Source organism: Acomys russatus, chromosome 12, assembly GCF_903995435.1.
Source record: "Acomys russatus chromosome 12, mAcoRus1.1, whole genome shotgun sequence".
Lineage (NCBI taxonomy): Eukaryota > Metazoa > Chordata > Mammalia > Rodentia > Muridae > Acomys > Acomys russatus.
In genome coordinates, this window is record NC_067148.1 from 45925918 (window position 1) to 46070096 (window position 144179).

A 144179-nucleotide genomic window follows, 5' to 3' on the forward strand; every position below is an offset into this window, starting at 1 on the left:
CATTTTTTAAAAATTACCACTGCTTTTTTCATTCTCTTTTTTCTGCTCCACTTTATGTTTCTGTTGGATACACATACTCTTCTGCCAGGTTCCAATTTTTCTTGTGCTTTCATCTTTATATTTTTCACATTTGCGTACAATTTGAAAATTTCCTATTATTATCATTCATTCATTATTTCTTTTTAAGTAACAGCAGGTGGTTAGTTTATCAATGGCAACTCCAGTCACCAAGGAAAACTAATTCTATCTTCCACATTGTTTCTTAAACATCAAATATCCCTATGTCCTCAAATAAAAATATTAACTACTTACCATATAGTTATATGATGTACTATTTTAGCCTTTGACTTTTTCACATTATTTCTGGATGTATAATGTATTTTTGGGTGATTTTGCATTAAAAGTTTCCATTGTTGAATGGCCTATATCACTGGACTTTAGATGAATGACTATATTAATATTTTACACTGGCTTTCATAATGCTACATTAATGTCACAATAGTTACAGCAATTCAAGATATCATACCACAAAGATATTGATTTCTACAGCTTGTACTGAGTCATTTAAACCAGTTTGCACACAGTTTCCAAAGCCAAAACATAGAATTTATTTTTGTATTGCGACCCACTTATAACTAGCACTTAACCAAAGCTTCCATGTCTTTTTTTTTTATTTAAACATTAGGACACTGCTTTCTATTTCTTCATGTATTTTTCTCTACTCTACTATCATGATTGCAGTTAGATTGATTTCTCATTTTAATTCTCTTAATTTATATGAAAGTCTGTTCTCTTTAAAATTCTAAGATACGGTTGCAATCATCTTTACACTTTTCTGTGATCACCGCTTGCCCTCAACTTTTAGTTTCTAAAGTAGCAGCATAATGGTGAGATTCTATGCTTGGCTATACCTTTTCTTCCAGGTGATTAACTAAACTAAAGGAAGGAAAGAGGGAGAGGAGAGAGAGGAGGAGAGAGAGAGAGAGAGAGAGAGAGAGCGAGAGGACGAGAGACGAGAGAGGAGAGAGGAGGATGAGCGAGGCGAGAGGAGACGCGAGGAGACGAGATGAGGGAGAGCGAGAGAGAGAGAGAGGAGAGGATAGAGAGAGAGAGAGGAAAGAAAAAGAAAAAGAAAGAGAGAGCGAAAGTTAAGGAGGGACATACCGTAGGTTTCCTTCTTAACTTGGTAAGATCTCAGATTCAGATCAATGTACCTTAACATGTAGCTTTATCCATAATACTGCTTCCCTCAGTGTACAGTCTTGCTCCTTAGCACACCATTACTCTCGTGGCCGTGAACTTGTGCTTCATTCTTTCCCACTGGAATTACAAATTGCTGCAGACAGAGGACACTGCTTCATCCACTCAGTCCTGTGTTGCTGTCTAGGATCCATCAATACAGTGCTGACATGTCAGGTTTAACATCAAGTACTTCCAGAAGAAACCATACCAGGCACTAGCTGTTGCTACTTATTAACAACCTGAGGGTATGTTCTAGTTTTTATTCTAACACTATTAATAAATTTTTTTTTAGACACAGCATTTTCAAATATTCAGTTACTGGGATCTTGTAAAAGTAAATTTTTAGTTGTTTATCATATAATGCAGGTTCAGAAGATAGAAACAAATCCTTTCAAAGGGAAGAAAATACACAAAATATTCAGAGATGCAGTCCTTTTCATACTCTTTAATTTTATCATATAAAGTTCAAAATGAACGCCATGTTTAGCATTACACATCTTATCAATACACACGCTAGATTCAGAAGCAAATAGGCACATGTCAAGAATTGTTGGGTAAGAGGCATCATTTTCTTGTGATTAAAAGAAAGTGGCTCAAATGCTTTCAAATAGCTACTGCTCTACAGCTTGAAAGAGTATTAGAAAATATAAGATTGCCTACTGGGCATTCTGAAAGCTCTTCCCCATCTCCTTGTACATGCGTAGTTGGAAAGAACAGACAGGTCAACCAATATGATAACAGAGTACATGATCGGTAAGTCTAGCTGGAGTGCTTGGTATAGCTCATACAATGGGACTACAAACCTTCCTGGGAAGTCCAGAGTCTCTAATCGCAGAATCACCCATGCTTCACAGGTTTTCAAAACACAAAACAACAGACGCCCTCAGAGCAGACAAAGCAGTCAAAGCTGCCAGGGTACTCAGTGTTCAAAGAGGAGTCAGCACCGCTGTGCTTGTCCATCTGTCATTACCAGACATCTGTTTAGTGATCTGCCTTTTGAGGCTATGTCTGTGTCTGTGGTGTCATTTATACGTGACCTTAATTTTTTTCATGCTTTATTTTTTGCTGTTGTTGGGAGCAGAGATGCTCAGAAGATACTGCTGCTGGTTGTAGGTGAGTGCCAGGATAAAGGTAGAAACTAGCTGGACTTTGTTGTCCTCTGATACCCATCACGCCAACAATTTCCTTCATATATCACCATGATACTTATATAGAAATATGATTGATTATTGCGGGCAAAAAAAAAAAAAAAAAAAAAACACTACACGTGTATCGTCAACTTCTACCCTGAAAGACAGGACCAGGAAATGAGAGTTCCTTTAGAAAAAATAGGCATCCAAAAAGCTCTTCCATGACTGGCCCTGTCTAGGTTCTCAGTGACCTAAAGCCAGAATTTTCTTTACTGCCATCTACCAATTTACACTGCCATAATGTGTAGTGAGGACTTGGTGTGAACACAGTTATCTTAGCTAGTGTCACTGTGACAGGTAAATGTCCTCCAGTGAGTCTCCACTTCATACATCTAAGCCGTGAAAGCTTGTGCTCCTAGAACATGCCCTAGATATGTCACAGAGAATCACAGCCATGAAGAACTACACATCGCAGGGCCACGGTTTCAGTCCAGCTCTGGAAAGTTCTGTTATCCCTTTAAAATGTAGGAATAGTTTAAAACTATGACTTGTATTTTATTTCTCTACAAAAATCAAATGTTTGTGTTCATCCACTGCCTAATATCTGGATCAAAATATCATTTGTAGAATAGTCTAGGAAAGAATGAAAAATAATACAAGGACAGTGTTATTTCTAGAGGATTATGAGGCACAAGTATGCCAACACACAGGGATTTTGGTAGGGAAGTAGGAAGAGGATAATACTATGGATGAGTGACTTGGCTGTGCCTAACAACTAAATATTAGGAAATTAGTAGTAAAGTTGCAAGCAAGAGAAAAAAAATGAGATGAGACAGACATTCTATGTCACAACAAGAAGAAGGCTTTGTTAAGGCAGGTTAGGGAGTCCTGAGTTTATCAGAAAGTTCATGGTATTAAACACAAGGGCTTGATATAATCCACTCTGTCTTTGAATCTGCCTCCATTACAATGGAATTATAGGTTTAAGGGAGAAGGAAAGAACAATTCTTAGAGTAGATGAAGTGAAAAAATTGGATTGCCATGATTATCATGCTGAAATGATTGAAGAGAAATTCATATGCTAAAAGTATTTAGAGCTATAACAAGGATATTTGATAGTTTACAAAGCACTGAACAAAATGATTGAAAATTCCGGCCTGAGTATGGAGTAGGTAGATGAAGCACTTAAAAAAAAAAAAGGAAAGAAAGAAAGAAAGAAAGAAAGAAAGAAAGAAAGAAAGAAGGAAAGAAAGCATTAGATGAGGGACAAGAGAGGAAAGAAGATAAGGTGTTTGGCATTAGGTGTGCTATGCTTTCTACATATACAATTGTCTATATGAATTTTAAAATGAAGGCACAAATTTTGGCTAGAAAACATGTTTTAGTATAAAAAGGATACTGACTTAACTACAGTGATGGAAGGGACTGCCCACAGAGGCCCTGCAGTGTGTGGAGTGAGAGAGACAGCACTCACCCATGTAGAATGCCTTGCACAGTGAACTCTGACATTCACGTTACGCGCAATGTTCAAAATAAATTCAATGGAAGCCAAATAAATGTCTCTAACTTAAAAGTCTCCTGACAGAAAGATAGACTTCTGCATATTAAAAAATAAGTGTTTGACCTTATTTTCCAATTTGATATAGTCAGTACCAGCCATGCAAGTGTTATCTGGCAGTCACTTGATGCTGTGGCCGAGGCAGAGTATTTCCACTCTTCATTTTCAATTGAACAACAGGAATAGGGTTAGGTTTCCAGAAATAGGGTTTTCTAGGAATATCCAATCAGTGGTAACACACAGGATTAAAACTGGTAAGTTTATGTTCAAATTACTATTCGACTCTTAGTAGGAAATGATTGGATTAAATAGGTGCCTGAAAGAAATTTGTTCCAGCTTAGATAATTTAATGAATGCAGAATAAGAAATATAAAGAATAAAGAAAGACCATGAAAACTTCAGGAAAATTGGGTTGTATGAGGTAGAAATGTTAAAGTGGATAAATCCATTTCCCTTAAAAAGTTAATCCCTCTCTTTGAAGTTATTTATTTTCAGTGTTTTGACATCATTATTACAACATACATCTCTCATGAGGAATTCAACATTTTGTTACACATTAACTTTAATCATACCTCCCATTACCTATATGTTAAATACTTTTAAATGCTGGTAGCTTAGCTTAGCTCCGGCATCCCAGGAATCACATTAGTTATTGATTAGCCCTTCTGGGTTAGTCACACCCTTCTTGTCAAATTGAATTTTCTGACCTAATTATATGACAGAAGCTCTGCCTGGAGAATCATTCCATCCCTGAAGCACAGCAGTCTGCTTTCTGACGCGTCATCCGCTGAAGCTACATTTTCCTTGCTGAAATCCCCCATTGAAGACTTCTGTCTTGGATGCTCTGAGGCATGTGGTTGGCATGGTTGATGGCATGCTGCCTCTCACTGTATTTTCATGCACCGCTACAACCTTTCATCATATGAAGGACTAGATAGTATTTTGACCTCTGCTGTGTTTCCAGAAATGATAAAAAGAGCTTTCTTCCTGTTAGAATCAGATCTTGAATTTTCTAGCCCGATTGAACAGTATTTCAGTTAGCTACAAGCTACCATATGCAAGACACTTCCCTATTACCTCTAGACTTGCTAAATGCATATAAAGTCCAGAACTAGCAGTAAGAAAAGCACAGCACATCATAAGAAGGCACTCTGACACTCTCCCTTATTGTTATATTATAAAAACCCAGGCTTAAAATAGACTGAAGTGGATATATCTCCTAATGAAAATCGGTGGGAGAACAAAGTCACATGTTTTTATCTTTTCCTCATGTCGCCATGTAGAGTTGACCTTGCAGTGCCAACGTAGAGAGAGTAATCGTGGTTTTGTGGACTGACTTGGTTCACAAGCTACACTTGAAAGAGACACTGAAGCCAGCATGCCTTCTTTAAGGCTGCATTGTCTGGAGTTGTGCACGTCGGCTTTTCCAGAAGACAGAGGGCAGAAAAGTTCAGAGGCATTGTGTACAAAAGAGAGGAGTGAGTTCTCAGGACAGTTAGGTGACTGACCTGACATGCTCACAGGTTCGTTTGCGGCGCTCATTCAGAGTCTGTGGCAGTTATTCTTATGTCCAGGCACTCACTGGAAGCTGAACATTTGACATGTATACACCACTGACCTCATCTCTCTCACTACCTGAACATAGCCAAACAGTGGTGCAGCAGAGCCCACAGAAACACTCAGCCTCAGCATGCAAGCTGTGTGGAAACCTGACTTTGTTGTCATGGCAGGCTTGGGACACCAGAGCTGTGCTGTCAGAACATGAAAATGATATGAATAATTCCAAAACCTAATTCTCAGTTTAGTTTTTTTCCCCTTACAAAAACCAGTGGGAAAATGGTAATTTCATGTTTATTTTCCTTTGTTTTTCATTCTTCCTGTATATATTTCAAAGTCCATAAAAGGGAAGAAAGCTGGTACTGGAATAAAAGAATGCAGTAGCAAAAAGTGAAAGCAGGAAAAAAAGGAAGAATAGGGAAAGATTATATTTAGCTAGCATTTTATAAATATATGTAAAAATACACACAGGGAAAATACAGTAATGAGAATTTAATGTCAAAATGATTATAATTTTATGCCTAAATAGATCCAACATGACCAAAAAATATGTTCATCTTAATTAAAACCAGATAGAGACATTTTAGTAGTTTTCTCGAAAATTGCACAGAACCTGGAACTAATTCCTTTCTTAGACCAGTATTTAATGAAGAATCACGACCACCAAATGCTCTGTGAAGCACAGATCTAAGGTCCCCTTGAACTCTTACCTCTCTACATTTTATCAACTAACACAATTCCGTAATAATTTTGGGTTCCAAGTATATTATACAGTTTTTGCTATAACTGAATTCTGTATGTAGCAGGTAATGCAAGCCTAATGCCATTACTTTAGGTAAGTGTGTGTGTGTGTGTGTGTGTGTGTGTGTGTGTGTGTGTGTGTGTGCTCAGATAAAATCCTTATTGGAACTGTGTGCTCCATAAGCTTTCTAAAGATTTTAAAACAACAGTGAAGGAAACTGTGGTGGTTTGAATGAGAAATGCTCCCCATAGTCTTAGGCATTTGAACACTTGGTCCCAGGTGGGGGCGCTGTTTGAGGAGATTTGGGGGTTGGGGAAAGTATGTCACTGAAAGCAGACTTTGGGAATTTAAAAAGCCTTGCCATCTTCAGTTCACTGTCTCTGCTTGGTGCTTGCAGTACGTGAGCTCTCGTCTTGTTGCTCTGGTCACCGTGCTGGCCACCTGCTGCCCCAGGATCATTATCATTGTGGACTCTGAACACCTTGGACTGTACATCCAAATAAACTCTTTCTTCTGTAGGTTGCCTTGTCACAGTGTTTCATCACAGCGACCGAAAAGTGACGAGTAGAGAACATATGTGCCATATAGATATGCTTACGCAGGACCTGCTTATTGTAGTAAGGCCATCTCACTGCCGTATAGACATGCTTACACAGGGTTTGTTTATTGTAGTAAGGCCATCTCACTGCCGTACAGATATGCTTACACAGGACTCGCTTATTGTAGTAAGGCCATCTCACTATTACTACTTCCTGCATTCGTTTTTTCAGTGATTTACAAAAACACTAGCAGCCATGGATTATGTTGAAGTTACATATTACTACAAGTAGATAAACTTCTAAAATAGAATATGTAATATTCATACATACATATAATATATTTTGATAAAATCCATCGCTTTTCCTCCCCTCCCATTAATTCCTTATGCCATGTAGTTTTCTTTTCCAACATCATGTGCTTTAAAAAAAAAATAGTTACTGAGTTGAATGACTCTGGCATGAACTCAGGTGCCCCATATTTGACCACTTCTGCTTGGTGGGAAGGCCTGGTGGCACTCAGAGGAAGTGTAAGCAGGCTTCCGGGATGAGACCTGATAGGCTGTGATCATATGTTGGGGGGAAATATAATTGCATCACTTTCCACCCTCTCTTTCTTCTCTTCACCCCTTCCCAGAAGCTATGGCTCAGGGAGCACTGCACAAGTCAGGCAAGAAAAAAAATTCTGAGAACCACAATACCAGAAAGTTTTTCTGTTACATCATCTCTCCCAGAACTGGCTGTACAAATGAGAGCAGAACAGCGGGAATATCAGCAGCCATGCCGACTAATGAGGAAGGCAGGCAGTTTCGTGATGTTGTCTCCATAGGCAGAGAGCTAAAGGCAGCCAGTGGCCACTTGGAGATTTTTGTTTGTTTTATACTCGGTGGGATCATTTAATGTTTCACATTTGTGCATCTAACCACTGTGTATGTTTTCCTATGACAATATAATCAGTGTTTATTTAATGGAATTATTGACAAAGGCTTACTAGTTAATTGCTTCCTGATTGTTTTACATACCTTTCACTCTTCCTTTATATATCTTTGTAACTGCTTTATTTCCTGTTGTGTTGTTTTGATTAATCACTCTTCATAAGTACCAACTGTCATCATTTACCTTTTCAGAAAACATGAACTTCATTTGAAAGAGTCCAAATATATGACATTTTTAAATGATAGCAACCTATGTCTTTTAGACTCCCGATCATAAATTATATTCTCCATACTATTATATTTTTATTATGTATTTTACTAATGTATAGCTATGATGATTTTTACTTGTTGACAGTTTCCATCTTATTGGGGCATGTGTAAGTTCATAACTATTGTGTGCTGCACAGAGTTTGAAATGCAGAGCACAATTGAACGAGTAATAATAGAGTATGCGGGGTTTGACTGTATCCTGCCTAGTAAATGTCACACTCCTGAATGCTTTTGTATAAATAATTATTGTCCTTTTGATTATGTTTGGAGAATTACCTTAAGCAATGTTTTATAAAGTGAATTTAGTAGTAATAAATCTTGTTTATCCAAGATGTCACTGTCACTTAAATTCAGTTATGTCATGAGATGGCATTTATAACTGTTCTTGTTTGAAAAGTTTCATTTTACTCATATTAGTTAAATGTATGGAGTCCTTTCATCATATATACTTTAAACCTTGCTAGACCAAAATAAAACTCAAAAACATATTCACCAAATGATCAATGCACTGATCATTTTATACCTTTATACATACAGAAACATATATTATTTTGATCAAATCGAATTTGCCTCTGGTCTTCTCTTTAGGAGAAGACCTAGAAACAGTTCGCTTCTATGTCCTTTATGTGTGGTATTAAGAACAGAAAATAGAGATAAAAAATATAATTTGTCTTATTTGCATGATGGTGTTCTAAAACTGCAGAACCAGAAAGCATGTGGTCAATTGCTCTTTCTTTAAAAGGTTTTTCATGATAAGCAAAACTAACTTTGTGGCACCATGAGTGTTAGGTATATAAGTTATGGAGGAAACATTTCATAATCCTGCATAACAAGCAGGATATATAACATATGATTAATAATTCAATTATACTTTCAAATTAATTTATGATTTTAATCATGTGAGTAATTTACAAAATGAAAAGCTTGAGTTTTAACTGAAAAATTTACAAACTTTTTAAATGAACACTCAATGTTGCAGTAAATTCCTATGCATAACATTAACAAATCCTAGTCATAAGTAGAAAGTTTGCTAAGTTTGACATAAGGTATCTAATTACCATTTCCATCAATTTGTCAGTGGACAAAATTAAGGGCTTGAATATTACAGTAATCATGAATCCAGATTTAATTTTTTTCTCTCAGACACTTTATTTAAGATGTGTGATAGACACTGAAATTCAGTGGGTACCTCAATGAATAATGCTGACCCCTTCCACTCTAATGAAATTAGACATGTGTAAACATTATTAATGTAGCTATTATGGTATGGGGGAAGTGGGATAAAATGAGAAAGGTGGTTCAAGTTCAATTTAGCACAGTTTGTAAGGCTCACTGATAAACAGATATCTGAGGAAAATACAGAAGATAAAGTTCTGAGCCAAAGAGCTTCTTGGGTGGTGCCAAAGGATAGGGTGGAAGTCCAAGGGTCCTATGGCAGAACCCTGAACCTCTTGAAAACAAGGGTTTTGAGGTAGAAGGAAGGATAGAGTGCTTGCCTTTGTTTAGGACTGATGCTGTGTTTAAGTGACTTGAAGAAAAAAGCCCAATCCTTGAATCTGTAGATTTCATATAATGTGAGTGTAGTTCATTAGAGAACCTTTTCAGCATGAACTGAAAACAAGGGCAAGCTCAGGAACTTCAGGTACCATCTTGAGCAGCACAGAGGAGTACAGTTGTATTTTGTAACCAAACTATCTACCTTGGCAGTACACATGCAGCTGATAAAAAAAAAAAATGGGGTGAGAGCACTGTCTTTGAGGACTAAACTACTGTAAAGTTCCTAGATGTGATTCTCATTCTGAAAATCCTCTCAACAGACATGTACAGAGGCCTGATAAGGGGTACAATCAAAGTTGGAGTGTGGATCCCTGCACCACCTGAGCAGGCCTTTATTTCAGACTCATGTCTGTAGTTGATCATCTGGGTCTCACTTTTCATGGAAATTTACAGACCAAGGGATAAAGCATCCCTTGATAGTAAGAGCTCAGAACAAGTAGCTTAGTCCTTCCTGCCCACTAAGCTCCGGGAGTGTGAATTTTAGGATCATCCCACGTGTCCTGTTGCTGACAATAGCAGATTTTTCTTTGAAAAGAAATTAATAATAGTGAGTTTAGATAAAATATGTTCCAAGTCATTTGGAGGCTTATTATGGCTTTAAACACATACAAACACATGCACAAATACATACAAAATATTAAAGTAGTTTAATATAGAATATACTGTGATGTTATGTTCCTTTCAACATTACCTATCATTTGCCCCAGTACTCAAAACAACTATTACTGTTATTTAATAATTGAATCTTTCAATGAGCAAACATATATTAGAATGACCATTTCAATTACTTTACTACAGAGTAGTATGTCCAGTTTTGAGAGAAATAAGAGAGAAAATGATATTTACTGATAAAGACTAGTAATTTTATAATAGCTTTTGTTAGAGTTGACTTCATTTACTGTCTCAAGACACAAGATTTCCTGGTTATATTTGCAGGTAATTTGTGTTAACAAGCTGTTTGTATAACTTTGATTAAACTTTGGTTGTGAAAATTGCTACTATTGAGAGGAACACTGAATGAAATAGTCAAGTCATTTGCCTTGGAAAAATAGATGGGGTAGAGACAGTTTGGCCAATATTACTTCATGACTAATAATTAACACATTTGCTCATTGTTTTGAAATATAAAACAACATAGGCAATATATATAATAGAAACTTCAATCATTCCTTATCATTTACTGTCATTTAAGACCATCTATCATTTTTAGGTAAAATTAAGAAAAATAAAAAATCTCAATTACTATGTCAGTACCAATGTTAAGCACTGCTCTCATTTCAGAGATATATAATTATTAAAATATGTGTGCTTTGGACTTGATGAATAAAAGAATTAATAATTCGTTCACCTAAAACCATCAAGCATTCACTTTATTCTGCATGGTTTTGTATCTGACATTTTAGTCACAAAATGTTGAACTTGCAAAATGCAGTTTACATCTCTAAACTATCCACAGAGTTATAAAGAGGACTGACAGATAACTGATAGGAATAGAGTTTGGACATTATTATAGATGTTGGAAAAATACTGATGCTGGAACTAAGACAGTTTCATTGGATGTTGACTGAATAATGTCCTGTGAGTGAGTCTCTTAGAGGGTGTTTTAACTTGGAGAAATTAACCAGAGAAAATAGAAAAATTGTGGCACATTGAAGATCTTAATATAGTGAACTAGGGTCAGATGGGATGAAGTTCAAAACTTGTTATCATGGAGTATTGAGAAAATATCAGAAACAGGAAAGTCCCTTCTTCCCCGAAGGCGACCATGAAACTAGAAAGAGGCCATACATTCTTTCTCCTAGGAGCAGGCTATGAGAATCGTATTTAGAAGGAAACTTTCCTCTTCCCAGAGGGAGAAACATCTCATCTTTCAAAATATTATGGCAAATAAATTATTTGAAAAATAGACTGGACTAAGTTTCTCCTATGTTCCTTATAATTAAATGTCAAGGCTTCCCCAGGACTGAATACCGGTCAGCAAAGCTAAGCATGACATTCATTTTCTCTATTTCTCTGAGTGTTCATTTCTAAAGGCTACTATGTCATGTGCTACATATATTACACATACTTGTGCATTTTCCATTGTTAATTTGGCTTTTGTTGCAAGGTTCTCAGTTTTGAACCTACTGATGGGCAACAAAAAGTAGTTACTTTCTTATAGCCCACAAACTTTAAGCACTAAGAAGCACAAGGAGGCCAAAAAAAAGTTTCTGAAAAGTGATGGGCACAGAGTCACATAAAACTACATTTAGATCTTTAATAGCTATCATTTAATACAGTCAGGGTCCTTGTCACCATGCGTGCATTTTCTCCTTAAGATAGCCTGTTTCCTTTGGAGCAAATAGAATTAAATGCTTGCAGCGAGGAGAACTGCTTACCTAGACAACCAACCTGTAATTAACAGAACTTTTTTATTGACATATGCAGGTGTGCATAGGGTGCACATTTTGGCCCATGCAGAGCCTGGGGTTGCATCTGGAAAGCCGGTAGCAGCATGTCACCAGAGAAACATTCCTCAATTTCAGTATTACAGCAGCAACGTATTTTGAAAATGTTTATTCATGGACTAGAATAGCAAATGAAATTTTAGAATATATTTGCAGGAATAGCATCCACAGGCATAATAAGGGAAATGCCCAATAGTATATGATGAGTCATGATTCTGCTTTTTTCATGGTAAAAATATGCACTTTAAACCACATATAATTGGAAAATAAAAATATGCTGTAAATTATCAAGGAAAATCAAGGGCTCTAAATTTTATAGTGTTTTAATTACATGTTACTATTTCTACATTCTGCAGTCTTTGGGAAGCTGGGATTTTATATTTCTATATGTAGTACTCTCAGTGCATTATAAAATTTTTCTCAACACTAAAATTATACTCTATTAATTATTGAATCTTAGCCTTGTCAAATATTACAGTCTCCGATTATATTATTGTTAGAATACAGACGATTTAGCTGGTCTGCCTTCAGGATTGTAGCAATTGCTTATGTCATCACATGCCACCACCAGGTGTGCCAGCTGTGCCTCCCTCCCTCCTTCTCTCCCTCCTTCCCTCTCTCTCTTCTCTCTCTTCTCTTTCCCCTCTCTGCCCACATGCTTTGCTCACAGCCTTTACCCTACCTTCTCCAGGCCCTAACTCATTTGTTGGTTGTGGGTTTTTTTTGTAATGGTCTCTATCTGTTGCAATGAGACATCTTGATGAGGAGTAAGGCCACACTTATCTGTGGGTATAATTACAAACATTTAGAATGTAATGAGGGATTACACTGGCTTACAAAGAGACAGTCGTAGGTTCCCTTGCATGATCCATAACTTTACTATTCTTAAATAGTTGGATACTTTTCCAGTACCAGGAATAATTCCACTTTTGTTGGGTGGGTCCTATGTTCAATTAGAGAGCTGTTGTTACCTTAAAGGTATGCATACACTACTGTAATTTTAGGGTTGTTGTGCCATGTTGTTTGTTGTGATGGTTAGTAGGCTTCATACCTAGGTAGGAAAGTTGCTTGCTTCCCCTTTTTGGAAGCTTGCATGGTGCCTTCTGATGCCACAAAAGGCAGTCTTCAGGAAGGAAGAATTCTGGTTTGCTGGGGACAATAGGCCATATGACCAATGTTCAGCCATCTTGTCAGAGCCTGCACCTTTAAATCTCTGTTTTTCCTAGAGCTTGCCTTTCACTAGAAACTAGCTGACCCTGTTGTGGGTCAGATAGAGATGGAGCAACCCTGTTATGGTTTAGCAGTTAGACTAGACAAAGAGGGAGCCAGATAACTTGTGTTTCAGGACATTATGACCCTGCCTGGAATTCCCTGTGTTTTGAGAAAAGCCTGCAGCTGGGTTGCTATAGCAATATGCTTGCCTGCCTTCTGAATTATAAAAGCTGCTGCCTGACTAATAAAGTTTGAGAGTTTGATCAATCAGACTTGCTCTCCTTCTTTGTGTCTTGCATTTTTCAAAGGGTGACCTCCCTCCTGAGTTTTAGTCAAACCCCGCAGGTCGGGTAACTGGTTTGATCCATATCAGTGGCCTCTTGAACCTGTGTCTGAGGTGCATGGGGCCTTTAGCAAAGGAAGTGACATTCACCTTCCACCGCTTGTGTGGAGGGAACTAAGGGCAATGGCAGTAGTTGTGTGTTTCAGTGGTCTTTGAACAACCTTGACAAATAACTGTAAAGATGGCTTCCCACACCTTTTGGGTTTTGGTAGTTAGTCTTTGTCTCTTGGAAGGGGTATTGTTAGCTCAGATGAGAAATATTCATTTCAACTCTATATGTGTATTTATACAAAGGCTTTAGTGTATTTTAGGAAAACTTTTAAGGAAGATACTCAATAGTAGTATTCCTTATGATGTTTTCAGATATCACTACTGTTATGTTACTTTTCTTCTGAATTAATTGGCCCCCTTTTGCTCTAATTAAATACCCTGGCTTTCCCCATTTCTTGAAAGATCACTTACCTCCTACTTTCATCAACTTATTTGTTCCTCCACACACCCTCTCCCTGCAGGGTCTCTTTTAACTTTCTCTCTTTCTGTTTCTACACTAGGACTTGTACTCCCTCTGTAGATTTAGAGCTAGGAGCCTTCAGTGAGAGAGAAGATGTTGCATTGGGGTTTCTGGGTTGGAATTACCTCACTTCATATGGTCTTTTCTAGTTTTATCCACTTGTCTGCAAAGTTCATGATTTTGCCAATCTTTATAGCCAAATTGTATGTGTACCACAATTCATTATTCACTCATTGGTGATGGGACAATTAGATTGCTCCAATTTCCTAGCTACTGTGAATATCACAGTGACGAACATGGCTGAGCAAGCATCATTGAAGTAGGATTTCTAGCAGTTTGTGTATATATATATATATATATATATATATATATATATATATATATATATTTGTGTGTGTGTGTATGTGTGTATGTAGATATAATGTATATATATTATATTATTTATATATATTCCCTGGTTGGGTGATCTTCACTGTTCTGCCTGCAGTAAAATGCAATCCCAAAGTTGTTTTAATTTTAATTTAGCTAATTGGAAGAATAAACATATTTTGCATATTTCTTATTTATTTATTTATTTATTTATTTATCACTTGAGAACTCTATGTTCAGATGGAAGGCCTGATTTTTTAATGGGTTGATGTGTTTGATGTTGTTTTTGACTCTGTGTTCTCTATGTACTTTGGATATTTATCTTTGTCCCACTCTTCAGACTTGAAGAAGAACACATGTCCTGTATCTGTCTTCTACCGTGACAGTTAAGTGGTGGCACCTTTCTCCTAAGTTTCATGCTCATATTTACAATTGCAATCTTAACTTTATTCTTCCAAATGCTCAGTACAAAGCTGAGGCATCATCCTTGATGCCTAGCCCTCTCTCAAAATTACGTCAAAGTTTCCATAAGAAAAAAAATGACGCTAAAGCCGTAAGAACGTGCATCTCTTCTCGAACCACATCTCTTCTTATTTACTGACAGTCCTAACTTCTATGCCAATATTACCTTTCAAGATGTCTCACTAAATTTACATTTCCTCAAGATTGCCTCATCTCAACATTTTTGAGGGACAGTCTTGGCTGACAACTTGACATATATTAAAGGAGGAACGTAGGTCAAACAATTGCCCCCATCATATGTGTTTATAGGCACATATGTGTTAAATTTTATTGATGTTATTTAATGTAGGAGGCCCCAGCCCACTCGGGGCAGTACCATCTCTTGGCAGGTGGGCCTGAGCTGTATAAGAAAGGTAGATGAACATTATTCAAAGAGTAAACCAGAGCAATGAGTGTTTCTTTAGTTCTTCTTGCTTTTATGCATTACTTGAGTTCCACCCTTGGATGGTAGTGAACTGTGAGATGAAAGTCTGTGATGAAATAAGCCTTTTCAGCCCCAACTTGCTTTGAACACAGTGCTTTATAACACAGCCACAGGGCGCAAACTAAAACAACACTGTGATCAATTTCATCAGTATGCATACTTAATATTTTATATTAATTAAAGCACTTTTTGCTTTACAAAAAAAGAAAGAAGGAAAGAAGGAAGAAAGATAGGAAGGAAGGGAGAAAGGAAGAAAGAGAGACAAATAGGTTTTCCAGTAGAATCCAATTATTTTCATGGCTGATCAGGTAATGTCACACTTCTTCTTATCTTCCCACCCAATTACCACTTTCTTAATTTGATCCCCATTCTACTCTCACTACTCTATCCTATCGGATGCCCCTGGCTTGTACTTTTCTCAGTATTTAGCGATGCACTTTCTTTTTCTGCAGTTATCTGACTGTCAGCTACTCACATTACAGCTTTTATCCACTAAGAGCAGTTAGAAATTTTTTCACGGATAGTTTTATTTTCCCAATCAACAGCTTCCCTTCTCCTTTGCTCTGTCTTCATAAAGAATGGATAGAGTTTCTTTGATCTTGTTAAAATGCATTTGATCTTATTTACAAAGGCACTTACTTTATTTTTGAACTCTTCAAGGGGACCATGAACAAGTATTCTAGACTGGCAGGATGGGAATATGGGTAGATTTAACAGTGTGGGTTCCCTCTTTACTCCAATTGCTAAGTAGCCAAACTGTCAATGACTCTAACATGTGCCATGCTCCCCAGGATGACAGCAGTGCAAACTAACAACTCAAAGGCATGCTGAAATGAGAGGAAGTTGATTGTATTACATCCACTCATGTTGGAGGAGGCAATAATGAATTTAACCTTATCAGAATTGATGATTCTGAATGCAAGTTTTATATTTGGACACAATACAATTGCCAGGCTTACCATGCAGATTGCAGGTAGTTACAAAATCTCCAGCTCACTGTAAAGGTTCCTGTATTTCATTTTCTTGGACAAATGGGTAACTTCTTAACAAATAAGAAGCAAGGGGTGCATTAACATTGCTTTGGAATACATTTCTCTCACTATGTACTTCATCAGCAAAAAGTGTGCTAGCCTAATTAATGTAATGGAATGAAATCTTAACTGCTCAGCAGAATGGCAGGTCATGGTCAAACCATTATGCATGTTTGCAAGGATATGATTTTCAGTTTAAATAAGCATTAAACAAACACCCTCCACATCTAGTTTCAGTCCCTACAAAAACGGCATAAGAATATCATTCATCTATCTTCTTATTATTTTAAATTAATTTTTAGGAATTTATTTCTAGTCTTCATAATTAAACTACTATTAGATTAGATGTCTTGATTTGTTCTAGGGTCCACAGTAAATATCTCACTGAAGTTAAAGCTGGGATTGAAGCTTTATTAAGCTGGGTTTTCTCTTCCCAGTGAGTCAATAGATAAGGAAAAGAGAGTTCTCATCCTGGCAGAGGTAATTGGCACTGACGGGAACAGGAAGATACAATGCACAGAAGGAACAATAAGTCTGGAACTCTGAAGATTCATTTAGTATCTCTTGGTGATTTGTTTCTGAAATAAATACTAGTCCACAACTGTGACAATCAGTGTTTAGTAAATAAAAATCCAGTAAAAGTTCAGACTCCTAAAGAAGTGTGAGGTCTAAAGTGAGCGAGAAAAGATTGATGTGAGTAGCAACAAACTTGAGGTGATTCATCGATAATGGGAGTATAATTTTCAATTAACTATCTTTAGTATTCTTTAATTTGGCAGGCTTGTACCAAATTATAAAATTGGCTCTTGGGTTAGATTTGGTAGAAAAGAGAAACCTATTCAGAAATGCCTTGGATTTATTATCCAGACTCCTGAATACTCTTTTCTTTCCCCTGACTCAACTGAGATTCAGAAACTGTCTTAACAAATACAAAAGAGTAGATGGTGCATCTGAAAAATCTATACTTGAAAAACAGCAAGTGAGATATTTAGGGAAAAAGTATATATCACCCAATGGGTGGTAGGGTATGGTGAACAAATTGTTTATTGTTTTGTTCCCTGATTCAGGATCTTATCACAAAACTCCTCAAATTATTCAAGACTGAATACTACCATATAGAATTAGTCAATTTAAGACATGTCTTTATTGGCTATATCTAGTGAATGGAGAGCTCATTCTCCATGGTGGGGTGGGGGAGATTGGGGGCGCGGATACTGCCTCTAACATGGACTCTGGTGCCTGTGATTTGATCACTTCCCCTTTGGCAGGAAGGCTCTGACAGTACACAGAGGAAGGAGATGCAGGCTATCAGGATGAGACCTGATTGGGTCATTTCAGAAGGTGGGGGAAGTGGGACCCCCTGTCAGAGGTCTAGTGGAGGGGAATAGGGCAAAAGAGGGAGGGTGGGGATGGGAAGATAAGAGAAAAGGGGATAATAATTGGGATGCAATATGAATAAATTATAATAAATTAAAAACACTTAAAAATAAAAATTAAAACATATCTTTATGTTTACTTTATCTCATATCCTATCATACTTTGCCTGGTTCCTCACTTATATTCTCAGGAATACTTGTCTATTAAACTATCGCCTTTTAAAAACACTTTATGCTACAGACTAAGTGGAACCTAAAAATATGAGTTGTTTCTTTTACACCATTTAATATATATTTATCTGGATAGGTAATTTGATTTTACTCTGGGTGTTCCTTAATATACTAAACTGTACAAATATTAGAACTGATAAGAACATTAAGCAAATGCATATAGAAAAAAAGGAAAAAGATTAAAGTCTTTTAGAAACACATTTCAGAGAATATATGTAGGAAATCCTACATAGGAGATAGAAGATGTGGTGGTCAAGTCAAAATTAATATAAGCCTGTTCTTATTCTATAGTCTGAGAGTTAGGAGTAGGGGAGTTTTCAGGTTATAGGTCTTCATAAAATAATAATTAAAAATCACATTAAAATACCAGAAGGAATACTAGAAAATTATTTTAAATTTTGTTACTTTGAACCAGACATTTTCTTTTATGGTACATTGCTTTAAGTAGGTAACATAAAATATATATTAAAATGGTCACATTAAAACTTGTGTAATGGATAATTTCAGAAATATTAATTTATTTTGGTGGTAACTCCTTGTTTTAGATGGGAATTTGATGTTATTGAAATGTAAAATTCAGAAAGAAATCTAAAAAACTGATGTGATAATGGAATCTGTAATTTTTATAATGAGGGATTTGAGGGATTCCAAATCTCTAGGCAGTAGCTATTTCTTTTCCAAACTCCACTATTTATAATAATGGAAGAACAATAAAGCCAGCATCTACTTCTTGCTTTCTCTATTAATAAAACATTTTTTTTTTGTTCTATCTCTAGGATCTTGGCTTCTGGCTACCTAAAGCTTGAGAGGATGCATCCTGTTTTACTAGTCAGTTCATATCTGAAGGTTCTTTGTTTCATGTTCTGTCAAATCAGCTGTCATAATTTGACAGAAAGGATTCTGTGCTCCTTGTTATTACAACTAAAATAATGCTACATATATAAAACTAATACTGCAGCTTTACTGATGTAATCAACAGTGAATGAATGCTCATCAAATTGACTTAGCACTCACTAAAGCAGTGCCTGATCAGAGGCTATAACTAATGTTTAATAGAGTTTATTACCATATACATGCTGAATAAATATGAACATTTTATGGCTGTAGTATTTAAAATTTTTATATCGAATTAAAATTAGCAGATGCATTCATTGAATGATAAACTCTTAGAAGAAAGATGTGTAAATATAGTTTGTAGAATAAGGTTATGCCCAGAAAAATACCTAACTTTTTGATATTCTAGAAAAAACAAAAGTTAGAATTATTAATACAGATAGTTGTTAGACTATTATAGAAAAACACCTGCTTGAATTACACCACTAGCATAGAAAAATAGAAAGGATATTTTTATTTCAGTTTAAAACAGGGGTTTATTAAAACAACACAGCAACAAGATACCTTGACCTACAAGGACAAACTTTATACTTGTTTCTACATCCTTGTACCTGACAAATATCAGGTGAATGAACCTACATTAATCCTGTTGCTGTTCTAGACCCAAGAGTCAAGTGAGCTATTTGGACAGAGTGGCCTATGGTCAAGCATAAAGATTAACTAACAGAAGCTGGAGCTGAACAGCTTTGATGATAGTGATCTTTCCTAGAAAACATCTGCTCCCAGCTGTGTGTGTTTACAACATGGTAACTCTGGCAGATGTGCTTAGATCCAACCCATCTGTGTGGTGCTGGGAGCCTGGGGCTGAGGAAGCAGTGAGGGACAGAAAGTGGAGAGTGAGAACATCACAAGATTCTGTAGAAAATGCAAATTAACACCTCACAGAAACCTAGTCCTTCCTGCAATTGTGATGCCTTAGGCCATGTGATTTGTGAATATAAGGCAGCATGAGCAATAGTTGAGCAATATTGATTAAAAGTAGGATTCCTCTAAATAGTGTTAAGTTACAATCAGTTTTTCTTGTTACTCGTTTGTTTGTTTGACTGATACATTTGTTATTTAATGAGGTGTATATAATCTATCTTTACACATAAAAATAGTTTAAATTATTTTTCTATTTTTAATTTGTTCACTTTACATCTCGATTGTAGCCCCCTCCTTCAGCCCCTCCCAGTCCTGCCCTACCTCCTTCATTCCCTCTCCCTACTTCCCCTAGTCCTAGAAAGGGAGAGCCCTCTTCTCCTAATATCTGACCCTAGCCTAACAAGTCTCATCTGGACTGCCTGTATCTTCTTCCTCTGTGGCCTGGCAAGGCCACCCTGCTGCTGGGGGTGGGGGTGGGGGTGAGGGAGTGATCAACCTGTGGGCACCAGAGTCCATGTCATAATTAGTCCCTGCTCCCCATATTATGGGACCCACAAGGAGACTGTGCTGATTATCTACTACATCTGAGCAGAGGGTTTAGGTTCTCCTGATGCATGGTCCTTGGTTGGTGCATCAGTCTCTGCAGCCCCCTCCTCCTCCACCCTGATTTGTTGTCTTTATTGGTCCTGTCCCCTTAAGGTCCTTCTATTCACCAACTCTTCCATAAGATTCCTTGCACTCCAACCCAGAGTTTGGCTGTGACTCTCTCCTTCTCTTGCATCCCCGATAGGGTGGAGTCTTTCAGAGGACCTCTCTGGTAGCCTCCTTTCCCATTCCTTCTCTTCAACTGCTTTTGGTGTCTGTTTTATTTGCCCTTATGAATGAGAATTAAGCATTTTCCTTTGAGTCTTCCTTGTTATTTAGCTTCTTTAGGTCTGTGTGGTTATCTTGTGTTATTTGTCTAGTATCTGTTTATAAGTGAATATAAACCATGTGTATCTTTCTGGGCCTAGGTTACCCCCAGTCAGGGTGATCTTTTCTAGTTCCATTCATTTGCTTGCAAATTTTAAAGTTTCCTTGTTTTTAATAGCTGAATAACATGTGGTAATTATAGAATAGAGTCAGGATTTTTTTTAATCTTGCTTTCTTTTATTGAAAATTGATTCTTTTCTCATATAATATATCCTGGTTATAGTTTCCCCTACCTCTGCTCCTCCCAGATCCTCCTTACACTCCTATCCTGCAGATCTAGTCCCTTCTGCCTCTGTCATTACAAAAGAACAGCCTCCCAACGGATCACAATGAAGCACGTCAAAATAAAATGTAGTAAGATGGAGGAAAAACTATCACATTGATTGTTGGACATGGCAGCCAAACAGAAGGAGTAGAGTTCCGAGAGCAGGTGCAAGAATCAGAGACTTGGGGCTGGAGAGATGGCTCAGAGGTTAAGAGCACTGACTGCTCCTCCAGAGGCCCTGAGTTCAATTCCTAGCCACCACATGGTGCCTCACAACCATCTATAACGTGATCTGATGCCCTCTTCTGGTCTGCAGGGGTACATGTAGAGAGAACCCTGTATACATAATGAATAAATAAATTAACATTTTTAAAAAAGAGTCAGAGACCTACTCATTCTCACAGTCTAAGGTCCCATTAAAAAATACTAAGTTAATAGCTATAATATATAGGCAGAGGACCTGGTGCAGACCCATTTGGACTCAGTGTTTGCTGCTTCAGCCTCTGTGAGCTCATATGCACCTTGCTTAGTTGATTCAAGGGGTTTGTGTTTTCCTGGTATCCTCCATCCCCTCTGGCTCTTAGTATCTTTCTGCCTCCTCTTTCATGGGATTCCCTGAGTTCTGAGGGGGAAGAATTTGATGGAGAGCTCCCATTTGGACTCTTGGGGAACGTCTAGTTGTGAGTCTCCGCATTTGTTCCCATCTGCCTACAGAGGACGCCTCTCTGCTGATGACTGGACAGGACAGTGGCCTATGAGTATAGCAGGATATCATAATGGTTCATTTTATTGATATCTTATGATTTTTTTAGAATTTAATTTTATACTAGGTCTCTGGGCTAGCTAGTCTCTGGTTCTTGGTTACCCAGGAAGTGTCAAGTATGTATTCCTTCTCACGGAGTGGGCCTTAACGTCAAGTTAGACATTGGTTGGCTAATCTCAGTAGTCTTGTGCCACCATCGAATTGCTATATTTTGCAGGCAGGTCATATTGTAGGTCAAAGATTTTGTGGCTGGATTGGAGTCTACCTTTCTCTTTCTCACTCACCTGGGAGAGTGCGACACCAGTCTTGTTTTCATTGTTGTTGTTGCTTAAATGAATGACAATAATCGTTCTTACAAAAATAATTTGGAGTGTTGAGTGAAACCCGTTATTTAAAAAAAAAATGTTTGGCCTTTGGGCAAAAAATACTAAGTACAGTAAGTTTGCTTGGCTAGAAGGATAGCATAAAGCATAAAGTGTTTATTGAGGAAGCATGAGGAATCAGGGATGATATGCCCAGAGTGTGTCAAGTAGCTGGGCATGCCAATGTGCCTTTGCACATGGAAAATCACACTCGGAGTTGTCCTTTGGACCCCACACGTTTGAACACACACTTGTACATGCACACACATGTAATCTGCACACAAAGGCAAACGTATACACACTTATTTTGTCTATTTATTCAGTTCTCAGATTTTAATAGTAGAACTTATTTATTCCCTCTTATTTTGTGTTTCCTCATATTAAAATTATTTTTCAAAGTGTGATGGTAGAAAAATAATTTTAAGGATAATATAAGTGATTTAAAATTATCTAACTCCTGAAACTAAAGAAACTGCTTCCTGTATTGCAACGTATCAGCTTCTGTACTGTGTTAATGAGTTTTCTGAATTTCCTAGGAGATCTGTAATGTTGTCATTCAAACAGAATAGGATTTGTGAAAACAAATAATTGATTTCTATGCTTTTATATCTACTTTACAAATTCAGCATTGGTGATTGTATCAGAAATCAATATGCTATCAGAAATCTGTAATCTGGAAGCAAAATAAGTAATTAACTGTAGTTAGGCGGTATTTAACCCTTTCATTGAATTTTGCTTTTGGAATATCAGATATTGAACATTAATTGATTATTATCATGAATTTTTTAAAGGGGAAATAGCCTAGAAATCCATCCATCAGCTGATGAATGGAAAATCAAATTGTGACATATTTGCACAACTTAATATTTATTAAAGTGTTAACAAAAATAAAATTATGAAATTCAGAGTTAAAGGGATACAAGCGGAAATGATGATTCTGAGTGAGGTAGGCCAGTCCAATAAGGATTCATATTTATTTCTCAATTGTTGATGTAAGATTTGAATCAGTGTTTCATATGACATACCCATAGATATCAGGAAATCATTAAGGAATTTACTAGGGATGCAGTAAATTAGATAGAATGCAGTGGTATAACTAAAACAAAGGGAAGAATGGAAGACAGAGGATTGGATTAGGCTCAGGGAGGATAGGCCAGTTTAGAAGAGGAGTACAGGGAAGGACAAATGACATTAGTGGCCTTGCAAAAAAGTTATGGGTTAGTCTACTACTGTGTTTTTCCAAATATATTTATGTGATGGTGGTGTTAGTTTAAATGGTGTTTCTCTCTATTGAGGTGATATGCCCCCACCAAATACTACAAACTAACAAATAAAAACCACAATGCGCATCAAAGAGGCAATGGGTTGCCTCTTTGGAGTTGTTTTACAGTTAGATCTGAGGTCAAGCTGTCAGAACTTGAGAGTAAGATTATATTGCTAAAGACAAAATATTTGAGCCATGGAACATAGAGAAATGAAGCTTGTGTGGATATGCCTACTTCTCTATATATAAAACGTAGTGTGTTTTTATTAACTTGGCCATCACGTCCAATTTGTGCTGTTGATACATTCTTGAGGATAAGACTCTTTCAGTGAAGCATGCTCGGTTCATTAGGAACTAGACTCAGAGAAAACTGACTATCAGTCAATAGTTGCTTACCTATGAGTGGGACTTTGTGGTTACATCCAATCTGAATACTGAGCTTTGGTGCAGCTTGAGCTTGCACAGGACTTAAGTTTGTCGTCCCAATGACTGAGTGTTAATACGGGCAGCTGCCATGTAGTATTCAGAAGACACTGCTTTCTTGTAGCCAATCACTGCTTTGGGGTCCTAGAATCCTTCTCTCCCCTCTACTGCAATGATTCCTAAGCCTTTGGGTGAAGGATTGTGATGCAGCTGACACTTTAGGGCTGAACATGCTGTAGTGTCTTAGTCTCAGCACATTGGCCAGCTGTGGGTCTCTGTATTGATCACCACCTACTGCAGTAAGTTTTCTAAGCACATTTCAAAAGGACATCACTGCTAGTGATGGAGAAGCATCCCTTAGAGTGGGTAGTACCAAGATGCAGGAGAGAGAGAAAGAGTCCTCTAGTTCAAGTCCTCCTTCTTTTACTTTTGAGTCATGTTACCAAGATGATATCTCATAGTTTTTTAAATAGTGTGTGTGTCAAATTTGAATATTTGCAGTACCTGGATCTTGTATTCTTTATTCAAATACAGTCAGTTAATATATATTATTCAGAACAGTATTTGGTCTAAAGTATGGACAGTTCAAGCACTGTTAATAAAAGATCGGTAAAACACAAGTTAGCCTATTGAATCCTGAGATACAATATGCGTTCATTCAGTCAGGCTTAGTATAAATATAATCCCTTATATATTAATTTAGTTTTTGCTTAACTTGTTTGTTCCTCAGAGCCTGAACCATATTATAATGCTTTATTTTTTTTTCCCTGTGAGCACAATAGAACTTTGTGAGGCCATGCCAGTTAGTCCTTTGCAAAGCATATGCAGATGCTCAAATCTATTTTAAATTAATCCACACATTAATATTTGAGGGTAAAAGTCATTCCCTTAATCCGCATGATGTTTTAAAGAACTGATTGATTCAGTCACCATTGCTACACAGGTTCTGCGAGTTGTTCCACAACATTGGGCCTTGAATGCAGCATGACGTGATCTGACCATACCTCAGGAACACATAGAATGAACATGATTATGGATATTGAAATGTAAATGTAAGTACACAAGCGTAGAGAATCCAGAACAATGACATATAAGCTTAGGGACCATCTCTAATAATTCCTTGATGGCCTCCAGCAAACGATTCAAAATTGCAGAATGTTAAAAGGGAGCTCACAAAATTACTTTTAAAGTGTTTTCCAGAAAAGAGAGACTATGTCTGAAAACATAGATTTGTAAGTTATTGAAAGGTCTGGAAAATGATTTAAGTAAGTAGTCCTTCTAAATCGCCTTCTGGAAGGCAAACAGCAAATGACAGCAATTTGCAGATGCAGTCACGAGTCAACAGGCGGCCCTGGGCAATGCTGTGTGTAAAAAGTCAGCAGCACTCTAGCCACGGAGGCTACATGAGTCAGCTGTGTTAGTTAGTGGGAGATTAACTAATTAGAACTCATTAGAACTAATTTGCAGTAACCAGTGTCGTGAATGTCCCGGACTCAAAAGCACACACAGAATACTCCAGCGCCTCCAACTGTTGAGGACTTCCTGAGGTCCATGCTGGGTTGGGAATTACTCATATATGCATGGATACATTTAGAAGAAAATGCTAAGCCAATTGTCAGTCAGTGAGGCTGAAATTGGAAAAGACTCAGTCAGTAACAGAAGCTCCACAAAAGCACTCACCTAGTATTGATCCATGAAGTGAAATCGAAGGCGTAGATATCCAAGATAGGAGAACAATTGGAAAAGAAATTAATTTATTTTACAATTGTACGAATGGTAAAGCAAGAATAGCGCAGTACTATACACAAACAACAGAAGACAGTGGGGACAGAATGAACCCACAGAGTAAGCTTCATCGTCCCTTTCCACAGATGGTATAAGAAAACTCAGTAGCAATTATCCTATGCAGCAAAGCTATCTGTAAACTCTTTTGCACTCCTCCTGCTATGTACATTTAAAACACTTGTGCTTTCACCTTACACAAAGAAACAGTATTTCTTAAAAGGTGCTACATAAAGGGCAAACATACAGCCTAGATTCACAATCAGAAAATCGCGTTTTAAATACACTGCCAGCTTGAAGATATTTTTTCTTTACTTTTAATTTTTTTTTAATTATTTTTTTTGGAAAGATTTGAACATACTAGTTTCTTACTATTACTCCAGGAAAGAACATATAATTCAGCTATAAAGTAGGTCTTTCTTAAAGCAGAGTAGTAAATGAAGTCTCAAAAGAACTTCTGTTTTTAAAGTGGTCATGATCTCCAGGGCAGTTCACAGTGCAGACCCTGAAGATATCAATATAACACACATCTAGTTGTGTACATATTACAGACTCAGTGTGTACACACAGCTACACATATATAACATGGTATATATGCATCACACATGTCTATTTGTACTATATAGATATATTTATAGCACATATATAATAAAATATCTATTTCTAGATGGGTTGTATTTGGAGTTTGTTTCACAAATTCAAATAATTACCCTTACTTGTTTTTTTTTTTTTCTTTCTCATTAAAACCTTGATATATTGATAACATTTAATGGGGAAACTTCCAAAATTGTAGAGACAACAGCTAACTATACACAACTTTTCCCATCCCCCTTCCACAGCTATAGATAGTCCTTATAATAATCACATGAAAACAACTCTGTGAACCAAATATCACATAATATGTATCATGATTAACTGGCACAACTAGAAATAAATTACTTTGCTTACCCCTCCTTGAGTAGTAGTTGAGTAACTTGTTGGTATGTACACTACCCTTAGTACTTCTTAAATAAAGCATTTTTGTAGCATATATGTAGAGATTTCCATTAACAATTGATATACAGGCCATATGATACACAACACATGAAGACATTTGACTGTCCAGCACCTTCTCCCAGTGAGAAAAACTTCCACAGTAGCCTCATTATTCCTGTGGGCTGACTAACTAACCCTGAAATGCTATTACTGATTCATATTTTCTTTCAGCAACTTACTACTAAGTCTAGATCATGCTGACTAATAATAATGTGAATATTTCCATGGTCTATTCATGACAATAGCACAGTAGCAACCGTGTTACCTCAAGGACTGGGATAATTTACAGTCAACTGCCTGGACATTTCCAGGTGCATAATTAAATGATGAAAAGGGGAACTACAAGAAGTAAAGCTGTGAGCATGTTATGTTAATGAAAACACAGATAGTTCAAGTATACACTTATAATTTGATTTTTGTTATGATCCTTTATGCCACCATGTGTGTTAAATCATAACTTCTTTCCTCACTATCCCTGCTAGTCTTCAATTCTTGCTTTGCCTTCTCCCTGTCAGAAGGCCATCATATAGACTGAAGTATGAGAGCAAAAGAAAAGATGTGTGTTAGAGAGTGAAATGGTCTCACACAGTATTTCTTCTCTGAGCACTAAACACCTTCAATTGAATTCACTCTTCTGTATTGAAAGTTCCCTGAGATGAACAAAAGTAGTTTTCCTTCAAATCTGAAGCCCTTTTGATACTCAACATTTTCCTAACTGGGCAAGCATTTTGGAGAACACAGAGCTGAGGGTGGAGAACCAATGCGAGGACGGAGGAAGGCACTGCCCAATGCGTCTAAGGGAGAAACATCAATGCATCAAACAGTGGATGGCTGAGCTGTGCTTGCTGTGGCCCCAGTGGCATTTAAACACATTTTGTTCCTTTTTAAAATTCTGTCGAAATGGTTTGCTGATGCTTTCAAGTACATACTCTGAGTAAGTGCCAAGTTAGTAGTTGCTTGTAAGAATCTACTTGTGACTTCTAGATTTCTATGGATTGATGTTAGGCGCACGGAATACTTATCTCCATAGAGTTCAAAATAAATCTGAATACATTAATTGTGTTTCATTTGTCCAATAAATTACACTTTCAAGTTAACATTCACATAACATTTATCTGATACTTCAAGTTTTCAAATAGATAAGGAGTTTAATGATAAAAGCGTACTGCGATAACTCATGCTAGTTATGACACTCCCGTATGCACTCTTTTTTTTCCTTTTTGATAGATGGACGTTCTCAGAAAATGCTCTTTTTATCCTAAGAATCTGTTGATTTTTAAAAAATCTCGCCAACTATTCTTTTAAAGCATTGGTAACTGCACTATGTGACTATCTTTTTCTGACTAAGAATCCATATATAATGTATATGTATACCTACCTTCCCCTTGCTCTTCATGAATTTTAGATTGCCTGTCTTAAGAAAAACAAAACAGCCACAGTTTTCATGATGTGACTGCCTTGTCCAAGAAACAAGAAGTTATGTTAAGTTGCTGCAGGCCAAAGCAGAAGTGAGAAAACAGTTCTGCTTTCAAGAGAAACAGAAAATTGGCCCTCAGGCAATTCAGTCACGAATCTAATCACTATAAGTCACTCGATAAATAACTTCTTGTTCCTTTAAAAAGGCAGTAATAGTGGAACTGTACTTAACTAAAAACAAAACAAACCCAAAAAACTAACTTCTTGTCAATTGAATTTAGTTTAAATGCAGTGCTGATATGTTATTATTAAACTGCTCTAAATTAATCATCTGTTATAAAAACAAGGCTCGATTGATCATGTTATTTTGTAGAGAAATTTTAAATGATATTAAGCAGTGCGTGTTGATCTTTGTACCTGAATAACCAAGATGAGATTATTGAATGAGAAATTATGTTTCAGCTACATCAATCCAACTCTTCTTCTAGAGGGCAGCATGTTTTCACAAAATTATTATGATATGTTAAAAGTATAAATTAAACATAATGTTTAAGTTTAAAAATGTTTAACTTTTTAGAGCAAAGTTTGATATTAATAGCATATTGATGTGTTCCTGCTAATAACACATGCTTTTCATGAAAGGAAAATGGTTTACTGTAGTGGAACGTGATATAATCTTTGGTACCACGAGTGAAATTTTTCTGCTAATTTTTCCATTTTTAAAATATCACTTCTTTACATAGTTTACTACTAATGTCTGTTACAGTTTGGTGGGTACCTGCTACACCATTAACATGTAATCCAGAGATTTAGATTTATGCAAAATAAAATAAAACTCCAAAATGTGGTGTGATTGCTGTTTTAAAAAAATATAAGAACTTTAGAAAGGACTGTTTGATGCTTATTTTTCTCATCCATATGCATTTCCCATTTCTGTGTCTCAAACAAATTTCCCAGCACTCCTCATACCCAAACCAAAGTCAATTTTAGAAGACAAACAAAAACGTAAGCAGAACACAAACATGATCATTTTCAGTGTCCTGATGGAAGGCATTCACTCAAGTTGCTTCATCTCATGGACTTCACTGCTTGAACTCCGTTCTTCTTCACTTCTGCTGATAAGGATGCTTTAGTTTCCCAAGGGCCGACTTGTTCTCCCGGGTTCCTCTTCCAGTGTGCTTGGCATTACAGTGGCTGCCCCACAGCGATGAACAGATTTGCTTTGCTGAATAATGACAAGTGCACAGTTGGATCTTGTAAACACTACTGATAATACATTCAAACTGTATTCTTCGTGGAAGTGGCACTTGCTAGGACCCTTGAAGTCAGGATGTTTTATAATTAGAGCACTTGGCAGGTATTTCGTCAGCTGCTGGTGGGTTCACATCGACTTCCATTTCAGCTGTTCAGTCATTGGTGAATGCTGAAACCCCCAGCCTTGTTTTGGATCCTGTTTCTAAATCTCCAGAAGCATCGTTAGAAAAAGTTCCTGTCAAGTTTTCATCCTTCAAAATGTGCTTTATTGCTTCATGCATTTCCCTGTGGTGAGTTTCAGAGCTCCTCGATTGTGCAGCACATTCAGAGTCTTAAATTCTAATGGCATTCTGTGAGGACTTGCGTTGGAAAAGTATCTGTATTTTAAGTCATCATAGTAATGATATTTGACAGCCTTTCCATTCAAATCTTTAGGGAATGGCCAGAATCCATACAGGTGAATTTCATCACAGAATCTGGTAGCAAGTGTATACATGAGGAGACCTGTGCTGGGTCTTTTGATAGGAACTTTGTTGGTCAGCCAGTAACTAGAAGAAACAAAAGCAAAAGTAAAACAGAAGAACACTTACAGTAATGCACATCGTATTCTATAGAAATAATACTATGCAGGAAACACAATACGTAATTATGAATATTTCAGTGATTACTGAAAATTTGTGTTTATGGACTTAGAGAATTTCATACTTTTTATTTATACACTTTCTTTGATGTCTATTTTCTTACAGGTTCCTGTATTCATAAACACAGTGAGAGGGCTAAACGCATGTGTGTACTAATCTAGAATATCCAGTTCTAGATTAGTTCGGAATAAACATGTCTTTAGAGCAGAATCTTCGCTCCCTGAAATGCCCAGCATCAGTGATGCAGCTTTGATGGTTGGCAGTCACGTAAAAGGTGTGACGAGGTATGCAGAGGCAGGTGGACCAGAGTCTCCCTGGTTACCTATGTTTAGTAGCAGCACCCAAGATTGACCTCCAGCCCAAAGCATACACATGAGCAATCTCAGACACCGCAGCAAAGCCAAATGAACACTAACTTGAATGATGTCAACTGACTTTTTCTACTCCAATCATAAATCCATATTTTAATGACTGAAATTTAAAAAAATCCCACAATGAACACAAGAGCAATAATAAAACAAAGAAAATATAATTTTAGAATAAATTAATGAAGAGTTTTGTCTTTATATAATTTGTCATTTTAAATTTTTATTGATCAAAACATGTTCTCTGACAATTTCATATACATATCCTGCTTTTTTTTAAACTCATAGGCCACTTTTTCATCTCCGTCTCACTTATGCCACCTGTTAATACTGCCTTCCGATTATTTTTCCATAGTCCTGTGCTTTTGTTATGTTTTGTGACACCTTGGTTTATAACCAGGACCATTTGTAAGGCTATGGATTTCCTTTTCAGTAAGTAAGATGCATTTCCATAGTCAAAACTATTTCATAATATTAGTTTGTAACAAGAATAAAATACTCCAGAATGCTCAGATCCATTTTTGTTGCTAAATTTTGCTAGCCTGAAAAGCATGCAAATCCCCTGATAATCATCACTTTTAAAAGAAAGGGAGTTTCCAACACTTCTGTGAATATTCATTTCTTTAAAGAAAATGGTGTCATGTGAAAACAACTAAAAGAGGAAGAGTGTGAGTTTCCTTCTACTTTAGACACGCCTTTTTAAAATGCAGTGTACTTCATATATGTACCTTTAAATTATTGTTTTCATCATCATCTCAAACTTCTAGAAATATATTCAAAGGAGAATTTTTAACAGTATCTTTCTAGAAACAATATGTATATTTCAGCATATACATCTAAAATCAACTTACTTCCTCCCTTACTCCTTACACCTTTTTCTTCACTTTTGCTTTACTATTAAAATGTAAAGCCAAAATTCTTTAATATTGCTATGCAAACATTTATTAGGATGTTATGTATAGCTTATATGGTATTTCTAACTGGAAAAAATATATATATAGGTCCCATAAGTCTCACTGCTCCAGGAATGAAATGTCAGTTCTTATTAACCAGGATAGCTTATTACTTTTCTTTTTTAAAATTCCCACATTCTTTGAGTAAACTAAAATCTGGAATGCTACAAACAGCCGTATTTATGATCATAAAATCCAATCCCATCAGTCCAGGAAGAAGCTGGCTCATTTGTTTGCAACTCAGTCAATAATATTTAACAAAGCTTAATATTATGAAGACGTAAAAAGAGATGGTAAAGGCAAATGACTGCAGCATGCACCTTGACACATAGTGAACATTATTTCACTCAACATATCATGAGGAAAGCTGTTTTTCAATACAAATCCAACTTCTGGTTAGAAATTATCTCTTAGAATTACATGTTGGCCAAACAATTGTGATGATATCATTTCATTTAACTGTACATGTTTCTTTCACTGAGGACCATAAATAAACATTTATTCCTATTTCTTTTGCTTTGCTATGTCTATGAAATTTTACTTCATATTAAAATATTTTTCCGTGAAACTGTATCAAACTCTAGATATGCTTCAGCCTACCCATTTAGCTCTCTTGTCTTTTTTGATATATGCTATCATAAACCAGTATGATTAATAAATTATTTTTATTTTAAATTGGGTAGTCTTTTCTAATTTTGCCTGATAATTACATCAAATAATAAGAACACAATAAATCAAATCATCTGATAGCTTCAAATTTCCACAATCTTAAGAAAGAAAACAAAAATATGCTGTTTAAATTTACTGTTCAGTGTTTGCCTTCAGCAAATAGACTGGTTATGAATAACAATTTGAATTTATATTTAAGTAAAGAATTTTAGCACTTTGATGCAATAGAGCAGTACATAAATTTTATTATTATTTTGAAACTAATAAAGCTAAGCTAATAAGACCTTTCAGGATTATGTGATGGCTTGAAATCTCACCAAAAGTACAGTTGATAATAAATTTCTTAAAGAAAAGACACAAATGTTCCTGCATTATCTCAACAAGGATAGCTCTGTCTGGCAGGAATTAGTGCTTACTCTTTATGTGTGTTGCAGGAATGCACAGAATCTAAACCTGCTTCTTTTGTGAAGAAGCTAGGGGGCAGAACTGGACATGATTTGCAAAGCTAAAAAAAAAAAAAAATCAGGGGTAAAGCATGAACAATTTATTAGATGTAACCAAAATATTAATCCATTGTTTATAAAGGAGCAAAGACTGAATTATAGTCTCAACATAGGAGTTTCTAAAGTTCGTTTCTCACAAAAACATTATAAACAGGTTTTACTTTCCGGAAGAGGCTAGGAGGGTATAGGTAATAGGGAAGGGCAAATAAGCACTTTAAGCTTCTGCGGAAAACAGGTGGGAGAACCAGAATTTTCTTTGCATGTGCAGTGATACCAACTTCAAATACTGAGCGCTTGGAACCCCCAGATTTTCTAGACCATTCAACTTGGAATAGAATGTAATGGAGAGAAATGAAAATGCCATAGGATTATCAGGCCAAGGTCACCATCGTTGTGGTTTATACATGGGGTTTTTGTACTTATTTCCAAAGTGAATAGAGCCCAGTTTTCCCAGGGAGCACTCTCAAACTAAAAGGTGAGTTTCTGGTTTAAATATGCAAATATTTATTTAACCACACTGCAAATACCAGGATCACTGACTTTGTATTATAGGGTATGGATTTCACAATGAGCAGAGGCAGGTAGATCTCTGTGAGTTCAAGGCCAGCCTGGTCTACAAGAGTCCAGGACAGAGAAAGCCTGTCTCGAAAAACTAAAAAAGAAAGAAAGAAAATAATATCACAGTGCTGTTGAGTAGTGCTTCTTGAAATATTTTCAAGTTGCCATTAAACTGAAAGAACAAATTAAAACAAATTTGTAATCTCTAGAGGATATGTAACAGTGAAACTTTTGTGACCTTTCTATGCAAATTCTTTATCAATAAGGAAACTAAAACATGAAATCCTTTTGTGTAGAAGGTATTCTTATAATAAAGAAAAAATCATTAAACTTTAGAAACTTAATTCATTACAAGCGTATGGCACTCGTGGAGTGAAAAAGAGTGAGCATATGCTTGATGCTCAATATAGCTCCAACCTCCAAGAAAACTCCAGAAAAGTGTCCCGCGGAACATTCTCCATCCTGCATTTCATGTGGTCTAAGTACATCATTATTTTGATCATAAATGGAGTTTTAAGAAATTTTAGATCAGATTAAATGGTGTTTACCATGCATCTCATATTTTATTAGTGAACAACTCTACTGGAACTTTATTTTGTACACATCGATTCAAAGTACTACACAATGTTCACAGTATCTCATGGTGAATTCTATTGTGGGAAAGGCTATCACTAGTGGGTAAAGTCATGGCTCCAGAAGAAATGCGTCATGCCTGAGTTGCTCAGTCAACAAGCCACCTGCTGGTGTTTTGTAAAAGATTTAAGAGTAGCTACTCAATAGAGAAGAGGGCATCAGAGAAGCTACTCTTTTCTTACATGGTGTCGGTGTCTGTGGTGGAAATGTTCTGATTATTCACGTCAAGCTAACAGCCTGATCTCATGGGATATTCAGCCGGGAAGGCATGGTACAATCAGCCTTGGACAATAATCCCCTTCAGCCCCAGTATATGTTTGTAATACAACATATTCTCCATACACAAGGTACACACTTGAAAACTAAATCGCAACATTAAATAAATGTTGCATGAATACTTCTAAAAAGTAACTTTTTTCTTTACTCTTCAAGAAAGGAAATGGATAGAGAGTATGGGTATCATGTTTATAATGGAGAACTAACTACTGCTAGTCTCTTAAGTATAATTCCCAACTACATACCAAATACTTAATTTTTTTTAGTTTTTTCGAGACAGGGTCTCTCTGTGTAACCTTGGCTGTCCTAGACTCGCTTTGTAGACCAGGCTGGTCTCGAACTCACAGTGATCCGCCTGCTTCTGCCTCCCAAGTGATGAGATTAAAGGCGTGTGCCACCATGCCTGGCTAAATACTTATTCTTATACCCACAGTTAGTGCAGCTTTCCCCTTTCGTATAAGAAATTTCTTTTAAAGCATACAGAGACCATTACAGAGACCCATAACTGGGTAATGCAATGAACAGCTGAACAGGGGTTACCCAGCCCCATATGTTCCACCTACAATACAACATTCACGTCTAAGGCTCCATTAACATCATGGAAGTGGGGGCGGGGGGAGGCAGAAAGATTATTAGAACCAGAGGACATGAAAGTTTTCTGTTTTTGAAAAAAGAAAAAGTGTGTTTTCTATAAGTGACAATGAAGCAACATCCATGATATCTCAACAATAGAGGTATCTAAACAAGGCCAAATGTTAAAACCAGTTGAATGCCAATGTGGATTGGAGGAATGATACAGGGTTCCACCCATGCATAAGTGGCTATGATTAATCTTCCTCAGGGATGGGAACGCTTGGTTATCAAAGGCCAAATGGCCAGCACTAAAAACATATGCATACACATGTGCTAGAGGCTATGAACTTGATAAAGAGTTATTGAAGGAGAGTGATGAAAAGGGTGACACGTAAATGTACATATATATGAAAATTTAAGCATTATTTTAATAACCTAACTGATGCAGTGAACTCTTGCCAAAAAGTGAGAGAAATGAAAGCAAAAATATCCAGAAGAACTATCTATATATCAAAATTCTAAAAGGGATTAAAATAAACTTACTCAAAGCAACATGGATGGCTCAGACCATTACGTCTTAGATAGAAAGGTGTTGATGAGGGGAATTCTTTTAAAGCTATAATCTACCCACCCACAGTTTCTAATTGTACTTAACATATATTTTTGGCATTTAGAAAATAATATTTAAAATTTGAAACTAGTAAATGGAATCTACAGCGATATTTATAAAGATGTCATATCATACCACAGTTCTGTGTGCCCTTTACTTAATGCAATTTACATCTGTGAGAAAACGGAGGACGTCACTGAAACTGTAGAATGAGGAAGTAGTGACATACAAAAAGGGAAATACAGGTCACAGAAGAAGGATCATCATTTGAACCTTAAGGAATGAGCCAAATGAGGTTAAGGCTAAGGTCAACGACATTCAAGGGATCAGTTTTTGACAAACAAAAATCATGAAAGCCTTATATTTTTTCTCCCAAGACTGAAAGGACATAAGTAAAATGCAACCACTTATCTTGGGACATGAAATCTTATAAAGAAAGAGGAAGGGAATTGTGGGGTTAAGCCACCCAAAATTTAGCAACAAACAGATTAGTTTGTGGGAAATGGGAAAAGTGCCTGTTCATGCAAATTTTTTTCACATGAACACTTAGTCTAAGAAGCTAGTTTGAGATCACACTTCCAGCTGTCAGAAAGAGGCTTTCCCCACGAGAGTCAGTTTTGCTATGAAAACAGTGTGTAGTCCACCCTTAAAGGTTGATGGTTTCATTTTGAGAGCAAACGACCTGTTTACAAAGGAGTAAGCACAGTTCTCTTCAGTAAGTCAGGCTACCAGAAGCTAAGTCAGGAGCTGGGCTGAAAGTTATTTCAAGAGGAACTGGGGGGACAACAAAAGTGATCCTAATTCCTTTCAAATTCGCACAGTTCTTACCAGAAAAGTTCACAGATTCTGTAAAGTTTTCCTGTCTGAAGGAGATCAATGTAGGCACATTTCAGCATTTTCACACTTTCCATAAGGAATTAGAAGACGACAGAAGTGCTCACTTAGATTACTGTGCTGTGCTTTGCATTAATTTAACACTCAATGAACGACTATTCATGAGCACATAAATAGAGAAAAGCGTTGCATGAAAACGCCGTGAAGGAATAATGGTGTGGCGATGTCAGGGGTACAGGCCTTGGCATCTGATACATATTGAAAAGATATGTGATTGAGGGAGACCTCCTCCCCCTATATATGCTCTTAGAATATCAAGTCTTTTCATGGTATCCTTCCTCTGAGTGCCGCCAGGCCTCCCCATCCAGGGGATGTGGTCAGAAAAGGGGCACCAGAGTTCGTGTGAGAGTCAGATCTCACTCTCCACTCAATGGTGGAGAATATCATGATCATCGGCTAGGTCTTGGTAGGGGTTCGAAGCTTACTGCCTATATTCTCCTTGGCTGGTGCCTTAGTTTGAGGAGGACCCCAGGATCCAGATCTGCCTGTCATAAAGTTCTTCTTGTAGGTTTCCAGGACCCTGTGGGTCCTACTATTTCCCCATTCTTCCATGCTACTCTCGCCCAAAGTCTCAATAGGATGTCCTCTCCTCTGACCCACTTTCTTGGTAAGTAAAGTTTTTCATGGGACGTATCCCTTGGACTAGTGTCTTGATATAAGTGAGTATATACCATTTGTCTCTTTTTGCTTCTGGGTGAACTCACTCATTATGATAATTTCTAGATCAATTCATTTGTCCACAAATTTCTGGAATTCCTTGTTTTTAATAGCTAAGTACTAGGGGGGATGTGGGAGGGAGGGAGGAATGGGAGGAAACAGGGGAAGGACTAACAATCGAGATGTAATATGAATAAATTAATAAAAAATGTCAAAAAAGAAAAACTGCAACACAGGATCTCTGGTGCTCCATATTTGGTCATGTCCCTTTGTTGGGGAGGCCCAATGGCACTCGGAGGAAGGATAGCGGAACCCAGAAGAGATACCCTAGCACCATATTCAGGGGGAGGAGGTCCCCCTCAGTCACAGTCATAGGGAAGGGGAATGGGGTGAAAGTGGGAGGGAGGGAGGAATGGGAGGATGCATGGGATGGGATAGAAAATGAGATGTAATATGAATGATTTTATTTTCAATAAAAGTGTGTTAAAAAACATTAAAAAAAGAAGAAGAAAAAGAAGTGATTTAAGAAATAATAAAACAAAACAAAACAAAAAAACAGAAAAAAAAAAAAGATATGTAAGTACTTGGGAATGTGGAACACTGTATTCCACAAGATGAAGGGAATCATCTAACAGTATTTTGGCACTGAAATTTGCCAGGCAGCCGGGCGTGGTGGCGCACGCCTTTAATCCCAGCACTCGGGAGGCAGAGGCAGGCGGATCGTTGTGAGTTCGAGGCCAGCCTGGTCTACAAAGTGAGTCCAAGATGGCCAAGGCTACACAGAGAAACCCTGTCTCGAAAAAAAAAAAAAAAAAAAAAAAAAAAAAAAAAAAAAAAAATGTGCCAGGCAACAAGACAGCATACAATACTTTTTTTTATATTATATGTTAATTAATGTACTTTTTATGTCACCTGCAAATCTTTATTGCTGAGATGCCAATATCATGGAATCAATATTAGTTTACATTAGCTTTTTTTGTTTTTTCAGGAGCAGTCATTTAATGTACAAGCCACATCTATAAAATGTCTCATGAATAGTCAACCATTGCTATATAGAATTTACAAAACAATGTTCCTGTGAAAAAAGGAAACAATAAGAATTGTAGCTGAAAATATAATTTCATCATAGCATATGCTGTTTTTTGCTATGGAAAACCACAAAGTGAAAATAGTATTATAAAGTCCGGCACTTCTATGTCAAACTATTTACTTGACTTACTCTCATAAGTTTTTTCATAACAGTTGACTGAGGTATCTTGATGAAGGACTGAAGATGAATGCATTCACACTTTATAAAAAATTAAATTCCTTATAGCCCAAAGTTTAAGATATAAAATACTAAAACTTTAAAATTTTTATGTTTTTATTTTTTATGTGTATATTTGTGTCTTTATTATTATCTATTTATTTGTGTATATTTATTGTATATATATACTTATTATGTCATTGTGTAGCTATGCTCAGGTGAATACAGTTTTCCATGGACATAAAAAAGGGCACCTGATCATCAAGAAAAAGATAAGTTGAGAAACCTAAAAAGAAAAAAAAAAAAAAAAAAAAAAAAAAAAAGAAAAAAAAAAAAAAAAAAAAAAAAAAAAAAAAAAAAAAAAATGAAAAAAAAAAAAAAAAAAAAAAAAAAAAAAAAAAAAAAAAAAAAAAAAAAAAAAAAAAAAAAAAAAAAAAAAGAAAGCTGAATCACATATCTGGGGATGAAAATTTATCTAAAATAATTAAATAATATCTATGACTCAATAACAAAACATAACATAAATTTACAAATAATAAGATCTACACATAATTTTCAAAGAAAGATACACAAATGGCCAAGATGTGTACGAACAAGTGCAGGTGGAAACCTAAAAGAGATATTTTCTTAGCAGTGGTCACAAATAAAGCATTCAAGTCCTGAGGATGATGTAGATGCACTGTAGCCCTTATGCGTACTGCAGGAGAAACAAAGTGGTCAAGTGCTGTAGAAAACAGTTTAGAAGCTTCTGAAAAGATTAAAACTGTGTTGCTCTTCTATATGACAACTTCACTCCAAATCTATGCTTACTGAAATCTGTTCCTCAGCAAGGTTGGGCTCCTGCGAGGCCTCTCATGCAGCCAGCTTCAGAAGGCACGTCAGAGTCCGTGTCCATCCTGGAAGAGTCTAGTTTCATCCACACAAACCAACAGTGTGTCTCCCTTACTGACTGTTTATTCTTCAGTTCCATATGACCACCCATCTGTCCCTTGCTAGATTCAGATGTCAGCTTAAATATGTTTGAATTTTTCTTATCCATTAAAAAACTGAAGAAAATAAACTTAAAACACTATTATTTTTAATTTTCTCTCCGAAGACCCCCAGAATTGAAAGAAATGTATGTCCATATAATAATTTTACTTTTCATGACCCCCCCCCAAAGAAGTAATTCACATTTTCATGAACAGAATAAATATATCATATACCACAAGAGAATGTTATTTGCCATTTAACATGAAATGTCAATCTTTAAAAAGTACGGTAAGTAAAAGGAGAAAGATACAACAACAACAACAAAACTCGATATATAATTTCATTTATATGAAATGTGCAAGGTACTATCGATTCTTCAATTACAGATGGCCAAGAACTGGAGTTGAAGGCAAAGATCATTTCTGGGAATAGCTGATGTTACACGAAGACTTTCTTTTGGATAATGAAAACAGACTAAAACTGGTTATGACAATGGTTCAGTAATCTTATCAATAAATGAAAGCCATCTGATTTTATACTTTAAATGTAGGAGTAAAATAAATTCAGAAACAAAGGTATTGTAATAAAATGTAGCACTGACTGGTCAATTCCTGAAGTTTCTGTATCAAACACAGTACTTTATCATAGTTAGAAAATAGTTCGCAGCACTGAAGAACTACCTGGGAGGAAAATATAAACCCAAAAATAGAGAACAGTAAGATTTTATAATGGAGGTTGTGTAACTGTCAATCACTCATCTTTGTTCCTGTCTATAAATTGTATCCATAGCTCTATGAGTTGTTTTTCAAAGTGACAGTTAAGAACCAAATATTTCAAAAGCAAGAATGAAGTTGAGTGTGGTAGCCCATATCTGGTACCCCAGCTTGGGATGTGGAGGTAAGAGGTGCTTAAGTTCAAGGCCAGCCTGTACTACATAGAAACACTTAGTAACAAGAAGGGAAGTGGGGAAGAGAAATGTTAAGAAAGTAAGTGGAGAAAGAAAAATTTTCCATTTTCTCAAATAGTTTGGAAGTTTTTTTGTTTTTGTTATTGTTTGTAGCTTATTTTATTTCTATTTTAACATATACATTTATATTATTACACATAAATAAACTACATGCTCCAGGAAGAACCATGAAACAATCAGAAATTATATAAATGTAAATGTTACATTCATAGTATTTTGGCTTTTTTTTTTTTTTTTTTTTGGCAGCCTTGAAGAAAACTTCTTTCTTATCTTGGTAAGTCTACAATTCTGAATGAAAATCTCTATCTATCATATCTCATCTCTAATAACTTAAAACATCTATCTAGAACTAAAAATGTTTTAACCCCTAAACAACTAAGCTTAATTATAACACTAAACTATGTGGTCTTCAACCCCATCAGAGATTTGGGAAGGAATAAAACTTAGTTACCTGAATGAAGCAGAAGTTCAGGTTAGCAGCTTCCAAAATGAAAAAAAAAAAAAAAAAAAAAAAAAAAAAAAAATGGCAGAGACAATTTACTGCCTGAACAGTCACCCAAAACTCTCTATAACATTGGAACATCATCTTCAGCCTTCTGCCCCCAATATCTGACAGACATATTTGCGAGGCAGGAACTACTGAGAATTTGCTTGCCCTGTCTTTGCAGAGTTTGACCATTGATTCTGCCTGCATCTAAGCTTGCCCCTTTTTAGGCAGAATTCTGTCTGTGGTAGAAATGAGGACATTTTGGCATGTGGCTTGTTTGCCACATTTGAAGCCATCTTAGTAAGCCGTCTTGGATGCTCATCATCCTCTTTGAGGTAGGCTGGGTGTTGCCAGGAGTTAACTTGTCTTGTTGTCAAAGAATCTTTAGAATAATAAAAACATCTTTAAATGCTATATTCTATAGGTCTCTGAGGCTTTTGAAGATCTTATCTAACTAATTTTTGCCTTATACATCTATAGAATCATATCTATCTGTTAGACCTAGGATATATATTCTTGTGATAAAAATAGACTAGTATTTGACATGGCCATGATTTGATCAACTAATAATTAGCTTGTATTACTTAATTATCCTAAATAGCCTGCAATACCACTTTCAAGGTATTGGAAGTAAACCTTGTATTATAATTGAGTTGGATGGGTACAATACCTCATATTAGAGTAGAAATGTGTGTGTATATATATACAGTGTGTGTGTGTGTGTGTGTGTGTGTGTGTGTGTGTGAAGAATAATCTTAAATTTGAATATTATACCAATGTATTGACATAACACTTATTTTGCATCAATATACAAAATTCTATACCAATGTATTTAAAATAAGGTTATTTGTGAGTAAAACCTAAGGTCTTAAGTTGAAGAGTGGATTCAATAATCTACTTTTTGTTTTATAACCCCTATATATTTCTATATCCCCTTTGCTTTCTTTTCAGCTCCTATCTCCTTACCTATGAAAGAAAGATAAAAGAAAGATATTCCTGAGTCCAACCTAGTTTTTTTCTCTGTATAAGACCAATAATAACTTGTAACCAACTCCTGCTGAAAATTAGCATCTTAGCCCAAGAAAGCAAACAGAAACCTACTTAACTCCCCTTTGGTGAAATGGGGCATTGTTCTCTTAAGGTTTCTTTAGTCTGATTTGGGACGAATAATATGGACCCCTTTGCTGGGGTCCATATAAAACTGAGGAAATTGGTTAAACAAGCCAGGGATAGCATTTGTGGTCTAGTTTCTAAATGTTGAGAATTTCCATGTCTAATAGGAGTCCTATGTGGGACAGTCTGAATTGCTGGACCAATTGCGATCAGCTTTCTGTGAATCTCTTCTGTTCTGATGGGTAACAGCAACTGAAGCACCTGCGGCTGAAACATGAAGGATGCAGGATGTCAGGAAGCTTTCGTTTTATTTTACATTTTTAATGGGGTCTCACAATGCATCCCTGACTAGCCTGGAACTTGTTCTCTTCCTGTCTCCCCATTCCTGCCATGACAGATCTGCTTTATACTCAACTTTAGCAACCTTGTTGCAGTGAAAATCACCCTATGTCAACCCTCACAGTATTTATTATTGTGTTTCAGATTCCTGACTATAACTGGGGGTAAACTATCTTACTTCAGGAAAGTGGAAGGAATGGAATCCTACAGAAGAAACAGTAGGTCAGACAAGTTAAACTCACTCCACCATGTTGCTACACCTGCGTTCGAAAGGTTTAGCCACGTTACCAAGCATGCACACACAGGGCACAGAGCTATGAGTTTGAACTGAGTTTAGCTCCCGTTTTTTGCTGAGAATATTTCATGGGTTCTTGTCTCTACTATACAACTAGATCTTGAAAATCATCTGGAAAAACAAAGCAAGACTAATGAGCAAACAAAAAAGGATTCCAATGTTTGCTTTTTTGGGGATTTGGGAAATTTTTTAAAAAGCTGGCAAAACAATCATGAGATATCTATCACGCTCAACTTAGTATATCAATCATCACATTCATGGCATTTAAAGTAAAGAGAACCACAATCTTCATGCAATTTGATTTCTTTTAGCTATACAGATATAGTAAAATTCAGCAATGAGAGTCAAGTACTTCTATTCAACAGACACTTTGAATAAGAATATAAGCTGATGGAGAAAATCAGCTCAGATTTCATAACAATAGAATTTGAAAAGGGTGAAACAAAGCTCTATTCACAAAGACAATGAGGTGGAAATGGCTTTTGTTGTGATTACTCAGGAGGAATATTTCCATGATAAAGCATCTCTAATCCTTTGTTTGATGATCACTGTTACAGGCGATAGGGAGTGCTACTTCACAAAGAATGTGTGCAATGTTTTTGACCATCTTTCTCTCTGTGAGTAGATTCATGGAATATTGTTTTATATTTTGTCTCAAATTCTTTGTATAGAATCCCACAATGTGTAAAATATGTATAACATACAGAAAGCAGTAGATGAATCTAGGTTGTAGAAGGACTTAGAGAACGGTATTGATGGCCTCTTAAATATGAAAACAAAAAATTTTGAGATATTAATAAACCACTCATTGAAGCTTTAGCACTGTTATGCAATGGATACCTCTGAAATTTCTCTGTGTTATTGTAATATCCATCCACTTAAAGAAATGACACACTAAATTCAACACTATTGAAAATCCTTAAAATTTGTGGGAACTCCAAGAATTAGCCAGACTGTTTCAATCATGAATGGGTAACACAGGTTTGGTTCTGGTTAAACTCAGTTGGCCATAATATAAATACAACTAATAATAACACCAGAAAGGACACTTTCAGGAATGATAAGGATGGGATAGGAAAGAGTAGAAGGAGGAAGGTATGAAGAATAATGAAAGGTATTATATACAGGTGGGGAATCCTGAAGAAATAAATGTAATCATTTAACAAGAGTTTTCCAGTTTTGTTATAACAACTGTGGATTAGAGCAAACTAAAGAACTCAGCTTAAAAATATGTTTAAGCTATATAGAAATACAGACTCTAAGATATAAAAGGCCATTGATAAACAATTTCTTAGTGAAATAAATTGGAAAACACATGAAAAGTGTTTCTTAATGTGACTATAATCACAAGAGAACTGGGCCCTGGGGATGTAGTGTTGAAGTGGAGATCATGATTAGTATGCCTAAGAACCTGGACTCAACCCTGTCATAGCCCCACAAACAAAAAGACACACAGGTGATCCCATAGCATTCTATTACTACTTTTTTACCATGTCATCCATCCTACTTGCATTTTCAGAGAAGCTATCATATATCTGGAGGACATTCTCTGTATAGAAAAACAAATCTGGAGTTTTTATGGGTCTAGAAAAATAGAAAACTTGTGCATATACTAATATAAACTAAAGAATGTGGAACCACATTGCAACATTGTTTGACGTTCTGGCAGCCTTGGTTGTGGTGAGCCTTAGCCAATCTTCCTCATTTTTGACTCTGATATTCATTTAAGAACTGATTATACATACTACTGTGGGAAAACCTTACTGGTCTACAAACAAGAGCTCTATGTAAGCTTCAATGTCTAGTTGACTCATCAAAAAAAAAAAAAAAAAAAAAAAAAAGCTGGCATATAAAGAGAAAATATTGCATATTTCTTAAATCTGTTTAACATAAAGTATTCCTCATGATCTTCTAGGGTTGATGGATAAGTCTTTTGGGTGATGTGATGCTTGCTCAAGCCAAGTTGGGCACAGTGCAATAAGGAAATGCGGTATTAAGTTTCAGTTTTTATCTATTTTAGACACACAATTTCTAAATTTGTATACATGCGAAATATAAGCACTTGTCACTGAACAATTGTTTATGGCAAAGCTGAATATGCTGCTAAGTCAATTAAACAATCAGGGACATCAAGATGTCTGAGACAAGTATGGAACAACATACAAGACATGTTTCTTTTTACTAATGAAATTATTAAAAATAAAATACATAACTGTTGCAAATTCTGAGCTCACATAGACTGTGGCAACATAGACAGGACCTGCACAGGTCCAACCCAAATAGGTCCCAGCACTGAGAAGGAAGGCAGGTGGACATAAATCCCCACCACTAAGAAAGAAGGGTTCTCAAATTGATAACAGCTCACAAAGGAAAATCAATTTTCCTCAATGGAGTGTCACTCAGAAGCTACATGTAAGAGAAGCCCCTGCCAAGTAGGAGGTGACCAACAGAGAGAGAGAGAGAGAGAGAGAGAGAGAGAGAGAGAGAGAGAGAGAGAGAAAGAAGAAGAAGAAGAAGAAGAAGAAGAAGAAGAAGAAGAGAAGAGGAGAAGAGAAGAGAAAGAGAGAGGGAGAGAGGGAGAGGGAGGGGTAGGGGTGGGAGACGGAGGGAGAGAGAGAGAGAGAGAGAGAGAGAGAGGAATAAACAAAGATAAATAAATAACATTGACAGTAATAAGTTCAACATAGGGAAACAAATACAAAATCTTTCTATTAAATGTAAATGGTGGGGACTGGAGAGATGTCTCAGCAGTTAAAAGCACAGGCTGCTCTTCCCCAGCTCCCACATGGTGGCTCCCTATAGTCTGTAACCATAATCTCAAGGTATCCAACACCCTCTTCTGACCTCCAGGGAAACTGTATACATGTGGTACATGCAGGCCAAACATCCATACATATGAGATTGTTTTCAGAGTTTAAAATATTAATTCCAAACAGTGAAAACCTCTCTTTCCCAGATGTTCCATTGAAGTTCATCAAATGTCCTCTATTTCCCTAGGTGGATGAAAGAGCCACGTAACTCCAGAGCTTAAATATGAACAGCATCCAAATGTTCCCTCTCAGTCTCAAACGTGGACTAAGAGAAGCCTGCTTCCATAAAATGCTTGGCAGTCGACAAGCACAGACCGTCCTGGGGTCAGCTCCATTATTATTCTGCATGTCATGTTTATTAAAACATCACGCTGTAGGAAAATATGTCACAGTCAAATTGTCTTGTTCTTTGCAGTCGGATTTATCCCACGATGGAAATAGTTTGAGTGCTTTTCTCTGGAGACATATGTCTCTCCGTGACAGCTGCATGGCCACAATATTCTGAAGAGGCTCCAGTTGACTGGTCACGTCCTGCATCTCACATTCTAAATGGCAGCTGGGAGATGCCAGAGTGTGTTCTCGTAGTGGGTCACCTCAGCCTCAAGGATACATCTATCACAGCTCTTTTGGCCCCAGAGACAAAATGGACTTGTACACATGGCTGAAAGAAGCCCAGGTCATATTTTCGTCACTCTACTTCTGCTATAAGTAGAAGCGACATTCTGGGCAGAAATATCTACGACTCTGCGAGAGCTGCACCGAGCCTTTCAGGATCACTGTGCCGTGTGTTTTGTTGTGACTGTGCTAGGCACAATGATAGCATGATGAGCAACACATCATATATAGTGGATAAATGAAATCTCTGTACACGGTTATGAACGTACGCGTGAGTGTGTGTGTGTGTATGCAAAACTAACACACTCTAGTTTACAGTTTTAGAATATTTCTATGGCTACAACTGAAAAACATGACCTCATTCCCACCAGTAGGAAGTAGTTCCTCACCTTCGTCTCATGTCTCTCATTTAATACCAACTAGGGACACATAATCCAACCACAAACTATAATTGGCCAGCAGGTAATAGGTTGCTAAGGGCTAATGCAAAGGCCATTTCCTCCCCTCTCTCTGGAGTTACTCTTTTGTGCCAGGCATGCAGATTCTTAGACCACTCACTCAGCACCTGCAAGAGAAAACTGCTATTCCTCACTGTCAGCATGAGTTTTGAAGGAGCCAAGGCCCTATTTTTCTTTAAATGAGACCTTTAAAAAAAACAAACAGTATTTCTTTGATGGTCTCTCTAAATGTTGCTTGTAACAGAATCAAATGTTTTAAATTTATGTATGTGTGTATATATATATATACAAGCAAAAGTTTGCGAAATTTTCCCTCAGGCAAAAGGCCTAGATAAAGTTCTAGATTTCATCAATGCAGGACTCTAGAGCCCTAGAACCATTTCACTTGTATAAAAGTGGACTTGGCTTCTGATATATTAAGTACATAGGTGACAGAATTCTTCAGGTGGACCATCAGCTTGCAAAATTGCATGGCAGATTCTTTGCCAACATGTATAGCTTCTTATCTAAAGAAAGATCTGACTGCAATGCCTGTTGACAAAAGTTCCATACCAGAGGTATGGCTTAATGAGACTTCCTGAGGAAGTTGTGAAGACTTTTAGTTAGCTTAACTGTACTAGGACAAGAACAAACCTCCCCCTTAGACTCCTAAAAATCTGTGGATTCTGATGCAGGTAGCATTGACCCATAAATCAATCTGATGACTTTGAAAACTGGATAGGCATTTGTGAGTACAGGATGCTTCCAAGACGTATCTTCGTCTGTGCCATGTGCCTAACATATTCCACACAATAATCTCAGTGTTCTGAATAGTTAATCCTACTCCAGCACTACCCTCTGACCTCTGGCCAGTCAGTCAAAGGTCTCCTGAACTTTTGGAGCCCTTGAAGAACTTTGAAACCCTCAGGAACAGTCATTGGGGAGGGGAATAAGGGGAAAAGGGGAAGGAGGGAAGAATGGGAGGATACAAGGGATGGGATAACCATTGAGATGTAACAAGAATAAATTAATAATAAAAAATTAAAAAAAAAAGAAAGCCAGAAACTGTTTTTCATTCTTCTTCCTCCTCATGCAAAACAATTTTCTCTGAGCTTGCTAGTCTATCTTTTGCACTGTCCCCTACATTGATTATAAACTCAATCACCCTCCTCATATAAACCATGCATCTTCTTATCAATCCTTCTCTTGGCTCTGCCCAACTTAATGCATTAAAATTTCTGTTCATCAGATATTCCTTTGTTGAATTCTATTTTAGCATATTAATGAAAAGGCAGAAAAAAAAAGACATGTCGTGAAACATCTATAATGGACGAATGGAAAGTCATAAGTGAATAAGAAAGTAGATAGTCATTTTCCAACCTCAAAATGTTCAAAATGCTAATATAGCCTTTAAAATGGCCACGTTTCTAACTAGTAGTGCATTGTTCAAGGAGACCTGACATTTTAAAAATCGGATGAATAAGTACAGTTCAATAACATGAAGCTACAGAATATCTTTATTTATTATTTGCTTCATATCACTGAGACTGCTGTAATCATGGTATTTTTGCACATGTCAGCCACAGATACACAATGTTGAAGTTCAGTTTTTATGTGGTCTAGCTTCTGAAAATTTTTTCTACCATTCCAAAACTTTTTATAATAAAAGTATTCTCAGAGGTCAATAAGTCAAAGGTGTTAGGACTTATCCTGAGCCCATGATTTTACAAGTTACGAGCAGCATCAAGCTGTCAGTGTTACGGCCCAGGCATATTGATTTTTTTTTCAGCGTTCAGAAGATATCTAAGTTGATTCTTCACTTCATAATCTTTGTAATTAGAATGATGTGCAATTAAGTTTACAATTTTACAGTGGTTTTAATAAAACGTGGACCAGAGTTTGTATGAATCTAGATATGTTTGCTCATATCTGTAATCCTACTATTCAGGAAGAAAGAGAGCTTAAAATCAACCTGAATTAGATAGTGAGGTCCTGGATAAAAGAAACCAAAAATCTGAGGCAGCAGTTCTGTGTTGCAATATTCAGACAAATGTCCTGCAAATGTTTGGATTATAGGCATCTTTGGTGTATAAGGATATGCAATAAGTACACAGACATGGCAGACACATACATGGGCAAGCATAAAATAATTAAGACGCAAGCAGATCATTTCTCCAGACAACTCATCACTGTATCATGCCTAACTTAGCTGAGCAGTGCATGCTTTCTAATATAAATATTGTCGATTACTGAGGTCATAACTAGATGCAATGTTTTTATAACAACTTGCAAATGCAAGGTATGAGGATAGATTACATCTTAAAATGTAAATTTATAGTTTTTCAGGATAAACCTGTATAAATGTTGGACTTGTATTTAATGTACACCGACTTTTTCATTATAGGTTCTCATTAAAATTTATTGCTGAGTTATCCCTGACAAGATGCTTAGCAGATAAAGATACAACACAAACCTACCAAAGTGCATTGATTGATCAGATCCAATGGTGAGGTCCAAAGAGAGAATCAACTCTTGTGAATTTGTCCTTTGATCTCTGCATGTGTGTTATGGACACATAGATAAAAATAACAGATAACTGTGTATATATTTTTAATCGTATTTTCCAGGTTGACGATGATAGAAAATATTTTAAAAATAAAGTTAAATATTCAAAATAAATATTAGGACATGAAGAATCCATATATCTATGTCAAAAATACTTGTCTATATTACCAGGGTCTAGAAATGCTAAAACTATATTTAAGACACTGACTCTGAGAAGTACTTCAATATACTCCAGGAAGTTTATCTGTGAATTTTACAGAAGATCTTCTTTAGCTTAAATATTTTGAAATTCCACCAAAATAGTTATTAAATGTGAACAAATAATTACATCTTTTTGCTTATTTACACTTATAACAGGAGTTTGGACAAAAATCAATTCACACTTAAATTTCATCTATTTTTCTTGTTAATTCTCTAAGAACTAGTATTTCTTTGGAGAATCTGGTAAGAAATCACAGTCTTTGCAATTATCACTAAAATATAAAGCAGCATATCTGGGGCATATGCCCAAGGGAAGCCTTCCCAAAACCTACAAAAAAAAAAAAAAAAAAAAGGATTGAAGATATTTCAGTCCCACAGATGCTTCCTATTGAAGATATTTCTGTATCACAGATGTTTCATTTTCAAATATGCTTTAGACAACAGAAACTGAAATAAAAATTAAAAAAGATTTCCTGTTCCCATCAATGACACGAAGGAAATTGTTCTTATTTTCGGAATTTGATGATCTTTTTCAGTTTGGTAAGTTTTGCACTAAAATGTATTCTGGAAGTCTAATTACTCGATGTACCATTAATTAACTCCACCTGGTCTTTTCTTTCATTGGTCAAATCTAGATCCTCAATGATATGTTTAGTGTTAAAAAGAAATCACCCAGTAAATATTTTTGTGGGCTCCAGTCACCCAATAAGATGGGAATTTTAAAAGAAAAGTATGGTTCCAATCTTCTTGCTTCTAGCTCAACAACTTTAATAGTTAAATCTCCATTCAAAGTAAGAAATAATGCTTGCTGATTACTATGTGGAAGTCTTACAGCAGACACACCCCCGTAGGATGTTCTCACTGTTCCTGCCCCAGCCTCTAAATGCTCCGGTGCTTTCACTCATCTTGCCCCACAGTCAAGGCTCATTCATGCTATTGTCTTGTATTAGTAAATTACAACCTGCTCTCCAGGTTCTTAAATGCCATTTTTTTAACTGAAAAAAAAAAAACCCTATTTATTTGCCCTAATGAAACTAATTCTTCTCTTTATATCATTTTGTTTATTTAGCAATACACCCCATTCTTAAATAGGTTTCAGATTTCTACTATGAATTCAAGGTGACTAAGACGAAACCTTTGCACTGTTGCCAAGTGCATGTATCAAACTGTCTGTGTTTCCATAAATTTTTTATATACTGTCTTGAATATTCTGAGTTATGTAAATAGTTAAAGGCATAGTTAAAAACAATGTATCCCTATATTCCTGGAATCTAGCACAGAATCTTACATATAGAAGGAAATGTTGCTAAAGTCAACTGAATTCCTAGGGTTGTTGATGACTTCTAATTCATGATGGATGACACACAGAACTGTACTCATTCATTTTTTGGTGACAGAATTATTTCATCTATTAAACTGGAAACTATCATAATTTTAATTACTATGTTGGGCTAGAACAGCCAACCTATTATGCGGTGTTCATGGACCATGCCTCCAGAGGAACTGGCATGGAACTGCTGAGATGTTCAAATCCCGGAAATCTCAAGCTTGACATTTAAAATCTCATTCTGACAATGCAACATGAGGTGCAAAGCTCTCTTCTGTTTCTGTGCCTTTGCCAGGAGCATGAGATAGGACACAAATCCTAGCTGGCTGTAGGTGTTGGTCACATGAGCTTATCACCTGTTAGCTTTCCCTATGCAATGAGAGCATTGCTAGTGTCCTAAGTCCAGGCCAGTGAGATACATTCATCCTCAAAGTCCCTCCCCCATGGTTTATAAGTCCCTGTTTCACATGAAATAAAGCAGCCAGCACTATCTACTTTACTGAAGGACATCTGAGACTGGTTGTTTATTCTGAGCTCTAGCACTGGGGAAACAATGGCTTCTCTTCTCCCCAAAGATTTCATTGCTGGACCCTCAGACTCAACTGCTGGCCAAGCAATTGCTAAATAACTTAAAAATAATTTAAGCAATTGATTTGAAATATGTATAATGAGAAAAATATGTAAGAAGGTGGCATCATTTTTAGACTGTATTTTTACTTAGATTTGACAGAGTATGCTTGTACTCTGAAATAATAAAATCCATCAGAGAAATTTGCTACTGCTTTATGCTTACATTAAAGGGAATGCTTTGGAGACTAGCTTTACATTTTACAGGTAAAAGTACACCCATATCACTCATTATCAACTATTGACTTTGCTCATAGGAGCACTAAAAAAAAGCCTTGGGAATTTTCTCATTAGAGATAACACACACACACACACACACACACACACACACACACACACACACACACACACCTTTCATTTGGCAAATATTTTCCATAGACGGTATATACGCAAAATAAAAGGAGATTCCATGAGTCTTTTAACTTTAACAGCCTGCTATTGTCATCTTCATATCTATCAACAAGCCTTATCTTTCATAACTTCTCCTAAATCAAATCCTATATTTTTCAATTATTTTATGGCTTATTTTCTGCATACGGTAGATTAATGGAAACAAATTCTATCTCTAACCCCTATAATTTCTGAAGCACAAGATAAATCCAACAAAAGGGTGAAATAATTTAGATGTAAGAGTTGTGGTGAACCAGTATCATTTTAACTTGAGGATGAATTCAATAAACATTAGGTGAAATAGCCAACATTATTGTTAGAACAGCCTTGTAAAATCACAGTTTGGCCAAAGCCAATCAATCAATTAACCACATTTTTTTTCTTTTAAGATTAATACAAACAAAATTGAGAGAAAGTGAGGGTCTCTTCAGGAGCTAGAGGATTGGGAGAGAAGATAAATGACAACTATGAATGGTTTAAGATTTCTAAAATACAAAATTAAACAAATGATAAAATAGGGTTTAAAATTAAGACAATAGGGTAATGCTAAGCTATGTCTGATTTTAAATATTAGAAAAAAATAAGGTTCTAATTAATTTTCTTCGTAAATAATTCCATTGTGGAATGAGAAAGAAATACTATTTAATCCATAACCTAACGGATTCATAAGCAGATGACAGCAATACGTAAACACTACAGTGAGACTGTTTCCTCCTTAGGCTATTCGGCATCTGCATTGGATACAAGTTTATAAAATAATCACTAGAGTTTTGAATTAGAAATAGAATTGGATTTGTATTTACTAATGTGTCTAACTGTAATATGTATACATGCAAGAAATGTGTGTACATGTGCAAACTGTGCTATATATTATGCTGTAGATATTTGTCATATCAATATGTATCATTAATTGAAACTTATATTTTTTTGTATAGAATTTTATCACAGATCATTTTCCTTCCAACATACTTAGATGTAAATAAAAGAAATGATAATTTCATTTTCTCAGGGGATCTGGAATCAAATTTACTACTACACTTGATTTCACACTAAGACTTTAAGATATTAAAATTTTCAAATTAAGTAGGTCTATTTACATCTTGTCACAACAATTATGTTTCTAGAGGAAAACAGATAATCATCCCAAATATTTACAATAGAATAATTATAGAGTCTGAACTCTGATTTCAAGGATTATTATTAATCCTAAGATTTTATAGGTCATAAAAAGATTAAAATATAGATAATAGGATTAGAATAAATATGCCTTCATGACAAACAATGTAGGATGTGGAAACTATTAAAAATCATGCACCTAGGACGACAAGCTCAGTAGCAGATGAAACAATTTAAGTGTGTTTCTTTAATCAACACCACTTAAAGATACTTGTTAATGGGGTAAAATATAAAATTTATATTATGCATGCTTATACTTGATTAACATAATAATCCAAAAGACAGGTATTGAACAACAGTCATTACCAGACATCATTTGGCCAGTGCGCTCATCCTAGCCCATCTAAACTACGATGCCAGGTATAATTTTAAAACATTCTAATAAATGAAATAGATATTTCTGATAGAGTGTTCAACACTAGAAATATTTTGTTTAATAACAAGATGCATAAGTGGCTTCAATATGGCACCACGAACACCACTCATGACTGTCCTTGACAGGAACATCTCTTCTAGTCCTGGTACTTGGCTTAATTCCTTCACAGGGAAGAGGTCAATTTTCTGGAAATTTGGAAATTGTTAGATATTTTATCTTTAATGCAAAAATCATACATACTGTGAGCATTGGAAAATGAAGATGTGCTAATATTATACATCTAGATTTTTCTCTTTCCCCAGAGATCTCATTATTAAACAGTAACTGTCACATATTGCCTGAACGAAAATTCCATTGATAATGTAGATGCTTCCTAATTTCCTGTCACCTATTTAGCAACACGTTTTCTACATTTGTGCCAAAATAGATATACAATAGACAAAGATCCTCCGTTTGTATTCTTAGTAATTAAAAAAAAAAAAAAAAAAGACCTAATCACAGTACATGCAAAGTTTTCTTTTTTCCTATGATGGCGCAAATTAATTATTATAAATGTATAGCCCATTCTACCTCTAAAAGGCAGGATAATTGAATACACGGTTAAAAGAACCGGGAGAAGACAGGCTTCGATAAATGACTCATCTGGACCAGGAAGGTATGTACAGCTTCGCCTAAAACAAGTAAAACTTTGTCATTTGTCATTTAACTCTGCCTTAGTGGTGTCATGACAATATTTGCATTTTATTAGAGTGACTAAAAACTGACATTTCTATCTTAACCACAAAATTCTCTAATGTCAATTAATGCATTTTAGGATATCTGTGTTGATAAATATGTCAGCTGCTTGAAATTAAATTGTGAATGATTGCTATGTCACTATTGTTCTATAAATAGAAAAAGGAGCAGAACTGTCAGTAGGAAGTTTTGGGGGAATCAATCAGGAAGATTATATGTGATCAACACTACATATTTTTAAAGTCTTTCTTGATCAGGAACAATACCTGCAAGTTAATTTGATCAAATTTAAACATCAGTTTCTTGTATAGCTGGATTACTGGCAAATGCATCCAAAATAAAAAGTTGAGCTAAGAATCACATCACTACAAGTACTTTCTTATATATTTACAAAATGGCAGGTTTAGTTTACTACAAATTGAAAATAATTATTATGTTTTGATATTTCAGAAACTCAGCTCACATTCACTAAATTAGATACTCAGTTTCAAAACACATTCTCTAGAAATTTCCTCAACTACACTGTCTTGAATATTTGCTTTGGACAGGACACTATACATTTATAAGAAAAAGCAAAATTGGCATTATGCCATTTCAACAAGTCAAAACCATGGTGATTATTTTTCCTTATATTATATTACAAGTATTAAACATTCTAGAAAAATCATTGATTAAGAAATCAATTTAAATCATTTTAAGGCTTACTCCATAAACAGAAAAGTTTATTTACTCTGATAAATCTTGATTGACATACAAAGTATAAGAATTACGATTCATTTATTATATAAAATTTACTTGTTCTCTGGCCAAATACATGCTGTATCCTTACTTTGTTTTTGATTTCATTTACTAAAAAAATATTTCAGATGGAGTTGGATTGAGCTTGGTGAATAGCACAGTACACCATTTATCAATTCTCCAAAAAAGAGCTTGAGTTTGCTCTGCAAACTTCAGCTGAAAGTCTGAGCAGATAAATGAACTTGGATTTAATGAAATGCTTCTGAATGCAGTGATGAAATTGTGCTATTTCTTTTACAGTTGGAAAAAATAACCATTCAAATTCTATTTTAGAATTATTTGAAAACATGGGCTTGTAGTTTGGGCTATAAATCCTTATGAGGAAGACAGCTTTTTTTTTTTTTTTTTTTTAGTTATTTCTTCTTATCTATAAAAAAGATAACTCCTTTGGCAGGGAGGTGATAGCCCCCACCTTAAATCAGTTGGGAGACAAAGGCAGGCAGGCCTCTGTGAGTTCAAGGCCAGCCTGGTCTGTAGAGCTAGCTGCATGACAACTGGGGCTATACAGAAAAAGCCTGTATCAACGACCTCCCCCCCCCCCAAAAGAAAACTTCTTTGTATCATTGTCCAAGAAACAAACACAAGCTAGAAACAGATCAAGATCTGATATAACTAAAACAAATAGAAATTACTCATTTTTAAAAATATCATTTTGTCATGATACAAAGGTATTTGAATTGATGGTATTATATAAAAAATTAAAGAAGAGTGTTAGAATGGGCAAAGACAAAAATGAAACTATAGTGTTCTATAATGGTATTGGTAGATATAGACCTGACCTTAAATCAGCCACTCTGGGTATGACACTAGAGGAAGGTTTGTTGCTGGTAATTCAGGCTTTAAAAGTATCTTGTATAGAAAGGATCCAAGATGGCGGTGCTGATCACACACTGTGTCTGATTAGCAGGACAACCAGGACTGCACAGAAACCTAAAGACCAAACTGAGGTCTACAAAACACCAGTGCTGCTGATTCTCAGCACCAAGTGCTTCAGTTGCTGTTCCTCACCAGAACAAGACAAATCCCAAGACATTTTCGAAGAAAGCTTCTAATCCCAATAGGTCCAGCATTTTAGAATGTCTCATACAGGACTCTAATTCAGCCTGGAATTTCTCAACATTTAGAAACTGGACCACAAATGCTATTGCTAGCTTGCTTAACCATTTCCCCAATTTTATTTGGTCCCCTAAAAAGATATTATTCATGCCAAATCAACTGGAAAAAACTTCAGAGAACAACTCCCCATTTCCTTTAAGTTGGGTCGGGTAGGTTTTTGGTTGCTTTCTGGGGCTATAGATGGTTATTTTCAATGGGATTAGTTATAAATTTTTTTGATCTTATTTAGAGAGAAAACAAGTTTGGACTCTAGGATGTCTCTCTTTTCCTTTATTCTACATTCTTAGGTTTGAAGATAGGAGTTGAAAAGAAAGAAGGAGGAATATAGAAATATATAGGAAAGGTAGAACAAAAAGTGGATTAGTGAATCTACTCCTCAACTTAATGACTCAATTGTCATTCACAAGGTTATTTTTAATTCACTGGTACAGAGTTTTGTATATAGATGCAAAATAAGTTTAATTTTAGATGCAATGGTATAGAATTCAAATGTAAGAGTATTCTTCACACAGATTATATATATTTCTACTTTAATAGGAGGTGTTGAGCCCATATAGCTCAATTATAATGCAAGGTTTACTTCCAATACTTTGAAAGTACTATTGCAGGCTGTTTAGGATAAATAAGATATACAAGTTAATTGTTAGTTGATCAAGTCATGGTCATATCAATTACTAGTCTATTTTTATCACAAGAATATACATCTTACGTACAGCAGACAGATATGGTTCTATAGAAAGATAAGGTAAAGTAGTTAGACAAGGTCTTCAAAAACCTCATAGATGTACAGAATATGGCATTTAAAATATTTTTCATTATTTTAAAGATTCACTGACAATAAGACAGATTAACTCCTGTCAACAGCCAGCTTACCTCAAATAGGATGATGAGCATAAAAGAACCTCCTTATGGAGATGGCCAAAAATGTGGCAAACAAGCCATTGGCAAAATGTCCTTGTTTCTACCACAGACAGAATTCTGCCTAAAAAAGGACAAGCTTGAATGTAGGCAGAGTTAATGGCCAAACTCTTCCAAGACAGAGTAAGCAAGTTCTCAATGGTTCTTGCCTCACAAATATGTCTGTCAGAAATATTGGGCCAGAAGGCTGAAGATAATGCCCTAATCTTATAGAGAGTTTTGTGTGACTAGTCAGGTAGCAAACTTTCTTTGTTATCTCACTTGGAAAGCTACTAACGTGCACTCATGGTGTACTCAGGTAATCAATTGTATTCCTTCTCAAGTCTCTTAAGGGGTTGAAGATCAGATAGTTTAGTTTTACAATTTAGCCTAGTTGTTTAGGGTTTAAGATATTTTTAGGTCTAGTTAAATGTTTTAAGTTGATAATGAAGAGATGTGATGGATATTGATTTACATTCAGAGTTTTAGATGCACCAAAATAGGAAAGATCTTTTTTCAAAGCTGTCAAATACAAATAGCCAAAACTCTAAGAATGTGACATTTATATAATTCTGATTGTGTGATGGTTCTTCTTGCTATAGGTAGTTTATTGTATATGTGTGTAATAACATAAATATATATATATATAATAAAAAATGTTTAATAAAAATATGTAAAAATATCTTGTAGAAAAGTAAAAGAAGTAGATTATCTCAGAATTTATTAAAAATTGCCAAAAAATTTCCATTATATTATTTTGCTATGCAAAAGATATGGATATGTTTACAAAGCAACTATATATTTTAATATTTCCAACATATTTATAATTTTTGAACTGTCTATTCATTATGCTGAAATTTTATAGCTATCATTTTGTATTCACTTTTAACAATGACAGCAACAATTCATATAATGACTCAAATAAAATATTGTCTTTGAATGTTCTCAGATATTTAAAGCACTCATGCATTTTTTTCTCCTGTGATTTGATATTTTAGAACACTTTATACTTGTTTTGTCGAGAACTGTAGTTACTACAGGACTCTTTCACAGTGAATAAAAAGTAGAGAGTATGACTGTCTGACCATATACCCACCCCCATCCACATACATGATCAATTCTTGAATTTTCTTACGGTAAATGATGGGGAAATTTGAAAGATTATATAACTACATTCCAATATACGTCTACAAGAAATAACGAGCTAAGGAAACATCCCCTAATGCCATCAACAGTCAGCTTAGGAAGTCCCATACCAAAAGGTTGAGATCACTCAAGAGGTGGTAAAATTCCCCCAAGCGATTCATGTCATCATGAGTCATGTTCACCATGCCTGGAGATGTAAATAGTGTCCTAATACAAACCACTGGAGAGGATGCCGGATGCATTTTACACTCTCAGCTCTGGGTAGCATCAACTTACAACACATTTTTGTCTAAACAGATGCCTTTTCTAGTCAGTGTGTAGGAAGGTGCCAAAACTTTGTGAGCCCTGGATTACTTAAGGGTGCAAAACCCTAGTCTTCATAAATATTCTCACTGTAAGGATCCCAAAGAGTACAATAAAGGAAAATAGTTTGTTTGGTTCTCCTGTTTACAGTGCTTCTGCATGTACTATTCACTAAGCACCATTCCTTTGGCAATGAGAGCATGTCTCCTCATTATCATACTCTGTCATAGAGAGAAATTCGAGGACACACTTCCTGTATACCCAAAGGAATGCATAAATGAGAAAATGAGAAAATCAGAAATGGGAAATTCCTAACCTACCATATATCACAACTGGGAGAGAAGAGGGCTTCCTAAATCTATATTGGACATACTTTTTTTCAGCTAGGACTATCTCAAAAGATGTTCCTCATTTCAGTAGTTGTGTAAAGTTTTGGCTTATTCCTTTTTGAAGCATAAGCTTTAGTATGTAGAATGAAATAGCTTGGGTTTTGGACAGTGTAGTAAGTGGAGAATTTGGGTAACATGGCTGGTGTTCAGTACACTGTTATGACACAGCATCAGAATTAGAATTACTGCGAATGTTGGTTTGTACTACTGTCTGACCTTTGGTCCTGCTTGGAAACTCCTCTGTGACCAGTGAGAGCTCACGTATCCCAAAGGATGTGACTCAAGTCCTGGCTAAAGTCCCGAAGTCTCACACTCCGGAATTATTTTTCCCACTCCATGCATTAGCATCTACCATATGAATCTGGGAATTCTGTCACTTCTGATAGCACATAAAGTTTTTATCCTCTTTGCAGCTGAAGGCCAGTTACAGCTACCAGCTAAAGAAGCCATCTACATTGTCCTAGTGAAGGAATGACCTCTATTATACCAAGGGTGCATCTTTTCATAATATATGATAATTTTTTTTAGCATTTCTCTGCTGCAGCTAATCTTTTTTAATACATAAAAATATATTTTGTTTTTATCATTTTGTACATTATAAAAATATATCCAGAAACATATTCTGTGCCCGTTCTTTTCTATAAAATAAAGTATTTTAGCAACAATTTTGTCATAGGCACATTAAAAAAGTATTAGTCATCTCAACAAACTAAAATATGCTAGCAGCATTGATCATTGCTAATGGGGATCCTTCTTAATAGCTACAGCTTGATGGGCTAGTTGGCTACCACGTACACAAGGCAACTCCCCAAATTCACAAAAGAGTGCTTACTCTTAACAAGTAGAAATTAAATATTAAGAGTTTTTTCAAATGCTTATGGTTTCTGTACAATGGTTTCAAGCACTGTTGAGAAACAATTTTTTTGGGGTGCAAAATCAGTGTGTTGTATGGAAGTATGTTCTATGTTATCCATGAGATTTCAGTGGGCTTATGGAATTCTACCGAGAGTAGTAGGACCATCAGTGGAATGAAGTGTTAAGTCAGACAGAAGTTTAATGCAGAAAATCATCTTACTTTAAGTAAAACATACTTGAGAAAGGAAAAGCACATTACTTTCTATTAGAACAAAATATGAAAAAGTTAATAATGTAGCATTGACCCTCTAGTTCTGAAGGCTAAACTATAACTAGTTACCATATATATATATATATATATATATATATATAATTTTTTTTGCTGCTCACTTCATTAACATTTGCCTTTTGGGCAAGTATATTTTGAATATAATCAGATGATTTGAGTCTAAACCCAGTGTTTGGTACTAATGTTTACATCATTCTGTTAAGTGTCATTGAAGCTAATGGCCCAAATGTAAACTAAGCAAGGAGATATCAATGAACAAGGCAAATTGAACTGAGAAAATTCCAGAGAACTACAGGCAACTGACTAAAGTTGGGAGCAGGATAGGTGCCCCCCAGGGAAGAGCACACTGACTGACTGGTAACAAATGGTTGTCCCTGTAAACACACAGGAACCATTTTATGGACTCAATAGGCTTATTTATGAATATATATACATATACATATATACAAATACATATATGAATGCAATAACATTAATAAAAAAAGAGGCCATGAATTTGAAGGAGTACAGAGAAGGGTATAGAGGAGGAGTTGAAGAAAGGGGAAGGAAGGAATAAGCATGTTTAAACTGCAATCTCAAAAACAAAGAAGAAAGAAATTGTTAGAAAGACAAAGGAAACATCGTCCACATAATTGATTAAAGACACTCTGTATGTGACATGTTCCAAGAAATTCTTAATTATTCCCTCTCACTACCACTTTACGCCTTTATGTTTTACAGAAGCGTGAATGGATCCCTAAGCTAACATTGTCATCTGTGCAGTGGAGACACAGGGCAATATTTCTGTACAGGAGTGTGCTTCAAGCAGTGCAATCTGCTTCCGTTATGAAAGCAGTCTGACACTGACAACGAAGACCTACACTGTGTGAAACAAAAGCAGTTAGAACTGACTAGCAAGAGAGGTAGCGTCAGCCCCGGCCTTACATCATATTCCATTTGACTCGCTCACATGGCCATTCTGTAACTCTGTGTTGGACAGGGGCAGACACAGGGCTTTGTAACTGACAGTTTAGACCACCAGCATTTGACTGATAGTCCCAGGAGAAATAAAATTCTTAACAAGGGACTATAAGTAATCAGTGCTATTGATGTGTTGAAACTACCCCTTTCCCCCCTAAGTCCCCCTTGTGAGAACAAAATGAAGCGAGGGTTTTCTCAGAACAGGGTAGTGATATAGCATGCTTTGGAAACCGATCGCCATGACGATGCCTTTGACACAGTTGTATGAAGGTGGACAGTGTCAGAGTTGTTATGTGAAATGGGATCTGAAGTGCCAGGACCTCCATGACCTTTCAACTCCTCACCTCCACACCACACAAATATATCTGTAAGGCCGGTGTAGTTGTTATCCTTTCACACCAACAACTTAGCTACCATACACCAAAGATGTTTTATAAGTTGTTTACACTTCTCTATGTAAAGAATTTGTTTTTTATCTCATATATATATATCTCATATATATATATCAAGGTTAAGTAGTAATTTCATAATTGAATCTAAAAGCCTTCCAAGATACAAGTAAACGTTCTCTTGAGGGTTAAAAATCACTTCATATGAAAAATTCTAACATATTATATAATATTTAATTTACATACAAATAATAGCAATGTTATGTCAAAGAGAAACATTTTATTATTTTTCTTCTTCATTATGTTCATGGATGCCTGTTTGTTTTCTACTGGGAACAAGGAAGGGTGTGTATTTGGTGGACGGGGAGATTGGGAGGTTCTGGAAGGAACTGGGTGAGGAGAAGTCATAATCAGAAAATATTGCATGAAAACTATATTTTTCACAAAATAATTTAAAGTGACACCCCCCCCCAAATCATATAACTATAATGGAGATTTAACTCTGTGTCTGATCACTCGCCCTTGCATTGCAAGGGCCTGAGTTTGATCCTATTGAGGTGAGGGCACGGGTGAAGCTGAAATCAGAGAAGAAAATGGAATTCTCAAAAGACCATTCAAGTGTATTATAGGCAAATCCTAAAACGCCTTTTTCTACACCACATTTCCTTGCCTTTGTAAGTGATTTTGAGGTAAGATTTTAGAGAGTAGGGAGGCAAGCAAGCCGACTTCTCTGGACGTTTCTCACGTAGACAACCCGTGCTACGCTGCCGCAATGATTTCATAAACAAACGGATTCTATCGTAAATGAATTCCTTACGTGGCTAATGGCATGGTCAAGACCTCCCAAATGTTTTTCCTTTTATCATTCCTGGTATTAGAGAGCTGGCACTACCAATAACTATAGCTAGGCTTTTCAACCCATGGCTTGAGGTCCTGACCATGCTGTGAGTCGCGTTAGGAAATGCCGCTGGCTGACTGATCATGATCGATCTCACGGGAATACCTCTAAAAACTGCTACTATCAAGCTCAACTACAGCTAACCTGTTTCAGAAACAGGACAGACTACAACTTTGTCTTGTGTTACAGGTCAAACCAGGGCGTTGCGCATAGGAGGCAAGTACTGTGTCACCGAATTACCTGCTAAACCGGTATTTTTAAAAGACTTAAAAGACTTATCAGGTGTATGCCTCAATAACCTTTTTGGATAATTGTAGGCAGCGTGTACCCACACTCACTGGGTAAGGTCATTAAATACATTTGCTGTGTGCTTGAAGTCCATAACCGATAATTTAATGTGCATACGAATGGTTCCTTCTATATAGATTAGACTAGCTTGGTGCAAGCTTAAAATCTCCACATTATTGTTTATCGTTCCTGCCTAGAGTTCAGAGAAGCAAGGGGGTTTCTGGGGCTAGTTGTGACCACGGTACCACCATTAGGAGAATGAATCTTACAAGAAGAAAAAGATGGCTCTGTTTGCTTTCTGAAGAGACAGAAAGAAAAGCCTTGGAGTTAGATGAGTGGAGAGATGGGAAGGAAGTGGAAGATGAAAAACCATGATCATGCTGTATATTCATAAATGCTTTCAATAAAAAAGAAAAGGGTAATAAAATAAAATAGAAATGTAGGAACAACATGAAACCCAGAATCTTGCATTGAATATCATTTAAGAACCAAATTCATCTGTTTCCTGTAGCTCTTAAAATATATAGAGTATAGCTCTCTGCTGTGATTACTAAACTGCATCCATGGGATTACTAAAAGCAAAGTCTCTTTTGTGTTGTTACCTGTGTTTGTGCTTGCTCACACACGTATGTGGATGTTCTTCAACAGGCCAACACAACCTACTCCCCTCCAGTCTGTCAAGTTTGCATGTACACTTGTGTGCGTGTTCTCAGGGATGATCATTTATTTATTATCGGGTAAGCAATCATGCTAGTCACCGAGGAAGACAGCCTCTCCCTCTCTCAACTCTCTCAGACTCCTGTAGTTATTTGTCTGTGATTGAGGATTTATGATCTTTGCTCCGTTCACCCTAGCATGTGTATGGTGTGTCATCTTTGCTTAAGTCATGCTAAAGCATCTGTATTCGTGAGATTTCTGGGTGACGTTTCTGCCATTCCTAGGAGATATTGTGAACTCCACTTCCCCATTGATATACCCAGTGACTTTTTAATCATAATTTGTTCTTACATTTTATTACTATGCTACCATAGGAAATTAAAATTTAGTAAACAACAATTTTACCACTGAGTGTATACTGGGAACAAACTGATGCATATCATATTAGTCAATTTACTAATTAATTAACTTAATATGCTATAAGGATTGGTTTTCATTATTTGGATCTAAGCCTTTGACGGACAGGTTTTCTCTCAGTCACTGTAATTCTCCAAGGAGAACATAATTTTTAATTCTATGCAGATTAAAAAGTAAACCATTCCCTCACTTTTATTAGTTTAGTTATGTCCTTATTTGCTGTTTGTATATATATATATATTTGGCCTTTTTAAAGACAACAATCTCCTCTCTGCTTATATGACCCAACATCCAACAAAACGCATCTACAGAGAACGTAATGTTCCCTTTTCAGTATTTAGAGATATGATTAAATTGACCCTTGCTCTTATGAAAAGCAGAAATCTATTTTAATGATGTACAATAGAGACATGTCGTCTACAACTTAAGAGAAAACATAGAGAAACAGAACTCAAGCCAATCTTGCAAACAGCAAACACTTGTGTTCAACCAGAACTTTAAAACTGAGATTAAGAAAACACAAACTGTACGTAGAGCAGAGGGAAATCGCACATCCAGGAAGTAAGCCAGGATATGCTCATGACAAAGATGTTCACTGAAGGCTTCTCTTTCTCCAAATAAATTTTATAAATACAAGTGTCTTCTTCCAGATAAAATTTGTAAAGCCTTTTAGTCCCAGTGCTAAATGAGCAGAAATTTAAAAATATGTCATTATCATTTTGTTCACATTGAATTCACCCACTTTGAATGCCTCTTCAGATATAAGCCACCTACACTGCCATATTTCCTAATATGGTGTAAATAATAGAAGCTGCAAGGAAATAATATTGTGACTGAAGTATAACTAGATTAATTCATTTGGAAAAGCTTGTTGTCCTGGGTATGCAAATCTGAATATTCCCAGAGAAATAGAGAGAAATATTCTTCCATAAAAACTGTCTTTAGTTTATAACACCTGCTGTGAATTGTCTTGCTAATCAAAAAGAATATTAAGCTATGGCTCATGTCTTATGGAAAAATATTACAGCTGTGCTGCACATAGGTCAAATAGAAGCCATATAGTAATGGTTTAGGACAAGCTAGGTAAAATTAAAACAAATAAACCATTTTCAGAAATTACTTGGAGTGAATATTTTCATTTTCATAGTTGTTTTCCTTTTGTTTATGTGGCTTTACACTGCTTCAGTATTCCAAAACAACATCTGTTTGAATGGCTGCAATGAACTCAGTCTCCTCAAGAGTACCTACCTCAATTGGTACTCTGCCTACACTCAATTGGACACTCTGCTGGGATCTGGTCTGATTCACACTTCTGAAGGCTAGTGACACACACATGACATTTTCCCAGAGAGAAGTGCTTTATGTTTACCCAGCATTTAATCTATCTTTTCATATGTCATATAAACACATAGATATGTACAATCAAGGAATGTAAATACAATTGATATATGAAATACTAGTAATTATAGACACTTGTTAGTATATGTTAGTATTATGTAAGCAATGTTCTGTTTATATATGTATATACACATAAAAGAAAGAGCATACAAAGTGAATACATGTGTATGCTATTGGCAGTCTATGTTTCATTTGTGATCATTATATTCTTTTTAAAAATTATGTTTTTAAAAACGCAATATTAGTTTTTGTATTTTCTACAAAAGTGAAAGAAAAAAGTCAAAGGTTATTCTTAAATTATTTTCGTATACTGCTATTAAGTATATTGTGCTCTTAATAAAAAACTCGGATACAACATATCTTGTATTTAGTGTATATAAATAATGTATAAAAATAATGCATACTTATTTTATATGTATTCCTATTGTGTAAAATATTTATGTAAAAAACAAATAGCACATCTTTTTTGAGTTAATCTTTCCACCAGTTTATGTTTATGCAAAGATATCTTTAAAAGCTTACTCTCATAGATGTCCAAGGAGGACTAAATTCAAGAGCAACTTATCACCCTCTCATCTATATCACCTATGTATATCTAGATATGCATCTATCTGTTTATCTATGTACCTATCTGTATGTATGTATGTATGTATGTATGTATGTATGATTGTATGATCTACCTATCTACCTACCACATATCTGTGTGTCTCTAACGTCTGTCTGTTTAACTATGTATCTATCTATTTATCAATGCGTCTATCTCTGTGTATACGTGTATGTATGATCTATCTATGTACCAAACATGTATATATCTATTTTGATCATTTATCTGTCTGTGTATCTATCTATGTGGCTACTCATGTATCTCTATATGTGTACACATGTACAAGTTTGTATGTGTGTATGTGTGAATAAATACTTCTGATTAACTGTGGAGAGGAAACACTTAGCTGAGTAGTTTAACTTAGTAATGGTTTTGAAGTGCGTGGACATACTTTTTATTCCAAAATACGCTTTAAAAGTGAGTATTTATGAAAGCTCCATCTGCTCACATAGCGAACGACACGAAAAGAATTCAGCTTGCCTGTATAAGAGGCTAAAGAAAGAAATTCCTGAGAATATTTAAGAAGAGTTAGCACAAAAGTGAGCATTACATGACATTCCTACATATCATGTGCACACAGATTTACAGGTTAGAATGGTAAAATTTAGAGAGCAAAGGAATCTAATTATTATTACAGCCGATACTCATACTGAGTTTAATGGTTATACATCTATGACTTGAAGCCATAAGCACTTTTGTCTCAAATCATCAGAGCTGCACTAAAAATTGCTTACAAATACAACTCCTCTAAGTTTCTAAAATATTTTCTAAAAAAAAACTTTTTACTTGAAAAAACGCATAGTGACTTTCAGAGACATTAATCAAATTTTATCTTGCTCTTCAGCATGTATGTATGAACTTCTATTTATAAAATATTTCTGTAAGTTGATAAACGATTAAGTCTTTAAAATAAAATTCTCCTTCAGTGAAATGTAAGCAATTATATGGTCAATTTTTCTTATTCTCGCCCAGTATTCACGTAACCATTAGATTTTAATTCAAAATATTTGTTCATTTCTTAGATTATCCTTTCATTATTTTGTAAGAGTATGCTATATGTTTCCTCTGATTTCACTTCAAACGACTTTCAAAAATCATTGTACATTACAACAAATCCTAAGACTATCCCTGAGTTTTGCAGGTGATAACTTTTTAGTGCTACAAACAACACTAAAACTACATCAGCGTTTAAACTTAGTAGTTTTATTGTTTTCAGAGGATAATGTTTAAATAATGAAATATGACTGGGTGATAATTTCCAAGTAATTTTTATATCTAGGAATCTTGATTTCCATTATCACTTAAACATTCTATCTTTAATTGCAGCACTCAGAAAAGCACTCACATCTTACTGTCATAGTTATGTTTCATCTAAGATGTGTGTTCTGGTCCCTTAACCTTTCATCAGTCAGTCAACCCCAGGAGTCAACAGAGGACCTGAAACTATTTTGTTATACCGTTTAACCACAAGTTTCAGGATGAATAAGCCAGCAGACCTTACTGCTCTGAAATAAGCAAGACCTAACAGTTCTTTGTACTTTGATCTTGCTAATTTCAGGTAAATCTTGCTTTATCAATGCTCTATAATCTCAGTTTATCAGTGTTAGTGCTTTATTATTTTCTTTCAGAGATCAAGCTACATAAATACATGTTGAAATGTTATATCAGCAGTAATATTAGTTTTCTAATTCCATAGGTGAATTCGTTTTTTTGACATACCATGTGTGTAAGTTTCCATCTTACTTGAAAGGTGATTGGCTACCATAAAAGTAATTTATATTCATGCCCATTTTCAGGGGTCAATGTCTTTACCTTACAGGAATATTTGCAATTAGATGAGTAAGAATGCAGTGCCATACCTTCTAGCAAGTCAGGAATCACCCTGGTCAAAACTACATAAAATAGGTTAACCACAATTCAACATGTCATACATTGTGACTACAAGACTTATCCTAAAGCTCATTGGATCACAACACTTACTAATTATTGAAATAGTTTACAAAATCATATTATGGGAGAAAAGTAGATAGTATGAAACAGAAAATAATGATAACTGAAATAAAAATATTTGATATCTTTTGTATTCAAGCATTTGTACAAAGTGAAATAGATGTGCCTATTTGTTTAGTTACTAGAAAGATGAGGTAGGAGATTCACTTGGGTGACCCCAGAGTTAGAGGGCAGCCTGGGAGGTAGCAGATGGTTTCAAGCACACAAAGAAAAATAAAAATAACACATAAAGTATCCATAAATACTTCCATAAACATTTCTAAATACATGTTTTCCTAACTGCCTAGTAAGTTCAACTGTGACGCCTCCTTTATAAGCTGCTTATGGTATTGGGTGGAGAATATTAACCAGAATCTAGTGGCCATATTTTAGATGACATATTAAGTTGCTTCATGTTTGCTCTATTCAGGGAGTTGAGTATATGCTATTTAGTCCTAAAAAGATATCACTGGAGAATGCACATCTAAAATTAGAAAGAGATCTATTTTTTTTTTCAAAATAATATAATAATATGAGTTGTAAACACAATACATTCTTATTGTAATCATTGACAATGTGTCAGTCTTTACTGTTAGCTTTTAAAATCAAGGAATATTTACACATGTATAAATAAATGTTAGTTTTGTTATAATCTAAGTGCATATATATAATATACATGTATAACATTTCTCTCTGAATATAAATGACTATTGAATTATTTGACACAAATATGACAAACTTAATTTTGAGCAGAGTAACCCAGTGTAAGAAACTATAAAGGCTTGAACAGGAAATTATAAACTTTTGCAGGCAAATATTTCAGTAATAAAACAAAGATTAAAAACAAAACAAAAACACGTGAGCATGGTTTCTATCATCCAAAGAAGACTATTTTAACTCTGGATATAGATATGTTATTTTTCTTCTACAAATTCTATCACTGTGTTTATTTTTTTCTCTTAAACATGTTTGTGTGTGTGTGTGTGGGGGGGGTCTATATCCACCATGTCCATGCTATATCTTATTTTCCTATATGTAAATCAATTAAAATATTTGTTCAGTTGCAGGACATGGCATCCCAAATTCAGAAATATCACTATACTTGATAGAGAATGAAAGTGAGCCCCTCCCAGCCACATCCCAACTTACTTCCTCAGCCTGTGTCAGTGCTCACAGTGGCCTCTGGGTATCCATGTTTTGGGTCCTCAGTGCTCTGTCTTTTCTTCTTCCTCCCACTGCTTCTTATTAGGCCTTTCCCTATCCTTCTCTTTCTCTGTATCCCTCTCTCTGAGGGATCCCAGTCTTAATTTGACCCACACTCCTCCCATCCCTCCTTGTATTAATCTTTACAATTGTTATTCAGTTTTCAAATCTAGTCAAATAGCAAACCCACATTTAAGTTTTACCAACGTGAGGAGGAAATTATGCCTCCCTACCAATATGTCCCGTTAAAATGTCACTGCAGTGTCAGATGCCTGTGTGTCTACCATCAAGTCTCTGCTCCATCTTTGTATTTACAGTATTGAGTGCTTATGCTGCATTCATAAACATACAAAAGTATTTATCTTGATCTATTTATTTAACACATTATGTACATGATTACTCCTAGCCTTTATGTCATTTTCATATTTAAACAATAGATTACTCTTTATGTGATTTTAAGAATAACTTGTTTCATTTAAAGAAAAATGGTACCTCAAATTGTAAAATTGGCAAGTGTGACATTAGTATGAAGCATTAAAGCACATAATTACAGCTAGACTCCTCTCTTACTAGTTGGCCTCTTCGATACAGATGGGACTTAATTGCTCCATAAGCAGGTCCAGCACTTATGTGTCCATCACAACACCTGTGAGAGGTTTAGAATTTCTCTTGCAGCCTATCATTCTCAAGTCACCAATTTTACTTGAATTCTTATTACTCCAGTTGCAGAAAGAAACCAAAATTAGTACTTTGCTCATGAGCAGCCATAAATGTCAAATTCAACAATTTGCTCTTCTAAAGTGGGTGAGCAAAAAGACTAAGTACACAAATTTCATATTTAAAAATATGGAAAGCATTTTTAAAATGAGGGAAATGTGTGTACTTTGGGCGCGGGGTACTGATGTTCCTTCCTGGCTAGAGAAAATCTTTAGTTAGGTGTTCTATTGTGCCAAGGACAACCTGGTCCTTTCCAGCCACTTACCCTCTGACAGCATGAATAAGTCTCAGTGATGGATAGGCAGTTCGCACTTTCAGCTTATTCTTAAGGATTAATGCATTAACCCATTCCACGTGTTTCTCTCCTCCTTTGACCATGAAAGCAGGGATCCAAAGGACACTGTCATTCAGCATGGAAAGTCTATGCACAAATTTTTCTCTGTCACTCTCATTCCGAAAGCCTCCAAATGCTCTTTGCACAACTGATGGATTCATGGTAATAAAATCTGATTTAGTCCCCACATCCGCAGCAAACTCCACCACAGGAGCTAGATTACACCTGAGGAAAAATTAATGGAAAAGTGAAAAATAAGTATAAAAAGTCCACTTATAAAATGCTGTGTATAAAAAGAATGAGGATCCAGCACATTTTTATCAATAAGAAAAATAAAACAAAACCATCTCCCTGACTAATCACCTCATAAACTTATATGTACAATAAGTCAACAAAATGTTGGAAATATTACTTTCAACGAAGATATTAATTCCCAGTAGGGTTTAAATTTAGCCAATATGTTATTTTTTTGTCTTCACAAATCCAGATACTAGCAGTTAATAATAAGTAAATTTTAATGTAAAATCCACAAGGGTTTTGTTTCAATACAACAGGAAACCTTAACTGTGTGTTCTATAAGCAAAAAAAAAAAAGTGTAATGTACTTGTTGGTTTGCCAGGCTTGAGTTTTTTCAATGTTTTTAAAAATATCACTGAATAAGTTTGACCTTTTTAATACTCCAAGATAAGGGAGCTTATACCATTTTTTTGTAGGACTGTCCACAAATATATTTATAATTGCATTCATTAGGCCTATATATTGAATAAAATAAGAAAATGGAATTGTCATATTTAGCCTGCTTTTCTGAAATTTTAAGGTGTATAGGAGAAATACCCTTTCTATTCCTTTGGAGGCTATCATGTAGATTTCTGTATTCCAGGGCCATCTGCATCCGTTGGGGGCATATGAAAAGAACACATAGAATCAGGGTTTCTAATTTTACTATGGAGTCCTGAACTTTAAAAACAGCTTACACCTAATTTTATCCATGCAATATGATCTCATCCATGTATTGAAAAATAAATTTGGAATAAAACTTGGATATATGCTCAACTGATTTGTGATACTGTACTGACTTTTTTTCATATTAGTCATGGATACTTGACCTGAGATACCTCCAAATACCCTTATTTTAGCTTACTGTAATGCATGTTTTTATTAGTTTGCAAGGGAAAATTCAGATTTTCTTCAAACAACACTTTACTGTCTACAAAATGTCTTTCAAATGTATTCAATTTATTCATTCATGAAAGTACACATACACAAACATAAAGTACAATTTCCTCCCTTTTCTCAGTCTTTCCAAAGAACGAACATAGGCACCTATAATTCATCAGTTTTTCAGAATTCTTTATATTTCTTTTTCTGTGTATTTTGTTGTGTTAATTAAACTCTCAAACACCTTAAGTTTTAGGTAAAAAGGAAAAGGGAGTGTGCTTTTATAAAAATATTGTCTTGCATTTCCTTCCATTTCTTTTGTAACACACACACACACACACACACACACACACATACACACACACACACACACACACTCACCATAGATCTTTTACAACTTTACCCACAGAAATAAATATTTCCACCTTATATACTATTAAGTAAAGTCTTTACTATCCAGAGTAAGAGGGGAGTGGAAAATATTAACACTTACTATTTGCATATTAGATATTTAAATTTATATTTTAATGTATATAACACTATGCACACAATATCAGATAGTATAGATTTTAACTTTTCTTAGTCCATGTCAGTAATTGAGATGAAATATAAATCATTTCCATTATGGCGAAGACAGTAAGATTAGCATAGTCCTGAAAAGCTATCAACACATAAGTAAGCAGGAATCCGATGGATGGTATACAAAGGGGAAAAAAGCATATTCTGCCGACATACCCTAATGTTAACAACTGGTAAAAAAAAAAATCTGTCATTAGAGTCATGGGACTGAGGATCTGATACCTGATTATTATTTTTGTTTGGATTTACTGGGTAACAGGATCTCATGAAGTTCACATTGTCCTCAAACATTTATATAGAGAGTTTTGGCACTTAAGGTCTATATTGTAGAAACTAGTCTTGCACTCCAGATCCTTCTGTCTGCCCCCAACCTCTTAAGTGCTAAGGTATCAAATGTCGACAGAAGTATCTGAAATTCTAACATTAGCATCACAACAATGTAAAAAAAATTTTTAAATCTCCACCAACGAAGTTGTAATATGAATTTTGATTCTGTAGGGAAAAGGGTAGTGTAAGAACTATTTTTATAGGTACTGCCTAATATAATATCCAGGAATACATATTAACAGTAAAACTGACATGATCCTGTCATGAGAAATGACATCTTAAACATCTTACTACTAAAAATATAAAGAACGGAGAAAAGACTCACAAAATGCAGCACCTGCTTTTTCACTGCAAGTAGCATCTTTAACTTATGACATCAATACATATAAAAATAATAAGAAACAATTGTGCAGAATTGAAGTAAAAATTGTATACGGTTGAATCATGTACAAGGGGGAAACAATAATGATTGCTCTATGTTTATATTCCCTTACAGCATAAAAGTTTCTCAACCCATCCATTATTCTCCAACACACACTATTTTAATATGAGTTAAACATGGTTTTGATACATGATTGTATACATGCGTCTAATGAGTGGAATCAATGTTGAATTAATTCGTAAAATCTTACCCAGATATGTATAGATCAACGCATCTCTCAAGTCTCATTGGAGAAGCTACTCTTTGATTACTTGGCACAAGACACACAGAATAAGGGGCTGTGGTATGCTTACTCCTAGATGCAGCATCTATACCACACGCCCTCCTTTCAAGCCTCGGGGATCATGGCAGATGAAGAGAAGAAAAGGCTGTACCAGCTAGATGATGGATGATGATAGATGGATACAAGAAAAGTTTGTCCTCTTGACACAGGGGGTGGTTGCAGTACTAACGCCAGCAATTGCAACAGCATGAACAAGCTGAAACCATACCAAAGTCTAGAATGGAGAGGACAGGTGGCACAAATTCCTAGAGTTGTTGTCAATTAACGGCTGCTTGGAGTCGGGGTGTCAGTCCATTTAAGAGTATTGCACTTGGTAAGTCTACTGTCCTCTAGTGGAAGGCACTTATCCAAGAATATATGAACAACACACATTGGCCTTGATAGGTGGGAAAAAAGACACAAGGTTGGGTGGGCTCTAAAGGAAGAGTATATCTGGGAGAGGTGGAGGGAGAGCGGGTCATAATCATCAAAATCTCTTCTTCAAAATTCTTAAAGGATTAATAAATAATAAAAGTTAAATTTTAACAGAAGCTTAAAAACGTTAAAAACGAAATTAATGAATTAGACCTCAGTACTAACTGAAAAAAAAATCTATTTTGGAAGCAAAAGAAACCCTATATTATGTTATTGTTTGTTTACTTGTTTGTTTGTTTGACAAGATTGATCTATATAGAAAAAACAATGTATTTAAATGCAACTAGATACAGTTAAATGAAGATGATTTTAACTTAAGGAATATTGTGTTTCCTAGCAATGTCAAAAGCTACGCTCATAAATTCTCACCAACATGACTGTCAGAACAAGGGCAGTGTCAATAGACTTGTTAAAGTGGGTGGGAGCAGCCTCATCCATGCACAAAGAATTTCAGGACTGCAGAGAGTGGGAGAAACAGTCATCTCCAGAGAAGAACACACAAACCGGTAAGCCAATTCCAAGTGGTCAGCTCTGAAAACAGATATATTCGTAGCATTATACAGACTGAGCCTGTTATATCTAGGAACATATGTGTGCTTACATATATGCATATAATAAAAATTTATAAATAGAAGAGGTGATGATGTGAAAGCATAGGGATATATCGGAAGGTCTGGATGGAAGAAAGGCAAGGGAGAAATGTAATTGTATTATAATCCCAAAAATAAAATAAAATAAAGACTGACTGGAGATGGGAGAATAAAGAGTAAGTTCACATGTAGTATTCTGACAACTTGAGCCTAACCCAGTGAGGCTTCAGGAAGAATGGCAGTAAATATGGCACACACACACACACACACACACACACACACACACACACACACACACACACGACAGAAAGATACATCATAAAATGTAGCTTATATTGGCTATAAAAGGCCAATTTGTCACTCTTCTGGTTGTAAACAGCATCTTTTCTTCTCACTGGAAATAAAGAATTGAACCAGTTCTACATGAAACTTACATATTGCTAGATGGATAAAGCAGTTTTCTAGTTATATAATTAGCTAAATTTCACTTACTCATGAAAAAAAAATTAAGGAAGCTACTATAATGAACCAGTGGGACTTCACTGCAACACTTCAGCAAACTACTCATCCTTGGTGTTATGAGTAGCAATTTGTTGATAGAGCAAAACTATAAATGTTTCCTCAGTAAAAAAAAATTCTTTCAAAGTATGTTCCTTGGATTTGAAGCTTTCAGAATTAAACAGAATGTTACTCAAGAATTTACGAAGTACTGTGTGATTACTTTGATTATTCTTAATGTTGTAAGAGAGCTGGCCAATTTCAGAATGATCCTTTCTTTCTTTCTCTCTCTCTCTCTTTCTTTCTTTCATCCAAACTGATATGTAGATATGAACCATTAATAGCACTGACTTCCTTTATCTGAACCCAAATCAAAATTTGTACGTCCCAATTATTCCTGACAAATCTAAAATTTAAGAAAAACAAGCACAAAACCAGATGCCTTCACGCAAACTTACTGTTGAGGCTCAGTCTACATTTTTGATCCAACATTTGCAGGGTTCAGGTTGGCTCCATTTTACTCTAAACATTTGAATTATCTTCCGTGATACCATACTATAAACTATTGTTTTCCTATATGCCTCATAAGAAGTGAAAATACTTCAGTTTTCAAGGATATATACATTATCTTATAACCTATGATGAAAGCAATGCTTGCTACATGTATGAGCTCTAATGGTTCATGAAATTTTCTAGCAAGAAAGTACATTGGATTTATCATCATTCTTAACATTTTCCTTACATCTTATTTCCACATTCTAAACAAACAGGATGTCTCCCACTTAAGCATTCATTGAGAGCTCACTGTTCAAACACAGCACTGTGTCCAAAATGCTTCCCCAGTTGTTTTAATGACTATGTTATTTTACAAGGATAAAAATAAATGTCAAATATAATGGGATAGTTATTACCAATATTCTCAGCAAAATATGGGTCATTCATTTCGACATCTTTTTTATTCTCTAGAGTGTTTTTTCACTGAAATTTATATTGTGTACAGAATTAGTCACAAAAGACAATTAAATAAAGCATGGTATTCTGTGTAATTGGGGAGTTTTAGTTAAACACTTATACAGAGTACACTAGATTTAAAGAAACAGGTCTGAGTGGGTTGTCGATGGTATTTTTCCACGCCTGGCGTTAACATTCAAATGAGCTCCTATACATAGTTCTTTTCGTTTTTCTGCTGTGGCCAAACCCACCTACGTTTCCTTGAGATAACACCAAGCTCGCAGCCAAAACTAGTGTTAGAATTTGTCACAGCAGTGGATTTTCTTTATTCTGGCCCTTAAAGGAAGCATGTGAGCCTGTTGGAAACTGATATTAGTTCTAGGCGTGAAGAGCCAAGCAATGGGACAGAGAAACTCTTCCACCTGTCTTATTTTACACTTTGCCTTTATCCTCTCAGTATTGCTTATATAATTGGAATATATCACCAGTCAGTCATTCTGCATTTCCTGGGTTGGTGGTAGGAGTGTCCAAATAGACTTGAAGCCAATCACATCAAGTACTCAGTGACTACCTGATAAGACTTCATATACGAATCATTAATCCACTTATGCAGGTACTGTTATACATAAACAAGGTGCAAGAAACAAACCTGGAAACTCACTCACTTTGAACATCTGTTTTTCAGTATGGTTGATGAAAGACAAGCATAAAAATACATAGAGATATCTACCACATGTGAGGGTTGCTGTCAGTAAAACTGCAATCAATGAAATCATCAACTGGATATCAACAAATACAAACACGGTGTCTCATGAAGACAGTGATGAGTGGAGACAAGATGGTTTTGTTTTTTTGTTTTTACAAACTCAAGGATTCTTTTACATTACTGGAAAAGGTGGTGAGAACAGTGGTCTCCAATGTCTAAGAAAATCCCAGAATAAAAACACAAACCCTGTCTACAATTGAAGTTTTGTACACCAAAACATGTTAGACTGTTATTGTCACACTTCGATCCAAACAACAATAGTAATGTCCAAAAGTGCTACAATCAGAAGGGTGTTGCCAAATGACTTTGATTTGACAGACAGGATGGGAATTTCCCACATGGAAGTATGCCAAGCAACTGATGGATGTACTGCATTGAAATCAAATAAAACGTTACATCTACATCCTATGTTTGTTCAAGTTTGTGATAAACTTGAAGGATTAACAGGATGTCAGCTTCATTCTGCTCTTCATTCATCTCCACCACTACAGTCCAATTCAAACCTGTGTAACTGCAGGTAAATTACTGTAAGTCTCCAAGATTGCAATCGTTCTTTTTAATTTTCTCTCTTTGTGGAAATGCAATTTAGGAACAAAAATATCTCCAAAATTATATGTATATGCGTAGATCACACTACATACAGTAATGTGGTTGACTAAGCAATAAGGCAAATTTAAAGGTTCATAGACATGCTTAATTGTACTTAAAAATAAAACTGCAAATTGAAAATTATTAATCAAGAAATTGAAGCTAACACATTGGAAGTTAGTAGTTTATGAATGATGACAGAATTTTATGGTGACTAGAAGACTATTTATGGAGAAGCCCTTACCATGTGCCACACAACATTCTGTTGGCTTTGTGCATATTGAGTGTGATTATCAAATAATCACACAACAAAGACACTGTTGTTACACACACCATCGACATTAATATTGAATTAAAGAGGTAACTTCTGAGCTCTTCTTGAATTGTCTCTGAAACCCTTCAGAGGAGCAGAGTCACAGGAACACACTGCTTATTGTGTTCTTTCCTTAGCCCCTTTCCTGTTTCCTAACACTTCTGTAGCAATAAGAACATCTGAGCGGCTTCTTACACTTTTCCGTCTTCTTACTCTCTTCACCTCTGATGGAGTTTTGCCTCATGTCCCTTCATACCCACTCCATTTACTCACCACTGTTCTATCTCAGCTACGTCTTGCCTAGACTTTTGCTATAACTTTAGTGATTTTGTAATTTTTTAATCTCATATTCTTAGTTATTTGTCCACATTGCTACCTGTGAGTATTCTCATTCACAAAACACCGAAGAAGGTAGAGTTAAATACTTATATTGCGTAATTTATCTCTGTATAGATGACAAACTGCTTTGTTAAAGTTAGGCATTCATTGGAAAGAGTGGACCCTCAGAAGTTAGTCTCAAATCCTAGATTAAGTAAATTAACATAGGTGGACTAAGGGCTGTCTTGCTTTCAATTGAGACAATGGTAACAGTTTCTCTTCGTATCTATCTTTTTCTCTATCATTGTTACCTCACTATGTGTTATGTCAGTTTCTACCAATAGATTGAGTACTCCTCAGGTCATATCTAATTTATCTTTGTGTGACTCATGCCTACTAGTTCAAAGTCCAACACATACTGCTAATGAGGGAAACATTTTTCTAAAATATACAGGTAGTTCTGTAAAGGAATTCTAATCTAGCAACATAGTTGCCCTGGCAGGATGTCACATCCAAAAACCTTCTAGGTCTAAGTGATCAGGTGGAATGCAGACACACCCTGGATTACAGTTTTACTTGAATCTTTGTAAATATAAGAGTCCTTGAAGTAACCAGAGTTGAAATGGGGACATTTTGCCCAGTGGCTGGTTTGCCACATTTGATCCATCTCCATAAGGAGGTTCTTTGATTCTCATCATCTTCTTTGAGGTAGGCTTTGTGTTGCCTGGAGTTAACCTGTCCCATTGTAAATTTATATTTAAAATAATAAAAACATCTTTAAATGTCTTATTCTGTATATCTCAGAGGTTTTTGAAGACCTTATCTAATGATTTCATCTCCTCATTTCTACCACAGACAGAATTCCCGCCCCCCCCCAAATGAGCAAACTTGGATGCAGACAGAGTTGACGGCCAAACTCTGCCAAGACAGGGTAAGCAAGTCCTCAATAGTTCCTGCCTCACAAATATGTACGTCAGATGTATTGGGCTGGAAGGCTGAAGATGATGCTCCAACGTGATAGAGAGTGTTGGGTGACTGTTCAGGTAGCAAACTGTTCCTGTCATGTTCCCATTTCTGAAACTGTTAACCTGCACTCTCAGAGTAGTCAGGTAATTAATTTTATTCCCTCTCAAGTCTCTGATGGAGTTGAAGACTCGCTAGTTTAGTTTTACAATTAAGCTTAGTTGTCTAGGGGTTAAAATGTTTTAAGGTCTAGATAGTTGTTTTAATTTGATAATGACAAAGTATGATAGATATTGGTTTACATTCAGAATTTTAGATGCACAAAGATAGGAAAGATATATTCTTCAAGGCTGCCAAATACAAATAGCCAAAACACTAAGAATGTAACATTTATATAATTCTTGACTGTGTCATGGTTCTTCTTTCTGTATGTGGTTTATTATATATATGCATAATAACATAAATATATATGTAAAATATTTAATAAAAAATAAAAATTAGAAAAAATAAATAACATGTAGTCTTAAAACCAAGTATATCTGCTAAACTCATTCTTTTTTAATTAAAATGATCATCTTGTTTGATTTTAAAAAGGAAAGAAGTGTAAGAGAAAATTCTAGCAGTTCACTATCATTGCTTTAAAGAGTCATGATTAGCGTGGAGTAGATCATTGCATTCGGACCAGACTGAATCTCAAACTCTGGGGGCTCTTGCAGATACATAAGCTAAACAGTAAAGGTCACCTCACTCCTACACACTGAAATGTCTTTCAAATGGTTTGGGTGCATGGCTTTCTCCCAGATTTCATTCAGGCCTCTTTTACATGTCATCACATCTTACTATAAACATTCATTTTACACATGTGTATACTTAATTTGAAATACAACCTTGACTCTTTTCAGATGATATTGAAGGATATTATAACACTTTTGGAACTTTTAAGGTCATGTTTGGTGAATTTCAAGCCTGGGACTGAGAACTGGGCAGGGACTCTCAGGAAGTGTACTGTGGACTCAGGCCACGACTGTCTGGGGACTGAACGCCTCGGTGGATGCCGGCTGGTGAGAAGTTCCCACTCCTTCATGGAAGAGAGGTCTGATTCACATGGAACTCATGACATTAAAACATTTTTGCACTAAGTGGATAAAAAGAACATTCAGGAAACATTTCAGTTGCTACCCTAATAACCCAAGTTAGAGAACCCATAATTTTTCTTTCTGCGATTCAATGTTAATATTATGTCCCAGGAGGTCATTAGAGAGTGTATCTCTGAGTGAATATAAAACAAACCTTGTCAAGGTACAATGCTTTGACATTTAAGTTGCTTATTTAAGAAAACTTTGAAGCTTTACATTGTTTTGATCTATCACTAGAAAAAGCATACCTTTCCCTCTGTATGTATGTGTGTGGGGATGTGCATGTTCATGTACATGTGTGTGTGCATGTGGGTGGGTGTTCAAGTGCATGTGTGCATGTGTGTGTGTGTGTGTATGTGTGTGTGTGTGTGCTGAAACTAAAATAGAGACTTGGAAAATGAGTCCTTACCTGCTAATTGTGATTTATTTAACAGTGGGGCCTGGAAAGGTAGCGTGGTTCTCAGAAGACTCCAGGAAAACATCAAGTCATGAGTGCGGAAATGGGAACATTTCAATTTCTAATTTCCCAAAAAGGGTCCAAGAACTCCACATCCACTATGTCATATGTATTCCAACAGCATGCTGCCCAGTAGTTTTAAACAGTGGCATGTTAACATTGCTGAAAGGTCTTGATCCCTTTCCATGTTGTCCATCTCTCCCTATTTTATCCCTTAGAAGTGTCCGGAAAGTCCTTGCAGAAAAATTTTTTCTCAATACATTCTGTCTTCTCTAGTCCTATGGTTATGTTCTAGTGCATGGAGCCACCACATTTATTTTAACTATTACTGCAATTGGTTTTTAATTAATTTCATTAAATTAGCTAGATCCATTGGTGGACCATGAATTAATTTGAGGCCATGAATGAGCAAGTTTGGAAAATTGAAGAATACAGTAGATTAGAGTAGATAATGACAATATTCCCTTCACGTACTTTATGAAATTTTGGTGTAATAATTGTAATTACTGTATGTGTGTCCAAATACAGTAGTGGGAGTACAGCAGGAGTAGATAATAATGTAAAATGTATTATTTATTATTCACCATTTAAAAGTTATATTCAAAATCGTTGCTCTGAAGCACGTTCTGTCTTATGTATTCTGTTTTAAGAGCAGCATTCAGCTGGTGAAATGTACAGTCTATCATGCTGTTCTCATAACTCAGATTGTCAGTGGCTTCAGCCAAGACTCTAAGTGGTGGCTCTTATTACAGAACCTCATATTTCCCCGAGTCTTCTCTGTATATGCACTTTTCATATCTTATATTCTAATGACACTAGCCTGATCCATGTGCTGCACAGGTTACACCTCTCTATGCATGTCAATGTATATAGGACCTATTAATAAGAAAACAAAAGAGACCTGCATGTTTAAAAAAAAAACGAGTGTTAATATCTGTCTTATCATTTATGATGTTTTAGGAAAAACCGATTGCACTAATTTCTTGGTCTACTCTAAACTATTATTTATATCTTAATTATATATGAAAATTATCAACATAGCAAGTTATGTAGAAGAAATATATTGAAAGAATTATGAAAAAAGAACAAAATGATGACTATCGCCCAATATATTTTGTGTGTGGATATGTTCAGTGAGCAACTCATAAGCTCTTCTCTTGAATTTTTAGAAGCACTGTCTATGTTCCAAGACAGACTGTGAAAAACCTAAGCTCTGCCCAGATGTTAACATAGTTCTTATAAGTTTTCCAAGACTTGTTGTTTAAGAAAAAGGCATATCTTTGGCCTTGTCTTGAGAATGACAAAAGAAAACAATGTCACCACATTGCTGGGGCCTCTAAACTTTCAGATTGTAAACTCTGCAGCCACTCTTCTCATTCTATTAACAATTGCTTCAATTTTTTATGATTATTTTACTACTTTTAATTATATATGGGGTATTTATCTGTGTGTGGATATATGCAAATGAGTGCAGGGGGCCATGGAGGCCAGAGGGTTCAGAGTTCCAGGAACTGCAGCTGCAAATGTCTGTCAGCTGCCTGATGTGTGCGCTGTGGTATGAACTCAGGTCCTCCGAGAGAGAGAGAGAGAGAGAGAGAGAGAGAGAGAGAGAGAGAGAGAGAGAGAGAGAGAGAGAGAAGCAAGTGATGATTACCCATAACCACCTTGCGGGCTTAGCTTCAGGCTTCATTCTGTTTTCACTGTGTATTTCTGTGATGTGGTTGGAACTCAGAAAAGCAGAAGGAACTAAAGAGTCCATTTTAATCTGGAAAGTAGTTTTTAATGGTTTCAGAAGTAGGGTTAATATAGACCAAGATGCTGTAAAAAAGAACTTTGCAGCTGGAGTTGTTCTAGTTAAATAAAAAAATGTAGGCTGGCACACCAATGTACCTGTTTTAGGGGGCTAGTGCTTTCTATAGGCATGCACAAGATCATTCAAAGAAACTGGATCTGAGCTCATCAAAGCTTTGAGGTTTTCCCTCAAAACAAAACACACACACACACACACACACACACACACACACACACAACCCTCTAAACCAAAATTCATTCTTAAGAAGAGTTGACTTCAACAATTACCAAGCACTGTCTAGGTGTGATGATAACCGGAAAATAAACTACTGTGTTTAAAGTAATTCAAAATTTCAGGATTTCATTTTATTAAATTGTAAGAGATAAAATGTGTGCCTTTAAAAAGTGAAACTCCAAATTTTTACTTATTCAATACAGTGCTGTGCTGTGTCAAACACCATCTAGAATATTGAAATATGGTAAAAGTCTATTATGTTAAAAATGCCTAAAACTTGAAAATATTTTTTGCAGATAAATAAAGAAGTGAGAAACAGCTACAATATAAAGGGCACCTAATTAAGCATCCTAAATAAAAACAATTTTCCTAAACTACATTCCTAAAAATTGTGTCTGAGTAATCTAAAGAAATTAAAAGATGTATTTGTAAAATTAAAATGACAATAGTTTTATAATGTTAATGATCTTAGTAATCAAAACTAAAAACATTAAAAGTGTTTGTACCTGTGTAGTATTTCATAAACATGATATATATATATATATATCACAGCTAGCAAGGAAAGCTGTTGACTTTTAAAGTAATATTATTAATGTGTCACATTAATAGTCACATGTGAGTCACATGTGTAACTCTCATATTTATAATGGATTTATCTGTCCCATTTTCAGTAATATTCTATTTCTATTTCAATTATTGTTGTCATGGTATTATTATTTTGCTATTCCTCTTTACATATCTACCTACTCCTTTAATATGTAAACTTTAAATAAAAGACTAGTTTGTCTTTACATTTGTAATATTTTTAAAGCTGCCTAGAATTGAATACCAGAGGATGTGGGGTAACAGTTGATAGAATGAACAAAACACTAGCTGAATAAATGTGACAAATTAATAGCATAATTGCTTTAAAACATATATAAATAATTTAATATGATTATAATACTAAACGCAATTATGAAATTAAAATTTTGAATTTTTATTAAATTAGTGCGGATCTTTGTACAAAAATTTAACTGCAATATTTATAAGACATCCATGTTTTTGGTTCATGGCTTCATTGTTTGTCTGATAATTTACGTAAATCATTAAACATAAAGGTATCAGTTACTACCTAATACCAGATGGTATGCATATGAATTAGCAAGTTCTTAAAATTCATGTATATGATGAATTAGTAGTCATGTTTTATGAATGCAAAAATATGTCCTATTGCTCTACAGAACTTAAAAACTGGGGTATAAGTTATGTACTGAACAATGAATCCAAAAACTTATCTTCCAGCCTAAAACTACAAATGGTTTCAGTACTTTATTAATATATTCTACCTTATAAAAACAAATGTAAACAACCGATACAGTATCCACAACAGTGCTATAACCCAGGAATGAATACATAAAACTATGGTTAATGAAATCTCAAAAGTTTGATACTTAAGAAGCAGTTATTTGGGCTGAATAGATGGTTTAGCAGTTAAGGACTTGGCTGCTCTTGCCTAGGGTCCAAGTTCAGCTCCCAGCACTCATACCAGGTAGCTTACAATCACTTGTAACTCCAGATCGAGGAATACCCAACGTCTCTGACCTCTGTGGACACACATGTATCTCCCACAGTCTACCACAGATGTATTTAAATTGAAAATAAATCTTTGCTAAAATCAAAAACAGTAATTAATCTCTCAGTGTAGAATTTCAAAACTGAACCCAGTTCTACTTACTCTTTGTCTATTGTTACATTTACAAAAGTGGGTCCATATTAATTGCACAGAGGTCCATGTATTAATTTTACACACACACGCACACACACACACACACATTCAAGAGACCCTGAAAACATTGAGCAAATTTTACCTAAGAAGAAAATTTTGCTTTCAAAAATATAATCCTGTAAGTCCTCCTAAAATTAATTACCGTTGATATTTGGCATCATATTATTAATTCATATTTTTATGTTTCCAGTAATAGATGAGTCAGTTGGCATTTCAAGACTGTGTTCTATAATTCCCAGAATTCTGACACTTGCCAATAAAGTGGCAGGTCCAGGAACCCCAAGATAAGTGCCAGGGTCTTTTTTCTAGAGCCACCCTGAGTGACGACTATGGACAACCACTTCTCTTTCTTTGAGTAATTCTTGTAGTTACTGGTTTTCCCTTAAAACCTTTCATATAATACATGGCCTCCCTAGAATCTGTTCTCATCACACATAACAGTCATCTCTCTGAATCATTCAATGCTGGGATTGTTTTTCTACAGCTAAACAGATGTATTCATCTCCTGGTTTTACATCCCAGCCAGCTGACTGGCATTCATCAGAGGGAAGGCAACATTTCTGAACCCAAAGAAACAAAACAGAAACAAAAACAAAAACAAAACAAAAAGCCAGCATAGGGAACACGGCAATATGTGTCATTTCCACAACTGCACTGATGGGAAGAACTTTGTCTATAAACTATGGTAAATAGGAGCTAAAAAGTCCAAACACTGTAATCACACAGGCTTAGTCCCAAAGACATCCACTGAATCATAGGAAATACAGTCACAGGGTTTAAAAGCCAAAGAGGAGTGCAGGTGACCACTGAGTTCAACTTCCTCATTAGGCGAATCAGCTGCTGGAGAAAATGAATCCCAATGTGCATGGTGTCATCCGTTCAGAGTTACACTGCGTTTAACTGCTGTGCTAGGAGAAGACTTCATTCAGAGTTCTTCATTCTCAAACGACTGTCCTTTCAACTGCTGTTTCCTGGCAGTGGTTACTCCGCATGGCACAAAGGGATCTTTTGTGTGCACAAAGCATAGTTAGGGTGGTGGCAACCCAAATATACAAGATGTTAATCTTGAGTCATCAGAAGGATAATGTTACATATATTGAGTAACTATGCTAAATAATCACTTCATGCTGTATTTGTACTAGAAACCTTTACTATGCTGCGAAATACAGACAGAATTTTTAGATACAAATTATTTTTATTCATAGTATTTGAAAATATCTGTGGCTTAGTTTGCATGTTAAATTAATATTTAATTTAAATTTTTGTATGTTTTGATGAGCCCGTTAAGGCACTTAACTAAAAGCCTGTGAGTTTCCTGGTTACTTATCTTCAAGATATTCAAATGTTCCTTTTGTTTATAGTAGAAACATAACAGAATGAGGCTCTCACATTATATAGATGATAGGCTACAACAGAAAAAAAATCTATTCAACCATATAAATTTCAGTTTGGTGGTTTTAACTTTGGCTTTCATTGTTTTTTTAAACGTTTTATAGCCATAGGCCTCAGTTTGAGGAATCACTGAGGCCTTTTGAAAATATCAGACATTCAAGTGGGATTCTCCCTTCTGTCCTTCACGGAGTCAACAAAAGTTAGAATATAATTTAGAGATGTTCTTAGTTCCCTAGTAAACACAGAGCTAAAGCTTCTCAATGCAGAACAACCCTGTCTTGCCTTTACCGTTGAAAATTCTAAGCCTTTTAAAGTTTGTGTCAGACATGCTGTTGGGATTTGATTGGAAAGGAGGCTGTGCTGTCCATTTGCCCACCCACTGGGCACCTACGAGGGAGCACTAAGCTTTTGCTTCTGTGAAGAAGAGCACAAGGTTGAATGAATTCAATTCCTCAAGATTAACCTTGGATTTAATATATATCATAATATCATCTAACCTTTTCTTAGAGACAATACTCATATTGTCATTTGTATTTTTCTCATCATGCAAATTCACAGTATTGCTAAATTATTGATTTTTCCCCTTGTTTTCAATAGTTCATGCCCACATCTGTCCCTCGGTTTTTCTCTCCTCTTGGTAACTTTCAGACTGTTTCCAGCATTATATTTTGAACATCTCTCATGTGAAAATACAAAGCCTAAATGCTCTAAACTCTGAGAGCCTTTTGACATTTTCATAATGCTGCAAATGATGAGTCATAGTCAAAATGCTATGCTCTGATAATTTACAAAAAGTACCTTCAGGCAGTATCTAAAAGATGGTGTATGAGACGTAAGCTCAGACAACGATCCAACTCTGAAAACATCTCCTTGTATATGTGCAAATATCCTTAAGTTCGAGAAAAACCAAATCTAATCACAACCCCAATATTAATCATCACTGTATAGTAATTCATTCTCAGCGTGTATCAATGCTATTTCAGTTGAGTTAATCTATTGTCTTAAACATCTTCATGAGCCTCACATTTTCTCCTACAATTCTTTTGTTGAATGTATTCCCAGAACATGGGCAAACTTGAGCTCAATCTTCTGAGGTACTGGCCTCTTGCCCCACCTCTCTCTTCAGTCTTAGCACGTCTCATTGGCCAATGCACTCTTGCATTGGCACACACTAAAACTGCTCAATATGTCCATGGAGACTGCAAAAGACCACATCGTTCTGCATGTTTCTCCTCAGGTATGTACCTGCTGCCTCTTCACAATTCAACTCAGACACATCCCGCTTCAGTAAATGTTTCCCAGCTGGACAGCTACACCTCCCCTACATCTCATCAGGGCTCTGTTCCAGGAGCACTCCGGCACATTGTTACCTCACGAGCTTACATCCTGCCCTGGACTCTGATCCCTTCAAAAAGACTTACTCTAAGTAACTACTTCAGCATAATTCTTCAGACATTGGTGCCTGATTGAGAATTATTAAAAAACCCAAAGGTGTTATGTACTGAAATTTTTGTGTTTGACTTTGGATCAAAAAAATTAAATATAGCATCCATGAACAGAGGCTCAATAAGTGAATCTTTTGTCTTTAAACAAAAACTGAAACCACATTTTAACATCTATTAAAGAACTGGTAAACTGTGCATTTGTTGGCATTTTGTGTCAGAGAAAACCCTGTGCCATGATGAATCATGCTGCCCCAGCTCAATTTTCTTTGCTCTTTTCTACTTTGACCTGAAATTCAGACTTCTTCCTCTAATCACCCTTATTTGAGAGGCTTTTTTTATAACCACTTTTTTTTATAGTGTTTTCTTTCCATTTATAGAGACTTATTTCTAGAATTCTGAATCTATTCCTCTTTGGTTACAGCAATTACACATCAAATAAAGTTGAGTAACTCAAAATTCTAAAGAACTACAAGGATATTTCTTTGCAATATTTCAAAATGTCATGAAAATAGGTATTATGAAATGATTATATTTCAATATCTATTTCCAATTTTCCACTTCCTTTTCCATGTAATCTTCATTATGAACCCAAAAGAAAAGAAAAGAACTTGCATGGGATCTTATGACCCTGGAAAATAGTTATTATTTTATTATTATTAGTTCTTCTTCCTTATATTCTCTTCTCTTCTTGTAGAATGACTGATGACGCAATTGTCCAGTGATTTCTTAATTATTATTTGTGAACTGTAACAATGCTTTTGTGGTAAAAACAAAACATAATTTCTACAATTGAAAATGGCAAATCAATGAATATGAATAATTTTATAGGTTTTAGAAGGCATTACCAAGTTGATTTTTGGAAAGTCTTACCTATTTACATATCTGAATGTATTACGCTAAGACGTGATTATCAGTGGTTTTTCCCTATTTTTAAATTACCACTATATATGTATATATATTTATAATCTTTAATTTTAGAAATGAATTAACATTTAAAAAATAGTTTTAGTATTTTCCACTCCCATTTTCATTATTTCCTTTTAAAAGTCATTTTGTCTTAGGAATTACATAACTAACTATTGAATATCACACAGCAATACAGAGTAGCCTTCCTATTTAGCAGTGGTAAGATTTAAAATGATTGATTATATTAAAATTAAATTTTGTATTGCACATAGAGCATAGATTTTATAAACAAACCCAGTAGATAAAAACTTATGAGATAAGTATTTTAAAAATTATAATTCCATTGAGCAAAAAGTATAAAAAATATACTATGCAAAAATATTTTAAGCAAAAGTTATATAAGACATCCTGTCTCTGAACTGAAAGTTGTTATTTTAACTTATAATAATAATAATATCATTTTCTGGGGCTGCCTCTCTGTTACACACTTTGTTGTTTGTTTTCTACTTGCCTTTAAGAGGTGTGTGTGTGTGTGTGAAGGAATTACAGATTTTCTTTGCAATTACGAAAAAGTTTTGTTTTGTTTCTCACAGGAAATTGTCTACTTTTTAATATGCATGACCGCATGTGATGAAGGTCCAGTGTACGATTTGATGTTTGTCCTAAACTCTCCACCAATAGAAAATAAAACCTGGACTTAGTCTCAAGGGTATTTGATTAGTCCATCGCTGCCTTGGGTTAAGCGTTCCTCACCTTAGAGAGACAGATAATCTTTACCGTGTCATTTCCGATTACCCAAGGCTTATATATGTTCAAATATTTACTTGCATTTTCATGTGTTTATATTCTATAGGTACTCCTGTCTTCTGAAGTGGTATTCTTGCGTCCTCTCAGGTCAGATTCTCTCAGCATCAACTTTATATATATTTAATAAATTTAGACAAAAGAGTATATTTCTAGACATTGTGCTTCTCTTTTGCCATCATTGTTGGGCAAGGTACCTGAAATCTCATCATATATATCAATATGAATACACATTCATATGCATTCTGACTCTGCAGCTTGACTCAAATTCTAAAATTTTATACTTGTAACAAGCCCCCAGCTGGTGCTGGAATCCCGAACAACAATTTGAGGTCAAGCACTTTGTTATGTCTCTGAGCTGTCCTTGATTTTTGAAGTAAACTATTCCTTTCAAAGCAATTAGGAAGCCTGTATTTAGGAAGAGTGTCATGGATTATGGTGAGGGCGGAAGTTACCAAAAAGAAAATGAGTAAATTAAAAGAAAATTATGTAGGTTAAAGATAAGAAAAAAATTAGAATGGGAAAAATGGGGAGTAGTAAGAAAATTAAGTAGAAATCCATGCTTATTACTCAGAATCAATAGAAAGTGTATTTAAACACATAGCTATCAATATTGGGATACAATATTTGGAGCATTTCTATAATACAATATACTTTTGGGAGATAAAGAGGTAATGTATCCAATAAATGATATATTTAGCTTAAGAAACATTCAAATTACTTTAAAGACTTTACTAGTTATATTCAAATTATTAATTGAATAAATTGTTTGGACAAAAATGTTCAAATGTATTGTTATTTATAATTCAGATCATTTTAAAGACATATTTGTTAGGAATTTTAAAAATGAAAACCCAAAATAACTTTCCCTACTTAATCTTCTTGAATGTATGAAGTACTTGGCTAGAAAGTGAAAAAAAATATTTTTAAAGGAATTGAAAGCATACCATAAATATATGGTGAAGCTTAGTTAGTTTCTAACCCTATTTTACAAACAGTAAAAATAAATGGTTATGTTGGCTATAGACTCTAAGATGACAAAATTGCATAGAGTTTATTTGCATATATAATGTTCTGCATGGGTTACACAGAACATTTTCAGGGTTTAGGAGAGGGAGGTAATTCTATAATTCTCTGATCTCTATGACTCAGCAAGTTGTAGCATTCTCCATAAAGAGGAAGAATAACACACAAATCTCAGGTTCCGAAGTTGAAACCTCAAGTCTAGGAAGGCTAAAAACTCATCTGAGTGTGATGCACACATCTATAAGCCCAACGCTTAGAACCTGGAGGAAGAGGGATTTGTAGATCATGGATTCCCTCAGCTGTAGAGCCTGTCCGAGGCCAGCCTGCTACACAAGGTCTTGTTTCATGAACACACAAAATAGAAATGAAAAGACTAGACACTTTATTCAGTATCAAGAAGGTTAACCTTTGATTATACTCCAGATGTCATTATAACTACTTATATTAGCTTAAAAAGTAGATAATACAAATGTAAAATAACTATGTTTTCTAACTTAATGATGGCTTTTCTTTTTCTAGCTATTTGTGTGGTATCGAGAATCCATTCTTTTGAACTAGATGTGGCTCTGAAACACTAAAAACTGCATCAAAATTCATATAGAGCGTTTAAAAGCATGTTCCACTGTTATACTTTAAGCATTGCAGAAACCGTGCTACTTAGATTCCATAGGCAGCCCTTTGCAAAGATGAATGTCTCTTAGTCCTGTGACATGTGACTGTTTCTGTAGTTGTGTGGTTTGCTGCATTCTGGTTGGTTTGACCCAGCTCATTTCATGGTGTTCTACTAATAGTGAACATTATCAGTAGTTACCAAAAACACATGATTGAAGTATCTGAAGGCCCATCATCCATATACTCTTATATTTCAGTATCTCATAGCCTAGGTAAAATTCTGAGGTTGAATAACCCTATTCAATGGTAGAATCAAACCTTATTTCTCTAGAACATTTTATAAGCCTTTCTTCATTCTTTGATATATTAGAGAGAGACATGGAAAAATACTTGAAATTTTCCCTGTGTCTTCAGTGATTTATTTCAGTGATTACTGCTGATCTCACCCAGCTTCAGTCCCTTGTAAAAAGCCATCAGTTCTATAATATCTGCTTTTGACTGGGATATGGTATCACATATCAAGTTTTATCTGTGACTAAGAAATAGTATGATATATCACTGTTTTGCTAAAATAAACTAGTGTTTTCCAGATCAACAGATTATTAAAATGGCAACAAGAATAATGTAAAATGATGTATTCTATTCAATATAATTTTAGGTAAATGTGAAGACTGACTTAAGGCGAAATTTATAAAATAATTTCTAGTCATGCTAAATTTATTGATCCTGTAAATATTGGATGAAAGAAATATTTCAGTATTTTACAATTTTAATTGTACATATTCCTTATTTCTGCCTGCACACATTGGTATCATTGATGTTAACACTCTAGGCAGCCTTAGGAAAGCCAATATTTGTGATGTTTCTTTTATTAGTTAATAAAAAAGCTGTAATGCCTCCAATTAAACCTCACTGTACTTAACAATATCAGAGACACAAATGCTTCTTGAACAATAAAATACTTATCCCCAAGAGGGAAAGAAAATATTAGAAATAAAATCATACCAAGGATGGAATTCTTTTGTATAGATCATGGTCAGCTCCTATAATGCAGAATCTAATAGACAGAAATCTTAGCTCATGCGGTTTTAATAAATCACACCCTGAGTATGCAAAATTTGATGAATCTTACAAGAATAGTTTCTGAAAAGTAAAGCTGAAATAAAATTTAGCTGTATATGTTTGTTATTACCAAGCCTATAGGAGATGAATTTAGTATATAAATGGTATATCAGCACCAGATTAAAATAATAAGCTTTTCATCCTGCTGAACATGGCAGAATAGCTGATACCATAGGGCCTTTATCATTTCATCAGGCATTTCTATCAGAGATGCCATTCAATTATATTTTCAATTTGAAGCAGAGACATACTTCTTTTTATCTTAATAAAGATTTCTTTGATGAGACATACGATCTGCACACTAAAGGGTCACGGACCAGGTGTCATGAGTTTTGTTCATGAAGAAACATTAATCACAGTGCACTTGACAGTGTTGTTTGATTTATGGGTTTACAAATGTTTATTAAATATTGACTCTTTTCTTTTTACGTAAGTACACATGAGTATGAAACTTGTAGTATAGGAATTGGCTGAATATTTAGTCCCTCCATAAGAGTAAAAGAAAGCCATCCAGTTAAGAACGTCTAGTTTGACATGTTGCAAACACTGGGGGAGAACCCATAAATGTTATGCTGCTAAATGGACATAGTATTAAACTGAATCCTGATGAATTACTTGCAGTAGATCATGATTCACAGAGATGGTGATTAACACACAACTGGCCAAGGCGATGAGAGTAAGTGTCTGGGAAAGGCGCAGTGCAATGGGGAACGTTCATTGTGGAGGAAGGAGAATACACTGTGGAAGCCAGAGATGGTGGATGTATACTGTGAAACATCTTCTGTGTACATCAGGGAAGCAGTACATATGGTTTTGTTATCGGTGTGGAAGTGTGCAAAAGAAGGGTGCAAGTTCAAGCCAGAAAAACTCCAGCATGAAAAGGGAAGTTGTACTCACAATTCCACCCTTACCTATAAGGCTACTGATAACTGTTAAATGATAACAGAGAGAGAGGGGCAATAGTCTCTGAGAATGTGTGTAGTCTCTGGTAAGTTAAATTTGCTGTAGTAGAAGGGCATGCATCCAATAATATTTGTGTAGGACAAATTGGCTCTAAAGAGTTAAAAAAGAGACACAAAGTTGGGTGTGCCTAGGAAGAGGTAGGCTGTTGATGTTACTTTTATAAAACTGTGTCTGTTTCTCTTAGCTTATTTCATAACCTGTCTATCACACAAATAATTGAGACTTTTATAATACAAGTCTTCATAATACAATCTTGAGCAGTTTATATATTTTCTTAACCCTCTATGCTATTTTGTCTTACTCCCAGCAAGCATCCCAGTGTTACTGGTCCTTTGTAGATTTCCTAGGCTCCAACTCCTTCTGCTTGATCTTTCTTGGACCTCTACCAAAGGCTGAATCCTCTACTTCCCCTTCTAACTCCTCCTGCCCTGGCTGGCTGGGAGTCCACCTCCATTCTCTCTCCTGCTCATCGATTGACTGCAAGATGCTTTATTGAAATATCAGGGGGACATTTGGGGAGCAGAATTTACATCACATTTAGAAACTTAATTCTCAGAACAAAGTTTGCAAACAGACCTGGGGGAACAGAAATAAGCATTTAAACTACACAATAACCTTAAGCCTGCAGTAGGGAGGGTTGAATATGACAAAAACACATAGGAAACTAAAAGAACTAATGAAAAATAAGAGTCAAAAGAAAATTCAAAGTCTGTCTATGATTGTTAATTGGTTTTCCTACTCTCATGTTTTAATTTTGTTTTTATTCCTGAAGCATCACATACAGGCTCCTTTTGTCTAATATCTATAGAAATTACTATTAATGTAATTGATCAGCTACTTGTATAGAGGATTACATAACATAAAGAAAAGCTTTTATAGTTTGTTGTTATTAACTTTTTTTTTATTAAACTCTAAGTAATCACAGATTGTCAAAGAACAAAAAGGCTCCTAAAGTTCTAGAACTAAGGGCCTTGACCAGCTTTGAATACTTATAGAATAGTCAATTATTCCTTAAAACCTTTGTTCTACATTAACCTAATATATAGTTGACTTGTACCTCCCAATAGATTTGGCCCAGTTTTGTTATCATCTTTAAAATTTTTCTGACCTTAGGAAAATAATATAACAGAGATAAGGGCAACTTAGAAAAATAAATTAGCTATGAAAAGACTTGAAATATTCACAAACACATTAGCCTCTTTCCTATAGATGAGCTCTAGGCTAAAGAACACTAAATTTATGTAAATTCAACTTTATAAAAATTGTTTCATAACTCACATTGTTCAATTTTTGAATAATAAGCTATAACACTGTAAGTTGGAAAATGTTATGAGAACTAAGGGTCTGTCAGCAAAGACTTTCATGCATTTCTTTGTGCAAAAGCAAATAAAAATGAGGACAGAATTCTACGATCTCTTACCCTAGAAGGATGCAATCTATGCTGATAGAGGTTCTCTTTTGTATTCTATTTCAGAAGACAACCAATAAAGGGATAGATTTGCTTGACACAAGGCCCCTTTTTTTTTTAACTAGTCTTACTCTACTGCTGTTGATACCTCACAGCGTGATCCAGGATACACAACGACTCACAAGATTTGGCTTGATATAACCATAAAGCCTCCTTCCTAGAATCTAAGCTTCTTTGTATTGCAAAGTACTATGCCAGCTGCCAAGGGAGGGAAGCGGTAAATAGTCCTGCCCTTATGAACCACAGTAATGATCAATATGGCAAGATATCCCAGAGGTGCAATAGTGGCATTTCTATGTTGATGGTAACTAGCAGCTGCCTAACTGGACTCCTGGCCTATCCACAGCAGGGAAATCATGGCTTATACTAGAAACCTAACCAGCTAGCAGGAGCCAGTGAAGTTATGGAGCTGAAAGGTGAACCGACTAGCACTACCTTGCTAGACCAGCAGAATTCCTTACTACACTCTAAAACAATCCTTTAACCCAGAGACCACACTGGTCCAGAACATAAATAGGTTTTCAAATGCACCTGCCAATCACCAGCAAAGCAGATCAAAGATATTGGAGACACAGGCTGTAGAGTTCAAACCTGAAAACATTATACTAAACATTACTAGAGTTTGCTTTCCTTAGGGATTTTCAAATGTATTTGATGGTTACCCTGGGAGGGTACCGGTATGACACAGAAAATGTAGATTGTAAGCCTACCCATTAGGCACAAGATTAAGTGTCCAAGTCATTAGAGAAAGAAAAATAACAGCATTAACAAAATCCTCAGTTTCTCAGCATTTAGCTGGACATTAGCTAGCATAGCTACATAATCTACATTCTGTTTGTCCATAGTACAACAGCATGGAGATTATTGTGTCTGATTGTTCCTGCTAGGCTAAGGAAAGAGAATTTTGTCTTTACATAACACCAGTGGTAAGATTCAGACTGAAAATTGTAATCATTAGTAGATCAGGTCCTTGGGGCTTTGCAAATGTACAGGCTGTTTCAGGAGAATGAGACCTGACAAGAGATGACAGTTTCTAGGAAATCACTGCAAGAAAAATAAAAATGAAGGATACAGAGGGTCCTAGAAACCTACAAGTAGAACAATATGATAGACAGATTTGGGCCCAGGGGCCCCGCTCAAACTAAGGCACCAGCCGAGGACAATACAGGAGGTAAACTTTAAACCCCTTCCCAGATCTAGCCAATGGTCAGAATATTCTCCACAGTGGAGTGGAAAGTGTGATATGACTTTCTCACGTACTCTGGTGCCTCACATTTGACCATGTCCCCTGGAGGGGGAGACTTGGTGGCACTCAGAGGAAGGACAGCAGGTTGCCAAGAAGAGACTTGATACCCTATGAGAATATACAGGGGGAGGTAATCCCCCTCAGGAACAGTCATAGGGGAGGGGAATAATGGGAAAATGGGGCGGGGGGAGGGAGGAATGGGAGGATACAAGGGATGGGATAAACATTGAGATGTAACAAGAATAAATTAATAAAAAAAATAAAGTTGAAAAAAATGAAAAAAAAAAAAAAAAAGAAAGAAAAAGAAAAATGAAAGGCTGTGGTTTGCAGTAACAGCAGTCACCGAACAGTGAGAGAAGGCAGGGATCCACCAATTGGAGGCATCATGCAATGTAAGGTACTAGGCTTTCTTAAAACTATAACAACAACAATAACAAAAAAAAAAAAGTCAGTATAAACGAGTAACAAAGCAAGGAAAAAAAGTGACACCAATGAATTAATATCAAGTCAATCAGTATTGATGACAGGCCTCTGTCACATGGAAAACAGCATTCTTTTCAGCTTCCACAACAGGGCTGAATCTATTAGCTTACTTATTCTGCAACACATATGTTCAGACTCACTGAAGAAGTGAACAACTACCTGTGGGATTACTGACATCGTGACACCCACTTCTTCATAGTCTGATACTTTCTAACACACTTATTTTACCTGCTCTGCAATTTTACAATTGTGAGAAAGTTTGGAATCCTAATATATTCTTCACAAACATATTTCGCCCAGATATCAGTGTTTAAAGCTCACTGTAGACACTATCATACTGTATATCTGTTTTCACACATTGACACAATGTGTAAATTATTTCATTCATTCATTCATCATTAGCCTGAGGATCTAAGAGATACCAATAAGTATACAGATACTTGAATTAGACATTAACGTTATTTACTATCTTTAGATATGATCTCTTGCTTACTTATTTAAGTTAATTAAAAGTTAACCATATACAAGATTTGTCAGAAATCTGCTGGTCACTAATGAACAGAAAATGAATACATTCACTTTTATGAGAAAATTAAACTTATAAACAATAATAATTACAGTAGCACAAATAAAGTGTAATTAAAAACATTTTGATTCAGGATAGTAAATATAAACCCACTAAGATTCTTTGAGACTGCTATAACATTATTAATAAAATAGTAAAATTAAGTTATGCCTGTGACAGCACATTATAGTAATCTTCAGTCAACAAATTAAATTATATGAAATTCATGATTAAAAGATGAGGCATAAGAAACTATTGTTTGTCTCTGTAACTACTCATATAATTAACTCATTATTTTATCCATATTTAAAGTCTGTTGTGAAATGCTACTACGAGGAAATAAAGTTTTCTTTCAATGATACACTAATTACATTTCAAATCCAAATTAATGGGTTGTTTGGATACAGTGTTGCAAAGGATATCACGCATAAATGTCAATGCTCCCAACAATTCTTAATGTTTATGTGAAATTCAAATGTTTCTAACAGTATTCTAAATAAAATGAGGCTGAAGTATTCACAGTCTCACAAAGAGGAAGGATGCTCACCTTATTACAAAATTATGACTGTCAATCTCCTTTCCACATCCACTGTCTAGCAGAATGCCAGAGTTTCCAACAACGGCACAGGTCTTAAACCTGCGGTTTTTCATCGGGGAAACTTCAGGCAGGAGGCTATGCAGATCGTGAGAAATATTTAATGTCCGGCGTCTATCCAGCACATAGTGTATGACGTCACCAGGCTTAAAACTGCTCTTGACCACTGAGACATCACGTTCCGCATCTAAAAAACGGAGAATGTTCTTCCTATATATGGAACACAAGTAAAACTGTATATTAAGAACTGCATGTCTAAAAGCCAATGCGATCTTTTTACCACAGCATGTGAAATATAAACTGGCAACTACTACTCGTAAAATCTCAGGTGCCGATTAAATCAGGTAAATGCTATAGGAAGTACATTTTTGTTAAATCCATGTGAGGAGTTTAGAATAAGTTTTGTATAGATATAGTATATGAACTTATTTCTAAAGTGGAGAAATCACTCCATTAGTTAAAATATACTTAAAAAACCATTATGTAAAATACAGTTGGAAGAGATGGACTTTGTACAAGTAGATAGTTGCCTAGTGTTTTCCGTTTTTAGAGCCATTGATTTTATTTAATATTGTCCCACGAAATGAATAACAATAACTTGTAGCTATTTCGAAGTAGACCATCTGTGAGGTAGTGCAGTTTGTAGCTACCATATTTCCCTGCACCCTGATAGGTAAGAAATGTGAGTATAAATTGTAGCTCTCCAATCCAGAGTGATAAGCTTATCTTTTCATGTTAATCTATATATTTGAATGTACCGAGAAGTGTGTCTATGATCAAATTATGGGATGGAGAGCTGGTTTAGGATAATTTTTAAAGCACTAAAAAAAAGTTTGCATTCACAAGAAGTCTTTGGAAGGATATCCTCATGTTTGTGAGTAACATTAAGGAAATATGCCAGGATCTACTAGCTTTGAAAGATATGACACTTAGGACTACGGCCTACAAGAGTCCAAGATTATTTAATATACAGCCCCAAGAAGCAATCTGAGAAAACTGTAGCAAATGCTGGAAAGTAGTCATTGCTCACCAGTGTTCTCTTAATGCAAGCTTCCACCTGCACAGGAGTCATATGTAAGATAAACGGGACATCCTGTTCTTCTGTGCTAACATTGTCGATTCTGTATGATGCTGAGTAAGTTTCATGACTAACAAGGTGTTACAAAGATCCAGTTACTCTCCACATATGCTAACACCTACTATCAAAAGTGTCTTCACAAACCGTTCCTTCTTACACCTCTGTTAACTACTGTTTAACTGGCTGGGTGCACAGAAGATGGGGTTGACACCTACATTATCACACAACTTTTTATTTGCTGTGAAGATGAGAAGGTAAAGACTACTGCACGGATGTGGTTAAATCATCAGAGAGCGTGATGCTACCATTTCCCTTAGAACAGAACTGAAATGGGCTGTTGTAGATGCATTTAAAGATTGTGCTGAAAAGCAGGAGCATGTCTGCAGCTCGAGATGAAAAGGTCAGAGCTGCAGGTGTGAGAGAAGGTTGTGTAGCTTAGAAATCCAGGAGGGAAACTCCCTTTCGCGTCATCAAATCTTTGCACTTACTTGTACGTGAACTGATAAAAGGGACTTTCCAACAAAAAAGCTTTCTCTAAGTATTAGAAATTTAGAAGCAAAATCATTTCAAAATGTTTTGTCTAGTGCCCAAGTAAGCAGGACACTGGTTCACTAACCACTCTTAGGAAAAGCATCTGAAAGTAGTTTAAAAAGTTAAACAAAATTTGAAGATGCCTAGGCTAACTTTTGGGAGAAAATAATAATCAATGAAATAACCAGTTATCAAGCACAGATGCCAATGTTAAAAAGTCCCCTCTAAAGCAGTAAAAATTCCAAATCATGTAGACGAATGACAATTCAAAACTAAAAAAGCATTTAGATAATATTTAAAACATTTTTAATGTAGAAATGTGCTATCTTAAACTGGGAAGCTAAAAGATTTTGCATTCTCTTAAATGATATTTTGTGAGTTCTCTTTCTTATATTTAATCAAACATTTAATTCCTATTTTAGGGCTAAAATTTATGCATGGAAGTTATTGAAAACAAAAATGGTGGTGAAAGTGCATAGCATGCTGACAATAATTATTACAAATTAATAATATTGTGACTTTTAAGCACAAAGCTCTTTTGGAATCAGCGAGGAATGGCTAGTTTCTTCTCATTTTAGAAGGCTAAAACCATTTTATTATATTATAGATGCAATGGAACATAGGACAATCTACGGGTTTCTCAGATATAGCCATCACTTAGACTATCATGAAGGGAGGAAAATGGTTCTTAATTAACTGAACGCCACTGGAAACAGGAAACACTCTGAATCTTAGAATAAACTGAAAAACGTTTAGGTTTCATCAGGAAGACATGAATAATTTTCTTTAAAACATAATGTGAATTTGGTTTTGGTCAACAGCAGAGTGAGCAAAATTGCTTGGAAAAAAAAGGGGAAACGCAGCACCACTCATTTACAGATTCACAAATCAGCAAAAGTGTATTTAGTTTCTAAGCCATAGCCTTGCAAGCTTTCTTGACATGTGGTTGAGCCACTAGCAGATATTTAAAGTCAGAGATTGTGTCTGATGGTAAGAAAACAAAGGCAAGAGAGTACCCACGCCATTCCAATTTAGATCTTCAAGCCTCTTTAATTAAGCCAATACCTTTTTACAGCGACTGTTTAAAGATAAATGGTAACTGAAAAAAAAAAAAAAACCTGTTTCAGTTTCAATGAGACTGAATATCTTGGTCACCAAAAAAAAAAAAAAAAAAAAAAATGATTTTGAGACCAAGTTGGCTTAACGCGAGAGAGACTGGTGGTCTGTTAAACTGAGAGGAAAGGTTCTACACAGAAACTTCTCAACTGAATCTTCAACCAGAACTTCCCTTTCAATACCATGCGTCAGTTGCAACAGCAGCTGCAGGGGCCTCGATGAGTAATTTACTACACATTGTTTTCATTTGTGAAATGTTAAATATAGCTAACCCGCCACCACATGCCATTCTTTCTTCTCTGTACGTTTTCTGTCAACAATATGTGTTGTGGCAACTGAAATGCCAGTGGAAGTGCATTTGTCTCACCAGAAGGCATTGGGTAGCACATATTACAGCAGGAATAAATTAAAAATTGAAAATCAAATTAGGGTATGTACATAAACACATATGCATATGTCAGAATGTAATTTATTTCCACTAAGTATGTAAAAGAGATAGAAGAGAGAATCGGTGTTTGCAAATTTGATGTTTAAAAAAGCTCAGATTTATTGACAATGACACAATTAAATAAAAGGAAAAAAATCTTTGAAATTTCTGAAAAAGATTATCTTCTGAAGTTCTTTTCCTCAGACGTATAAAAGAACAAAGTATTATTATTACTTGGTGATTGAGAACATAGAAAAAGATTATGGGAAGGATATTTTAGTGTGAAAAGGAAAGTCCTAAACAATTGCGTCACATGAAAACTAAAATTGTTCCAAAATATGTGAAGACCACTGTTTTGAAAAAGTCTATAAATGTAACACACATATAAATGTACACTAAAGATTAATTAAACAGTCTTATATGTTTAAGAAACATGACTCTAAGAATCAAAATATTTCACTACTTATAGGCTGTTTTAGAAAAGTAGCTGAGTTCATGTGTTTCTACTCCCTTATTTGGCATTCGTACTTAGTGTTTTGTTACTATATGAAAACTGAGAAAATAAAAAACCAAAATACTGAAAATAGGTTGAGACAGACGCTGGACAGAAGCTGCCCAGTGTTGACAGATTTGTTCACAAGTAATGAAACTTAAATGTATCATTTCTTAAGAAAATAATATTAACAAACCTTTACCAACACAATGAAACATTTTGATGATTATGATTTTGAATTTACTCGTAACGTGACTAACTCCTGAAACCTTGAGGATTCCTCAAAATACAATGCACTCAAGTAGCCCTAAACAGTCCTCTACCACACAGTTGCCTACTCAGTGAACATCTAATGTGACTTAGCTGCAGGCCAACTGGCTGAAGGACTGAATAGTAGAAACTAAGTTCACATCTAAAAACATTAGGCAATATACTACACAATTACCACACATGTTAATGCAAATTAATAAATAACTTACTAGAAATATCATTGGAACATTATAGACATAATGGTAATAAAATAAAACAATGCCTTAAACATAATTCAACTATATGTAAGACAGAAAAACCAATTACATGTAATGGCCCACTCAAAACATCCAAAGTGGATTTTGAAAAGCTTGAACATGGTTCCACCACCCTCTCACAGACATGGTTATTAATAACATACTTGTAATTCCTAAACCAAACAACAAGATATTTTCGTATCCCAAATCTTTTATTACAGCTGTTGAACTGATTAACGCTCCATAGTCACTGCTGCTAGACACAACTGTAATTTTTATGAGCTGTTTGCACATCATGCAATAATGAACTTACAAATTACTCTTTCCCTGCAAATGACAACTTTGTATGTATTACTCAATTATTCAATATTTGTTCACTGTTCCATTGTTTACCTATTTTCCTGTTAAAGGGAGCAGTATAAACATAGCCAGTGTTAATGTTACATTCATATTTACAGCTATTACCTGAAAAAGCTAACCTGGAAACTGCAATTGCAATCTTCATTACTCTGTGAAGTTCCAGGAGCGGAGAAACGGTAGATAGTTTTCATTTAACACCTCTAGGCTGGACACTTTACCAAAAAGCAAACTGTAAGTGTAAAGTCTCACAAATACTTACAGGATTGGTGTTTGAAAAGATGCTGGGAACGCATGCACTGAAACATTAATTATGGAGCTGTACTCTTCATTCAATACACTTTTCACATTTTCACACAGGTGACCTGTCTTAGGTACAGCTAGAAATTCTAAACAAACTATTCTCATCTTGTTTTGTATCTCACCCTCTACTACTTTCCTTTCCATCATCCATACAGCCTCCTCACCTTAAATCACTCCTTTTTTTGCCAGACCATTTTTCTTTTAAGTCATGATTGTAAATAATTTCTTCTCTTTTCAATCAACATGTTTTTCTCTTTCATTAACTTCTGATATCTAATGTGATGCTCCTCCGTCACCTCGCTGCTAATAATTAATTAATTACCAACTTAGTTTAGATTCAGAGGGTGAACTAGATATGACGGAGATACTCTACAGGTAACGTGAGGGGACAAAAATGTCAAGCTGACCAATAGACGAGACCCTCATGTTTTTAGTCAGTCATCCAGTGTTACAAAATTTCTATGTCTCTGTCTCATCAATGAATGATTAACATGTCAAACACTAAAAAGCAATGATTTTATTAATAAGGGATTTTTTTCAAACTTGAATTCTGAATAACCAATATGCTCTAATTTAGGCATAGTAACCAAAGCAATGTTGTAATTAAAGTATCAGGAAAAATAAGAATTTTTTCTCCTCCATCTTTGGGAATGTATAGTCCCTTTAAAATTAATTTTAGGACAGAAATAGAAGAAAGTGTTGTAATGGATAAGGAGTCACTGGGTTTTATTTCAATAATTCATTATGGCTTAAAATGTCTGTCTGGCAAAGAATAAGCCAGAACTTTAGAAAGCGTCTTTTCTGACCTTTTATTCACTTTTTGAGCTTATACAGGCATAACCATTTAATAAATCAAATCAATCTACATTTAAAATACAATATGAATAGAGGACTCTCTGTTCTATGTAGTTAAATGTCAGATCACAATGAAGTCTCAATAAGGAGGAAGTAGGGAAGTGATTCTTAAAATGAATGTTCATCCTGAACAATGAAGTAAAAATATGTTAAAGGTTGGGACTTAGCTCAATATTTTGCTCTATTAATAATGAGATAGTATATTCAAAATTCCATCTTCCTTGAAAAATTGACTATGCTATGATATTATTTTTATGGGCTCACACTCTTCCATGGGGAACATTAAATATAGCTGATTCACTTTTTCATTAAGCATCCACACAAGCCATAAATCAAGTGTTCAATATAAGTTTGCCAAACCCAACATATTTAAGAACATAATGCAATGTATTTGGGGTTATTAAAGAAACCTACCTTATCTCCAGGACTAATGAAGAATTGATTTTCCAGCCTTGTACAGAATGCTGGAAGATGGTGGAGCCAGCCTTCCGAATGATTTTATCAGAGCTGTTGACAAGTGATCTGCTCAAACACAATTCACCATCTCTGAAAAAAAAATAGGCCAATTGTGTGAAAATCAGAAGCACTTCTCATAAATGGTATCATTCACAATTATAATTACAGTATTGACTAATAGTTGGATATTATTTTCATAAGTTAGAAGGAAAGAAAAGTATGATAGAAGGTGTTTTAGGAATTAAGTGACTGACATCACAGAAAACATCTACCTCCTCCTTTTAAAAACAGAATCTATCTTTCATATAAGACATACCTCATGGTATTTGAAAAAAAATGAACTCTCATCAAAGCTACAATACCAACTACCCCCGTCCCCTCCCCACTGCTTGGACAATAAGAGGCAGGATGTTTGGTCAATTACTCTATAAGCCTATAGCCTTGGTCAAGATTAATTTTGTTTCAGAGAAGGCATTTAAAAGTATTGGAAATATTTTTGGGTGAGGACTACTAAGAACATTTTGTGTATAGCAGATCTGCACATGTGCTTGATTTCATGATGGTTTGTTTTTTATTCTTGGGCTGGACTTCACTAGGTCACTGTGGTCTTACCTTAACCTTGACAAACTGCAATGACATTATTTAAGATGCAGTGACTGTGTGGATTATGGAGGCTCTGTATAACAAAGCAACTTTTCAAGCATTGTTGAAGTGCCGATTTAAATAGAACTGGTCTCTAACATCTGAAGAGTGAGATTCCCAGGAAACAGAGAAGAAAATTATTTTGGCTCATATGTCTGTTGCTTTTGTGTTATATGAAGAGCAACTAACACTTCCGATCAGCCTCCTCCAGCAAAGCATTGGCTAGTACTCCATGTGAACAGGTGATGTCAGGGGTTTGATGGTGTTATGATGATGAGAGACATCTATTATGTCATAGATACCATGAGGACCTGCAGAGCTAAGCAGTTTACTATTGAATAGACATTTGTCTTCGTGATCTCTGGTCAAAGGGAAAAAAATCAGAGAATTAGAAGGCCGTTAACTATGTCAGAGGAAAAGAGTTTGGTCCTTTCAAGATTTGTATTGGTTTAATTTTTAAATTTTTTTTTTAGCTCTTAATAGTATTACTAAAACATAATGGGATTGGTCAAAATCACAAATTCTGTAGGAACCCATAATTCCTAGAAAATTCTCTCTACCAATAGAAACACTGCTTTTTCACAGCTGTTCGATGATTCCCAAACTAGAAATGCATTGCTTGGCACTGCTTTTGCATTTTCTTTAATATGTAGTTTTAATTTGAAGCAACTCCCTGTGTTGCTTATGAAATTAACATGAAAGCCACTCCCTGTGAAATTTGGAACACTACAAAAATTAATACTTTATGCAGTTCTACTGATGAAAATGACACATTTGCGTGTCTGTGCAAGGCTAATAATAATCATTTAACAGAGGTCATTTAAAATGTTAGGAAACAGAATACATTTTACTATGCAATGACACAGTCATCAATTTTCATATTACACTTTTAATGAGAGTAATTGCATGTGAGTGAAAATGTAGATCTACGTGGAAATTAACCTTCACACTTTAACATACACTTTTAAGCAGACATAAATTATTATTATTTCTACAGGAAGAGGCAAAGAACTTTCCAATCTTCACTCCATTAATAGCTGACAATATCTTCTTTTTTCTATTACATATTGCTAAGGTTAGAATAATAATTTTGACAGCCAATATATTTACATAGAGGTAAAGTTTTTCATGTGATTGAATTTTGATAATTTCTACAGTATTGTGGCCTTTAGTTATGGGTGCACATCTACCTGTACAATTGTTTTTATGAATATGCCCTTAGTCTTGTGGAGCCTTAACAGAACTTCTGACACTAAAATTTGTTAAGTATGTATTTAAAGTATAAATGCATTTTCTGAGAACACTATGTCACTACAGGACTTCTCTCTTTGAACTGTTTCTATTACCTTGGCGATTGGCCACAGATCAGGTTTCTGTTATTGGAAAGAACCTTAAATGGAAGTGGGTACAAGCAGTCAAATTTCTCTTTTACACTCAAAGGAACCTATAGAACATATTTTTATTTTCCTGCTAAGTTTATTCCCAAGGGATCTTTTTGCACATGATCTTGGTTTCACTTTGTCTGAAGAAACACTTCCTCCCCATGAATGCAAGGCATGAGGGAGATTGCCACCCGCTGCTGTTTTCTCATTCTAGTTTGGACATGACATCTGAACAGCTGCACTGGAAACATTTTTTTTTGCATAGAGATATCTACAAAACATTCAACAGGAAATTTTAAAAGGGATGAAACAAAAGGCATAAAAAGAATCACTCAGCACCAAAGAATTACAATTTTACAGTATTCCTGCTTGTAGGGTGCTGTGAAAATTCAACAAAGATGATAATATATAATGTTGCACTGTTAGGAAATATACTTACTTTTGCCACTTAATATCTACAAATCTTCTATTGTTATTTTCTCTTTGATATGAGTTTTTAGTCTTTGCAACAATTTAATTCATCAGTTCTGATATACATAATAAAGGTGATTAGATACACTTTTGGATATTAGATCTTAACAGCCCACTTCACCATGCTGAAATTCTGAATGACTACTCAGCTTTGGAATCACTGGGACGACAGTAAGCTTCTTTACTAATTTAAACTTTTACAAGCCATATCAACAAAAGAACTTGAATCAAACTAAGTCTGAGCCAAAGGAGGAGGTAATTCTATACTTTACTCCCAAAGCGTCAAACAAATTAATATGAGATATATAGGGTATGCAGTTACAAGGGTAATCTGTGAAGTAAAGTGCAAACCAGGGAGTACTCATGTACAAAGCCGTCTTCCACCTTGAAACCAACTGAAACTAACTTGTCCTATGCAGTCCTAGTTCAAGCCCCAGAATTTAGCTTTAGCGTCAACATTATGAATGCTGAAACTTATACTGTTGATCATTTAATATAATGTAACAGCCTTGAAAAAGAGAGACAGGTCCAAGACAAGTCCACTTGAAATTTCATTTCAGTCTACCTAGCAAGTTCCAGAGAATCGAATCAAAACAGACATTGACACATCATTTAACTTTGTCCCACTTTCCAGTTCTTTCCTCCTGGATAGGTATGTTCATGTTGTGCATGTGCGAATCTTAAAACACATTTCCAATACAGTCTGTTGAACATAGAAAAAGTGGGAGAGCGGGACAAATGTGAAACACCTAACAAGATTAGGGAAGGATGACCCACTTGGTACTGCCGATGATGGTCCAAGGGAATCTTGTTAAGAAAGTCATTCTATCAGTAAAGTTTATATGGACAGAAATGGCAGTTTCACATGAACTGCTGGGGAATTGTCCTTTACTCTTGATCACACACTGCTGGTGTTCCTCTGGAAACAGAAGGTGTGTGATGGGCAGGGGAAGTTTCTCAGCTACTGTTTTCCTTTCTGCTTAGAGCGCCGCTCCCTGAAGCTTCATGCTACACTAACTCTGGCTGGGGGTGCTCCTAAAGGAAGAAGTGTTGAACAGAGAAACTGCCTACCTAGTGAGAAATGCTGGTGGGGATGGTAGACATGAACCCAGAGGAATGTAAGATTAAAGGCCTGGGTTGAAACTACTGCCCACCTGCAAGGCATGCAGTGCCCCCCAAAGGCTGTAGACTGCCTCTGTTACTTCACTTTTAAATGAAACCTTGATTTGGGCTCCAGAGTCCCTTTACTCTTTAATTCACTTTAAACCTGGCTTCTCCACATGAGCTTGCTTTGGGAAGGCCTGGGTTAGCCTATGAGTCAACTGCTCCACCAGAGGCACTGTTGGGAAGTTGAAAGAAAAGCATGTGCTCATGTCAGAAGCTTTTCCCCAGAATGGTTCATTGTCGGGAAAAGGGAATGCGTGTCCAGAGGCACCAGTACCATGAACTGCTCCTGGCAACACCGGCCCCCACCTTGTGGTGCTGGGTCTGGAAGTCCATAGCAGTCAGGACTTCTCCAGCACTTGTATGAGTGCTAGCTCCACAACCAGGTCTCCCTGCCTGTGAGGCTGAAAGCTTTAATTAAAGAGGAGGAGCTTTGAAGGTGAATTTTTTGCTTCACTGTCATAAATGAAGGCATGCTGACTCCTTTCAGAAATGATGAAACCCGCCCCCCCCCTCCCGTACGCCGTTTTATCTTTAGCCTGCTCTGCCTTCTAGTTCTCTGAGAGGGAAGGACAAGAGCACACACCTCTCTTCCTGTTTTGTTAACTCAAGCTCTGGCCTCAAGCCTTCTCAAAGGAACGGGGAAGAAAGAAACCGCAGCTCAGTTTGCTAAGGGTGCAGGGTACAGCTCAGTAGAGCTTCCAAGGCACTGTGCGGGTGCCTGGGTCCCCCAGCTCCCACAGCTGCGCCCACCCTCCAAAGGTTTCCAGAAAAAGGCCACAGAAGAAATGCCACTTTGAAACGTGGAGTGTCCTGGATCTGTTATTCCCCCCTGGGGCACCCGGGGCGCATGCTTCCTTCTTAAAGGCAGTTTACCGAGCAAGGAAAGGATTCCTTTCCTGCTTCTGGAGTCCCAGCTCATCGCCACGCCCACTCCTGCTCGCCTGGGTCCCAAACCGTTGGAGTCCTGTAGAAGCTTGGGACCGCTTTGTCTATGCTGAGACTCCTCTTCCGAACCCTCCAGTTCAGAAGGGAACAAAGAACCTCGAGTCTCAAGCCCCAGTCTCCGCCTTTCCCAGGAATTCCCACACGCGGGTTCACCACCTTCAAGACCCCTTTGTCTGCTTTGTTAAAATAGGTCTGCTGGGGATGCCCACACCCCTCCCAATGTTTCTATTCCACCATTGACAAGGGTTTTCAAACCACCTACTTCTCTGTAAAGGACCTCACATGATTCTGTATTTTCTTTGAAACGGACCTTGTATAGGCTTGTTGATGCCTAAGGACCACTCAGCCCACTCCTTATTAGCTTTCCTTTTCCTACAGTCCCCTTCCAGCGTACTACTGTTAGGCCAGCTTTGTACAGAACAGCAAGACCTTCCGCGAGGATACACCTGCGTCTTGCTCACTGAAATGCTTCTCATTCAGGGACCAACAAGGATATTTAAGAAAGGAGCTGCGTAGTAAAGTTTCTCAGACTGTGTTTTAGCTGCACGTGCCCCGCCCCCACACATAATCTTGCACAGAAAAATGGCAAAGCATCCTTCTTCTCTTTTAAAAATGTCAGAAACATTAAAAAAACAAAAAACAAAACCAGAAGGAAATCTCAACCAGTGCAATTTCCGACTGCGGAAACCTCCGGGCTTGGACGGATTTCCGAAACAGGACTTTTAACAGAGTTGACAAGCAAGACCATATCCTCAGGAAAAAAAAAAAAAAAAAAAGCCCTTCCAAGCCTTGTCAAAGACACGAAGTTACAAGGCACTCTGCTCTGGATAGACTTCAAAGGCACAGAGGCCAGGGGAGAGAGGAAGGAAGTGAGATATTTACAGAACGTAAGGGGTGGAGATTTTGAACACATCTTGACAAACTCAAGAAAGAGCAGAGGGACAGGCTGTGAAGGCACACTTCCCAGCTCATTTCTAAAACTGCAGCCATGAAACCCCGGAGTTTATCCGTGAAGGAGTAAAAGGAATTAGTCTTATTGGCACCGTAATTTCTAATAAAAAGAAGAAGAAGAAGAAGAAGAAGAAGAAGAAGAAGAAGAAGAAGAAGAAGAAGAAGAAGAAGAAGAAGAAGAAAGAAGAAGAAGAAGAAGAAGAAGAAAGGTAGAAAAAGAAAGAACGCAGATCTTACAGGCAACTCCAGCTACCTCCCCAAACAAAAACAAGAGTAGAGTAGAAAGATTTCCTCTTCTATGAACCTAAACTTCCGCCTTTTGAGAAAGGCTGTGTTTATAGCATCTTCTTAGACTGACAGGACACAGAAAAAAAGGAAGGGCAAGGCTTGATATGTAAAGATAGCTCTCAGTTTTCTGCTCCAGCATTAAAATGACAAAGGTACACTTTCTTTGTTGACACTTCTTGGTGAGCAGCACCCAGTGCCAAGGCATCTGTCACCACCACCACCACCACCACCACCACCACCACCACCACCACCACCACCACCACTGTCTCACCAGGGCAAGTTAAACTCATACTGGAAACAACATGGGAAATGCATGTATACACACCGCCAAAGAGCCTTTGTTATTTAATTCATAACACTTGCCACAAGCAACCTCAAACCAACACACATACCATTCCAAACGTCACTCTACTGTCCCCATGCACACTTCACTATGGCTTGACTTGTGTCATATCCTAAATATGCATTTACCCGATGAGTTGCGTCTCTTGGTGCTCCTCAGTCCTTGCTATTTCTTTTGTCTTATAAAAGATCAGAAGTAGACTTATAGTGCAGATGGTCCACCGTTTTCTAATGGAGCGCATCTTGGGTGCCCTGGAAAGTCCTGGTTGCCCCAGCTCCGGCACCTTCTCCTGGTATAAAGGCTCCGTTTTGGGGAAATAATCAAGAGGGGGGATCTGAAAATTGCGAAGGGAGCTTGGAGCTGAGATCCCAGGATCAGGTCGCTAGGATGTTCTGCAGTGGCGCTCTCCCGGTCCTCCAGCGCTGCCCAGCGCCCTGCCGCGCAGTTTGCGCTAGCCCAGCCAGGGTCGTTCAGCGCCGCCTCCCTGGGGCTTGGGTTTCTTTTCAAATGTGACACCTTGTGCATTGGAGGTGGCGGTCGCTTCTGCAGCTGGGCTGGGGGCGTCACTGGCCCTTTCCTCGCAGAGTAGCAGTGTAACGATAAGCAAGGCCAGCCAATCACTGGGCTGAGGGGGCGGAGGCTGCTGCTGCCTCGCGTTGTTGGCGGCTGCTTGGAGAGTATTGTGGGCTCGGTCTGCACTGTGCAGGGGGAGGAAGTTCATGCTCGCACGCGCGCGCGTTCTCGAGCACATACGCAAAAACCACACACACACACACACACACACACACACAGAGAGAGAGAGAGAGAGAGAGAGAGAGAGAGAGAGAGAGAGAGAGAGAGAGAGAGAGAGATACACTCACACCGTCGTCTAGGACGTCCAGATCAGCAAACGTGAAGACCATCCGACCACATCAAATGTAAAGAGTGCATCTCATCTGAGAGAAATGACGGACTCATCCCACTGGAGGAATGCAGGCTAAGGGTAGCTGGAGAAAGGAGCTCGTTTTTTTTTTTTCTTTTTCTTTTCTTTTCTTTTTTTTTTTTTTTAAACGTGTTTGATAAACGTACGTAAACGCATTAGCGAAGAAACGCGTCCGAGGTAGAGTGAAATCTAGCAGGGAAGTGGAAAGGGAACTTTCATTATTCAGTGCACAACTCTGTCTGGAAATGCAAGTATTAACACGAGCGGATGAGCTGATCTCTCCCGCAAAATGGGTGGGTAGTGAGGCTCCCAGCTTGAGGCTTGCGGTAAGCTAGTGAAGTCAGAGGTGTCCTGTTATGAACGTTATGGATATTTATGTGATCCTCTGATTGTCATTTGGAAACTCCTCGCGGAGAAGTGAAGACAAGTCCAATGTCATTTAAACTTCACTGCAGAGAACCAGAATTCTGAGAAAAAGCAGCGACTTCCGGACTCGGGCACACCCACAAACATATTCATAGTCCAAGGAAAGAAAGGAAGGGATAGGCAGGACCTTCTTGAAAATCTATCTGAAGTGTATTGGCCTCTGATTTTTACCTCTCCTCCCTCCTACCATTTTCTTTACTCCTCTTGTATTGTGCACCTAGCTGGCGTGCCTTCTGAGTTTTCTGTGTGAGCACCTCTCTGTTCCTCGTTTCGTGCATATCCAAGAGCTGACTACTCGACCTATCACACTTAAGATCCAAACTCTTTCCTAGCAGGAGACCTAGCCTGGAAGGCAGACTCCTTCCTATCTGTGTGCCTTGGCCCCAAGATGCCCAAACTCTTGAGTCTGAATCCTTGTTCCTCCAAGGCTGAGCATCTGGCAGTCCATCACACTCACCATTTAAGTTTGCACTTTGCTCATCAGGAAATGAGGAAGTCCACCACCAGGACTCGAGTATCCTTGGATTTAGGAGAAATTCTGAGTGACTCCTAGAACCACATGGAATGAAAAGACATCCCTTTTGCTTAGAACCCGAGGTTCCAGAAGCTCAGGTATAGTTTGCCTAGCTGCTGAAGTCTCTAAAAATAAAACAACAAAGCTTAATGTAAGACCCAAGTCCCTTGCTTATGCATGCCAGTGTCTACTAGAGGTTTAGGAAGTTAAAAATCTCCAAAGTTCTGAGGGCCTAATCTCTGAAGCACAGCCAAGCAAAGGGCCAAATCTAAAATGCATCAAGGAGCAAGTAATTATGAGTCTTTATTGACACTACAAGTGGCCTGCCAGGAGCCTTTCCAGTTTATTGATGTCTAGGCAAATCCTGCTTGCCTTAATGCATTTTCGTTACACAGACATCTCAACTCTCAGCAGGAAGAAGAATAAAAACAGTTTCTTATTTGAGTTAAAGGGAAGTGGTATTGGCTGGGATGTATCTGTGTATCCCTACAAAAGAAATGTAACAACTATAAAATATAAATGCTATTTATTGCAAGGAAAATATTATTTCACATGTAGAATATATAATTTAAAAATTTCCTACATTAGTTCATTTTTGTCACAGAAGAACCCAACTTAAAATCTTATATTTTTTTAATGTATTGATCTTTTATGTTTCCATACATACGAACCAAATATAACAATATTTCAATCAAGAAAGATCTTTACTTTAGCTAGAATCAACAATCATAAATTTAGTATAATTTTTCACAAATCAGGATATTTATCATTATTATTCCCAATTCTTCAGCATCATTTGGCTTGGATAATTTATAATAATATTTACTTGCATACAGTGCCATGGTTTGTGTCCAAGCATGAGTGTTTTCTACAATGAATTATATTTAAGTACTATCAATTAAATAATCTTCAACTTACCCAATTTAAATGTCCTGTGAGAGGTATCTGGTATGTTTTTCATGTATCCTGTGCTGCTCAGAAGCACCTCAGTTTTAAAGACTCTCTTTAGCTGCTTAAGGCCACATTTTTATTGTCTATAGACCCTTGTTCCAGCAGGGAAATTTTGTGATTCTAGCTATTACTACTTAATATCACACAGCCCTTTGAGATGTGGAAAGTCCACAGAAGCGACACCTCAGCCAGCCTTTGGTACATCCTACCCTATTACCTAGCTGTGCTTCTTTAGGTGGCCATTTTCTGTGTTCTTCTGGTCAAACCTGATAATTGGTCCCGCCTGGCGAGAAGAGAGTGTCAAACCAATGCTCTTCAGTTCTGCTTTCTTTTTGAATAGTGGCAGTTCACTGGGTGATTGTCTGCCTCACCACCTCTAGCGGGCATATTATTAATGGTTGTTATTTCTTTGGTATGGATTTTCAGTATTCTTTCTTGGTTCTAGACTACAGGGCTATAATACTACATTTTCTTCCTCTCTTACGAGCTTTTTCCCAACTGAATGACCAAATTAAGTTCTTTGCAGAAGAATTATACCATAAAAAATTTAAGGCCAAAAGTACTGTGTGGGTAAATTTGTTTCTTTTGAAAACTCTCTCTCTCTCTCTCTCTCTCTCTCTCTCTCTCTCTCTCTCTCTCTCTCTCTCTCTCTCTCTCTCTCTCTGGGCATATACTGTATAATTTAACAGTTCACTATGAATACTCATGTAAAATTTCATGACAGCATTATTTGTAAATTAAAATTTGTAAACAAAAAGACATTTTAAATAATTTGACAGTATTAATTATTTATATACCCAAAGAAAAAATACTATGGTCATTATTAGACGGCATGCTATTGGTGAATATAGTATGCAAAGACTTGTTCTTTGTTGAAAAATATATATGTATATGTGTGTATTATGTTCATTAAATATACAATTATAGATATATTCATGTATTTTCATATATATTTTCTCCTCAGAAATATGTTAAGAAAATTAAAACCCATACTCAGGCCATGGAGAAGAGTCCACTGGTTAGTGAGCTGACCACCAAACCTAACAAAGGAGTGGGATGCTCAGGATCCACATGGTAGAAGCACAGAATGCACTTCAGCAAGTGGCCCTCTGACACCCACAGTGAAATGCATGCAGGCACGCGCGCGTGCGCGCGTGCACAGACACACACACACACACACACACCTAAAAATAGAATCAATCCCTCCTATTCTTAAAGTGACAATTCTGACTTCAGTTGCAATTGTCTTATCTCACTTTTAATAACTTTTGATTATTTCAGAATTTTTAACTCCTGCTTTTACTTCCTAAGGATTGATCAGTTTTTATTTAAATATATAAAGAAAATGATTCTACTAAAGATTACAAATATATGCTTTCCCCGTTGGTGTACTAAGATTGTAAAAATCTCAAATTTTTGAAAATAAATAGTTGGAAAAATGAATAAAGTACTTATAAAATGTTTTAATTGCAAATATAAAATGTCTAATCCACGGGCAGGGGACTGCTACTGGGTCAATAAACAGTTACTGGAGAAAACTTTTGGGAATAAGAGAAAATAATGACTCTATTTAACATCTAAACTGTAACTCCCCAACATAAAATAAATAATTGAGCTTCCTCTCCATTACTACAATCATAATTCCCCATATCCCATTTGAAATAGGTCAATACCTATAGATACCATATGCATAATGATGAAGCACATAATTTTCACATCCATCATTGATCTAACTGTGATGATTTCTATTAGGTGCAATTATAATCCTACCATTAAACAAGCATCTTGAAAATAGAGTCACTATACAAGGAAGATAAAGAAGTAGGACTATTAATGTCTCTTGTATAACCTCAATGTAGAATTATTTATGTTTTCAAAACATGATTTAGGATATAAAGAATATGTAAAAGATTTGTCCACTTTGAATTTTTTGACAGGAGATTACATCTACAATGGATTCTTATTGTGGATACAATGATTGCTAATTGTAGCATTATACGTAAAACACTGCACAAATTGTTCTGGAATGGATGAAGATTTTTGAGTGTGTATGGTTAGTGTCATGGTACTTGCATGTTTGTTCCATGGTGTTTTGCAAATGAAGGATACAGAAGTCTCTTTGAAGATGACATCAATGTCAAAAGTATCAGCAAGGTGCTGTAGAAAGTATAATAAGTTAAAGGCAATGTAAAATTTTGCGGAAAAATAAGAAACAAAATTCTGAGGTGTTTTTGTAATAATAAGAAAAGAAAATTTAGTTAAGATATGTTATATTACTTTTATCCATGGAACTTAAGCTTGATATTAAGGAGAACTACCACTGTGGTGTATCGGGACATGTTCAAAGGCGTTCATTAGGTCAGGTTCCAAGCACAGAAAACATATATCCAAATGATCACGCCGTGTTGATTCTTTACTAGTCAACCTGAAAAAGTAGTGAATATGTTCCCTTAAAGTGAAATAAAACTCTTACTAATAAAAGACAAACTACCAAGAATAAGATAGAAAAATGGAAAACAGAGACCCTCATTCATAAAAGCTAAAATTCAGTGGCTCGAGTAACACTTCAATTTTAAAGGGAGACTAAAGAAATTCAGGTGGAAAGACGGGGATGCATGCAACCTGGATTTCTGAGGGGCAAGAAAAAAAATGGGAAGACAAATTAAAGTGAAACCAAATTTGCTACAGGTGAGAAAGTAAAGTGGCACAGAGAGATTTCAGGTCACCAGAAATGAGGACAAGAGCAGGCACAGACAGCACAGAGGAAATCTGGCTACTAAGAGTAACCGGGTAAGTAGGTGACAGGAGGAGAGGTGGTGGAGGGGACACTGCTGGAAGCACAGCTATCGAAAACCAGGAAGCATGCTTTGCCTATACCTAGCCATTACCTGTCTAATACACCCAACAAACTAGAATTAAGGGCTTCTGGAGAAAGAAACAGTTCTTCAAATGTCTGTCAACAGAAGTAGGTGACTGATCTTCCATTTTACCACAAAGCGGCAAAGATAGTCACTTAGTAACTGGATTGTATAGCTTCCTTAACTTGTATTACCATAAAATTTGAGCCATTTCATTTTTTGTATTTGTCATACAGCATAGTTGTCACTCAAAGTGTCAACTGAAGATCAATTCAAATTTCGGTTTTTATTTGGTGTTAAAATACTTTTTCATTATTTTCTATGCTAACATACGAGCTTTATTAGTTAATTTTGATTTTACATACAACAACCCACCCCCCCCCCCAAAACCATGAAGGTAACAACATATACTACTTTCTTATTCATGACATGCACCAGCTATTTTCTACGGCTCTGCGATACTTGTCTTCTCATCCCAGAGTCCTGCCATGAAGAGTACTCTGTATGAACCATCAGCAAAAGTCATAGTAGAGATGCCCAATGCAGCCCCCAGTTTGTTTTCACCTTAGATATATCTGTCTGCCATGATCCCTCTCACATGTCCACCAATGTTTGACATATGGTCAAGCTCAAAGTCAGTGAAAATAGTAAAACAGATTCTCCTTCAGGTTTCTCTTTCTCGGTTTTCCACGTATTGATAAATTAGTAGAAATATTTTACTAGGAAAAGAGAGAGAGACACCTTAGGGCAAAAGAAAGGAAGATAAAATAGAAAGAGAAGGAGGAAGTAAGAAAACCCAGATCTAAGCCTTGAAAGCATAAAACAATAAATTTGCCACATTACATAGAACTATATACTCAAAAACAAAAAGCCGCAATGAAATAAAAGCCAGAAAGATCTGAGTGATGCCAACCTGCTAGAGAAAGGGAGAGAAACTGCAGATCAAGTCTATAGTGTCCATAGCGATTTAAGAAGACACAATTTCCTCTGAGTGCCACCAGGTCTTCCCGTCCAGGGGACATGGTCAAATGTGAGGCACCATAGTACGTGAGAAAGTCATATCACACTCTCCACTCAACTGTGGAGAATATTTTGACCATTGGCTAGGACAGCAGGTAGCCAAGAAGAGACTTGATACCCTATGAGAATATATAGGGGGAGGTGATCCCCCTCAGGAACAGTCATAGGGGAGGGGAATAATGGGAAAATGGGGGGAGGAGGAATGGGAGGATACAAGGGATGGGATAAACATTGAGATGTAACAAGAATAAATTAATAAAAAAAAAAGAAAAAAAAGACACAATTTCTTTCTAAATTCTTTGGAAAACAAACAAGTAAATAGAGTGGGAATGGCATTGTTGGAAAGGAAGACCAGCTGTTTTGTTTTTCTAACACTCCTGTCCAGGAAACCAAACAAAGTTGGGAGATTTTTTTTTTAATAACCCAGTGTCTTACCACTGCCACCCCAAACTCAAATTGACAAATATTCTACAAATATTCTGTGGGTCCCAGGTATCCAAGGAAAAGCTTGCATTAGTTAACATATAAAGCTAGCAGCTTTTCTTACTCATCCCAGCATGTAGGTAAGATACGCAAGTCAGTTTACTGTACTTTATGGCTATGGTCCTGTCCAAACTCCTTTTCCACAAAGATATCTTGAATGGGAGTGAACAAAGATTTTGTTTCTTTGCTCTAGAGTTTCTGTTTTAATTTTAATCCTTTCTCGTTAGCATATTCATTCTTTATAGTGACTTATGTGTAGAGTTTATATGTAGCTATCTTAATTCATTCATATATCGTGGTGTTTTTGCTCTAATTTCTAAAGTGTTTCTTTGATGAAACAACCAGTATAGGCAGCGCTCTTTAAGCATGGACCCTTACATCCTACAACTTCCAGAGTAACAAAGAGGGAAAGGACATGGCTCTGGAGCCTTTTTCAGAGTCATAGAGCCTCATTAAACTCCAATGTTTTATTTGGAAAATATCAGAAGTTTTGAACATTAAATTAAGAACCCCGAATATTTCACTGATCAAGTAAAAAGACTTAAACAGAGAAATTAGCTGTGGGTCCCTGGGTATTCAATGAACAGAAGACTAATTAATTCTCATTATCTTGTCAGAGAGGTCGCTAGTAAGTTTCACTTTCGCTCATATAACATATTTAGTGGATATTTGCAATACAGTAATATATATATATATATATATATATATATGTTTTGAGAATTACACAATGCATATAAGATATATTTGCAAAGGATGGAGGATGTTTGGCTTTGGTGGGAGAGGCCTGACACTCTGGGAAGGCTTCGGGGTTACACAGGACTTATAGTTTTCTTTTCTGGTCTTCTTTTTCTACCTTGTGGATGTGGATCAGAATGTGCATTCTCAGTTCTTCCTTCTCTCAGTCACCATGAATCCATAAACATAAAGCCAACCTTAGCATTTTCTTTTATAAATGGCCTTGGTCATAGTGTTTTATCACAGCAACAGAAGACTAACTAAGATAGGAATACATTTATTTTATGTGTATCAGTGTTTTCTTTTCTCTTTTTCTTTTTTTGTATCAGTGTTTTCTTTGCATGTACTGTGTGCATTACCTGAGTGCCTGGTACATCCAGAGGCCAACAGGAGGTAATATAGCTTTTGTAACTAGAACTACAAAAAAAAAAAAACAAAAAACAAAAAAACAAACAAAAACAAAAAACAAAAAAAAAACCACTATATACACATCTCAGGAACTTATAAAATAGTAGATTTTTAAAATACTTGTTAGTTTTAATTTTTTTACTAATAATTTATTTATTCACTTTACATCCTGGTCATAGCCCCATGCTTCCTCCACTCCCAGTCCAATCTTACCTCCCTCTCCCCCTCCCTCCCTTCCTTCCTCCTCAGAAAAGGGGATGCCCCCTTCCCATCTACCCCAGATCATCAATTTACATCAGGACTGAGTTTGTCCTTTTCCCCTATGGCCTGAGAAGGCAATCCACCAGGCAGAAGTCATCAGAGTGCACATCAGGGACAGCCCTGGACCCACATGAACCCTGAGCTACCCATTGGCTACATCTGTGTAGGACTGTGTACATCTGTGTAGGACTGTGTAGGTCCAGTCCTTTGTTGATGTTTCAGTCTTGGCAGGCCCCTCTGGGCCCTGATTAGTTGGCTTTGTTGGTTTGTATTTTACTTGTAGGATTCTGATGAACATTTTAAAAAGTTTATCTTTTCTGAAATAGTTATCAAGGTTTGATATTGGAGTTAAATAGATTCATAAAATAAGTTACAAAATTCCCCTCTGATTTTAAGAAAATTAATTGACAAAGGTATTATATTTATTTGTGCACTGAATAGAATGCATGACTTTACTTCTAGACCTGTTTCAAATTAATCATTTAGTAGTATGATGCCACAGTCAATATTTGTTGTTGTTGCATTGCTTTTATTTTGCCAAGTATTTTTTAACTTCATATGTAACATTACATTATTGTTACAAGTTTTGTTTACCATGTTTTTACTACCTACAAGCTTTTGTTGGCATTCTATTTAATTTATTGGCTTATTGTAGAACATAAGCATCCAAAACTTTAAATTTCGTTTTAAGGGTTGCATTGTACATCTGATATATTTTGGTGTATTATGGGACTTGGATAATGTCATGATTAATTTTTAATCATGTGCTTTAAAAATTTGTACATCTTTTGGTCATATGAAATGGTGATGTTTTCTATGCCATGTAGGTTAAGTAGATAATTTGTCCCAATCTGTTTCTTTTGTTTTGTTCTACAGTGTCTGGGATAGGTTTGCAATTGTTCTAGACACCTTAAAGTCAGAACTTGACTGACTAAAGAAAGAGGATCATAATTTGAATGTTGCCTGGAACATATAGTAAGTTCTTTTCTATATTAATCCATCAGTCAACCAATCAACTAACCAAATAGGCTAATGCTAACAAAGAAATATTACTCATAACATGGTATTTGCTTCTTCATTTTCTTAAGTTTTAATTTTTCTTAAATGTATTTTAAAGTCCAATTAAAAATACATGAGAATATATTTTTTATTTTTCTTTTTTATATTCTTATTAGGTATCTCATTATTACTAGACTTTTCCTTTCAACTCTGATAATACCCACCCCTTTTAAATGTTATTCCTTTTATTTTAAGTGTATGAATCTTTCTGAGCAGGTATCTATGTTCAGACGACAGAAGAGGGTTTGAAATTCGGATCTGGAACTGAAGCTACAGATTTTTTTTTTTTTTGAGCCACCATGTAGATGCTAAGATTTGAGCCCTCGTCCTCTGGAAGAACAGTAAGTGTTCTTCACCACTGAGCAATCTTGAAAGTCCCCAAACATTCACTTGTATGATTTTTGATCTGAGATAGAGGTTTACAACGTCAAGATTTTATTTTAAAAATTTCTTCTTTTACTTTCAACTTATCTTTGCTTTTATGTTTAAGGAGGATATTTTTGACAGAATATTATTGAGGCTTGATTTCTTAGAGTAACTTTATATAAATTTTTCTTTTTGATCATACCATTTAGTAAAGCTTACCTTAAGAATTTCCTTTTTCTTCCAGATTACAATTTGTCTGAGGAAAAGAAGACCATCAAAGATTAAACATAGAAAAGGTATTGAATAAAATAAGAGTTAGGAACAACGGCTGCCAAGCAACAGAAATGAGAGAGTCACCTGATGCCCAGATCTTACTGCTGTGACTGTCAAGGAGGGGAATTACAGGGATTGTAATCTCAGCATATGTTATGATACTGTGACTGTTCATGTCAAGCACATGGAAAGTTTTAAACATCAAGCCGCCCATCAGATACAATAAGTATTCAAGCAACCATCAGTAATAGCTGATATCACCGGACATGAAGTATGACACATATGGACTCATGGGTTCACAGAATAACCTTGGGCCTTCCTTTCACGACTACATTTTGCATCAGATAATTGAGTGGCATGTATCATGCCCTGACATTTGTGCCGTCCGTGCAGATCTACCTTTTTACCATATGTGTTCAGAGAAGCAGCTCTTCCAATATTCTCCTGGCTCTTGATATATTAAGGATAACTCTGAAAGCAGTTAGTTGATTGGAAAAAATATGCTCCTTGTTACTTCTTTATCCTCATGAGGTTATATTTTACAGTCACTGTTTCTCTTTTCTCTTTATGCATAGATTATCATGCATTGTGCTTCATGGCCTCAATGACCTGCCTCTTGCTGAACTCAAACATTCATTTCTAGATTATGGCCCCTTATATTCTTTTGAGGATGTGTTAGATACATATGTCTGTTCATAAATTCATTAGAGGAGATGAGCAAAAGAATATGCCCAAAGGGGTCACGTGAACTGGCATGCAAAATTCCCTGCCACTAGTATCTGCTATTTAAGTATGTCATCATAATTATTATTTTAAAGGTATTCTTTTGTATTGAGTAATACTTAGTAGTTGGACCTCACCTTGAGCCAGGGTCCTACATTCTGTTTAGGTACATCTGCTTTGTCTACTGTATAGTTAAATGTTAGTTCCAAATATTTAGCTTGTTATTTTTAAAATTTTGAACAAAGCTTAGCACCATTTATATTAGGTCACAGTATCTAAGAGTCAGATAACAAAGCAAATTTAGACTTTAAAAATGTATATTGCAGAAAAGTTTTCATGGAAAAAAACAGAAAGAATGAGAAACAGAGAGGAGAGATAGGAGACCCCTGTATGGAAATAAGGAAAGTTTAGAAATATGTGATTCAAGCAAAGTTATTCTAACAAATTTTCTTCAGCATCTAATGAAGACTCTTTGAGCCACTGTTGCTGGCTCTGTCTTTCATCTTACTGTGAATGTCTAGTCATTTGCTGAAAACAGCTTGTGAGAAGGGTGGCCTCAGCTTGTGAGAAAGGTGGCCTCAGCTTGTGAGAAGGGTGGCCTCAGCTTGTGAGAAGGGTGGCCTCAGCTTGTGAGAAGGATGGCCTCAGCTTGTGAGAAGGATGGCCTCAGCTTGTGAGAAGGATGGCCTCAGCTTGTGAGAAGGGTGGCCTCAGCTTGTGAGAAGGGTGGCCTCAGCTTGTGAGAAGGGTGGCCTCAGCTTGTGAGAAGGGTGGCCTCAGCTTGTGAGAAGGGTGGCCTCAGCTTGTGAGAAGGGTGGCCTCAGCTTGTGAGAAGGATGGCCTCAGCTTGGACTGGGCATTGGGCTCTGCTCACAGCCTCCAGGACTGTCAACCATTCATAGTCTCCAAAGAAGGACAGCTGATGGCTACTGCAGAAAAATTCCCCTCTTTGTAATGCCTGCATACAATTGTTTTATATTTTATGATAAACTTTACTTTTATTAATTTGGGGTGGGTTTGGCACTTCTTAAATTATGTCTGGAAATTGTAGCTTGTCAATGTTGGTGAGGTTTATTATTATTATTATTATTATTATTATTATTATTATTATTATTATTATTATTATTATTATTATTATTTTCATGACCCTGAATACATGTGACATGTGATTTTGACAAGTCAGCATTAAAATGAACATAGGGCGAACTGACATTCTTTTGCAGTCAATCACAAAATGATATTTCTTTCCTTCCTTCCATAATCAAAGCTGGGAGTCAGGCCCAATTTATTCTTCTCAGGGGCTTTAGTCCAGTTAATGTTGCTTGTCTTTGTATGTTTTCTGGATTGACCATTTGGAAATGGATAACCAATTGGTGTGTTCTTCCTGGGGAAGACTATTTCTCCTGCTTTCAGCATTCTTTAGTTGCCTATAATTCTTTGTCTAGGATTGAGGTCTCCTGAGCTTTTTCTATTTCACCTTAGCATGTCAGTTGCTATCATCCTTGCTCAGGTTATGGATACGATGGTGGCGCTACATGGGTGTAGCTTCTCTGACACGCCTAGAAGCCACAATCTCAGAGAATATTTCTTGTTCCTCTGACTCTTGCAATCCCTCTTACCCCCTTCTGCAATGACCCTAGGCTTTAAGCGCAGGAGCTGGGTTGTATATGTGTCACTTAGGATTGGGTTTCACAATTCTGCGTTTAGACTGGATAATTCTGAACTTATCCTTGCTACAAAGAGAACTTCCATTAGTGAGTAGGGAGAACAGAACTTATCTATGGCTATAAAGATAAATATTTGGAATATAATTAGCAATTGTGCTGATTTAGTTAAGTGGTTGTTATAGGTTCTCCCATCAAGATCTATGACTTCTCTAGCCCTGGATGGTTGGCTAGGTTTTCAGTAGCAGGCATGAATTCCCTCTCATTGTATTCTTAAGTACAATTGGACTTAAGTACAACTAAAGAGCTGCCTTTTGGAATATAATTTTTAATCATCATTTGCATGCAAATCAGAACTCTAGGAGGGGAGCTGTATTGAAACATTAAGAGCTATTTATGATGCCTTTGAGGCAGGGAACACTGGGCCATTCTTGATAAATATGAAATACTTGTCTTTGCTAGGAATTATGGGTGTTGTCGTTAAAACCACAGTACTCAAAAGACATGGAGAAAAAGTTTTTAGTTCAACAACTCAAGTATCAGCAACCCAAAGGTACTAGATGTTTCCATTCTGGGTCTCAAGATTTCCATAAGCTTTTCTGGAAAACCTGAGAATTCCACCTTCTGTAGAGATTAATTCCTAAGCTAGAATTTCACTTTTGCATGGAAGTTTTAGTTCATGAAAAGTATAATATGCCATAGATGCTTTTTGAATTTTACACATTAGTTCCATAGGTGATTAATCATATGCAACAGGTTATATAATTATTTTCTCTGATATTATTCAGTGATAATACAAAATTTACTTTACATTAGCCCCTAAAGATACTGAAAATATGGATTTGTAGTTCATTCACTTGTACCAGCATACTGTTCTAACCCAAGAAAAAGTGAGAGTGTTAGAGTATTGCCCTCTTATATATTCAGTGTTTCACTGTCTGTTAACTGCTATATTCTTGTCAGCATTCTTTTCTCATATTATATAAACACCTATTTTGACTATTACTCCATACCTATAAGGGTACTCAAATTTAACAGTTCTCTCCTTATTAGAGACTTATTGACTGGCAGAATATTTATCAGTACTTTTAATGTCAATAACTTTAGATTTCAATTCCTAGATTAGAGAGAAATAGGAAGCTTAACCTATAGCTGCATAGCCAGTGCTGGGGACGAGAAGATGCTGCAGAGTTAGCAGGTCTTAACAAGAAAGCTATACCAGTAAGCTCAAATGTAGACAACGAGTAGCTGTTCATGATTGTAGATGCTTTGATCCGAGCAATGATATTCCTTTACGGTCAAGAAAATATCAAGAGATGGGGACTGAACTCCTGATAGTGCCTAAGGGCAGGCAAAAGAGTTTCTTAATAGAAGGAGGTTAGATCATGTATCTATCTATATCTATCACATAAAGTTATTGCAAATGACACACTATTCCTTATGCCTTGAAATCATGCTAATAACAATTTTAGGGTTTTTTATTTCATGTTCTCTATATAACTGTTGGAAGGATGTGGACTGAGCCCTTCCTTATATTTACTCTCTACTGTCAGTAATGCTGATATATATGATGGCTGTTTGTCAAGGAAAGCATAGGATTCTGTTATGTGCATTTCTTTGAGAGGTACATTATTTTAAGAAATCCACATTTCTATGACAAAAAAAATTTCAGTCATGTTTCCAACACCTAACTCATCAAATTGAATATCACTAAAGGCTTTAAGAAAAATAAGTGTGTTGAATTATTCTTGGAGACTTACAGAAAAATAAAATGAACTACAAAAAAAGTAAAATCCACCAGAAAATTTTGTTGAAAATTATGTTCATACAATATATTCTAACCAGTTTCCTCTACCCCAACTCCCTAATCTTCCCTGCCTCCCCACCAATAGAACTACATACTCATAATCTCTCTAATCTCTCTCTCCCATCCCCCCTCTCTCATTCTCTCTGTCTCTCTCTCAAATAAACAGTCAACACACACACAAAAACAGAATAAATTAAGAAAAAAACAAAAAGCACACACACACACACACACACACACACACACACACACACTAGAAACAATACAAACAAACAAAAATTAATTAAATTACAAATGCCCATGTGAGTCTTTGGATGTGATTCCTTGCCAGAGTAGCCATGTTGCTGAGTTAAGTTTCCTCTACAAGATTTCCTTCGTATATGTATATATATAAGAGTCTTCCACAATAATAGTTTTCATATGATCTTTCAAATGTCCCTTAGTGTTAGTTGTCTCTATGTATTCCCTTCTTATTCCCATCTTCCGTCTACCTCCCAATTTAATACTCCTGATCCGGTCTCTCACATGTTTCTCCATAACTATTTATTTTATTTTCCATTGCCTGGGATATCCTCATCTAGCACCTAGGTCATAATACAGTATATGACCTTGGTATTTATAATATTTTAATTATATGTATTGAAGGCTTGGAAGCTAACATTCACGTACAAGAGAATAAATATCATATTTGTCTTTTGGGGGCTAGGTTACCTAACTTGGAATGATTTTTTTATAACTGCATTCATTTACCTGTAAAATTCGTGACTTTATTTTTTAACAGCTGAATAATATTTCTTTGTATAAATGTGCCATATTTTCCTTATCTACCTGATAAATTTAGATGTCAGTTTTGTGTAGTATGACAAATGCAGATCTATTTGCATTTTTCTACATGAAGCTATGCAGTCCGACAAGCACCATTTGTGGAAGATGCTTTGTTTTTTCAGTGTGTAATTTTCACTTTTTTACAAAAGAAATCACCCACCACCACTCCCAACACCAACAAAGCACAAAATGCAAGTGGCCTTAGGTGTGTTGATTTCTGTTGATTTCTTTAATTCAGTTCCCTTGATTAATATGCCTGATTTAGGCCAACACCATGCGGTTTTAATACTGTACCTGTCTAGTACAACTTGAGAGTGGGCTCATTTATTTATTATTCAGGATTGTTTTAGCTATCTTCTGCTAGCAGTTTTAAGCAAACTTTGTTTATCTTGCTGTTTGAAACATGCCGCTGCTCATTTTGGACTTATTATAGATTTTAACTTTAAGATCTCCCTTAATGCCAGTGATATGTACTCTGTGGATGGAACAATCAGAGTAATAACAGTTGTCTCCATGGCAAACATCTCTGTTCTACTAATTTCTATACAATGAGCAATAAAGCCCTACTCCACTGATCAAGGCACCAGGACGTAAGAGCATCACATGGCTTATAGCACAATATCTGAAAGATGATGTGCAGAATCACATAGCAATAGAAATATTTAATAGCTTCATAGTAAGTTAATGTATAACATTATGATTGGAAAGAGGAGTACTTTCAGTGAGAGATTGCACATAGAGACATACTGAATGTTCAATATGGCATTTATTTGCATGAGCAATGGGAAATTTCATATAAATGTTCGCAAATGATCACATGGTTGCACATAATAGCATTCAGTGGCACTTACCTGAATGTTCCCATATTGTTCTGAGATACATTCATACAGCAAGCCTGAAATCACACATTAGAGTCTATGATAAACGTAAGCTTGTACTTATTGCATGCTCATCTACTTCTGTCATTTTGTGTTGGTCTCTTAATGTTTTAGAAAATCGTGAAAACAGATTCATTTCTCTTGAAGTATCTTGGGAGTGCTGTTTTTGTATTGTGCTCGGCATGAAACAGGGGTTCTGGTCCTTTGTTTCCTTCAGTTCCACCCCTGTAACTTCCTACCTGGGCTAAACTACTCCTGTCACTGAGGAAAGCACTCAGGTGTTTTGGGGAGAATGGCTTAAAAATCAAGTGAGCAGAGAAATTCACAAAATTTAAGAATCCTGCTGGAGGCAGAGAATGCCTCAAAAAAAATACACTTTGTCAAGTTACGGTGATCATCTTCTTGTGTAATTATCACTTGTGGGTGTTAAAAAGCACTTAAGAACAAATATTTTAGCAAATTCCAAGCGTAAAATACAGTCAACTACCAGTACGAGCCTTTATGTTTTACCCCCAGAATACATTCTTCTGCAGCTAAATCTTTCTACCTCTTCAGCACAACTATGACTCCATTCACTGCCTCTACCTATTTGTATATATGATATTTCACATAGAATTGACATTCTACAGTTTTCTATGTCTACTTTTTATTTAGTATAATGTTTTTCACATTTATACCAAGAGTTGTATGTCAACTTCTGAACCTTAACAGTGTTTCACTGTATACACACACACACACACACACACACACACACACACCATACCAAATTTTTTTTATATTCAATTATCAATAAGCAGGCAGATTGTTTTGGATCTTTAATTATTGTGAGTAATTCTGTATTCTGGATATTATTACATATCTCTTTTTTTAATTTTATTATTTATTTATTTTTTTATTAATTTATTCTTGTTACATCTCACATATCTCTTGATATGCAATATTTTATCCTCTTTATATGCACATCTAGAATGGGAGTTCTGAATCATCTACAGATATAAGAAACTTCCATTTGTTTCTTTTTTTTTCAATGTATTCTTGTTATATCTCAATGGTTATCCCATCTCTTGTATCCTCCCATTCTTCCCTCCCATTTTCCCATTATTCCCCTCCCCTATGACTGTTCCTGAGGGGGATTACCTCCCCCTGTATATTCTCATAGGGTATCAAGTCTCTTCTCGGTAACCTGCTGTCCTTCCTCTGAGTGCCACCAGGTCTCCCCCTCCAGGGGACATGGTCAAATGTGAGGCACCAGAGTATGTGAGAAAGTCATATCCCACTCTCCACTCAACTGTGGAGAATGTTCTGACCATTGGCTAGATCTGGGTAGGGGTTTAAAGTTTACCTCCTGTATTGTCCTTGGCTAGTGCCTTAGTTTGAGCGGGGCCCCTAGGCCCAACTCTGCCTATCATAATGTTCTACTTGTAAGTTTCTTATGTGTGGTACCAATTTATATTTTCATCAATAGCATACAAGAATTTCTTTTTGTCCGTGTCTTTACTGATATTTTTATCTCTTGTCAGTTTTGATTATAAAGCCATTAGGTACTGTCTCATCCTGCTTTAACTTTCATTTCTCTGTTGATGCTGAATGCTTTTCCATATACGTGGTCATTTGTATGCTTTTTCTAATATAATCCCAACAGTAAAGTGCTATCAATTGAAATGGACATTAAGAGTTGGAAAGATCAGCAGCTAAGAGCTATGGCAGGGGATCCAGATTCAGTTGCCAGCACGCACGGGATGGATATAGTCATTACTCTAGATTCAGGTTATTTGATGACTTCTGACCCATATACATATATTGGAAAATAATATATATATATATTAGCCTAACATAGATGTCCTCTGAGAGACTCCACCCAGAGGTAGATCAGGACAGAAACCAGGACTCACAGCCAGACCCCAGGTGGAGCACTGAGAGTTTATGGAAAAGTGAGGAGATGGAAGGACCCAGAGGTTTAAGGCTGGCAGATACAGCCCAAGGGGTACTGCACAAACTGTTATGCCAACCAAGGACAATGCATGCAGTAAACCTAGACCCCCTGTTGAGATCTAGCCAATGGACAGCTCATTCTGCATGGTTGTGAGGAGAGCAGGGACTGCCTCTGACATGAACTCTGGTTCCTCTCCCCCCCCCCATTTGATCACTTCTCCTTGGTGGAGAGGCTTTGTGGGTGCATAGAGGAAGCAGATGCTGGCTATGTGGATGAGACCTTATAGGCTGTAGTCATATAGTCGGGGAGGGGGGTCCTGTTTTGTCAGAGACCTAGAGGAGGGAAATAGAGCAGGAGAGGAAGGGAGAGTGGGAACAGGAAGATAAGAGTGAGGGGATAACAACCAGGATGTAGTGTGGATAAACTATAATAAAAATTTTAATAAAACAATTAAAAAGAAAGTCCTATAATATAGTAACAAGAGTAAGAGATTTACTGTTGTAAAAGAAGACTGATTCATTAGTGCTTCCTTTAAAAGGGAATGAGAAGTGAGTGGGTGGCTAAGAGCAGGTGCAGACCTTACAGACGACCTTGGTTTTATTCCCAGTCCTCACATTTCAGCAGCTCAACGTCTCTTATAAATCCAGCTCCAGGGTTTCTGACACCCTTTTTTGTCCTCCATGGTACACTGCACAGAAGTGGTGCATATGCTCACCTAATACACAACATTTTAAAAGATACACCTTTATAAATGAATAACATTTCATGACGAGTAAATGAATAAGTAAATAAATATTTATGTAACTTTGGGAAGCAGAATGAAATTTTATTTAATACAGTAAAGTTATTTAATTACTGTTGTATATGGTGTTACTTTCTTTTGCGTGATATTTACGCCAAGGTGTAATTTTTATTTTTTCCTAAATCTTATATGCTTATAACTGCTAAGACATACATTGTAGGGATTCCTACCATTTTCCCTTGAAATATCAGGAGTCTGTGCTGCTGACACTTACATTCTCACAGATGCAAGGCCTTTGGGACAACGGCGGGCACTTGAGAGATTGACTAAAAGAACACAGGAATTAGCCCCTCCTTTCTGTTCTCCCAGCCTTTGCAGCACTTCCTGTTTTAATGCCTACCATCTAGTACTTCCTTCCTTCGCAGCACTTCTTGTTTTAATGCCTACCATCTAGTACTTCCTTCCTTACCATACCCACCACCACCTCTTCACTTAGCCTCATAAAATAAAATTTCCTTTTTGGTTTACCAGTCATATCCTTTAAATTTTTTTAAATGTTATTTGAATGTTTTAGTTGTACAAAAAGAAGTACAAATGTTATTGCTAAGGTTCATTTGTCAATTTAAGCATGTCAGTTTATAGGGTCACTTTTGATGAGATCTGTTACTTTGGGTGGCATAGACTGCACAATCTAATGTAGTAGATTTCATCAGAAGATCTGAATACATAAACATAACTGAGGCCATTTCCTGTGAGTAGAAGGAACTCTGCAGCAGGAACCTTGGTACAGGACCCTGGTGATGGATTTTTATCTTCCTGGCTTTTGACTGAAATTTAATTGTTGTCTCATCTGGGTATCAACTCTCCAAGTTCACAGTATGAATTTTAGGCTTAACATCCTCAGTAATAACCACATTAATCAGTTCCTTATGGTAAATCTTCCTATCTCTCTCTATATACAATTATTTTATTGGTTCTTTTTTTTCTGGAAATTATTAAAGAGCTATCATATAAAGTGTAGATGTTGGTATTAAGTCAGAAATTTGTGTATGATCACATTATTATCTTGTCACTTTTCTTCCAGGTCCTGTGAATAGAGCAGATATTTCTCAGTAGAAAGAAAATGACCGTACTTGCCTTGCCAGGAAATGATTATGACTATACACAGACTAAAGTACTCAAATAAAATGACAGTAAAATCAATTTGTTTTATATTTGAAATCCCAGAATACAAAAAATAATCAACTGGAAAGGGGGTTAAATAGATGACTGAAATGATCAGTAATATTTTTTTTAGGAAAAGATCAACATAGGTGGTTATTGAATATCTAGTTAAGGAAGAATATCACAAAGTCGTTGCTAAAACTTGACTGTCCTCTCCTTCAAAATCTACCCAACATTGTGTAGCTGGAGAATGAGATATGCAAAAAGTTTTGAATTTAGTAACTTTTTAATATAATTTTCTTTACTTTTTTGTTAAAATTTTTTTATTATTTACATACACATTTATATTATTATACATCTACACAATAAAATATCTCCAGCAATAAGAACCATGACACAATCAGGAATTATATAAATGTTACATTTAAGTGTTTTGGCTATTTGTATTTGGCAGCTTTCAAGAAAACATCTTTCCTATCTTGGTGAGTCTAAAATTCTGAATGTAAATCAATATCTATCATTTCTCATCTTTATCAACTTAAAACATCTATCTAGACCTAAAAACACCTAAACCCTAAACAATCATATTTAATTGTAAAACTAAACTATCTGCTCTTCAACCTCATCAGAGACTTGGAAGGAGTAAACTTGATTACCTGAGTATACCGTGAGTACAGGTTAGTAGCTTTCCAAATGAGAAGATGTCAGAGACAGTTTGCTGCCTGAATAGTCACCCCAAACTCTCTATTATGTTGGAGCATCTTCTTCAGCCTTCTGGCCCAATTTGTCTGACAGACATATTTGTGAGGCAGGGACCATTGAGGATTTGCTTACCCTATCTTGGCCGAGTTTGGTTGTCAACTCTGTCTGCATCCAAGCTTGTACTTTTTTAGGCAGAATTCTGTCTGTGGTAGAAAAGAGGACATTTTACCAAGTGGCTTGTATGCCAAACAATAGTTAAGAATATTTTATTCTTTAAGGATTATTCTCTCTACTTCTAGTCCCCACCCTGTCTCCCCATCCCCTTTCCTAACCACTTCCTTCCCTTCATCCATCTCCAATGCCTAGTCTATTTTCCCTGTTGAGTGGATTGAAGCATTCTCCCTTGGGCCCTCGTTGTTACTTAACTTCTTTGGGTCTGTGGATTGCAGCATGTGCTTTGTGGCTAATATCCACATGGGGATCCTCTCTATCTCTGAGACCTGCCTTTGGACACTGTTCTCCTAACTGGGTTGCCTTGTCTGGACTCAGTGGTATAAGATGTGCCTAGTCCTTCAACGAATTAATGTGTCAGTGTAGGTTGGTACCCTTGGGGGACCTCCCTCTTCTCTGAGGAGATGAGGAGAGAATGGGGGAAAGGGTGTGTTGGGGGGACTGGGAAGAGAGAGGGGCTGTGATCAGGATATAAAGTGAATCAATAAATTTGTTTAAAAAGAACTACTCTCAAGATTCTTCAAATACAAAACACCATTATCTTAAAACACCAAAAATTTCATATATCACTGGCACTTTGTAAAAGATACAAAGTAATGATAATATAAATATGCTAATGTTTTAACTAGCTAAAATTTTTCCTCAGGAAAAATTGTATATATAATTAGCTTTATAAGAAAATGTTTTATATTTAAAATTACACATGGGGTTTTGACTTTTAGAGAAAGTCTTATTTTATTTCATTACTAATTAGAAATTCAGAAAATTTTTTCTTGAGGTATTGACCAATGGCAGATTATGTAATGAGGGAAACAAAATATCTCCAGGAATGCTAAAAATCCCAGAACAGAAATGTCTAGTCTATAAGAGTGGTGATAAATAATTCAATTTGAGATGATGGGATTTAGCATTTGAAAACGTTGTACTAGGTGGGTATCTGAGGACATCTCACTAATGAAAGGAGTTAAAAGAAAGATCTACAAATCTTCCCAGGGAGTCCATGGTGTCTTCATTTGAAAATTAATTTTCATATCAAAGTAAAATTTAATGAAGGCCATGAAAAGAAAAAAAATTTGTAGAAAGAAATACTTTTCTAGTACACATAAACCAAACAACTCCTGCATTTCCTTGGGTGTTTCCATGCCCCAGCAAACAATGTAGAACAACTTTATTACACACGCATGACCATTAGCAAAGAGGCTAGAAGCATCACATAGTAACTGGAATATGCACTAATCAAGTAAAAAGCAGTAAGCATGGCCATACACAGTGGATGGATATTACAGGATTGCTAACAGTCTTACATTTTTGAGGAGCTTAATATTTATGAAACACCACATTAGAAACAACATTCAATCTTTAAAAATCTGAAACAATTAAACTATAGCCTAGAATACTTGGAGATTTTAGAAACAATAACACATGGATTTAATCTACATTCTTTGGAGTAATATAAAACAACCACATTGAATTGGAAGCTTTTGTTTTTGGACTCTGTGATGGTTTAGATGACAATGGCCTCCATTGTCTCATATGTTTGAATATGTAGTCCTGAGGTGGTGGAACTGTTTAGGAAGGATTCAAAAGAGTGGTTTTGTTGGAGGAGGTATGTCACTAGAGTCTCTTTCTTTCTCCCTCTCTCTCTCTCTCTCCCTCCCCCCCTCTCCTTCCCACCCCCTCCCTCCCTGCTGTTGTTTCTCAGGAAGTAAGTTGCCAACTGTTGCTCCAGTGCCATGCCTGCCTTCCTGCTGGCATCATGCTGATGACCATGGACTCAACCTCTGGAACACTAAGATGCCAAAAACCATATTCTCCTATAAATTTCCTTGCTCATGGTGTCACCACAGAAATAAACCATGTAACTAAGACAGGCTCCGTTTAACAATGTAGGCTCTGTTGATTGTTTATGTGTATTCCTCAGTCAAGCTACAGTCTAAAATAGCTGCTCATAATGATTTAGTACTGGTTTCTCCTCCTCATAGTTTGCTTAACTCCTTACCCATACAACAGTTATAAATTATATAAGTTCCAACAGGCTTTCTTTCTCGATATATATTCAATGCTATACTGTTTAGAGGATCATTTCCTTCATGTGTCTGTCCTTTGGAAAATTTATCATACCTAGAAGACTTTGACGATTATTAGCTCATATATTCCTTAAACACAACTAATATTCTTCCCCAGAGACTACTACAAAACTAAGTTATATGGCCTAACCAAATTTTAAGAGTCTCATTTATGCTCATGGAAAAGATTTATAAACAACATAAAGTATTACAATAGGTAGCTGGAGACAAAATGTAGGTAAAAATTATTCTTTTCATCAGAATATATATAGGGATGGGGGGGCAGCATCAGTTGATTAGAAGGCTAGGCCTACCTTGTGAATAGGCTGCTTCCTATGTTCTCTGTGGGTATCTATATAGAAATTTAAAATATTTCTATCTAACTTTTTTGTTTAATGTTGCCAACATCGGTACTTACAGTTTTCAAATAAAGACAATACAGGCGGTAAACTTTAAGCCCCTACCCAGACCTAGCCAACGGTCAGAACATTCTCCACAGTTGAGTGGAGAGTGGGATATGACTTTCTCACGTACTCTGGTGCCTTACATTTGACCATGTCCCCTGGAGGGGGAGACCTGGTGGCACTCAGAGGAAGGACAGCAGGTTGCCAAGGAGAGACTTGATACCCTATGAGCATATACAGGGGGAGGTAATCCCCCTCAGGAACAGTCATAGGGGAGGGGAATAATGGGAAAATGGGAGGGAGGGAAGAATGGGAGGATACAAGGGATGGGATAACCATTGAGATGTAACAAGAATAAATTAATAAAAAAAATTAAAAAAAAAGAATTTAAAGTAATCAAAAACAACAGAAAACAGAAAAAAAAATATTTGCTAAAGAGGGGTAGGAAAATTTTTGTGTGAGATCAAGACTCAAACCAAAACAACTCTCTGCAATCTTTGTCATCTTTCTGTGCTCCCTACACAGCCACACAGAGGCCTACATATACCCATTTCTCAATCTGGAACTTTAGCTCAACTATGACGGGAGACAGATATTTAACTTTAGACTAATTCCTTCTTGGGCATCCTCTACTTTTTCTTTAAGGATGAAGTACTCTTATATTCCCAACCTGTTTTGTATATATCTAACTCCTTAACTTTACCAAAGTGTACAGCTTGTGTCTATCAATAAAAATGGACAAACTAAAATTGGGCTTGTGACCAATAAAAATATTTACTGCTACTAACTACTGTTTATGGTGCTGGAACATAATATGCCAATGACCAGAAGAAAAAAGTAATAATCCATTTCATTCATCTGTAAAACCTGAAATTTACAAAAGAAACCTGCATGTATATACTGGTTCTGGTGGTACAAATGATATGGGAGCAACTAATTACTTTTAAAATATTAGGTCCATGAAATTGGACCCATATATGACATAACTAAAGTCGTCTAGAATTTGAGACTAGTTAGATCATATATCTGGGGAAAAACCTTCTACTATTATTTTGCAAAAGGAACATAACCACGAAATGATGCCTAAGAACACACTGCTATATCCATAGAGCAGAGCATTACTCCTCCCTAATCAAATAAATGTCTTCTTTCAGATGATAGTAGATATTTTTTTTTAATCAAAGAAATCTACAACTCATACATTTGCAGACAGTGAAACACTTGGGAACACTCATTCCCAAATGTGATTTTTTTTTTCAAAATGCTCCTTTCAAATCTAAGGGGTTTAAAGGGAAAGGAGATAGAAATACTGTAAGAGTTATAAGTGGTAGATGACTCCAAGGAAACAGTGTCCTCCAGACAGAAAAGATACATATACAAACATAAGGAAACTGTGACAACATGCACAAGACATGTACAGGTTCAGATAATACAAAATAGCATCAGTGTGAAGGGCAAGTGGAGGTTATGAGATGAGGACTGATGAAGGCAATGTGAAGACAAAAGAAAGAAGACACCAGCATCAACAGTGTCGAGGTGTCCTTGAATCAGAGCGCTATGGGGTGATGGTTTTGTTGGAGCAGACACTGTGTTCACAGACAACAGGGGCTTGCAGGCTTTATGTAGAGAAAAAGGCACTTGGAGTCTGAAGGATTCCATCTGCAGGTCAGTTCCCCTGAACGCTCAAAGTGGTAAGCACCAACAGAGATCGGTGTACTGCTTTGCTTATCAGACACTTTGAGGATCTTGATGCCCACAGGAGTTATGTGACAAGTCCTACCTACCTGTACTGAGTTATCTGTCCATTAGTTACTGAAATTCCTCACTGGCCTCTTGGACTCAGGGTTCATTTTGTCTGAAATAGTGTAATAATTTTCTACTTGTGCCACTATTACTTCTATCAGTTGTCTTAAAAGAATATTTTTGTAATTATTAGTTATTTTATAAGCTAGTGCTTTTATTATGATTAACTTTAACTGCATGCCACAATCATCCGTTCATTGATGTGAAGCAATAATTTTCCTATTATGTTGGAAATGTTATCTTAACACTATTAGGGTTCTTACTTGGATTCTAATGAGTAGATACACTACTTTACTATCCACTTGCTTTCTCCCCCTTTACATTTCCTGCATTTTATTGTATCTACTCATATTTATGTATCTCAACATGATAGTAATATATTTGGAAGGATATAGTACCCATTAATTTGTAAGACATTAGACATTTACTCTTTATATTTTTGACATCTACTTTATTGGTATCAGAGATGGTTTAAATTCAATGGATCTACTGTTATGTTGACCTTTAAAAAACATACCATTCTCAAGTAAATTAATATAGAATATTTGCTGGGTGGTGGTGGTGGTACATGCCTTTAATTCCAGCACTGAGAGTGAGGAAGATCTCTGTGAGTTCGAGACAAGCCCGGTCTACAGAATGATTCAAGGACAGCCAGGGCAACATGCAGAGAAACTCTATCTCGAAAAATAAAAAACAATAGCATAGAATATTAGTAATATTACTAGTGTATAGTAGTTAATAAAAATGTTTTGAACAGATATTTTCCTTCAAGATTTTTCATCTTTTAAAGACATGTTAATAAAAGTAGAATACTTTTATTAAATGTTATAATTATACTTTAGATAATATATAGATTATACACTAACATAAGTAATTATATTATATTCATGTTTACTACAACATTCAAAATTTTCCTATATTGTATGTCAACTCTGTTATCTGAAATGATTTCTAGTGATAAATAAACTGCTACCTTGATCTCACCAGTTTTGCATCTTAAATTTTTATCATTTAACTGAAAGAGATTATATTAAATCACTAATATATTTAAATTAAGTTCTAATATTTAGTTTGAGCAATAACAGTGTAAGTTGTAACACTGTGACAATTTCTTTGATCTACTAAAATATTAAGAAGTGTTATAATAGTAATTGTGCCAGGGGTACTCTTGTAATAAAAAAAGCTCAGCACTGCACTGAGTGAGTTTTCTGTTAAAGAATGCTGGCAATTCCTACATAGTGAGGTATCAACATTTAAACTCCCTGCTTTCAGTTTTAATCAATGGTGCTGAGACACCATCCAGAATTAAAGGTTTTAAGTGTCACTGTGCATTTTTCATTAAATGGAAGATTCACGTGAAGCAAAAGAAATGATATATAAGAACATTCAGCCACATGAAAATTCTGTCTCAGGGAAGTCAGTATATATTCTGTCTTGTAGAAACTGAGGAAATTGCTGAATTTCTTTAATAACGTAAAATTGAACTTACCAAAATACAAATCACATGTTTGAATTGTTGAGCACCCTACTTGATAATTGTGTTCTAGGATACATTCTGCCTCCTTACATACTGACGAGTAGGCTGAAGAGCTAGAAACATGCCACACAACATGTGCTGTCATGTGTTGTTCATTAACATGGTTTGAAGATAACTACCCAGGATTTAATCAAAATAAGGGTTTAAACCATTATCCTTATTTATGAAAAGCAATACTTCATCAATTAAACACATTATGGTAACTGTAAAATGAGACCTTGTATTCAAAGCTTTCCATGATAAATCTATATGGCCATTATGATAAACGTGAAAGTATTAATTATCCAAGATAAAATAATAATCTCTTAATACATGATGAAATGATGATTACTTCTTTCAGTATATGGTTAGCATTTTTATCTCTGAGATTAGACACTCCTATTTATCAGTGTTTTGTACCTATGTACTCCATCCCTGAGCAGCCTTGTTACTTCTCTTCAGGACCAGAACACTGTTTTACTTTTACTTCTTTTTCCCACAGCATATACTCTTGGTAAACTCATAAATGAGCATGAGCTCTCTCAAGAGTCCCAAGGAAACACTAAAGTCATTTAGACGAAAGATGTCGGGATCTGCATCTTTCCTCTAGAAATGTCTTGCACTAAGAGGAGTTGAACCACTTATGATCACATGGAACCTTCTGAAGAGGGGAGAGGGGTCTACAGATTGTCAGTGTGGGGCTGGAAAAACAGAGGCTTTGGATTTTCTTGCACAGTCATCATCTCAGTTTAGATATTCTATTGGATTCCCCGTTGATTTTATTCTCACTATGTCCAATTTCTTTCCAGCACTGCTTCTCCTACTCCTTTGCAGATAGTGCCCCTCCAAACATAACCAAGTATAGTCTTCTTATATATAAATCTAATTGCTCATCTCCATCTGCTCTTCAGAAAACATAATAGTAATATACAACATTATTTCATGCTAATCTTGCCAGAGAGTATCTATTTTGATGTCATACGAAATGTTAAGTCCCAATATAAGAAGCAAATTTCAATTTCAGTTCTAACTCAGATAAAAGAAATCTGTCTTCAAGAGACATCTCTCTTAACAACACAGGGTCATGAAGAAAGTGGGGAATTCCAGGTATATAAAAATGTGCTAAGCAGGCAAGCATACATATTGTCGTAGGCAGTTGGTGAAGCCAGCCAGTCAGTCAGTCAGTCAGTCAGTCAGCGCACTGCACAGAAGTTCAGAGCATCTCAAATTCTCCGTGAAAATCAATTGATCTATATTTACTATGGGTTTGTTTTTATAATTTCAAAAGTTTAGCATTTAGGGGTAAAGGCTCATAATATCATTGTTAAAAGAAATTGGATCACTAAAGTTGGAAAATGTACCTAATTAAAAACATACTAAATTCTTTCTGTTTTACACTACTCTAAAAAGAAGCAAAGCAATGTTTGCTTTTTGTTTTTGTTTTTCTTTTCTTTTTTTCTCTGAAAACTCCATTTTTTTTAAGTTATACATTGTGGGACATGTGAATGTTTGAAAGCAGCCCGGTAAACACAGCAGGGCTCTGTTTTAAGACAAAACAAACAAACCAAATTATGCTTAAATACTAATAATAAACATTAAAGAAAAATAAGCTAGGTATCTCTGGTTAGAATTCATGATTTTAAAAAAGGAATAGCTAACATGAAACTGTGAACAAGAACGCCTGAAAAGAAGCTGTGTCTGCAGAGCCTGACTGATTAAAACTTCAGTGAATGTGGAGAGGATGCAGTTTTTCTAGTTCAAAAGCATTATAACGTAGATGCTGGGAATTGAACCCAGGTCCTCCAGAAGAGCAGCCAATGCTCTTAATCGCTGAGCTATCTCTCCAGTCCACGGCAACTCACAACTGTCTGTAACTCAAGTTCCAGTGGATCCGATTCCCTCACATAGACATTCACGTAGGCCAAACACCAAATGTACATTAAAAATAAATAAATAAATGTTTTAAAATGTGTGATGTAAAAAAATTAAACAAAAGCCTAATAATGTCTTTTTTGAGATATCTTTAGCACCACGTGGAGCCATTCCTTGCCCAGACCTAACATCCAAATAAACAGCTGTGTTTTTCTGCTGATAAGAGCTGACATGTAGGCAGTGTGACAAAGTGAGGTCTACTACTACATGTAATTTGAATTTTGTCTGTGTAGAAACATTGGGATGAGTGCCAATTCTAGCAATTATAAGTTATCTTGGTATAAATATTCTTGTGTAAGTGTTGTGTTAGCTACGTGACTTCATTATTCCTTGTTAAATACAGAGAAATAGGATAGTTGAACTCATGTTGAAAATGAAACGTGAAGTTTTTAAAATGTAGAAATGGGGACTTTGGGGGAACGCTAGTCACTCTTCCTAGTGATGTAGAGTACAGCGCCCCTTCCTTTCCTGCTCATCTTTCACCTCCCTGTCCTTTTTGAACTCTTCACTTTCTTAGTTTGCATTACAGGTAGCACTGGGGTAGTCTTGTTTTTCATCTTAATTCAAGTTTGATAGTTAAGTTTAAATGCTACATTTGGCCCATATATCCAATTACATAAGCGTGCAGTGACCTAAATCTAAAAGTTCATCATTACAAGATATCATTGTTCAAGATATCTTGTAAAGTTGGTTGTGTTTTCCTGTACTTTTCAGTCTTTCTTTCCTTTGTGTCCAGTTACCTATGTGTCTTCTCATCATCTTACATGACCTCCTAATTTTAGAGACTATCCATTATTCCAGTAAAATTCTCATTTCCAAAGTGTTGACTAGTATACACAATCCTCAAATTCATAAGTGTAAGAGTGCTTTCTGTTACAGCAAACGCACGCATCAAAACCAGTCCTTATTGCTGTGTGTATCTTTGATTACTTTAATTGTTATATATATTATCTGTTATTTGGTTATTTCAAATTTATTGTTTACATGAAGTTGGGTGAGTATCAGTTTTAGCAATTACAAAGTATTTTTGTATAAATGTTCTTTTGTAATTTTTACCTTAAAAAAAAATCACATTATATTCTGTGTTCTTAATATTAAATAGTCCTATCAGCAGTTCAACTCTCTTAATAAATGTACAGTTGAATCTTATTATGGTGGAGTTTTCATTTTCCTGATTATTAACGATGTTCACTATTTTTCATTTGTTCATGGTTACAAAACTTACTCTTGCAACTTACTGTTCAAGTCTTCTTGCCTATATTAAAAATAATGAGCAACTTATATCTATATCATTGAGAGTTTTTCCAACCTTATATACTCTACCACAATTGGTTACCTGCATGGGTATGAGAGAGTTGACAATACCTGCTTTCTTAGCAAATTTCAAGTAGACAGCACAGTGCAGTAGTCATAGTATCTATGCTGCATATATCCCACTGTATATGTGTAACACATTTTGTTTGTCCATCAGTTGATGCTTTCTTAAATTGCTTTCATAATCTGGAATACTTTGCTACAGTAAACATAAGAGTTGCGACACCTCTTCAAGAATCTGATTCAACTTGTTCTTAAATTGTCTATATATCTAGACTTGGGGTCGTTAGATGGAATGTCAGTTCTTTTTAAAATCTTAGCACAATCTACATACTGTTTTCTAAAGTGCCTGTCATTATGGTTTAAATATGAAGTATCTTCCAAGAAGTCTCATGTATTAAAGAATTAGTCTCCAGCTGGTGGTACTATTGAATAATTGGATAATGGGTATTGCTGTTATTTGACTAAAAAATGTCTCCCCCATTGGGTCAGATATTAGGCACTTACTTTCCTGTTCATGGCACTCTTTGGACAAGTCATTCAGCCATTCTGAAAGAAGTGTATCAAGGAGCAGGCTTAGCTAGTTCATGGTCTCACCTCACTTCAAGTTTGAGCTCTCTGCTTTTTGTTTGCAGTTGAAGATGTGATCAGTCAGGTTTCCTACTCTGCCAGCCCCCAGTGTCCTCTTCCACCATCCTGGACTCTCCTTCTAGGACCATAAGCCAAAGAAACCTCATCTTTCTTAGGTTGCCTTTGATCATGGCATTTTCTAATAGCAACAGAAATGTAAATACTAATAGAGAAGTGGGTGTCAGGAATCGGCTTTTATATTAAGAAACCTGACAATGTGGGGTTTGGAAAGAAAGTAAAAGACTTTGACCTAAAAAATCAGTTGGCTGCTATAAATAGAGCTTAATGGGCTTTTCTTGAAGAAGCCTTAAAGCCAGTAGTACTGAGAATAATGTAAGTAGTAAAGGCCGGCACATGAGGTTTGTAGGCAAAGAAAACATTTTAACAGAAATTAATCTAGAGGTCATGCCTGTGATATTTTTTTTTGGGGGGGGAGGGGATATGTGGTTACCCTCGGCCCTTGTCCTAAGACCTTGCTTGAGTCTAAATTTAAAAGTAATACTTAATTTCTCTGGCAGAGAGAATGTCAAGATTACGTAATGTTGAGTTTCTGGTGTGGATTATTACTGATTTATTTTCTGCAGGTCCACAAAGACAAAGAGCAAGTTGGGCAGAAGAAATAAAGAATATAGAATTTGGAGAGGAAAGCACACCAGGAAGCTATGAGTCTACTGAAAAAGAAATTGTAACTGTAGAGGTCTGTGCCTTTAAGGAGAGCTTCCTCCTCATCACTAGTGCGATCAGAAAGGCGCCCAAAGGCAAGACCACATCTTGTGAAACTTGCTATCACCTGGCTACACAGGTCAAAATCCTTACCAACCAGTTTCATCCCTCAGCTCCTTTTGAGTTTAGTACCAGCGCATCTCTCTAGAGCTTCATTATTTTACTTACACATTTTAAAATTACGGTTTGATTTTACTTTACACGGGCAGTACCTACATAGAGCACTCAGGAGGCAGGCAGATCCAGTCCCATACAACCCTGATTTACATACTGGCTTTCAAGCCAGCCAGGACTACCAAGGGAGACCCTGCCTAAAAAAATGAACAAACACCACAATAAAGAAAACATAACAAAACAAAAATTAAATCCCGTTAAAGATTCTCAAAGAATTTCACATAAAACTTTATAGTGGAGTATAAAAAAAAAAAAAAAAAAAAAAACACAACAACAACAACAAGAATTTTATACACACACTTAACAATACTTCTTCGAGGGCCTGTGTTTCATTGCCTTTCCCCACGTACCACATTTGCTGGCTCCCAAATGTAATTAGGTGTGGAGTGGAGAAAAAAAGCCTTTGGGGCTGATAGCAGCCTTCTGCAAAGTCACTGTTGCTACCGTATGTCACATCATCTACAGTGTTACATGCTTCTGGATGAGAGCTTGAGGAAATAAAATGTCTCTGCCTAGCAGGTACTGCCCTCGCTGCCATACCGAGAAAGGCGGAAGTTCTCTATCCTGCAGGGTCTTCCTTTCACACAAAAAATGTACCACACTTTCCTTGCTGTTTGATCAAATGAAAAATGTGAGCCCACAGATTTTCCAGTGCTAGATGACAAGGGATACTATCGCTCCTTTTCTGTTACTAAACTTCAGTGGGATTCCTCTCCAGACAAACAAACAATGGCATCTATCACCGATGAACTGTGAAATTTCAGGAAGGAAATTACATTCACCTATCGTATTTGCAAACGAGCCTTTGTGACTTGGTGCCTCCCAAGCTTCTCCATCATGGGTGGTCAGTACCGTGCTCTGTCTGTGGTGCTCGGTGAGTGTGAGGGCCATGAGGGATCTGCCTTATGAAACTGCCTCCGTCGCTGCGACTATGAGACAACAATTTCTTTAATGAGACAAGTTTCCAAGAACACGGTGAGGGAAGCAAGGTTGACAGTGGTGGAAGAGAGGGTAAAAGTAGTATTGATGGCAGAAAATATCTATATGATTCTCCAGGAAAGTTTATTACAATAAAAATTATAAATGGAGAATAAAGGTTTGACAGAAGTTTTGTGTTAGTAAGGGGAAACAAAGCTTAAAAAAGATTACAAGAACTGGAAAATAGGAAACTTCTAATTCATAATTTAGGTTTCATGCTGAGAAACAGGGTAGGGAATTCTGGAGCCAAGCACAACGGTGAACCTGAATACAAGTGGTTGTGCAGATTTAGAAATTTAAAACCCTCTAGGCAAAGAGCTTGTTCGCTGGTTATTGGGCGTTATCTCATGAATTTGTGTCCAGTCTGGATTTAGCCGGAGAGAGGAGATAACATTAACTCATCCCTGGCTAGCTAATGTCGGGGCTCAGTTATAGAATGACAAGAAGACTATTTTGGAAACCTCACAATACTGACAATAGTGGCAGAATGGAGAACCATATGAACTCCCAGCGTGATACATGAGAAAACATATATCTGAGTAGTTCCCTATGATCCTAATACATGAACTAATACCGCTCATTCCTCAGGGATGCTTGTTCTGTGTGGCCCTCAACTCCTGGTCCTAGACGAACATAAAATATGCACATGGCCTAAGTGCTGTCTTCCATATTACTCTATGTAAAACTACAGGTTAAGAAAAAAAAAAAATTGTGAGATTTAACTTCTATTGATACTTAACCTAACAGAATTAGGTAAATTATTTTAATTTTCTTGATATGAAAAATAGTTTTAAAAAATTAAAATAAGCAGGAAGCAAAAGTAGAAATGAGAAAATATTTAGTTACATTAAAATAAAGTGGAGTACAAAACTAGGAAAGACAGAAAATAAAAAAATAAAGAAATAGGCAGCAAGGCATAGAGAGGAGTCTGCGAGAGAACACAAAAGGGTTTTATTTCCGGCACATGATCTTTCATTGTTGTTGTTTTTGTGGTTTTTTGTTTGTTTGTTTGTTTTGTTTTTGTTTTGTTTTTTTGAGACAGAATTTCGCTGTGTAGCCTTGGCTTTGTAGACCAGGCTGGCCTCGAACTCACAGTGATCCGCCTTCCTCTGCCTCCCAAGTGTTGAGATTAAAGGCATGCGCCACCACACTGGGCTATGATCTTTCAATACACTGAATTATTTCCCTGATTTGAGGATTTTAGAAAACTTGTGGAAACTACACATTTTTTCTTTGTTAATAATTTCTTTCTGCTTATGCTACTAGGAGTTGATATGATGGTGGTACTGAGAATTCATATTTACCAAAGAGAAGCAACACACACACACACACACACACACACACACACACACACACACACACACAATTGGTTCCATATTACCTGTGGTTTCAGGTTTCAGGCATCCACTGAGAAGCTTGATGTTTTGGAAGGCTGCACTCACACGAAGGTGGGGTTTATACTGATTACAATGAAAGGTGTTCAGCAAACACGTGGAGAAAGTATCAAGAGCAATGGTGTTGGATAGAAAAACTTGACCTGACCCAGAAGCAATCACCTGCAGCCAGCTTTTTACCCCAGGGTCTTACTGCATTCTTTTTTACTTTCTTCCTGCATTCCAGCTCAAGGAGGGCAGTCTTCACTTCCCTATCTGGTAAAGGTGCAGCCACTGTGAGGAAACTGACTGAAGAGGCAGAAGGGAAGAGTTATTGCACCTTGCCATTCCTTTTCTGACCTCAGTTTCCCACTCTTCCTCAGGGACAGAATGCAGAAGAAAGACGAGTACCTGGGCTTATTAATCTCCTGCAATATGGAACTGTGGTAGATAGATTCTCATGACTCCATACTTTAGGGGAGGCAGTGTCCTTTCCTGTTAATTACCTTTGTTCCAAATTACAGCCATTGTCTGTGCTCACCTGAGATTGAGCAATTAACAAATGTCAGCACCCTAATTTGTGTACGTATCTACATCATTATATGTTTGTATGAGTGTTCGTGTAAGCACATAAACAAAAATTCTGTTCCTAAGAATCCAGCTATACTCGGCAAAACCCGTCAGTTCACAGCAATTTTATTCAACAAATTCCTACAGACATAGTTCTATAGTCTCTTCTGGTGTGTATCTTATCTGCAACATAGTCTCCTACAGACTTGTAAATATAGAGCATCAGAAGTGGATAGCAACAAGTAAGCGGTGATCCTCCCTTCTTCCTGACTAGATCACTGGCCCACTGTGCTCGCTCCCCATGGTGTATCCTTTGCTACCCCACTGCCCTCTTTCACCTGCTTCTCTGGGTGACTTCTTAGATGATTTTGACTTCTTTAGTCAACATCATCCGTGACAAATCTTTCTTTTGTAGCATCTTACAGACTTGTGACCCAGGAGACAGGAAACTATATCAGGTTCTCTAATAAACCTACAACTTCCTGCCTTGCATCCATTATCAAAGTAGCTATTGAATGATGGGATAATAGCTCCTTCTTTATTAAAAAAAAAAAAAAACACCTTGTTTATTTCTTTCATCCTATTCCTTTTAAGTAGTTGGGTGACTGTAGTCTAAATGGAGTTGAACACATTACTTCTTTTTGTTTGCTTGTTTTGCATTATGCTTTTCCCTATATCTATAGGTGGCACTGCATGATCTTTTCATATCTTCAAAACCAATACTTCTTGGGTGGCTCTTATATCACCAAGTATGGCTGTTATCAAAAAGTACAGCCTTGGTTCCCTATGGCCCGTGGCTTCTATGTGCTGGCCCTGGGAACATTACCCAAAAGATTTCACCTTAATAATGATGGTCTCTTCCTAAACATAGTTTATACTTTTTTTTTTTATGCCCACAGCATCTTTATGGGTAATAGCCAGAATCTGGAAACAACCTAAATGTTTCTCCAACACATTTAGCATAAATGGCAATGAATTTTGTCAAATAGGTTTTCAGTATCTAAGGAGATGATCATGTGTTCTTTTCCTTCTTTTTATTAAACATTTTTATTTTTACATATAAGTTTATATTGTTACACATAGTTTATACTTTAGCCCCTGAGGACCACAGATTATTAATTAAAAATATTTTAAGTTCCCAAAAGAGCCTTTAAGGAGCTTGCAAACTTCCCTCTGTAACTTCAGAAGCCAGGCCTCTATCGTTTGTTCTGTTCTCACAGTAGCTCGTTGAGCTCCGAAAATGTAACTCCTTTGCTAGCCTAATCCTAAAGCACCGCGACCAAAAGTAATTTGGGGATAAAAAGTTTTTCCTCAGCTTACAACACAGATCACACTAATCAGTCATAGAAGGAACTCAAGGCAGAAACTCAAGCCAAGAACCTGCATGCAGGACCCGTACGACCATGGTGAAGGAACACTGACTGTTGACTTGCTCCCAAAGCCATGCTTTGCTTCCTTTCTTTTTTTTTTTTTTTTTTTTCCTCTTTTTTTTTTATTAATTTATTCTTGTTACATCTCAATGTTTATCCCATCCCTTGTATCCTCCCATTCCTCCCCCCCCATTTTCCCATTATTCCCCTCCCCTATGATTGTTCCTGAGGGGGATTACGTCCCCCTGTATATTCTCATAGGGTATCAAGTCTCTTCTTGGCTACTTGCTGTCCTTCCTCTGAGTGCCACCAGGTCTCCCCCTCCAGGGGACATGGTCAAATGTGAGGCACCAGAGTACGTGAGAAAGTCGTATCACACTCTCCACTCAACTGTGGAGAATATTCTGACCATTGGCTAGATCTGGGAAGGGGTTTAAAGTTTACCTCCTGTATTGTCCTTGGCTGGTGCCTTAGTTTGAGCAGGACCCCTGGGCCCAAATCTGCCTATCACATTGTTCTACTTGTAGATTTCTAGGACCATCTGTATCCTTTTATTTTGCTATTCTCCCATGTGTCTCTCATTTAGAGTCCCAATAGGATGCCTTCCCCTCTGTCCCAGTTTCCTGGTAAGTGAAGGCTTTCGTGGGACATGCCCCTTGAGCTAGTATGCAGATATAAGTGAGTATATACCATTTGATTCTTTCTGCTTCTGGGTTAACTCACTCATTATGATCATTTCTAGCTCAATCCATTTATCCACAAATTTCGGGAATTCCTTGTTTTTAATAGCTGAATAGTATTCCATAGTGTATATGTACCACAGTTTCTTTATCCACTCTTCTACTGAGGGACACTTAGGCTGTTTCCATGTTCTGGCTATTATGAATAAGGCTGCTATGAACATGGTAAGGGATGCTTCCTTTCT

The 144179-nt window shown here is 36.2% G+C and overlaps 1 protein-coding gene across 1 annotated transcript; it reads right to left on the reverse strand.

The window, feature by feature from the left end:
* Nucleotides 1-28836: 28836 nt before the first annotated feature.
* On the reverse strand, nucleotides 28837-108137 carry St8sia4 (ST8 alpha-N-acetyl-neuraminide alpha-2,8-sialyltransferase 4). Its single transcript, XM_051154402.1, is given in 6 exon segments — nucleotides 28837-29835; nucleotides 68876-69169; nucleotides 95101-95358; nucleotides 101229-101360; nucleotides 107588-107804; nucleotides 107807-108137. Coding segments are annotated over 6 exon segments (1362 nt in total). The 5' UTR covers nucleotides 107985-108137; the 3' UTR covers nucleotides 28837-29552.
* Nucleotides 108138-144179: the final 36042 nt, after the last annotated feature.